This window comes from Coregonus clupeaformis, chromosome 34 (genome assembly GCF_020615455.1).
Source record: "Coregonus clupeaformis isolate EN_2021a chromosome 34, ASM2061545v1, whole genome shotgun sequence".
NCBI classification, from domain to species: domain Eukaryota; kingdom Metazoa; phylum Chordata; class Actinopteri; order Salmoniformes; family Salmonidae; genus Coregonus; species Coregonus clupeaformis.
Window position 1 is genome coordinate 43,610,551 of NC_059225.1, and position 144,179 is coordinate 43,754,729.

A 144,179-nucleotide genomic window follows, 5' to 3' on the forward strand; every position below is an offset into this window, starting at 1 on the left:
CTAGAGTCTAAGGGCCTGAGGCTGGGTTTGTACTAAGCTAACATATGGAATTGTTTTAAGATGGTCATACCAAGGATCCTATAGCTATTTGATTTTGAATTTTAGGACCCCTGTAGGTATAACAATTATTTGATGAAACATTTTCCTTTTAAATTTTTATTTATTTAACCTTTATTTAACCAGGTAAGCCAGTTGAGAACAAGTTCTCATTTACAACTGCGACCTGGCCAAGATAAAGCAAAACAGTGCGATAAAAACAACAAACACAGAGTTACATATGGAATAAACAAAATGTACAGTCAATAACACAATAGAAAATCTATATACAGTGTGTGCAAATGTAGTAAATTATGGAGGTAAGGCAATAAATAGGACATAGTGCAAAATAATTACAATTTAGTATTAACACTGGAGTGATAGATGTACAGAAGATTATGTGCAAATAGAGATACTGGGGTGCAAATGAGCAAAATATTTTTTTTATTTTTTATTTCACCTTTATTTAACCAGGTAAGCCAGTTGAGAACAGGTTCTCATTTACAACTGCGACCTGGCCAAGATAAAGCAAAGCAGTGCAATAAAAACAACACAGAGTTACATATGGGGTAAAAAACATAAAGTCAAAAATACAACAGAAAATATATATACAGTGTGTGCAAATGTAGCAAGTTATGGAGGTAAGGCAATAAATAGGCTATAGTGCAAAATAATTACAATAGTATTAACACTGGAATGCTAGATGTGCAAGAGATTATGTGCAAATAGAGATACTGGGGTGCAAAAGAGCAAAATAAATAACAATATAGGGATGAGGTAGTTGGGTGGGCTAATTACAGATGGGCTGTGTACAGATGCAGTGATCGGTAAGCTGCTCTGACAACTGATGCTTAAAGTTAGTGAGGGAGATAAGTGTCTCCAGCTTCAGAGATTTTTGCAGTTCGTTCCAGTCATTTGCAGCAGAGAACTAGAAGGAATGGCGGCCAAAGGAGGTGTTGGCTTTGGGGATGACCAGTGAGATATACCTGCTGGAACGCAGACTACGGGTGGGGGTTGCTATGGTGACCAATGAGCTAAGATAAGGCGGGGATTTGCCTAGAAGAGATTTATAGATGACCTGGAGCCAGTAGGTTTGGCGACGATTATGTAGTGAGGGCCAGCCAACGAGAGTGTACAGGTCACAATGGTGGGTAGTATATGGGGCTTTGGTGACAAAACGGATGGCACTGTGATAGACTACATCCAATTTGCTGAGTAGAGTGTTGGAAGCTATTTTGTAAATGACATCGCCGAAGTCAAGGATCGGTAGGATAGTCAGTTTTACGAGGGGATGTTTAGCAGCATGAGTGAAGGAGGCTTTGTTGCGAAATAGGAAGCTGATTCTAGATTTAACTTTGGATTGGAGATGCTTCATGTGAGTCTGGAAGGAGAGTTCACGGTCTAACCAGACACCTAGGTATTTGTAGTTGTCCACATATTCTAAGTCAGACCCACGAGAGTAGTGATTCTAGTCAGGCGGGCGGGTGCAAGCAGCGTTCAATTGAAGAGCATGCATTAAGTTTTACTAGCATTTAAGAGCAGTTGGAGGCCACGGAAGGAGTGTTGTATGGCATTGAAGCTCATTTGGAGGTTTGTTAACACAGTGTCCAATGAAGGGCCAGACGTATACAAAATGGTGTCGTCTGCGTAGAGGTGGATCTGAGAGTCACCAGCAGCAAGAGCGACATCATTGATATACACAGAGAATAGAGTCGGCCCGAGAATTGAACCCTGTGGCACCCCCATAGAGACTGCCAGAGGTCCAGACAACAGGCCCTCCGATTTGACACATTGAACTCTATCTGAGAAGTAGTTGGTGAACCAGGCGAGGCAGTCATTTGAGAAACCAAGGCTATTTATTGGGATAGTCTGCCAATAAGAATGCGGTGATTGACAGAGTCAAAGCCTTGGCCAGGTCGATAAAGACGGCTGCACAGTACTGTCTTTTATCGATTGCAGTTATTATATTGTTTAGGACCTTGAGTGTGGCTGAAGTGCACCCATGACCAGCTCGGAAACCAGATTGCATAGTGGAGAAGGTACGGTGGGATTCGAAATGGTCGGTGATCTGTTTGTTAACTTGGCTTTCAAATACTTTCGAAAGGCAGAGCAGGATGGATATACAGTGGGGAAAAAAAGTATTTAGTCAGCCACCAATTGTGCAAGTTCTCCCACTTAAAAAGATGAGAGAGGCCTGTAATTTTCATCATAGGTACACGTCAACTATGACAGACAAATTGAGAAAAGAAATTCCAGAAAATCACATTGTAGGATTTTTTATGAATTTATTTGCAAATTATGGTGGAAAATAAGTATTTGGTCACCTACAAACAAGCAAGATTTCTGGCTCTCACAGACCTGTAACTTCTTCTTTAAGAGGCTCCTCTGTCCTCCACTCGTTACCTGTATTAATGGCACCTGTTTGAACTTGTTATCAGTATAAAAGACACCTGTCCACAACCTCAAACAGTCACACTCCAAACTCCACTATGGCCAAGACCAAAGAGCTGTCAAAGGACACCAGAAACAAAATTGTAGACCTGCACCAGGCTGGGAAGACTGAATCTGCAATAGGTAAGCAGCTTGGTTTGAAGAAAACAACTGTGGGAGCAATTATTAGGAAATGGAAGACATACAAGACCACTGATAATCTCCCTCGATGTGGGGCTCCACGCAAGGTCTCACCCCGTGGGGTCAAAATGATCACAAGAACGGTGAGCAAAAATCCCAGAACCACACAGGGGGACCTAGTGAATGACCTGCAGAGAACTGGGACCAAAGTAACAAAGCCTACCATCAGTATCACACTACACCGCCAGGGACTGAAATCCTGCAGTGCCAGACGTGTCCCCCTGCTTAAGCCAGTACATGTCCAGGCCCGTCTGAAGTTTGCTAGAGTGCATTTGGATGATCCAGAAGAGGATTGGGAGAATGTTATATGGTCAGATGAAACCAAAATATAACTTTTTGGTAAAAACTCAACTCGTCGTGTTTGGAGGACAAAGAATGCTGAGTTGCATCCAAAGAACACCATACCTACTGTGAAGCATGGGGGTGGAAACATCATGCTTTGGGGCTGTTTTTCTGCAAAGGGACCAGGACGACTGATCCGTGTAAAGGAAAGAATGAATGGGGCCATGTATCGTGAGATTTTGAGTGAAAACCTCCTTCCATCAGCAAGGGCATTGAAGATGAAACGTGACTGGGTCTTTCAGCATGACAATGATCCCAAACACACCGCCCGGGCAACGAAGGAGTGGATTCGTAAGAAGCATTTCAAGGTCCTGGAGTGGCCTAGCCAGTCTCCAGATCTCAACCCCATAGAAAATCTTTGGAGGGAGTTGAATGTCCGTGTTGCCCAGCGACAGCCCCAAAACATCACTGCTCTAGAGGAGATCTGCATGGAGGAATGGGCCAAAATACCAGCAACAGTGTGTGAAAACCTTGTGAAGACTTACAGAAAACATTTGACCTGTGTCATTGCCAACAAAGGGTATATAACAAAGTATTGAGAAACTTTTGTTATTGACCAAATACTTATTTTCCACCATAATTTGGAAATAAATTCATGAAAAATCCTACAATGTGATTTTCTGGAATTGTTTTTCTCATTTTGTCTGTCATAGTTGACGTGTACCTATGATGAAAATTACAGGCCTCTCTCATCTTTTTAAGTGGGAGAACTTGCACAATTGGTGGCTGACTAAATACTTTTTTTCCCCACTGTAGGTCTGTAACAGTTTGGATCTAGTGTCACCCCTTTTGAAGAGGGGGATGACCACGGCAGCTTTCCAATCTCTGGGGATCTCAGACGATACGAAAGAGAGGTTGAACAGGCTAGTAATAGGGGTTGCGACAATTTCGGCAGCTAATTTTAGAAAGAAAGGGTTCAGATTGTCTAGCCCAGCTGATTTGTAGGGGTCCAGATTTTGCAGCTCTTTCAGGACATCAGCTATCTGAATTTGGGTAAAAGAGAAGCGGGGGGCATGGGCAAGTTGCAGCGGAGGGTGCAAAGCTGGTGGCTGGGGTAGGGGTAGCCAGGTGGAATGCATGGCCAGCCGTAGCAAAATGCTTATTGAAATTCTCGATTATCGTAGATTTATCGGTGGTGACAGTGTTTCCTAGCCTCAGTGCAGTGGGTAGCTGGGAGGAGGTGCTCTTATTCTCCATGGACTTTACAGTGTCCCAAAACTTTTTGGAGTTAGTGCTACAGGATGCAGATTTATGTTTGAAAAAGCTAGCCTTTGCTTTCCTAACTGATTGTGTATATTGGTTCCTGACTTCCCTGAAAAGTTGTATATCGTGGGGCTGTTCGATGCTAATGCAGTACGCCACAGGATGTTTTTGTGCTGGTCAAGGGCAGTCAAGTCTGGGGTGAACCAGGGGCTATATCTGTTCTTAGTTCTGCATTTTTTGAATGGGACATGCTTATTTAAGATGGAGAGGAAAGCACTTTTTAAAAACATCCAGGCATCCTCTACTGACAGAATGAGGTCAATATCCATCCAGGATACCCGGGCCAGGTCAATTAGAAAGGCCTGCTTGCTGAAGTGTTTTAGGGAGCGTTTGACAGTGATGAGGGGTGGTCGTTTGATCGCGGACCTATTACGGACGCAGACAATGAGGCAGTGATCGCTGAGATCCTGGTTGAAGACAGCGGAGAAGTGTACTTAGAGGGTAAATTAGTCAGGATGATATCTATGAGGGTGCCCATGTTTACGGATTTAGGGTTGTACCTGGTAGGTTCCTTGATAATTTGTGTGAGATTGAGGACATCTAGTTTAGATTGTAGGACGGCCGGGGTGTTAAGCATATCCCAGTTTATGTCACCAAGCAGTACGAACTCTGAGGATAGATGGGGGGCAAGCAATTCACATATGGTGTCCAGGGCACAACTGGGGGCTGAGGGGGGTCTGTAGCAAGCGGCAACAGTGAGAGACTTATTTCTGGAAAGGTGGATTTTTAGAAGTAGAAGCTCAAACTGTTTGGGCACAGACCTGTATAGTATGATAGAGCTCTGCAGGCTATCTCTACAGTAGATTGCAACTCTGCCCCCTTTGGCAGTTCTATCTGGATGGAAAATGTTGTCATTCAGGATGGACATTTCTGAATTTTTGGTGGCCTTCCTAAGCCAGGATTCAGACACTGCTAGAACATCAGGGTTGGCAGAGTGTGCTAATGCAGTGAATAACTCAAACTTGGGGAGGAGGCTTCTGATGTTGACATGCAAGAATCCAAGGCTTTTACGGTTACAGAAGTCAACAAATGATAGTGCCTGGGGAGTAGGAGTGATACTGGGGGCTACAGGGCCTGGGTTGACCTCTACATCACCAGAGGAATAGAATAAGGATACGGCTAAAGGCTTTAAGAACTGGTCTTCTAGTGCGTTGGGTACAGAGAATTAAAGGGGCAGATTTCCGGGCGTTGTAGAATAGATTCAGGGCATTATGTACAGACAAGGATATGGAAGGATATGAGTACAGTGGAGGTACACCTAAGTATTGGGTAATGATAAAAGAGGTAGCATCACTGGAGGGACCGATTGAGCCGGTCTCCGCGTGTATGGGGTGTGGGACAAAGGAGCTCTCTGAGGCTGGTTGAGCGGGACTGGAGGTTCTACAGTGAAATAGTACAATAAGAACTAGCCCAAACAGCAATAGGCTAGGCATATTGACATGGGAGAGAGGCATAACACAATCACAGGTGTTATTCGAGAGGGCTAAGACAACAACTGGTAATGGCGACGAAAGTTTGGGCTGAGGCTAAACAGATAAACAGGATAGGGTACCGTGTAAAGGAACAGTCCAGCAGGCATCAGCTGTGTAGCTGAGTGATCATAAGGTCAATTGAATTTGCCTTACTGCTTTTAGCCAATAGAAACATTGAATAACAGATTCATAAATAGAAAAACATATTAGTGTGTAGCCCAAACTGCTCGGACGCTACAGACGTTTTCGTGAGAATACCCATTTTCAGGATGTCTCCTAGTCTGACAAACACCGCTGTAGCTCGGCCACCTTCCACCTGGATGCGGTGGATTTAGATGCAGCCCATGCAAAAAACAGATATCTCAAGCTTAAACAAACAGATTTGATGGCGATTTTTTTAATTATGTATTTATTATGCCTCGAGCAGAGCATGGGGGGCCCTCAAGCGGATAAATTAGTATTATTATTTTTATTTCTTATTTTATTATGCCCAGCTTGATGATGTGAGGCCTGAGGCAATTGCCTCTTCTGCCTAATGGTAAGGCCACCAGTGAATTGACCTTGACTTGAGAAGCACATGAGAGCTGTTCAAACTTACCTTACCTTTCTTGATAGCTGGTTGGATTTCAAAGATGTGAAGAAGACCTTCAGCTGGTTTGCCCCTTAGGGCCACCTTAAGCAACCTGGATGACAGTGGAAGTTAACTTGATAAAAGTGCTTCTTTACTGTTAAAAGTAAAACTAACGCGTTTCGGTCCTTGGCATTCATCAGAGTTTAAATTATAGACTGAAAACATTTAGAGGTTTAATATACATTTCAGATTGGCCCTATATAAACTCTGCAGGGACCAATCATGGGAATACAAAACAGCATGATGTGATTGGTTAAATAAGTAGCAGATTATGACCAAGTGCAGAAATGACAAAGGGCAGAAACATGTTGGTTCCACTGTCCTCCAAGAGTTGCTGAATTACTTTCCTCTTTACTTCGGAGCGAGGTAGCAGCAGTGTTCCCTTCCCTTCGCATGGATTTCAATTTCAAGTGAAGTTGATGTCTAAAAAGAGCACATTGTTATCAGATATGTTTAAGTCGTAGTTAGTGTCATGGTATTTTATTTGTTTCAAACGTCTAAATTAATATTAAAAATGCAAATAACGTGATTGAACTAATATATATATATATATATATATATATATATATATATAAATGCTCAGTCGATGTCTGAGGGACAGAAAACGTATGTTGCTAAAAACAAATTTCATACAACTTGGTTCATTGAACGCACCCCATGTTTCCATACCAGGAAGTATGTGACGTTGGCGCGCTCGTTGAAAACAAACCCGGGGAGACGTAGAACGACGTTAACATTAGTAGACTGACATTTAACAGCTGAAAATAAATATATAGCTACCCTTTGTTGTCACATTTTCTGTTCTTTTTTGTTGTTGCAGCCATCGGTCATGGAGTTATCTCCGCTTATAAAGAAGATCGGTAAGCCAAAGAACGTTATTGTACCCAACTAGCTACAAAAGTTGCTCCGTGGTGTCGCTGACATTTTTGTTGTTAACTAAATCTAGCTAGCTAGCTAAAGATGCTTGGCTAGCTAGCTAATTTGCGTTGATGTCATTCTTTTTGATAGTGCTGGATAGTGCTAGCTACACTTACAACAGTCAGTAGTTGTTGCTACTAATGCACATTCATCCAATAATATCTAGCTAGCTGCATTTTGTTTTATATTGAGGGGAAATACCTAACTAGATAACATTAGCTAACCACTAGTTAGCTTAGCCGACTAATGGTCAACTCAACTCCACGATTTAGCTAATTCACCGTGGTCTTGTTTTCAACAGGTCACTCCTTGGCAGAGATCAGAGTCCGAGCATTGAAGAGCATCATCTGTAAGCTAGACCACTCCCTCCTCTCTGTCTCTGACCTGGTCCAGGAGAAGATGCTGTTTGTTTACCTGCTGGAGTGGTTTAACTTCCCCGAGGTGCCAATACAAGAGGAGGTCCTGCAGCTGATCAGGACTCTGTCCAAGGTACCAAAACTAGTCCTCATGACCTAGTCTGATGACTAGCTAGACTAGAGTACATGCTGATGCAATTATGATTGTTTAGCCTTTGACAAGCAACCTGTTGCATTCTTGCATCTTACAAAAATGATTAGAACATGTATATAATGGGCTTAGTGAAATATAGGAGAGTAATGTGATGTTGAATCAATTTAAATTGATGTTACATGTTTTTAAAGCCATACCTGTGGAGTACATGTCTGTATAAACTGTGCTTTTTAGAAACACATGTATTATGTATTTTTGTCTTCATAGCACCCTACTGCAGCCCAGATGCTGAGAGATGTCGGGGCAGTGGAGTTCCTCACCCAGCTCTCCCCCAATGTAGAGGCACGGTTAAGGGCCATCATCGACGGCATCTTTGACCTGCTGTTTCAGCTTCCAGAGCTGCTTCCTGTTTGTCCAACTATCTATTCTAATGAACACCAGTTACTAAACACTGCTACTGCAGGTATGTATCAAAGAGATGGAAGCATAGAATTTGAATGAATAGAATGAGTGTCCCCATTCAAGTCAATTATGGCATAATGGGTGGACTGGCAGCCATTTTGAGTGTACCCATGCCTAGGTTGAAGATGACAAAGGTTAAGACAATGGGATTCTAATATCCCATAACTTTGCAAATATGGGACCCGCGTTGCTAGTTAGCAATGGTGCTAGTAGTTATCAATGGCACTGGTCCTATGATTTTGTTTATTTTCTAAAGTAGCCGCATGGAAACATTACATTGTCTTAACCTGTATTTTTTTTACCTAGACCCATGCCTGGAAGTAAAAGCAGGAAGTGTACCCTTCAATCTGTGCTGTGATTTGTTTGAGTCTCCCGAGTGGCGCAGTGGTCTAAGGCACTGAATCGCAGTGCTAGCTGTGCCACTAGAGATCCTGGTTCGAATCCAGGCTCTGTCGTAGCTGGCCGCGTCAGGGAGACCCATGGGGCGGCGCACAATTAATAATAATATAATAATATGCCATTTAGCAGACGCTTTTATCCAAAGCGACTTAGTCATGCGTGCATACATTTTATGTATGGGTGGTCCCGGGGATCGAACCCACTACCTTGGCGTTACAAGCGCCGTGCTCTACCAGCTGAGCTACAGAGGACCACAGGCCCTGTGTCGTCCAGGGTAGGGGAGGGAATTGGCGGCAGGGATGTAGCTCAGTTGGTAGAGCATGGCGTTTGCAACGCCAGGGTTGTGGGTTCGATTCCCACGGGGGGCCAGTATGAAAAATATTAAAAATAATGTATGCACTCACTAACTGTAAGTCGCTCTGGATAAGATCGTCTGCTAAATGACTAAAATCTAAATGTAAATGAGTCAACTCAACTGACATTACAAAAAACACATTCCATTGCATGAGCCACATCAGTTAGCGTAATTTGAATGAACATTCGACATTACCATGGCAATCCAGCATCAGTTAATAGAACATTGAAAATTATCATGGAAATTATTGTATCACAATACCAGGCACTCATTGGGAGTGTACCCATGAGTTTACCAGTCAGATTGCCAGGTTTAGAGCTTCCAAGCCCATTTTATTTGTTATATTTCTACAGATAGAATATTATATGCAGTGTTTTTAAGTTATGGTTTTATGCTGATATTATGCTGCTGTTGTAGTTCCCCTAGTAGAGGACTCTCCAGCGGTGGGCTATTTCCAGACCAAGAGGCCGAGTCACGTTGATTTTCCACCACAGAGGATAGCAGGTATTTGACCTCATCCATATACAGGGATGCAAACTTGTCGCTTTTCTGCGATATTTGCCATTTAAATCTCAAAATAGGCCATTCATGTGAATCGTGTAGATCTGAATAAAACATTTTTTTTTGTGGGTCTGTTTCTCATATGGAAATCGTTGACTGAGCACAGAATGCATCCGTACGCGTCCTACAAAAATAATATCCAACAAAGATTTCTGAGCGTGATGTCAGATTGGTCATATCAGAGTGACTTCTTTGTAGGCAGGCTCTGTCATCTCTCCACGCCACAAACTAGGGGGCTGTGCGCACTGTGAGTGAAGTGCTGAAATATATATATTTTTTAGATGTGCACAGGCATAAAAGTTGGTCGGATTTACCAGAAAGTCTACTAAAGTTTGACTTTGCCCTTGTTTCTTAGCTATTTACATCATTTTGTTCACACGCTAGGTTATTTTTCAATGTTAGTTTGTGGGCAGCTGAATATTTGTCTCACCTAAGTGACTCATATTTGAGGGTACATTGTGCCTTATTGCGTATGGAACACTCCAAAAACATTTTATTCATGTACATGAGCACCTAGCAATGTAATAGAGATGTGAGACAGGATTTGTGTGAACAACTTGTCAGATGCAGGTGCATTGAAGACTGATGTATTCCTGTCTGTGGAGACTGAGATTATCATTACGTGTCATGATAAACCTTAAAGCCAGACCAAAGAGCCCAACTCCCCCCTACCCCAGGACACTATTTTCAAATGTATAATTTGTATTTTTTATTCTCTGAAAATAAGCAAATGTTTTACCATTTCACATGGATTTTTCCTGTGTTTCCGTGCAAAAAGAAATCACCTTTTTGGGCCCTAACCAGTTTGCATCCCTGCATATACAGTACCAGTCAAAAGTTTGGACACACCTACGCATTCCAGGGTATTTCTATTTAAAAAACAACAACTATTTTCTACATTGTAGAATAATAGTGAGGACATCAAAACTATGAAATAACACATATGGAATAATGTAGTAACCAAAAAAGTGTTAAACAAATCAAAATATATTTTATATTTGAGATTCTTCAAATAGCCACCCTTTGCCTTGATGACAGCTTTGCACACTCTTGGCATTCTCTCAACCAGCTTCATGAGGTAGTCACCTGGAATGCATTTCAATTAACAGTTGTGACTTGTTAAAAGTTAATTTGTGGAATTTCTTTCCTTCTTAATGCGTTTGAGCCAATCGGTTGTGTTGTGACAAGGTAGGGGGGTATACAGAAGATAGCCCTATTTGGTAAAAGACCAAGTCCATATTTTGGCAAGAACAGCTCAAATAAGCAAAGAGAAACGACAGTCCATCATTACTTTACGACATGAAGGTCAGTCAATACGGAACATTTCAAGAACTTTGAAAGTTTCTTCAAGTGCAGTCGGAAAACCATCAAGCGCTATGATGAAACTGGCTCTCATGAGGACCGCCACAGGAATGAAAGACCCAGAGTTACCTCTGCTGCAGAGGATAAATTCATTTGAGTTACCAGCCTCAGAAATTGCAGCCCAAATAAATGCTTCACAGAGTTCAAGTAACCGACACATCTCAACATCAACTGTTCAGAGGAGGCGTGAATCAGGCCTTCATGGTCGAATTGCTGCAAAGAAACCACTACTAAAGGACACCAATAAGGAGAAGAGACTTTCTTGGGCCAAGAACACGAGCAATGGACATTAGACCTGTGGAAATCTGTCCTTTGGTCTGGAGTCCAATTTGGAGATTTTTGGTTCCAACCGCTGTGTCTTTGTGAGACGCAGAGTAGGTGAACGGATTATCTCTGCATGTGTGGTTCCCATCGTGAAGCATGGAGGAGGAGGTGTGGGGGTGCTTTGCTGATGACACTGTCTGTGATTTATTTAGAATTCAAGGCATACTTAACCAGCATGGCTACCACAGCATTCTGCAGCGATACGCCATCCCATCTGGAGTGCCCTTAGTGGGAATATTTATTTTATTTATTTATTTTTTGTAATTTAGCAGACGCTCTTATCCAGAGCGACTTACATGAGCAATTAGGGTTAAGTGCCTTGCTTAAGGGCACATCAACAGATTTTTCACCTAGTCGGCTCGGGGATTAGAACCAGCGACCTTTCGGTTACTGGCACAACGCTCTTACCCACTAAGCTACCTGCCACCCTAATCATTTGTTTTAAAACAGGACAATGACCCAAAACACACCTCCAGGCTGGGTAAGGGCTATTTGACCAAGAAGGAGTGTGATGGAGTGCTGCATCAGATGATCTGGCCTTCACAATCACCCGACCTCAACCCAATTGAGATGGTTTGGGATGAGTCGGACCGCAGAGTGAAGGAAAAGCAGCCAACAAGTGCTCAGCATATGTGGGAACTCCTTCAAGACTAATAGTAAAGCATTCCAGGTGAAGCTGGTTGAGAGCATGCCAAGAGTGTGCAAAGCTGTCATCAAGGCAAAGGGTGGCTACTTTGAAGAATCTAAAATATGATTGTTTAACACTTTTTTTGATCAAATCAAATTTTATTTGCCACATGCGCCGAATACAACAGATGCAGACATTACAGTGAAATGCTTACTTGCAAGCCCATAACCAACAATGCAGTTTAAGAATAAAATTAAAATAGCAAATAATTAAAGAGCAGCAGTAAAATAAAATAACAGTAGGGAGGTAATATACGGGGGTACCGGAACAGAGTCAATGTGCGGGGGCACCAGTTAGTCGAGGTAATATGTACTTGTGGGTAGAGTTAAAGTGACTATGCATAAATAATAAACAGAGTAGCAGCAGCGTAAAAGAGTTACTACATGATACAATGTAGAAAATAGTAAAAATAAAGAAAAACCCTTGAATGAGTAGGTGTCCAACCTTTTGACTGGTACTGTAAGTAATATGCTTGCATTTTTCATCTGATTGATAGAGAAAATATAAGCTATTACCAATCATGTTATTTGGTGAATAGGATTTGTATAATATAGTGTTTTGAGCTGATTCTCCATGTTTTGATGTCTGTTTGCAGTGAGTAACTATTTTAGATGTCTGAAGTTTTCTACATTTCCATGGTTGGCTTTGACCACAACAGACCAACACATATTGTCATCTAATGAGAGGTAGGTGTCATCAGAACTTTGTTGAACAGACATTTTTCTATTTTCAGAGTGTTAATGTCGTTTTTAAATATAGTTTGTCATTGGAATAAGCTTCATTATCTACTTTGCTTTTTACCAGTTCTCTAAGGAGTAACAACCACAACTTGGTGAGGACCACGTGTGAGCTCCTACGTGACGTCATCATGCAGGACTTCCCGGCTGAGATATTTCTCCAGCGGCCCAGTATCGTGCAGGCAAGACGACAACTATACTTTATACATTTTAATTTGTGGTTAGAAAGAACACTCAGTTCTCCTGTCCTTTTCTAGCATGGCCAAATAGTGCCAACCAGATGACCAGCCACCACCCCATGGCCTGGGCCTCCACAGGGTCAATAGGAGCAATTAGATGGATTGAGTCACTGGTATTTAGAGCCATGACATCATTAGCTAGCGACAGAAGGCAGTGAATCTGAACAGGAGACAAATTACAGCTCCAATAACTCAATTACAGGTTGTCTTTTATTTAGTGTTGTGTTATTTACAGCTCCTATATCACCCTTTCTTTTTCTTCTACTGTATATATGTCATTTAAAATTAGTTTATTCTGTTGTTGCTAGCGATATTCATAAAAACATTGAAAGAAACAAAATGTTAAATCCGTGTATTTTATTTTATATATACACACAAACACACACAGTGCATTCGGAAAGTATTCAGACCCCTTCCATTTTTCCACATTCTATTACATTACAGCCTTGGATTAAATGAAACTTTTTCCTCATCAATTTACACACAATACCCCATAATGACAAAGCAAAAACAAGTTTTTAGACATTTTTGCAAATTTATTAAAAACCAGAAATACCTTATTTACATAAGTATTCAGACCCTTTGCTATGAGACTTGAAATTGAGCTCAGGTGCATCCTGTTTCCATTGATTGTTTCTACAACTTGATTGGAGTCCACCTGTGGTAAATTCAATTGATTGAACATGATTTGGAAAGGCGCACACCTGTCTATATAAGGTCCCACAGTTGACAGTGCGTTGTCAGAGCAAAAACCAAGCCATGATGTGGAAGGAATTGTCCGTAGAGCTCCGAGACAGGATTGTGTTGAGGCACAGATCTGCGGAAGGGTAACAAAAACTATTTTCAGCATTGAAGGACCCCAAGAACACAGTGGCCTCCATCATTCTTAAATAGAAGAAGTTTGGAACCACCAAGACTCTTCCTAGAGCTTCCCAGCTCTAGGAAGCTGAGCAAACTGAGCAATCTGGGAGAAGGGCCTTTGTCAAGGATGTGACCAAGAACCTGATGGTCACTCTGACAGAGCTGCAGAGTTCCTCTGTGGAGATGTGAGAACCTTCCAGAAGGACAACCATCTCTGCAGCCCTCCACCAATCAGGCCTTTATGGTAAAGTGGCCAGATGGAAGCCACTCATCAGTAAAAGGCACATGACAGCCCTTTTGGAGTTTGCCAAAAGGCACCTAAAGGACTCTCAGACCATGAGAAACAAGATTATCTGGTCTTATGAAACCAATATTGAACTCTTTGGCCTGAAGGCCAAGCGTCACGTCTGGAGGAAACCTGGCACCATCCCTACAGTGAAGCTGTGGATGTCTTTCAGGGACTGGGACACTAGTCAGGATCGAGGGAAAGATGAACGGAGCAAAGTACAGAGAGATCCTTGATGAAAACCTGCTCCAGAGCGCTCAGGACTTCAGACTGTGCGAAGGTTCACCTTCCAACAGGACAATGACCCTAAGCACACAGCCAAGACAACGCAGTAGTGGCTTCAGGGCAAGTCTCTGAATGTCCTTGAGTGGCCCGGACTTGAACCCGATCGAACATCTCTGGAGAGACCTAAAAATAGCTGTGCAGCGACGCTCCCCATCCAACCTGACAGAGCTTGAGAGGATCTGCTGAGAAGAATGGGAGAAACTCCCCAAATACAGGTGTGCCAAGCTTGTAGCGTCATACCCAAGAAGACTTGAGGCTGTAATCGCTTCAGGTGCTTCAACAAAATACTGAGTAAAGGGTCTGAATACTTATGTAAATGTAATATTTCCGTTTTTTATTTTTTATAATTTTGCAAAAAATTATAACCTATTTTTTATTTTTCATTATGGGTTATTGTGTGTAGGTTGATGAGGGGAAAACAATATTTAATACATTTTAGAATAAGAATGTAAAGCAAAATCTTTTGGAAAAGGTCAAGGGGTCTGAATACTTTCCGAATGCACTGAATATTTTTGCGGACCCCCTGCAGTACCTTCGCGGACACCTAGGGGGTCAACCTTGTTAGTTACTCTGTTTTGACCATGCCCACATAACCTTTTTAATGGAAGTTTGACCATAAAACTGATCCTAATTCTCTGATTTCTCCTTTGTTTCAGAACCTCCTGTCCATCCTGAGGCTGACTCCAGGTGAGAGTGAGGCAGGCTACCTGAGACTGCAGGCAGTGGCCTGTCTACAGCAGCTGTGTGTGGGGCTGAGGAGGAGACTACGTTTCCACAGAGACCCCAGCTTCTACTCCGCAAAGCAAGGTTGGATTACATCTGGATTATTTCATGTTTATTTAATCAGGAAGTCTAAAAGAGTTAAGAATCTCATTTTCAAGGCCGAGATGGCTTTATAGTTATTACGCCTATGCTGACTTACTTTCACTACTTTGCACAGATTTGACTTACCGGCTTTGCATAACATTGTATAAAGTTGCTCTTTTGATTGAAAGACAACGCCTGAGCTTGGTCACATTCATATTAGTCATGCAACTTCCTTATAATTATTTATTAATTATTATGAATTAGTTGAGTATGTGTGATGCAGTTGACATACCAATTATCACTTGGCAGCTAAAATTAATTTCTGCTCAGACATTGTGTCCTGCTGTGTCTGAGTAACTCTCAGATCAGATCTCACTAATGAAGAACTCTCTTGTTATTTTCCATATCTAACTTCATTGCTCAGTCAGACCTAATCCCTTCCTTACGGATCCCATGGAACTTACAGTGAGGAAAAAAGTATTTGATCCCCTGCTGATTTTGTACGTTTGCCCACTGACAAAGACATGATCAGTCTATAATTTTAATGGTAGGTTTATTTGAACAGTGAGAGACAGAATAACAACAAAAAAATCCTGAAAAACGCATGTCAAAAATGTTATAAATTGATTTGCATTTTAATGAGGGAAATAAGTATTTGACCCCCTCTCAATCAGAAAGATATCTGGCTCCCAGGTGTCTTTTATACAGGTAACAAGCTGAGATTAGGAGCACATTCTTAAAGGGAGTGCTCCTAATCTCAGTTTATTACCTGTATAAAAGACACCTGTCCACAGAAGCAATCAATCAATCAGATTCCAAACTCTCCAACATGGCTAAGACCAAAGAGCTCTCCAAGGATGTCAGGGACAAGATTGTAGACCTACACAAGGCTGGAATGGGCTACAAGACCATCGCCAAGCAGCTTGGTGAGAAGGTGACAACAGTTGGTGCGTATATTCGCAAATGGAAGAAACACTAAAGAACTGTCATAGTCACCAAGAAAACAATTGGTAACACACTACGCCGTGAAGGACTGAAATTCTGCAGCGCCCGCAAGGTCCCCCTGCTCAAGAAAGCACATATACAGTGAGGGAAAAAAGTATTTGATCCCCTGCTGATTTTGTATGTTTGCCCACTGACAAAGAAATGATCAGTCTATAATTTTAATGGTAGGTTTATTTGAACAGTGAGAGACAGAATAACAACAAAAACATCCAGAAAAACGCATGTCAAAAATGTTATGAATTGATTTGCATTTTAATGAGAGAAATAAGTAATTGACCCCCTCTCAATCAGAAAGATTTCTGGCTCCCAGGTGTCTTTTATACAGGTAACGAGCTGAGATTAGGAGCACACTTTTAAAGGGAGTGCTCCTAATCAGCTTGTTACCTGTATAAAAGACACCTGTCCACAGAAGCAATCAATCAATCAGATTTCCAAACTCTCCACCATGGCCAAGACCATAGAGATTTCCAAGGATGTCAGGGACAAGATTGTAGACCTACACAAGGCTGGAATGGGCTACAAGACCATCGCCAAGCAGCTTGGTGAGAAGGTGACAACAGTTGGTGCGATTATTTGCAAATGGAAGAAACATAAAAGAACTGTCAATCTCCCTCGGCCTGGGGCTCCATGCAAGATCTCACCTCGTGGAGTTGCAATGATCATGAGAACGGTAAAGAATCAGTCCAGAACTACACGGGAGGATCTTGTCAATGATCTCAAGGCAGCTGGGACCATAGTCACCAAGAAAACAATTGGTAACACACTACGCCGTGAAGGACTGAAATCCTGCAGCGCCCGCAAGGTCCCCCTGCTCAAGAAAGCACATATACAGGCCCGTCTGAAGTTTGCCAATGAACATCTGAATGATTCAGAGGAGAACTGGGTGAAAGTGTTGTGGTCAGATGAGACCAAAATCGAGCTCTTTGGCATCAACTCAACTCGCCCTGTTTGGAGGAGGAGGAATGCTGCCTATGACCCCAAGAACACCATCCCCACCGTCAAACATGGAGGTGGAAACATTATGCTTTGGGAGTGTTTTTCTGCTAAGGGGACAGGACAACTTCACCGCATCAAAGGGACGATGGACGGGGCCATGTACCGTCACATTTTGGGTGAGAACCTCCTTCCCTCAGCCAGGGCATTGAAAATGGGTCTTGGATGGGTATTCCAGCATGACAATGACCCAAAACACACGGCCAAGGCAACAAAGGAGTGGCTCAAGAAGAATCACATTAAGGTCCTGGAGTGGCCTAGCCAGTCTCCAGACCGTAATCCCATAGAAAATCTGTGGAGGGAGCTGAAGGTTCGAGTTGCCAAATGTCAGGCTCAAAACCTTAATGACTTGGAGAAGATCTGCAAAGAGGAGTGGGACAAAATCACTCCTGAGTTGTGGGCAAACCTGGTGGCCAACTACAAGAAACGTCTGACCTCTGTGATTGCCAACAAGGGTTTTGCCACCAAGTACTAAGTCATGTTTTGCAGAGGGGTCAAATACTTATTTCCCTCATTAAAATGCAAATCAATTTATAACATTTTTGACATGCGTTTTTCTGGATGTTTTTGTTGTTATTCTGTCTCTCACTGTTAAAATAAACCTACCATTAAAATTATAGACTGATCATGTCTTTGTCAGTGGGCAAACGTACAAAATCAGCAGGGGATCAAATACTGTTTTCCCTTACTGTATCTCAAGAGTAGAGGTTTTCTACTCTGGTGTCTCCATCCATATTATTGTACAACAAAGGCAAATTCTAGGCAACTAATGATGATAATTCTCTCTCTTTCCCTCCATCTCTCTTTCTCCTCCGTAGACCCAGTGTCCCAGAACTCGTCACTCTCCTACTCCCAGGAGGTGCGTGGAGGGGGGGCCCAGCGCTCCCTGGCCTCGTCCCCAGGAGGAGAGTGCTTTCCTCGGCCGTCTGTGGTGGGTCGCAACGGCCAAAGACCCAGAGGGGACGGACAAGATGGGGATGCTGCCTCCAACAGGTCTGTGTCTGTTGGTGTGGTTGTCAGTGTTGTTATTTTTACAATCAGTCCGGACATTTCTAATTGACTCATATATTTTTTACCGCTTGCCTCTCAGCAGCAGTAGCTCTCAGAGAGGTGGAGCTGCAGCTCAGGCCTCCAGGCAGACCGCCCCCTCGCCTGCAGACGCAGCCCAACTAGAGCTGCCTGATCTGGGGGTGGAGGACGTCCTCGAGCTGCAGCTCCAGCAGCTCAGCCTGGCCCAGTTCACTCTGGCCACCATGGAGCATACCATACCGCTGCTCAGAACAGGTAGGAGTGAGAGATTGTTTGCCTGTGAGTGAGAGATTGTTTGCCTGTGTGTTTGAACATCTCTCTCTCCCCTCCCTCTGTGAAGGTTTTTCAGCCAACATGATTAATTAACAAAAGTGTTATTCTCTCTCCCTCTCCTCCCTCCCTCCCTCCCTCTCTCCTCCCTCCCTCCCTCCCCCCTCCCTCCCTCCCTCCCCCCAGATGGCGTGCGTGTGTTCCGGGGTGTGTGTGAGCTGCTTTGTGAGGCGGTGGTCCTGCTGAGAGACTGTGTGTGTGATCTGGTCTGGGACGACACCAGCCTGATGGGGGTGGAGCTGGCAAGTCACAACACCCCTCAGTTTTAATATTTGAATATTTACTGATCCACTGACACAGCTAGCAGACATTAGCTAGCAGACATTAGCTAGCAGACGCACAGTGAAGCAAGCAGAGCACACACATACTTATATATTACACATTTGCCACAGTGAGTGTATAATGAACATGATGTCATTCTGCAACATGCATGAAAAGTGACACATTCACTTTTCAGATTTTTCCTCTGCAGTGTGTGTGTGCTGGGAGTTACTGAACAGTAAATAGTTTGAATCCTGTACTGTGCTTTGGGTCACAACATACACACATGCAGATTTGACCATGTAGAGTCATTTGTTATTTTTCTCCTGTTAAAAGAGGGCATGCTTCCCTGTAGGATATGTATGCTCTTGTCAAGCCAAGGCCATCTCCTCAACTCCTCTCCCCCGGGTGGTTTAAAAGGACCCCCCAGCAGCCCAGGGTCCAAGCTGTTTTGTCATCTTTAGCTGGAGACTAGCTTGCTGTGTCACTGTTAGACTTCTTCAGGGCTCTCCTAAGACTGTTTAGTCTGGCCTGGCAGAAAATGGGTTTCTGCTGCCCTCTGCTGGTGTCTGTGCTATTCTTGGCTTGTGTTTTACAGGGAGAGGGTTCATGATTGATAATAATAATAATAATATGCCATTTAGCAGACGCTTTTATCCAAAGCGACTTACAGTCATGCGTGCATACATTTTTGTGTATGGGTGGTCCCGGGGATCGAACCCACTACCTTGGCGTTACAAGCGCCGTGCTCTACCAGCTGAGCTACAGAGGACCACATGATTGATTATGATTGGTGTTTGTGTTGTTTTCAGAGGGAGAAGCTGCAGGGCACCATGGAGACACTGTGTGACATCATGGCCTATCATAAGAGCTGTTCCTCAGACTGTCCTGAGAGTTCATTGGTCCAGCACAGACTCGCCTACGCAGCCACTGCCATCTTCACCATCAGACTGCTGCAGACCATCCTGCCCCTGGAGAAGGTGTTTTTGTTATTTTTTTGTCACTGTACTTGTTGAGCTGCATTATAGACCCTGACAAATAAATGGATGACTAACCCTAACCAAACAGATACATTTCTCCTCTCCAGGCCAGTGATAATCTCCCAGAGAGTGCTGTGGCAGTCCTCTTGTCTCTGTGTCTGGACCGGCCCTTCAGCCTGGCCTATCCCAGCATGGCGGAGGCTGCGGTGGCCTACCTGGAGCAGGTGGACCCTGAAGGCCATGCCCTCTACAGGAGGACCAGCCGTGCTGCTCTCTGGATGGAGTCCACCTGCATGTTCCTTAAGGAGACGCAGCAACAGGTACTGACATAGGTTGACATTATGGAGATAGAGGAGGCTCGTTTGTAAAGGAGTAGTAGGTGCTCAACCAACGTAATACCAGGTGCAACCAAAAACCATGTTTTTGCTTGAAGATAATGTAGATATTACAAAAAAGACTGAGTACAATGTTAAGGAGTAGTCTCTATTCATCTCTACAGGGAGATAAGAACTGGCTTGAGTTACTGGAGCTGGCAGACCAGGCCATAGATGGCCTTCCATACCACCAACACCTACCCATCGTCAAGGAGTGCATCCACATCTGCTCCTACTTGTAAGATATCTATTACTACTAACTCTATTTATGGTAGATTTAGAAGTCACCTCTCTGTAAGATAAATACTGCTCATAACTAATTTGATGAATGTATTCATTGGTTGTATCATCAGGTGGAAGTTTGAGCAGGCCAGTCCTCTGCTTCAGACAGAGAGCCAGAGGGTTCTACTGAAGCTTCTGTCCCATCCCCTCCTCCCTGTCAAGACTGAGACCTACACCTGCACTCTCAATGTAGTCAAGGTGAGGTCAACCCATAGAGATCTATACAATATGTACGGTAATCTGGTAATGCTGGCACTTAACAGATGTTTGGTAGGACAACAATATCATAACATTCCTAATGCTTTTAACCTTTCACCTCTTCATGTGAGGTCATCTGGTAAGAATGTTGTTCACCTTTGACCCCTTAGGAGTGTCTGGGGGTTCAGAATGTGGTCAAGCCTGTGTCGTCAGTCTGTAGTGGGGTTCACTTCCTCCTTCACCCCAAAGTCCTCTACGAGATCAGCACATTCGGACTCCAGGACCCAGCTGGGAAGGTAGTGTGTGTGTGTGCGTGCGCATGTGTGTGTTTAGTGACAAATCAATCTGCTTCTCAAGAGTTTGTATAAGGTCATATCAAATGTTGACAATGTGTAGATGTTGTTCTAGACATATAGCACTGAACCACTTTTTAAAAGGTCATTATTGCAAAACACAATTTCTTCTCAATGGCTAAATGAAGGATAAATAGACAAGAAACAGTTGGGTGGCTCGTGAAAGAGATTTATTGTTATACTGCCTGCTGTGGGTTCAGGAGTTGATGTGTGATCTATAGGTGAACTCTGCTGCCAAGGATATTCTGCTCTTCCTGCTGAAGGGCCAATTAATGATGACAGCATCAACATGGGACAGGTTCAACCAGGCACTTTACCCAGTCATCCCCATATTACAGGTACTGTACCCACACCACACACACTCAATGGCTGGCATACACTGGTTATAAACATTGACAGCTCATGAAGGGAAATAAAATGTGAACCTTTTATGTAGTACTTTGGGGGGGAAAGCGTCTGTTATTTTCTAAACAAGTGCAATCAAAGTCAAATTTCTGCTTCCTCCGAGTACAAGCACCAAATGGAGCTGCTGCCAAGCAATATTTTGTTATCTGCACATTTGCATATTCTGTGATATTGTAACTTTTTTTGCAACAAAAAACAAGCTTTTTATTAAACGTTGGGGTTTGAAGCAACAGAAATCCAGACAATTGAACATGAATATGCATGGGATCTTGACAAGGTCGTCAAGTTTGATTTAATTTGCAGCCATTCGTCTCTGAGCCTGTCACGTCAATAGAAACCAGATGAAATGTTCTCTAATCACAGTGATGCATATTTATTTACTGTTGTGCTCAGCTGGAATTCCCAGACCTTACCGTGTGTGTGTGTGTGTGTGTGTGTGTGTGTGTGTGTGTGTGTGTGTGTAGAGTTACGCAGGCACAGAGGATGCGCTGGGAAACTGTGTTCTTCTGATAAGTGAAGTGTCAAACGAGGTGAGAGACGGCGTGTTTCCAAACACAGCCAAGTTGAGAGCTGCACTACGACTACTCTTTACTAAGGAGCCGGAGTAAGTGAGTGTGTCTGTGTGGTAGGGGACTGTTTCTGTGTGTTTGTGTGTGTTAGGGCTGCACGATTAATCACATTTTAATCGAAATTGCAATATTTCAATTCGCAATATCCATATTTCAGGCTGCAATATTGTGAAATGCCATTTAGCTGTCTGTAACGCCCATTTTTAAAACTTTTGATTTATTTCTTGAGTTGACGGAGTTCTCTCTCCGTCTCTCCTTTTTGTCCGCTTCCCAACCCCACACACACCAAGCCCTGACCCCTGTCACTCAAGCATGCAGTTCCTTGTGCTCGAGATTCTCTCTGCATGCATTGACCAAACAACAGCATGCAGTCAACAGATTTTTCCAAACAAGAACAAGACAGCTTTCCACTTTGCATCCTAATATAAATCTGCATTATACTATTATTTTGTGTAACTTAATCTCTGCAAAACGCTAGTTAGTTGATGTGCCCCAAAAAATGTGTGTTAGCCCCCTAATGCTAATTGTTGGCTAACTAACTCCACTGAGATGTAGCACATTTTTGCTCTAATACAGGGCGGTACCAGTGGTGGAGTATATCAGCATTGTTTGTGCAACAGCTTGGAAAACACGAAGAAAATTCTAAAGTCTTTCTCTGAATGTGCCTATCTATTTCAATCTAATTAGGGTCCCATGGGAAACACTTACCAACACTTTGGTTCCTACTTTGTCACAGCCATCTCCTCCCTTACTTTTTCATTTTTTGTCTTGCCAAACAAAACTGCATTCCAAGTGCCCACTGTATTCCAACCATACGTTTAGAATGATCATTCTATTTCTATGATTCCAACAGTTTACCGAAGTGTTTTGATCTTTATCGCAAGTAAAATTGCAATATCTGGTACAAAAAATGCGCAATTTGATTATTTGCCCATATTGTGCAGCCCTAGTGTTTTGGGAATGGGATGATTTGTGTGTGTGTGCGTGCACGCCAGAGAATGTGAGCGGAGTTGAGCTCCATGTCCTTTCCAACCGCTCCACTAAAAACCGCTCTGCATTCACAAAATAAAATAAAAAATGCTGCTCCAAATTCGCTCCGTTCATTAAAATCACAGTTGAACCAAAACCCACCTATTTTTGTGACTACCTGGACCTACCATATGGTTTTTAAATACTGAAACCAAACCATATGATTTGAATGAAAAGTATTTGAATTAACATGAAAAGGTGAACGTAAGAAGCATACATACATTCAAATAGGCTAGATGTCATATTAAACAGCATATAAACACTCTAAATAGGTCAGGAGCCAGACAGGGAGGTTAAGAAGGAACGTAAATACATGATTTAGGCTATATTATTTCAAGGCTATAGCCTACGAAGAGTATGAGACAATAGGCTGGTAAGGACATAAAGCCCTCAGCATCTAAACAACATTTCATTATATTAAATCATTATAGTCTATAAATTACGCATATAGGCTTTGACTTACTTATAATTAAATACAAATTAAATGAAGGATGACTTTTATTAGTGCCTTTTGAATTCATTTTTTGAATTCATTTTGAGAAACACAAGTTTTGGCCAGTCTGTGGCTTCAGGCTCATGCAAGAGCAGGCCAGCAGTGGATAATATCTTCTTGAATGTGGGAATATGCCAGACCTATTGGGCCAAAATCAATTAAGGCCTATAGATAATGTAAAAACATGAACAAAACGTTTAAGAGAGCAGATTTGTAGTTTATAAATACTTTGCTACAATGACACACTTTAGTTATCTGCCTACCTCATTGTTTTCTGTTAGCATGTGCGAATAGTAAGTACACCATCATGCTTTCAGGATACGTGTCTTTTCAGATTCCACAATCATTCTTTAGTTGTGGACACTACATCACCACACTCCCTCTATTGCTCTTAGTCCTCATCTTTGTAAGTCACCTTGATTTTGCACCTGTGTGTTCTATCAGTTTCTTTATGAAAATATTTAGCGAACTCCACGACAGTAGCTAGAGCAAGGGGATGTAGCAGCACACAAGTAGACTACAAATGCATGCTGGGCCTGGCATGCCCTGAGCTCGTGAAGTGAGCGCTTCTGGAGCGAAATAAATTGGAGCTCCTAGCTCTGCTCCGCTCACATACTCTGGTGCACGCGTGTGTGAGAGGAAAAAGGCAAATTTGTCTGAGTGTGTGTCTTTGTACTTTTGAAGCTGTCGACTGAATTTGACATTGACTCTTGAGGGCGTTGTAAAACCAGACAACTGTCTCAGTGTTTAGGTATTCTGCTGTCCAACACTGTGTGTTGATGTTGATGGGCATATTAACGCTGTCACTTGTTATTAGCTGATGGAGTCATCAACTCTGTCTCTGGCTGGGGGCTCTTTGTAATGGTAATGGGAGACAGCTATCTTCTCCACACAGTCCCTGTCTGTCTGTACTGCTGTTGTATGAATATGTACATCTACTCTCTTTCTGTATTGCACTGTGTATTCAGTTATCTCAGAGTGTTGTATGGCAGATGTATTAGTTGTATATGAAAGTCCTGTATCTTTGACTGATTCATAGACACAGACCGAACAAACAGACAGAAAAGACAGAGAGTGATTATTTGAATGCTTGATCAGTGTTTCCCCTCTATGCATTTAGCAGCGGCGCACCACTGATTTTGTTAAAATGTTTTAGTCACTCAGATGGCATACGAACACGGCGTAAGCCATGGCAAAATGTGTAGAATTGCAGAAAACTAGCTTACAAACTGCCAAATGTTCTTTCCACCCCATGGCAAAATATGTAGAAATTAGCTTTGAAACTGCAATTTTTCTCTCAGCCATTTGACAAAATGTGTAGAATTGCAGGAAATTACTTGGCCACCGCTGCTATAAAAAATCCCAGGTAAAACACTTATATACACTACCGGTCAAAAGTTTTAGAACACCTACTCATTCAAGGGTTTTTCTTTATTATTACTATTTCCTACATTGTAGAATACTATGAAATAACACATATGGAATCATGTAGTAACCAAAAAAGTGTTAAACAAATCAAAATATATTTTATATTTGAGATTCTTCAAATAGCCACCCTTTGCCTTGATGACAGCTTTGCACACTCTTGGCATTCTCTCAACCAGCTTCACCTGGAATGCTTTTCCAACAGTCTTGAAGGAGTTCCCACATATGCAGAGCACTTGTTGGCTGCTTTTCCTTCACTGTGGTCTGACTCATCCCAAACCATCTCAATTTGGTTGAGGCTGGGGGATTGTGGAGGCCAGGTCATCTGATGCAGCACTCCATCAATCTCCTTCTTGGTAAAATAGCCCTTACACAGCTTGGAGGTGTGCTGGGTCATTGCCCTGTTGAAAAAAACAAATCATAGTCCCACTAAGCCCAAACCAGATGGGATGGCGTATCACTGCAGAATGCTATGGTAGCCATGCTGGTTAAGTTTGCCTTGAATTCTAAATAAATTACAGACGGGGTCACCAGCAAAGCACCCCCACACCATAACACCACCTCCTCCATGCTTTACGGTGGGAAATACACATGCAGTGATCATCCGTTCACCCACACCGCGTCTCACAAACACACAGCGGTTGGAACCAAAAATCTCAAATTTGGACTCCAGACCAAAGGACACATTTCCACCGGTCTAATGTCCATTGCTCGTGTTTCTTGGCCCAAGCAAGTCTCTTCTTCTTATTGGTGTCCTTTAGTAGTGGTTTCTTTGCAGCAATTCGACCATGAAGGCCTGATTCACACAGTCCCCTCTGAACAGTTGATGTTGAGATGTGTCGGTTACTTGAACTCTGTGAAGCATTGATTTGGGCTGCAATTTCTGAGGCTGGTAACTCTAATTAACTTATCCTCTGCAGCAGAGGTAACTCTGGGTCTTCCTTTCCTGTGGCGGTCCTCATGAGAGCCAGTTTCATCATAGCGCTTGATGGTTTTTGCGACTGCACTTAAAGAAACTTTCAAAGTTCTTGAAATGTTCCGTATTGACTGACCTTCATGTCTTAAAGTAATGATTGACTGTCGTTTCTCTTTGCGTATTTGAGCTGTTCTTGCCGTAATATGGACTTGGTCTTTTACCAAATAGAGCTATCTTCTGTATACCCCACTATCTTGTCACAACACAACTGATAGGCTCAAATGCATTAAGAAGGAAAGAAATTCCACAAATTAACTTTTAACAAGTCACACCTGTTAATTGAAATGCATTCCAGGTGACTACCTCATGAAGCTGGTTGAGAGAATGCCAAGAGTGTGCAAAGCTGTCATCAAAGCAAAGGGTGGCTATTTGAAGAATCTCAAATAGAACATATATTTTGATTTGTTTAACACTTTTTTTGCTTGCTACATGATTTCATATGTGTTATTTCATAGTTTTGATGTCTTCACTATTATTCTACAATGTAGAAAATAGTAAAAATAAAGAATAACCCTTGAATGAGTAGGTCTTCTAAAACTTTTGACCAGTAGTGTATATATCGATTGATTAATAGGTTGATTGATTGATGACCTACAGTCCCATACCTCTGAGTATTTGGTGTGATTGCAGGGTCCGAGCTGCAGCGGTCCAACACCTTCTACCCCACCTGACCAGTGTAGAAGGGGCTACCACAGCCAGACCAGCCCTGGAGGGTCCTGTCCTCTCCTCTCTCCCCTCCCTCTTCTGTCTCACCAACGCACTGGACATCAACCTGGACAGCAGCGACAGGTCCTTCCTCAAGGTATGGCTAGACGGGCAGAGACATACAGACAACGTTTGCCTTCCTCCCGTTCAAGTAAAGAGGTATGGTTATGTGACAGACTATACCCTAATGCCGGGTGTACACTACACGACTTTCAAAATCTTAACATCGCTGAGCCTCTCACATTAAACCACCGTCTTTCCTGTAGTTTCTTTTGTCTTGCCGACGTAGTGGTGCGCAAACTAAACGATCTGACACACACACTACAACATTATTCACTTGGTCTTAAGGATTCTCCATACCAACACGCTGTCTCACGAAAACAATGTGATTAGATCAGGCACGTGCACAGATAGGGCTCTACCTGTATAGAGCACATGCCCTTTTGCCCTTCTAGTCTCCAAAGTGCCCTTTTGGGTGATGGTATCATTTCCCCCCAAATTTTTATTTTATTTTTAAAGACCCCCAAAAAGTGTCATTGTTGTTCGGAACCCACTGCCTGCAAGTCGTCGTCAAGTTCGCCACCACCCACCCCGTCCATTGATTGCGCCTGTTGATCTGCCCTGTACCGAGCTCAAGCGCCCGGTTGTGCCTTTTTCCCAGTCTGCCCTGTACGGAGATTGCACGTGCCCAGTATCCAAACATGTATGGCTTGAGAGATGTGGTCACCGGTCGAGTGTGAGTAGCTAGCTACCTAGTTTAAATATAAACAGTACTGCCACAGCAGCATAACATTTGATTAACAATTAATAACTCTTGATTTAGCCTATATCATCAATATTTTGGTCTGGTTGGCTGATACGCACAGCAGAGAGAGGCAGAAAGATGGAGGAAAATCGCAATCAATAAAAGAAATTGAGCTAGCTAACTAGCAGATTTACATCAATCAACATCAATGATCAGCTGATAGCCCAGGGTCTTTTCTGATGTCTTAAGGCGGCACTGTAACTACACTAAAAGTATGTGGACACCTGCTCGTCAAACATCTCATTCCAAAATCATGGGCATTAATATGGAGTTGGTCCTCCATTTGCTGCTGTAACAGCCTCCACTCTTCTGGGAAGGCTTTCCACTAGATGTTGGAACATTGCTGCGGGGACTTGCTTCCATTCAGCCACAAGAGCATTAGTGAGGTCGGGCACTGATGTTGGGCGATTAGGCCTGGCTCGCAGTCGGTGTTCCAATTCATCCCAAAGGTGTTCAATGGGGTTGAGGTCAGGGCTCTGTGCAGGCCAGTCAAGTTCTTCCACACCGATCTAGACAAACCATTTATGTATGGACCTCGCTTTGTGCACAGGGCATTGTTATGCTGAAACAGGAAAGGGCCTTCCCCAAACTGTTACCACAAAGTTGGAAGCACAGAATCGTCTAGAAAGTTATTGCATGCTTTAGCGTTAAGATTTCCCTTCACTGGAACTAAGGGGCCTAGCCCGAACCATGAAAAACAGCCCCAGACCATTATTCCTCCTCCACCAAACTTTACAGTTGGCACTATGCATTGGGGCAGGTAGCGTTCTCCTGGCATCCGCCAAACCCAGATCCGTCGGACTGCCAGATGGTGAAGTGTGATTCATCACTCCAGAGAACGCGTTTCCACTGCTCCAGTCCAATGGTGGCGAGCTTTACACCACTCCAGCTGACGCTTGGCATTGTGCATGGTGATCTTAGGCTTGTGTGTGGCTGCTCTGCCATGGAAACCCATTTCATGAAGCTCCCGACTAACAGTTCTTGTGCTGATGTTTCTTCCAGAGGCAGTTTGGAACTCTGTAATGTGTGTTGCAACGGAGGACAGACTATTTTTATGCGCTTCAGCACTCTGCGGTTCCGTTCTGTGAGCTTGTGTGGTCTACCACTTTGCACCTGAGCCGTTGTTACTCCTAGACGTTTCTGCTTCACAATAACAGCACTTACAGTTGACCAGGGCAGAAATTTAACGAACTGACTTGTTGGAAAGGTGGTATCCTATGACAGTGCCACGTTGAAAGTCACTGAACTCTTCAGTGAGGCCATTCTACTGCCAATGTTTGTCTATGGAGATTGCGTGGCTGTGTGTTCGATTTTATACACCTGTCAGCAATGGGTGTGGCTGAAATAGCAGAATCTACTCATTTGATGGGGTGTCCACATACTTTTGTATATAGTATAGCTAGTTTACAATTTGTGATGAGTGAGTGTTGTTGTGTGGTGAAGATGTGGCACGTCTCTCTCCAAGAATACGCACTGACCCCCTGCACTCATTGTTTCTTTTTGTAAATCGGTTGTAAATGTTGATCAATTCCCCACTGTATATCACAGATATATATTTAGTCTTGATGTTACCGTTAATCCCCTCAATTAACCAAGTAATCTAGAATGTTTGGTTACGGTCGTTTCTGTTCATTCAGACAATATATTATTACATTTGTACCGTTCTCATTCTAAAAGTGGAAACGTTGTTTGGAGAGCTAAAAAACGGTTCAACACATGATAAAGATGCTTTGGTTTATTTCATTCTATTTACCAGTTTTGTCAATTTCTTCATTGTCTTTATTTGGAGAGCATGTGTCAGGTTTCTCTGTGTTGCTGTTTCAACATGCATAGATGTACCTGGCCTGTGCTCCACATAGGTGTGGCTTCTTGTATATAAGTGCTGTTTGGGTATGTTTCAGAAGGTCACTTTTGGTTAACAATGGGAGGCAGTATCTGAGCCTGCTAGACACCACCTGTGCCTTGTATGTTTAGTACAGGTTTTGCCTGATAAGAGGCTTTTTCTTTTGAATAGAACATTTGAAGTCTAGAACTTTGTAGATACATATAATTGTACATTTATCACCACCATGTCCAGCGCTGTGTAAATAAATTAAACCACCATGTATACCTCTACCTGCCTGCCTTTGTCCTTACGACTGCTACAAGGTCCCTATTTTACATGTTGCATAAATAAATAGGCCTATGCAAAAAAAAAAAAAAAAAACTTTTTGCTATAGAGCCATTTAGTGTGTCATTAATTTCGAGATACAAATTATGAAAGTATATATTTTTTTTGTATGCCCTTTTTTCATTTTGAGCACATGCCCCCTGAAAGGTCTGTGCACGGCCCTGGATTAGATTGTTAACGTAGCTAGAACAAGCTGTGGCTCCAAACAGGCTCATAAACATGTTCAGTCAGACATTCACGCTTACCATACAGAGTTGAAATATCTAACCATCATTTTGAGTTAACTAACATTGCTTGTGAACTTCAAAGCTGTAACAATTTGACGCTTTGGTTAAAGGCAAGTACAAACGCATACTAGTAGTAGTCATCGCTCCTGCTCCAGAGTCTACACATTCTGGGTAATGTGATATAACGTCATCTCACTGGCTTCTTTGGCAAACTGTCATTGGCTATTGCTGATCACCGTTCTCAAAACTTGTCGTTGCAAAGCTCACACTACAAGAGCATTGCAGATTTTGTGCCGATAAAATCAAATATGTTGGAAAATATCAGGATGTCTGGGACTGATCAAAGACGGGATCGGTAGCCCTCAGATGGCGTCTCTGACTCGCTCACATTAAACGAGTAGGCAACGACATGGGGATTTTCTTTCCGATCTCAAAAACGTGTCTGGGACAGCTAAATCGGGGCCAAAATCATTTAGTGTACACCCAGGTTAAGTTGTTCTTACTGTTACAGTCGTTTATGTCTTTATAACCGTAGGTGGAGTCTGTGGAGAAGCTGTTCAGCATCTTGACCTCTGACACTGTTGACCTGACCCTCAGGAGGTCAGCAGCAGAACAACTGGCCGTCGTCCTACAGGGTGAAGTAGCGCTTCATATCCTCCACACGATGCTTTTAGGATTATCAAGGGATATGTAGATCAAAAATGTTTTGGGGAAAATGGCATAACACTAGCCATAACTCTAAAAGATCATATGAACATCAAAATGGTTTGGAAAGAACATATTAACTTACAAGAATAACTTTTTGCAGAAGAAAATGTATGAAAATATAAACATTTTGTGCAAATAGTCACACCAAAGAAAAGCTTGGTGTGTTTTTCCAAAGGCGTATGCCTCTACCCACCACCATATGTTTAGGATAAATAATAGAAGTAACTTGAGAAAGGAAATGCATGCAAATTCCATGTATTCTTAGGGTCTAGCATTGTTATGCAGCCATTATTGATAGGCCTATTGTTAATTTATTACTTTCAATCTATTTTCTCCACAGAAACGGCAATGCACCCAGTGTTGAAGAGTCTTGGTGTAGCAGATAAAGTGATCTGCCTCATCACAGAGAGTGTGAACGACCACATGAAGGTGAAAAGACCTCGCAGATCATCTTGAATATGAATGTGTTTGTCTGTGTTCGCTGTGTTAACACGTGTGTGTGTGTATGTTCTTCCTCCAGAGCATGGACTGCCTGTTGGAGCCATGTGTGTGTATCCTGAGAAAGCTGGTGTATGCAGACCCCTCCCTGAGGCACCTTCTGGCTGAGAAGACCCCCCTCCTCATCACTCTGCTCAGGAGTACGTTCACAACACAACTCATTTAGCAACCATCACAGTCCAATGCTATCACACTGCTCTGAGTGATGTTCACACACATCTCATTCACTCGGTCACAGCTGAACTCATTTCGTTAAACAGCTGAGGGATACGCTCACATGACAACTCAGTGAGTAACGTTTGAACAGTTTAACACTGCCCTGGTGTTAATTCACAACTCCTGTAGCTCAGTTGGTAGAGCATGGCACTTGCAACGCCAGGGTTGTGGGTCCGATTCCCACGGGGGGCCAGTATGAAAAACGTATGCACTCACTAACTGTAAGTCACTCTGGATAAGAGCGTCTGCTAAATGACTAAAATGTAAATGTAATTCAATAAATGCATTACGTTGTACAGTTTAGAGGTATGTTCACAGGACCTAGACGTTCACATTGGTAACCAGATTCTGTTGCACCACTCAAAAAGGCCTTCACAAGGTTAAACAATCACACAGCTAAACCCTCACTGGAATCAACTTTTTTCGCCCGAGATTTGTTTTTCAAACAGTCACAAAGTTGACTGTACATTCACCACCGCTAATCACTGAATGTTTTCTAATCGTTTGTTTATCCTGTTAGCTTCATTGCTTGTCAAGGAGAACAAAGGGGATGTTAGTGAGGTGGCTGTGTTGATGTGTCTGCTGCTCTTTGATGAGATTGCCACAATAGAAGTGTGGTAAGTGTTCTTCCCTCTCTCATCTCGATATATGGCTTGTTTTTGTCAACTGAATTAATTTGTTTGCTTTGGATTTTAGCACTATTCTACAGAGCAAAGATGTGGTTACGTCATTTTATTGTTTTACCTAATCAGGTCGGACAAATCCAGCTCCGACGTGGCTCTCTCACCATTTTCTCTCCCAGTGTCTGTCATACGAAGGTAATGAAGTAGCCTGACTTTATTGATAATCACCAATATTTACTTTTTCTATTGATGACAGTCTGTCTATTTACATGTAACACTATTCATATCTAGTAACTTCATCATCCTCTCTCTCTCTCTCTCTCTCTCTCTCTCTCTCTCTCTCTCTCTCTCTCTCTCTCTCTCTCTCTCTCTCTCTCTCTCTCTCTCTCTCTCTCTCTCTCTCTCTCTCTCTCTCTCTCTCTCTCTCTCTCTCTCTCTCTCTCTCTCTCTCTCTCTCTCTCTCTCTCTCTCTCTCTCTCTCTCTCTCTCTCTCTCTCTCTCTCTCTCTCTCTCTCTCTCTCTCTCTCCCTCCCTCCCCAGGTACAGCCTACCGTTCCAGGCTGCGTCCCACCACGCGGTGAGCCCCTACTGCTCCGTCCTGCCCCCATACTCTGACCTCCTCTCCCTGACCCCCGCCAAGGAGACCCTGCAGCTGGCCTGGAACACCGCATGGCATTCTGGGATAGATAACCTCTTGAAGGAACTCCGTGGGATCCGCAGTGATGTCGCCGAGTAAGTGATGTCATCACATGTTTCGCCTTATGTACCTCGGATGTCAAGTTTGTTTTTGTTTACTTTTTTGTTTACCTTCATTTTACCAAGGAAGTTAATTGAGATTGTTTACTATCTACAATGCTTACTAGAACGTTCTGGGGAAGCGTTGCAGACAGTTTGTGTTGGACTGTTAAAGAGCTGAGGCGTCTGTGATTCATCAGTCTTCATCTAGCTGTCATGTAACTTAATGCAGACAACAAATAAGGAAGCCTCACCGTTCCTGTTTTAACTGAACTAATCACACCAGAGATATAAAACGAAACAATGGATCAATTCAGGTGTCACTATCCTGCACTAAGCTATCACTGTCTTAATGCAGACTGGCATCAAAGTAAATTAGAGAGAAAAATATATTCTCAGCTCATTAGCATTCTCAAACCAAACAAAATCACATGCTCATCTAAAGTGGAACAACACATGGCACGGACCCAGATTAAGCCTTTGTCATGAACTAAACAGCAAGGAGTTCACGAGTGTGTGCAACTGCCCCATTGTGTGTATGTTTATTAACATTTTTATTTAGATGAACCTTTGCGTCTTCGTCTGGTTAGAAGATCTTCGGAGTACTACAATACTTTTTCAATGAAACTTCAAGGTGCTTAGTGTTGTTTAGATACTGTAGTTAGCTTGAATCAGTCAGTCCTGAGGGGGTATCCTACGAAGCCAGCTAGATCTACTCAGCTTCACATTCCAGCTCAGGCTTTATCCGTACTACGACGGTGGATATTGCTCGTCCGTAACTGCGCGTGCATGTCGCACGTGGCTAGTCGAACGCCGAACTCGTCAATGAGACAATGCTGAAATCAAAATGAAAGAAAAGGTGTCTTGCAAATTCAGTAGGCTGTGGTGTGAAATAGGCTTTTAGAAGTGCTGTCTTTATTTTATTACTTATCGTTAATGCCGTCTTTGGTGTGCTTATCAATGTACAAGCACCTTTTTTCCCCACTCCTATCGATACTTTTGTATGACTTAATAATTTTGACAAAATTAGGACTACATTGCGTGAAGTTTAAAATGCATTCTGTCATTATGGGTAATGTTATATATTTTAACATTACTATATTTTAACACCCCAAAAAACTTTTGATGAATAAAATATTTAAACAGTCGTCTTCCTCAAATGAAGGGGATGATGAGGCAATCTTTGCAAGAGGGAGGGAATCTGATTTCATTGGTCCTCAACTCACGGCTGTAATTTCATTCAGGGCAAGTGGAGTTAGCCGTCCCTGGAGCAGGTTAGTTCTGAAGGATTCGTTGCCATAGAAATGTACCTGGCTAAAAGGTGAGCCACTTTTGTATGACCGGTTATCCCGAGTTGAACTCAGAGTTGATCAAAGTTACCTCGCTAACTCCTCAAACCTGCTTCGTAGGATACCCCTCTGGTTCTCAGGTGTAAACCAGGCTGCCACACAGCCTTTTAGTGATGAGTCACGCAGTACTACCCACAATCCCCTGCTGTCCCAGACACAGGAAGTGTGGATTGACAAGACACGTCTGGAAAACGGCTGATCAAAAGTCCCTGGGAACAGAATGAGGTAATCGCAGTGCTGCCTGGGTGATCGGGCTCTTATGTGACACCCCTGTCACCGTAGAAATAGAACTTCTGATTCAACACAGAGTCAGAATCAGAAAGACTCAATTATTACAACTGTATTTTTCCACGCCACATTCTACTCTCCCCTTCGACTCTTTCCCAGGTGGTTTCTTAACGAGAATGTGCTCACTCATTCTCATCACAGCCAAAAATAAAAGGTCAAGATAACATAACTAGGCCCGAGTTTTTCCTGGTCCGGTCACATGGACAAGATTTTTTTGATTGAGTAGTACTATATTGACCCTGAAGGGGAACTTTGATTGTTTGCTGAAAAAATAACAAATACTGTCTTGTTTTCCTCTAGTTTCCACGGTGATCTGAGCCTGTCAGAGTCGCAGGTTCTGTCGCTACGGGCAACACACCTCCCCAGCGGCCTTCAGGACTGCGTCGAGGACATCGTCATGGCAGCAGGCCACGCCTCTGTGACCTCTGCACTCTCCAGGCTCCGCCTCCACCTGCTGATTGACAGGCTGGCCATCACAGGCACTCACACACACAGGTGCAGGGACACACTCCGTTCCCTCACCTGGCAGCCCGCCATAGCAAGGTACACACACACACTAAAAGACCATCTATACTGAACAAAAATATAAATGCAACATGCAATAATTTCAAAGATTTTACTGAGTTAAGGTTCATATAAGGAAATCTGTCAAATAAATACATTCATTAGACCCTCATCTATGGATTTCACATGACTGGGAATACAGATATTAATCTGTTGGTCACAGATAACAAAAAAAAAAAGAAACGGGCGTGGATCAGAAAACCAGTCTATATCTGGTGTGACCACAATTTGCCTCATGCAGCGCGAAACATCTCCTTCGCATAGAGTTGATCAGGCTGTTGATTGTGGCCTTTGGAATGTTGTCCCACTCCTCTTCAATGGCTGTGCTAAGTTGCTTGATATTGGTGGGAACTGGAACACGCTGTCGTGCACGTTGATCCAGAGCATCCCAAACATGCTCAATGGGTGACATGTCTGGTGAGTATACAGGCCATGCAATAACTGGGACATTTTCAGCTTCCAGGAATTGTGTACAGATCCTTGCAACATGAGGCCATGCATAATAATGCGTAAACATGAGGTGATGGCGGGGGATGAATGGCACACCAATGGGCCTCAGGATCTCATCACGGTATCTCTGCATTCAAATTGCCATTGATAAAATGCAATTGTGTCGTTGTCCGTAGCTTATACCTGCTCATATCCTAACCCCACCGCCACCATGGGGCACTCTGTTCACAACGTTGACATAAGCAAACCGCTCACCCACACGACGCCATACACGTGGTCTGCGAATGTGAGGCTGGTTGAACGTACTGCCAAATTCTCTAAAATGGCGTTGGAGGTGGCATACAGTGCTATGAAAAAGTATTTGCCCCCTTTCTAATATGCAACACGCAATTCCCCTTTGTGAAAAAGTAATTGCCCCCTTACACTCAATAACTGGTTGTGCCACCTTTAGCTGCAATGACTCCAACCAAATGCTTCCTGTAGTTGTTGATCAGTCTCTCACGTCGCTGTGGAGGAATTTTGGCCCACTCTTCCATGCAGAATTGCTTTAACTCAGTGAGGTGTGGGTTTTCAAACATGAACTGCTCGTTTCAAGTCCTGCCACAACATCTCAATTGGGATTAGGTCTGGACTTTGACTAGGCCATTCCAAAACGTCCAATTTGTTGCTTTTTAGCATTTTTCATGTAGACTTGATTGTGTGTTTTGGATCATTGTCTTGCTGCATGACCCAGCTGCGCTTCAGCTTCAGCTCACAGACAGATGGTCTGACATTCTCCTGTAGAATTCTCTGATACAGAGCAGAATTCATGGTTCCTTCTATTAAGGCAAGTCGTCCAGGTCCTGAGGCAGCAAAGCATCCCCAAACCATCACACCACCACCACCATACTTGACCTTTGGTATGATGTTCTTACTGTGGAATGCAGTGTTTGGTTTTCGCCAGGCATAATTGGACCCATCTCGTCCAAAAAGTTGACTCAAGTTTGCCAAAAAGCACCTGGATGATCATCAAGACTCTTGGAAGAACTTTCTATGGACAGATGATTCAAAAGTATAACTTTTTGGACGAGATGGTTCCAGTAATGCCTGGCGAAAACCAAACTCTGCATTCCACAGTAAGAACATCATACCAAAGGTCAAGCATGGTGGTAGTGGTGTGATGGTTTGGGGATGCTTTGCTGCCTCAGGACCTGGACGACTTGCCTTAATAGAAGGAACCATGAATTCTGCTCTGTATCAGAGAATTCTACAGGAGAATGTCAGACCATCCGTCTGTGAGCTGAAGCTGAAGCGCAGCTGGGTCATGCAGCAAGACAATGATCCAAAACACACAATCAAGTCTACATGAAAATTGCTAAAAAGCAACAAATTGGAAGTTTTGGAATGGCCTAGTCAAAGTCCAGAACTAATCCCAATTGAGATGTTGTGGCAGGACTTGAAACAAGCAGTTCATGTTTGAAAACCCACACGTCACTGAGTTAAAGCAGTTCTGCATGGAAGAGTGGGCCAAAATTCCTCCACAGCGATGTGAGAGACTGATCAACAACTACAGAAAGCATTTGGTTGGAGTCATTGCAGCTAAAGGTGGCACAACCAGTTATTGAGTGTAAGGGGGCAATTACTTTTTCAAACAGGGGAATTATTGGGTGTTGCATAACTTTGTTTATGAAATAAATATGTAATTGTTGTGTTATTTGTTCACTTATCTTCCCTTTATCTAATATTAGGTTTTGGTTGAAGATCTGATAACATTCAGTATCACAAATATGCAAAAGTAGAGAAAATTAGAAAGGGGGCAAATACTTGTATGGTAGAGAAATGAACATAAAATTCTCTAGCAACAGCTCTGGTGGACATTTCTGCAGTCAGCATGCCAATTACACGCTCCCTTAAAACTTGAGACATCTGTGGCGTTGTGTGACAAAACTGCACATTTTAGTGACCTTTTATTGTTCCCAGCACAAGGTGCACCGGTGTAATGATCATACTGTTTAATCAGCTTCTTGATAGGCCACACCTGTCAGATGGATGGATTATCTTGGCAAAGCAGAAATGCTCACTAACAGGGATGTAAACAAATTTGTGCACAGAATTTGAGAGAAATAAGCTTTTTGTGCATATGGAACATTTCTGGGATCTTTTATTTCAGCTCATCAAACATGGGACCAACAATTTACATGTTGCGTTTGATATTTTTCTTCATTGTAATTTTGCAATAACTTAATCCTTTATTTTGTATTATTCAATGCTGCACTTTCAGCAGCTTTACTGTACTCATCATTTCTACAGGTCAGTTGTATGTCCACCAAAATTCAAGATCTGAACAATAGTCTCCATGATTCTGTCTCCCTGATTCTGTCTCCCTCTCTCTGTCTGTAGGTTTGTGCAGGTGCGTCCAGCGTGTGTGGAGGATGAGAGGTTGCTGATGGACGTTATACTGTTCCTGAGTGCCTACTTCAAACAGAGCCATTTAGAGACCGAGGACACGGACCTACGCTGGATACTGGAGCTACTCCTCAAACAGGTCAGCACTAGGACCAGGAGGTTCCCAGGTTTTCTTTCCTCATCTCCTAGTTCCTAGCTCCTTTTCCACTTTGCTTCATTCCCTTCCTTTAGTCTCATCTCCATCTTTTACATTGATCTGAACCCAGGATAGGTGAAAGCAGTATGATGAAAGTCTATTGGGAATATGTTCTCAACCTATCTTCCCAGGGTTTGTCCTCTGTGATACAGCTTTAACCTCTAACCTTCATCTAGGCCTTATCCTATGTGTAGTCATAAAGGAGATGAGGGAATAGGGACTATAATAGGAAAACTGGTCTAGTGTATCAACATTACTCAATACATCTGACTTCATCTCCTTCCTTGTATTAACCTACGTTGGGAACCATTAGATTGGGCACTCCCCCTCTTCTCCCCTAAAACAGTAGGGTGTGTGGGTGGGTGGGTGCGTGCGTGCTTGCATGTGTGTGTGCCAGGAATCCAGTTAAGCTTTCCTGTCCTCCCCACACACAGAGAGGTATAGTTATCAAGGTAGAGCCTGTATAAATCACACACTGTCAAATGACAGAAAGGCATTAATATCACATTACAACCCCAAAATAGAGTACCAGGACCCACAACAGAGATTATTTCCACAGCTGTTAAGAAACTCGCAGCTCTTTCTTAGCTACAGGAGCTACATTAGATCTAATCAGTAAAAAAACATTAACATTTAAGATGAATATATTGAAACTATAATATCAACTGTTTATATAATATAAAATCAAATGTATTTATAAAGCCCTTTTTACATCAGCAGATGTCACAAAGTGCTTATACAGAAACCCAGCCTAAAACCCCAAACAGCAAGCAATGCAGATGTAGAAGCACGGTGGCTAGGAAAAACTCCCTAGAAAGGCAGAAACCTAGAGAGGAACCAGGCTCTGGGGGGTGGCCAGTCCTCTTCTGGCTGTGCTGGGTGGAGATTATAAGAGTACATGGCTATTAAGGCCAGATTGTTTTCAAGATGTTCAAACGTTCATAGATGACCAGCAGGGTCAAATAATAATCACAGTGGTTGTAGATGGTGCAGCAGGTCAGCACCTCAGGAATAAATGTCAGTTGGCTTTTCATAGCCGAGCATTCAGAGGTCGAGACAGCAGGTGTGGTAGAGAGAGCGGGAGGGAGGAAGAGAGAGAGTTGAAAACAGCAGGTCCGGGACAAGGTAGCACGTCCGGTGAACAGGTCAGGGTTCCATAGCCGCAGGCAGAACAGTTGAAACTGGAGCAGCAGCATGACCAGGTGGACTGGGGGACAGCAAGGAGTCATCAGGCCACGTAGTCCTGAGGCATGGTCCTAGGGCTCAGGTCCTCTGGGAGGGGAGGGAAAGAGGGAGAGAGAGAGAGAATTAGAGGAAGCATACTTACATTTGCACAGGACACTAGATAAGACAGGAGAATTACACCAGATATAACAGACTGACCTTAGCCCCCTGGCACATAGCCTCCAGTATGCTGCAATAGTCTGAGATGGGGGGGGTCGGGGTACACTGTGACAGGGCCAACCAGGCACCCCTGGACATGGCCAACCAGGCAGGATATAACCCCACCCACTTTGCCAAAGCACAGCCCCCACACCACTAGAGGGATATCAACAGACCACCAACTTACTACCCTGAGACAAGGCTGAGTATAGCCCATGAAGATCTCCTCCACCTCATGAGCCCGAGAACAGTCTTCAGTAAGTCAGTAACCTCAGCAGTGGAGCTTGCTTGTAGAAGCCTATGTATGGCTGTGCAATGGCATAGCCTTGTTTTGTTAATTTAGCAGACAAGACGCTCTTATTTCCCGAGCCCTTATCACAATCAAGACACACCTATTTTATAGCAAAACACAAATAACAGAATAAAATAGAACAGAATATTTTTCCAAATGAATAAAGTTGGCAGTGTGAAGTGGTGCGCATCTGGAACAGTTATTCTCAAAGAGTGATAGTTACAAACCAAAATCTGTCTCTTCGATATAGGCCTAAAGACATTGGATTTAGTTTATTCTGCCTGTTCTTTGGCATTTTCTGAATGGATTAACAATTCCACATTGAACACTGCATGGTGATGAATTACAGCCACGACATATGTTTGGTAAGTAAGGCTTAATGATTCTGATGAAAATACACTCTTTGTCTTTATCAAACTAATGTTTTTGCATATTTTCAGTGTGGAACCTGTCTGTTTAGGGGGGTTATAGCCTAGGATAACAATTCTAAATGGCACTAGCAGGTCACAAAGTAGCCTATGCAAAAATAGATGGGACGCAATTATTCCAGAACTGCAGCTCGTTGTTGGAACACATATTTCCCTACTTCAATCAACCAGTCCATTTATATTTCAATATAACTGTTGTCATTTGGCAAGGAATGTAGCTCGTGTATCCCATCAGCTAGAGGCATTTTCTATGATTTTATAGGCATTTATTTCTGTAGGCCTAATGGGAGCTTGTGTGGAAACGCAGCATGTGTGTGTAGAGGGAGCTGTCGGAATGCAATTGAGTGAGTGAGACACGGAGGGGAAAGGGAATTTAGGGAGAAGAACTGTGTGATGCTTGCCTTGGTAAATGTGTTTTGTTGTGTCCCGCAAATGCACATGTACTAATAGAACACTAGAGTCAAAGCAAATAAACATTGCCTTCAAGCCCCAAAGCACATTTCACCAAATAGTTTTACAGTGTATATATACAGTACCAGTCAAAAGTTTGGACACACCTACTCATTCAAAGGTTTTTCTTTATTTTTACTATTTTTTATATTGTAGAATAATAGTGAAGACATCAACACTATGAAATAACACATGGAATCATGTAGTAACCAAAAAAGTGGTTTGCCACCCTTTGCCTTGATGACAGCTTTGCACACTCTTGGCATTCTCTCAACCAGCTTCATGAGGTAGTCACCTGAAATGCATTTAAATTAACAGGTGTGCCTTCTTAAGTTAATTTGTGGATTTTCTTTCCTCAATGCATTTGAGCCGATCAGTTGTGTTGTGACAAGGTAGGGTTGGTATACAGAAAATAGCCCTATTTGGTAAAAGACCAAGTCCATATTATGGCAAGAACAGCTTAAATAAGCAAAGAGAAATGACAGTCCATCATTACTTTACGACATGAAGGTCAGTCAATACGGAACATTTCAAGAACTTTGAAAGTTTCTTCAAGTGCAGTCGCAAAAACCATCAAGCGCTATGATGAAACTGGATCTCATGAGGACCGCCACAGGAATGGAAGACCCAGAGTTCCCTCTGATGCAGAGGATAAATTCATTAGAGTTACCAGCCTCAGAAATTGCAGCCCAAATAAATGCTTCACAGAGTTCAAGTCACAGACACATCTCAACATCAACTGTTCAGAGGAGAGGGATTATCATTTGTTTTTCAACAGGACAATGATCCAACACACCTCCAGGCTGTGTAAGGGCTATTTTACCAAGAAGGAGAGTGATGGAGTGCTGCATCAGATGACCTGGTTTCCACAATCCCCCGACCTCAACTCAATTGAGATGGTTTGGGATGAGTTGGACCGCAGAATGAAGGAAAAGCAGCCAACAAGTGCTCAGAATATGTGGGAACACCTCCAAGACTGTTGGAAAATCATTTCAGGTGAAACTGGTTGAGAGAATGCCAAGAGTGTGCAAAGCTGTCATCAAGGCAAAGGGTGGCTATTTGAAGAATCTCAAATATAAAATATATTTTGATTTGTTTAACACTTTTTTTGATTACTACAGGATTCCATATGTGTTATTTCATAGTTTTGATGTCTTCACAATTATTCTACAATGTATTTTTTTTTTTTTTTTTTTTTTTTTTTTTATATATATATTCCCCTTTATTACTTTTCAACCCCACCATCCTTTCCCTACTTGGAGTAAATTAGTGAACAACAACGCCCAGGCCTCTACTTCCGGTCTATACTTACTATCTACACCTTATGGACAGAGTTAATTTTACAATAATTCTATATCTATATATATATATCTATATATATATATATATATATATATATATATATATATATATATATATATATATATATATATATATATATATATATATATATATATATATATATATATATATATATATTTATTTATTTTTTTTGCTCCTGAACTTCTTCTACTCTCAACCTCTCCGATCATTTTCATGATGTCCATCCGGTTTGCTTCTAAATGCCATATCTTTCTAACTGTGCTCTTTCCCAAAAGCTCCCAACATACAACCTATATACTTATTATGGACACAGTATGCTTACATTATTAGCTATCTTTGTTATTATTTGTTGTTATTTGTTATTAGTCCCATCCTTCAACTCTATTCAATACCTCCCATCTATCTCTTAACACCATCCATATAGGATTTCTATTTGCCATATATATTTCAACCATACTGTGATGTTTTACAAAAGTTCTGAACCTTTCTATTCTCATTGCTTCTACAGATTGTGAATTAAAAATAAACATTTTTGCTAAAAGTATTATTATATTATTGATTGATTGACTATGACTTTTCAGATCACCCAGTAATGCTATCTGCAAGGTTAGTTCCAGGTAAATATTGCAATCCTTTAGCCATTCCTGGACCTGTGTCCAAAAACAAGCTACAAATGGACAGAACCAAAACAAATGATCTAATGATTCTATCTCTTCACAGCAAAATCTGCAGAGCTGGGAAGATTGTATCCCCCATATAAATAACATTCTATTGGTAGCAAGAATTTTATATAATAATTTAAATTGAAAGATTCTAATTTTTGAATCCGGTGTCGTTTTGCGTGTCAGTTCATAAATACTATGCCATGGGATCGGTACGTCAAAGATCTCTTCCCAACTATTTTGCAATCTATATGGGACTGCTGTCAATCCTTTGGTCCTTAAGTGAAACTGATATACTTTTTTATTTATCACAGTTTTCCTTAACCAATTATGTTCTTTAATGCAAGGCCGACAGACAAGTTCCTTACTTTCTCCCCCTTCAACTTTCCTCTTCCACTTTTGCGGTAAGGCTGCAATTATTTGGTTGTAATTTTGGGTAGAGCAGACATTTCCATATGTTTTTGTTAGCTGCATGTGCGACACAACTCCACCAGTCCTACCGATGATATCATTTACGAAGATTATACCTTTTTTAAACATTCTGTCAAAAAATAAAGGTTTTTTGTCAATTAGTATATTTGAATTTAACCACAATATTTGTTGCATTATTTGTTCTGTCGTTTCTGGAGGATTAAATTGAAATTGCAACCAACTTTCTATGGCTTGTTTTAGAAATAGTGACATTTGGGAGATTATTTCCTTTTCAAATAACTGAAAGTGAGAGGTTGTAATCTGAATAAAGGGAAAAAGGCCTTTCTTGAACAGTGGGTGAGACAATCTTACTAATTTGCTTGAGAACCAGTTCGGATTTAAGTATAACTTTTGGATGACTGAAGATTTTAGTGATAGGTCTAATGCTTTAATATTTAATAATTTCTGTCCTCCGAATTCATATTCATTATATAAATATGCTCTTTTAATTTTGTCTGGCTTGCCGTTCCAAATAAAATTGAATATTTTTTTTCTCATATAATTTAAAAAAACTGTTTGCTAGGCGTAGGCAAGACCATAAGCAAATAGGTAAACTGGGATAATACTAAAGAGTTAATCAGGGTGATTTTTCCACAAATTGACAGGTATTTTCCTTTCCATGGTAGTAAGATCTTATCTATTTTTGCTAACTTTCTATTAAAATTTATTGAAGTGAGATCATTTATTTCCTTTGGGATATGTATTCGAGTATATCCACATCACCATCAGACCATTTTATTGGTAAACTACATGGTAATGTAAAAATTGTATTTTTTAGTGATCCAATACGTAATATAGTACATTTGTCATAATTTGGTTTTAATCCAGAGAGGTTAGGAAATGTATCTAGATCCTCTGAGGCTGTGGAGGGATTCTAGTTGTGGATCTAAAAGAAAACATGAATCATCTGCGTACAATGACACCTTTGTTTTTAAGCCCTGTATTTCTAATCCTCTGATATTATTATTGGATCTGATTTTAATAGCTAACATCTCGATGGCCACAATAAATAGATATGCCGATAGTGGACAACCTTGTTTCACTCCTCTTGACAGTTTGAAACTTTCTGAGAAATAGCCATTATTTACTATTTTACACCTAGGGTTACTATACATGATTTTGACCCATTTTATAAGAGATTCTCCAAAATTGAAATGCTCCAGGCATTTATATATAAATTCCAGTCGAACTTTATCAAATGCCTTTTCGAAGTCTGCTATGAATAGCAGGCCTGGTTTCCCATATTTTCCATAGTGTTCTATTGTTTTCAATACTTGCCTTATATTATCTCCAATGTATCTTCCATGTAAAAAACCTGTCTGATTAGAATGAATAATATCCGACAATACCTTTTTAATTCTATGCGCTATACATTTTGCTAGGATTTTTGCATCACAACACTGAAGTGTAAGGGGCCTCCAATTTTGTAAATGGACTGGATCTTTATATTTTCCACTTGTATCCTGTTTCAGTAATAATGAGATCAGACCTTCTTCTTGAGTGTCAGATAATCTACCATTTACATAGGAGTGGTTAAAACATGCTAATAACGGTCCTCTTAGTATATCAAAAAAGGTTTGGTATACCTCGATTGGTATGCCATCCAACCCTGGAGTTTTCCCGGACTTAAAGTCTTTAATTGCATCCAGAAGTTCCTCCTCTGTAATTTCACCTTCACATGAGTCTTTCTGTGTGGCTGTTAATTTGACATTATCAATAGGAAAAAATATCTACAATTAGCTTCAGTTAGAGGAGATGGAGGCGACTGAAAAGAAAACATATGCTTAAAATACTTTGTTTCTTCCTTCAAAATATCATTAGGTGAATTATGGGTGACTCCGTCAATTGTAACCAGTTTCATTAAGTTCTTTTTGGTAGCATTCCTATGTTGAAGATTAAAAAAGAATTTTGTGCATTTTTCCCCATATTCCATCCAGTTTGCTTTATTTTTATAATATATTACACTTGATCTTTCTTGAATAAGTTTTTCCATTTCTTTTTGTTTTTCCTCTAATTTATTCTGAGCCTCTATGTTACAGTTTTTATTGCCATCTATCTGTTCTGTTAGACTTTCTATTTCCTTTCTTAGTATAAACTCTTTTGACCTAAATTGCTTTTGTTTTCGAGATGAGTACTGAATTGCATGGCCTCTAAAGGCACATTTAAAGGTGTCCCATACAATAAGGGGATTCGCTGTACCTATGTTATGTTGGAAAAAGTCAGTTATAAATTCCTTTGTTCTAATTATAAATAAATTATCATCTAATAGGCTTTGATTAAATTTCCAATATCCTCGCCCACGTGGAAATTCAGTCAGAGTAATGTATATGCCTATTATATGATGGTCCGACCGCATTCTGTCCCCTATCAACACTTTTTTTACTTTTGGTGCCAACGAGAATGAGATAAGAAAGAAGTCAAGACGACTAGCTTGATTCAGTCTCCGCCATGTATATCTCACTAGATCAGCATATTTAAGCCTCCATATATCTACTAGTTCTAATGTATCCATGACATTCACAATTTCCTTAAGAGCATGTGGGTGATTGTTTGTGGTGTGATTTCCTTTTCGGTCCATTGAGCTATTTAAAACAGTATTATAATCCCCCACCATAATAATATTGTCTTGAGTTGCTTGCAGGCTTGATAATTTATTATATATATTGTCAAAGAATTGTGGATCATCATTATTTGGTCCGTAAAGGTTAATGAGCCATATCTGTTTATGGTCCAATACCATATTTAAAATAATCCATCTACCTTGCGTATCTATTTGGACAATTTGCACATTCGGATCGAAATTACTATTCATTAATATCATCACCCCTTTTGAATTTCTTTGCCCATGGGAGAAGTATATTTCCCCCATTCTTTTTTCCACGCTACTTCATCTCGAATTGTTGAATGAGTTTCCTGTATACAATAGATATTATATTCCTTCTCTTTGAGCCATGTAAATATTGTTCTTCTTTTGTTATTATCAGCTAAGCCATTACAATTATAACTGGCTATACTTATTTCACCATACACCATAATGAGATACAAGTTTCAAGTCTATTTATCATTATATATGTTTGTAAATTTACCAATAAAAAATAGCGTAATGATTGAGTGTCCATATAGCTGTACCGTGATATTTGCATTGCTACGGAGTAACCCTTCAATTGTTCTCCACTAATTCCCCGCTAAAGCCCCTCCCCATCCCAAGTTGAGCCGTCATCCCAGTGATCAGCATCCCCCCACTTCCCTCCGTATCCCTAAGGCCCCGAGAGGCCAGGACCCATCCATCGAAAACAGCACACAGTGCCACCCACAAAACAGAAGCAGGTTAACCGCCAAAAGCATTTCCAATGCTTTCACCTCTTATATATATATATCTATATAACTATTTTTTATTTTTTATTATGCATATCCTATTTTCCATCATTATCAATTAATATGCGTAATAATGTCGGCAGTTCACGCATAGGATTCTAACATATAACCAGGATTGCCATTGTATTACGTTTAATTCATTGACAAGCAATTATTATCCTAGCAAATAATTCCTGCGGTCCATCCCATACCCCCCAACATCCCCACCCCCCACAACAGATGCCAGACCAGCACACACGCACATACTCACATACTCCAACACACTCAACCCCCCTCCTCCACAATCCACCATAAAATCCGATACTCAACGACTGTTATATCCCAGAGCCCAACTCGAGAAATAACTTGATCTACGAGTGCACATACAGTTAAAGCTGATTGAGAAAGCATGCAAATTGAGCAGAAATTGACAACAATGTGAGATTTGATTAATCTACTTAATCTATGTCAAGTCCTAGGTGATGGAGATCAGATCCACCCTCTTCACCTGAGACACAAACACTCTGATCCCCTGTTGTAACCATTTTCCCAAGCATCTCCATGCGGTCAGACCTTTGATTATTTTGTGCCACCTGGGCCACAATGATAAACCCCCTCTCTGATTGTCCGAGTGTGACCCCCTCCCCATGGGTTACTGCAGCCAGTGTTGCCAGAACTGCCACTACCTGGGTGGGCGTACCCCACCGGAATCCCCACCGGCTAGGTAAAAGGTCGTCAAGGTTCTCATTAGCAGCTTTGAGAATTTCCTTGTATATTATGCTCTCCCATCAGGGGGCTCTGGCTTTGTAGGACCAACCCTGCCAGGCAGGCTCAGAATCTTGAGGTGGCGGTGCTGCTCAAGTAGGTCTCTGACCGCATTTATTTCTCTATTTAGGCTGCATATTCACAGCAGGTCCATAAAATAGATGGGAACTTCTCTTTGGTGTATGGGTCGCTCAGGTGGGTGTCCAGGTTATAGGGTTAGGGATCTTTCCATCATGATAGGACAATGAATAATTAGATTAGATGTATACTATATTTAAAAATGTATATCCCTCATCTACACAAAATTGAAAGCTCTCTCTCTCACTACCCCTGTTCATAGACCCCCGGTCGGCTCTGGGATATGCAACCATTTCCCCTCTCACTCACTTAACGCCGTACCTTTTCAAACACAAAAATGCACACCACATGGTTGACTGCGGAAGAAATGGGCCGAGCGTGCAAACGCACCCGCATCCCATCTGCTGCAAGGGGGAAAGGACGCCAGAGAGAACACAGGACCAACCACAACAACCATCCGCCAAAACAACAACCTCCCGCCAAAAAATCCATGTTCTAATTATTTGTATATAAAGATGTATTATTCTGCTTGTTATATCGTTTTATCCATTTATAAAATACTATACTTACTATAAATATTATTTAATATTACAATCCCTATCATTGCTAGTATCAGGTGCTCCAATATTTGACTCCTCCATTACAACTTTTAGAATAGCCATGGAGTAGTCTTTGTGTCTCTGAACATTTGGTTGTCAATATATAATTTATCCACCACTAGTGCAACACGTTTCCCTTTTAATCTGTTTTCCTTGAAGATTGGATACAGAACTTTGCGCCTTTCTACAATCTCCTTCGGGAACTGATCATTCATGCCTATTTTCGTGCCAGCAAGTCTTTTTCCCAGGCTTTTCACCATAGCTTTGTCCTTAAAAAAAGCAAATTTGGCAACGATTGGGTGCTCATATTTCTGTCCTCTTTTTCCGAATCGATGTACACGTTCGAGTTGGATTTTATCGACAGCCTCGAGTGGGATTTGTAGCGCTGTATGCAGGAAGTCCTTCATAATATTCTCTGTTATTTCTCCCTCCTTTTCCTGAATACCCGTAAGTACTAGATTTTCCCTCATCGATCTAGTTTGGATGTCTAGTAAGGCTTCTCTCAGAAGATTGTTCTACTTTTTTAATTCCCTAACGTCCGTTTCCATTTTAGAGACTGTCACTTTTATTTCTTTGGTTTCTTTCTCCATTACCAAAGCTTTTTCGTCACTTATTTGAAGACTCGCTTTCAACTCTTTTACGTCTTTACTGACCAGTTCTAATATGCCCAATTTGTCATTTATCGACTTCAACAGGTCGCTTTCCACACTTACCATACCTAGTGGTGAAAAGCATATATCATCTGTATCTGTCGATGAGTCGCGTTTTCTTTTGGGGATCGGCTCTCCACGCTTGTCTTCAGTCATGTTTGGGTGTTGCTTGTTGTAGTAATATTTGTCGATATATTTCTCTAGCCTTATGATCTTATTTCTGTTATTATCCAGATTGAATTATATTAACTGCGAATATATGAAATGCTAATATTTAGTCTAACTTACTGATTTTGAATATTATGTTTTTATCTTGAGGTGTTTTGTACCGATTTCTATTCAATACGCCATCTTGTTTACGCGCCTACTCTGGACTGTCTTGTTACGCGCCTACCCCCCCTCCACCGCCACCTTTTGCCTTGATGACAGCTTTGCACACTCTTGGCATTCTCTCAACCAGCTTCATGAGGTTGTCACCTGAAATGCATTTAAATTAACAGGTGTGCCTTCTTAAAAGTTAATTTGTGGATTTTCTTTCCTCAATGCATTTGAGCCGATCAGTTGTGTTGTGACAAGGTAGGGTTGGTATACAGAAAATAGCCCTATTTGGTAAAAGACCAAGTCCATATTATGGCAAGAACAGCTCAAATAAGCCAAGAGAAATGACAGTCCATCATTACTTTACGACATGAAGGTCAGTCAATACGGAACATTTCAAGAACTTTGAAAGTTTCTTCAAGTGCAGTCGCAAAAACCATCAAGCGCTATGATGAAACTGGATCTCATGAGGACCGCCACAGGAATGGAAGACCCAGAGTTCCCTCTGATGCAGAGGATAAATTCATTAGAGTTACCAGCCTCAGAAATTGCAGCCCAAATAAATGCTTCACAGAGTTCAAGTCACAGACACATCTCAACATCAACTGTTCAGAGGAGAGGGATTATCATTTGTTTTTCAACAGGACAATGATCCAACACACCTCCAGGCTGTGTAAGGGCTATTTTACCAAGAAGGAGAGTGATGGAGTGCTGCATCAGATGACCTGGTTTCCACAATCCCCCGACCTCAACTCAATTGAGATGGTTTGGGATGAGTTGGACCGCAGAATGAAGGAAAAGCAGCCAACAAGTGCTCAGAATATGTGGGAACACCTCCAAGACTGTTGGAAAATCATTTCAGGTGAAACTGGTTGAGAGAATGCCAAGAGTGTGCAAAGCTGTCATCAAGGCAAAGGGTGGCTATTTGAAGAATCTCAAATATAAAATATATTTTGATTTGTTTAACACTTTTTTTGATTACTACAGGATTCCATATGTGTTATTTCATAGTTTTGATGTCTTCACAATTATTCTACAATGTTAAAATAAAGACAAACCCTTGAATGAGTAGGTGTATCCAAACGTTTGACTGGTAGTGTGTATATATTCAGTTGAAGTTTACATACACTTAGGTTGGAGTCATTAAAACATGTTTTTCAACCACTCCACAAATTTCTTGTTAACAAACTATAGTTTTGGCAAGTGGGTTAGGACATCTACTTTGTGCATGTCACAAGTAATTTTATCAATTGTTTACAGACAGATTATTTCACTTATGATTTACTGTATCACAATTCCAGTGGGTCAGAAGTTTACATACACTAAGTTGACTGTGCCTTTAAACAGCTTGGGCAATTCCAGAAAATGATGTCATGGCTTTAGAAGCTTCTGATAGGCTAATTGACATCATTTGAGTCAATTGGAGGTATACTTGTGGATGTATTTCAAGGCCTACCTTCAAACTCAGTGTCTCTTTGCTTGACATCATGGGAAAATCAAAAGAAATCAGCCAAGACCTCAGAAAAAAAATTCTGGTTCATCCTTGGGAGCAATTTCCAAACGCCTGAAGGTACCACGTTCATCTGTACAAACAATAGTACGCAAGTATAAACACCATGGGACCACGCAGCCGTCATACCGCTCAGGAAGGAGACGTGTTCTGTCTCCTAGAGATGAACGTACTTTGGTGCGAAATGTGCAAATCAATCCCAGAACAACAGCAAAGGACCTTGTGAAGATGCTGGAGGAAACCGGTACAAAAGTATCTATATCCACAGTAAAACGAGTCCAATATCGACATAACCTGAAAGGCCACTCAGCAAGGAAGACTACGGTTTGCAACTGCACATTGGGACAAAGATCATACTTTTTGGAGAAATGTCCTCTGGTCTGAAGAAACAAAAATAGAACTGTTTGGCCATAATGACCATCGTTATGTTTGGAGGAAAGGGGGGGATGCTTGCAAGCCGAAGAACACCATCCCAACGTGAAGCACGGGGTGGCAGCATCATGCTGTGGGGGTGCTTTGCTGCAGGAGGGACTGGTGCACTTCACAAAATAGATGGCATCATGAGGAAGGAAGATTATGTGGATATATTGAAGCAACATCTCAAGACATCAGTCAGGAAGTTAAAGCTTGGTCGCAAATGGGTCTTCCAAATGGACAATGACCCCAAGCATACATCCAAAGTTGTGGCAAAATGGTTTAAGGACAACAAAGTCAAGGTATTGGAGTGGCCATCACAAAGCCCTGACCTCAATCCTATAGAAAATTTGTGGGCAGAACTGAAAAAGCGTGTGCGAGCAAGGAGGCCTACAAACCTGACTCAGTTACACCAGCTCTGTCAGGAGGAATGGTTCAAAATTCACCCAACTTATTGTGGGAAGCTTGTGGAAGGCTACCCGAAACGTTTGACCCAAGTTAAACAATTTAAAGGCAATGCTACCAAATACTAATTCAGTGTATGTAAACTTCTGACCCACTGGGAATGTGATGAAAGAAATAAAAGCTGAAATAAATCATTCTCTGTACTATTATTCTGACATTTCACATTCTTAAAATAAAGTGGTGATCCTAACTGACCTAAGACGGGTAATTTTTACTAGTATTAAATGTCAGGAATTGTGAAAAACTGAGTTTAAATGTATTTGGCTAAGGTGTATGTAAACTTCTGACTTCAATTGTATATTTTCTTGTTAAAGATGGAGTTGACGTCAGTTCGAGTTCTCATGCCAATCCCTAGTTCATCAGTGTGTGTAAACATTAAGACTTCCCTTGGCTGCTGAAGAAGGCTGGAATAGAATGGAGAATGGCTTGCGGGGTTGTGTGTGTGTTTTTGTGAACGCAGTGTGTGTGTGGTGTCCTGTCTCTGGTGAATCTGAATTACCTTGAATTACTTGAGTTTCTCTGCAACCTCTGTATACCTGCAATAACCCTGCACCTATTACGATAAAACTCAATGAGAAAAGGATACATATTCATTCATTCTGAATACATTATTTATACTGAACCAAAATATAGCAACTGTGACGTCACGAGAGGCTACACAGCTTTCAGCGGGATTGCTCAAGTAGTGCAAGGAGACAAGGTTCAAACAAAACAAGGATTTTATTATAGGTCTTGGGAAATTAACGAAAATATAACAAAATTCTGTTCTCTTGTGGCTCTTTAAGGGTTAACAGTTCAGGGATGTCTCTTCCACATCCAAAATCATAATTCTCACTCGCTCAGATAACTTTTCCCCAGCCTTACTGTAGTCCACGTTGCAGCTAGTGGCCAACCCAGCAAAAAGTCCTTCCAAATGTCTCTCACGTATTTCCACAGGTGCATATATCCAAAGGTGAGTATTTCCCAAAGGTAAGTATCTCCAAATCCTTATATTCCTCATGGAAGTGGACGTGCAGCACTCTTGTCCTCCAGAGAGCCCAGGTTGGAGACTGTGTCTCTTCCCTTCCCAAACCTTCAGCTCATCAGCTCCTCATTTGTTTCAGCTGCGTGGGAAGATTGGCCATAGAGGGGTGGAGTTCCCGACCATACCAGCAGATGGAGCCATAGCTGTCTGGGTTTGCAGCCACCTCAGGGGGATGTAACGTCCCTCCAGGACACAGCCTCTCGTGACATCACACATCCCCCTCCTCGGGACCGACGTCCTCGTCGGGTAAAGGCAGCGAAGAAGGCATCACGCCGGGAGAGGGCGTCCGCATTGCCGTGGTGCTTGCCAGACTGCTCTCTCTTCAACTCCTCCAACTCTAGGACCAGGGACTCAGCCTCCTGTTGTCTCTCCTTGAGTTTCTTACTGAACGCATCAGCCTTGGTTTTAGCAGAGTTTAGCTTCTGTTGAGCAGCTTTCAGTTCCTTCTCTCTCTCTGCCTCCGCATTCTTCATCTTGTTCTCCAACACCTTGTACTTCTCCTCTGCCTTCTTCTGGACCTCCTTACTACTGCGCAGGGTCTCCTCACACTCCTCGATGGTCCTGCGCAGCCTCTCCAGCTCCTCCTGTTGCTTAGGGAAGGAGCTCTGTTGGAGTTTAGCCTGGAGGATATCTAACTCTTCTGTCTTCATGTCTAACTGTTGCTTTAACAAACGATACCTCTCAGCGGTCCCCTTCAGACCAGACAGTTCTTTGTCCAGATTCTGTAGCTCCGTCTCTGTGTCGGTCTGGGCACCTGCCATCCCTATCAGAGCCCGGGCGGGAGTGAGTAACTCGGAGGATTGCACCGGAGCCTTCCCAGGATGCGTCTTGCCTCTCCGTTTCCGAGGTACTCGGGTTATCCTCTCCTGAGACTCTCTCCAGAGTGGGTAAAAGGCTGGGCAGTCTCGTCCAATTAGGACAGGGACGGGGAGGGAATCAACCACCCCCGCCGTCGTGTGTATGGTTCCCCGTGTGCTGGTCATTGTAAGTTCAGTAATGGGGTATTCTCTGGTGTCCCCATGGACACAGGAAACTGGGAGGACTTTCCCCGGGGTCAGACACGTTGGGCCCACCAAATCCTTATGCACCAGGGTGGCCCGGCTACCAGAATCCAGTAAGGCCTCCACATCATGGTGATTCACAGTTACCGGGCAGGTGGGGGGTCGATCTGGGCCGCCATCTACGACTCCCAAGAGCGAGGCAAACGGTGTGTGGGTGCTGAGCTGGAGGACTCCGCAGTGGGCATAGGTTCATCGGCTGGTTTCCCACACTGCCAGGAGATATGTCCCATCTCCCCACACCGGTAACACTGTCGAGTTTCCCCCTCCTGGTGTACTCTTCTTGGACCCGCCTGGTTTCTGGCTCCCCCTGGAGCCGGGATAAGTCCTGACGTGGCTGGGTTCGAGACCTTGGGGTCCTTTGGACGGGTTCTTCCCATTTGTGGTGGGGCCGCACTCCTGGGGTCTTTTCGGGAAGCATTCAGCATCTCCGCTGTGGCCTGGTACTTTTCCACAGCTTCCACGGTCAGATCCGCCGTGGTCAAGGCCTGTTGACTGATGAACCGTTTTGCCTCATAAGGCAGGGCGCGTAGGTAACGCTCCACCACAACGGCCTCCACCACCGCCGCTGCTGTATTCCTCTGCGGATCCAGCCATTTCCTTGCGATTCGGACAAGTTCATGCATCTGCGCCCGAGGAGGTTGGTCTGGTTGGAAGGTCCAGCTGTGAAAGCGCTGGGCCATACCAAACTTTGTGAGTCCATATCTGCTGAGGATCTCAGACTTCAGGGCATCATAGTCAGTAACCTGGTCAGGGCCCAGGTCCCGGACAGCATTCAGCGATTCCCCGGTTAGAAAGGGGGGCTAACAGACCAACCCACTGTTGCTTGGGCCAGGCTTCCCTAGTGGCCGTGGCCTCAAATGCATGCAGGTATGCCTCAAGGTCATCGGTAGCTCCCATCTTAGATATAAAGTCACTTGCCTTTATTGGGCGGGTATTTTGGACCACCCTCTGTCTCTGCAACTGCAATTCCTCTGCCTTCAGAAGGTTGGCTTTCTTTTGCTCCTCCAAGAGAGCCACGTTTGCTTGCATCTGGGCTTGCTGGCCAGCAACAAGGGCTTTCAATATGTCCTCCATTTCAGTCGGCGGGGAGCCTACGGCCAACTTGGAAAACTGGGTGATCAAACCTTCGGTATCCTCCTCTGACATGCACTATTAACGCTTGAGCGTGCCCGCATTCTCCACCATCTGTGACGTCACGAGAGGCTACACAGCTTTCAGCGGGATTGCTCAAGTAGTGCAAGGAGACAAGGTTCAAACAAAACAAGGATTTTATTATAGGTCTTGGGAAATTAACGAAAATATAACAAAATTCTGTTCTCTTGTGGCTCTTTAAGGGTTAACAGTTCAGGGATGTCTCTTCCACATCCAAAATCATAATTCTCACTCGCTCAGATAACTTTTCCCCAGCCTTACTGTAGTCCACGTTGCAGCTAGTGGCCAACCCAGCAAAAAGTCCTTCCAAATGTCTCTCACGTATTTCCACAGGTGCATATATCCAAAGGTGAGTATTTCCCAAAGGTAAGTATCTCCAAATCCTTATATTCCTCATGGAAGTGGACGTGCAGCACTCTTGTCCTCCAGAGAGCCCAGGTTGGAGACTGTGTCTCTTCCCTTCCCAAACCTTCAGCTCATCAGCTCCTCATTTGTTTCAGCTGCGTGGGAAGATTGGCCATAGAGGGGTGGAGTTCCCGACCATACCAGCAGATGGAGCCATAGCTGTCTGGGTTTGCAGCCACCTCAGGGGGATGTAACGTCCCTCCAGGACACAGCCTCTCGTGACATCACACAACATTCAACAATTTTAATGAGTTACAGTTCATATAAGGAAATCAGTCAATTTAAATAAATTCATTACGCCCTAATCTATGGATTTCACATGATTGGGCGGGGGTGCAGCCATGGGTGGGCCTGGGAGGGCATAGGCCCACCCACTTGGGAGCCAGGCCCAGCCAATCGGAGTGAGTTTTTCCCAACAAAAGGGCTTTATTACAGACAGAAATACTACTCAGTTTCATCAGCTGTCTGGGTGGCTGGTCTCATACGATCCCGCAGGTAACGAAGCCAGATGTGGAGGTCCTAGGCTGGTGTGGTTACATGTGGTCTGCGGTTGTGAGGCCGGTTGGACGTACTGCCAAATTCTTTAAAATGACATTGGAGGGGGCTTATGGTAGAGAAATGAACATTCAATTATCTGGCAACAGCTATGTTGGACATTCCTGCAGTCAGCATGCCAATTGCACGCTCCTTAAAATCTTGAGACATCTGTGGCATTGTGTTGTGTGACAAAACTGCACATTTTAGTGGTCTCCAGCACAAGGTGCACCTGTGTAATGATAATGTTGTTTAATCAGCTTCTTGATATGCCACACCTGTCAGGTGGATGGATTATCTTGGCAAAGGAGAAATGCTCACTAACAGGGATATAAACAAATTTGTGCACAAAATTTGAAAGAAATAAGCTTTTTGTGCATTTGGAACATTCCTGGGATCCTTTATTTCAGCTCATTAAACATGGGACCAACACTTTAAATGTTGCGTTTATATTTTTGTTCAGTGCAGTTTAGATTGTAGTTAGTAGTGTCGTACATAATGAGTGAGGGGTTGTATACAAGTTGAGCTGATGTCAATTATCTTTTCTTAGATGAAGTAGTGAGACACACAGTTCAACCTGCAGCATTAGTTGTGTGTGTATGTACAGTGAGGGGAAAAAAGTATTTGATCCCCTGCTGATTTTGTACGTTTGCCCACTGACAAAGAAATGATCAGTCTATAATTTTAATGGTAGGTTTATTTGAACAGTGAGAGACAGAATAACAACAAAAAAATCCAGAAAAACGCATGTCAAATATGTTATAAATTGATTTGCTTTTTAATGAGGGAAATAAGTATTTGACCCCCTCGCCAGTTTGGAATCTGATTGATTGATTGCTTTTGTGGACAGGTGTCTCTTATACAGGTAACGAGCTGAGATTAGGAGCACACTCTTAAAGGGAGTGCTCCTAATCTCAGCTTGTTACCTGTATAAAAGACACCTGTCCACAAAAGCAATCAATCAATCAGATTCCAAACTCTCCACCATGGCCAAGACCAAAGAGCTCTCCAAGGATGTCAGGGACAAGATTGTAGACCTACACAAGGCTGGAATGGGCTACAAGACCATCGCCAAGCAGCTTGGTAAGAAGGTGACAACAGTTGGTGCGATTATTCGCAAATGGAAGAAATACAAAATAACTGTCAATTTCCCTCGGCCTGGGGCTCCATGCAAGATCTCACCTCGTGGAGTTGCAATGATCATGAGAACGGTGAGGAATCAGCCCAGAACTACATGGGAGGATCTTGTCAATGATATCAAGGCAGCTGGGACCATAGTCACCAAGAAAACAATTGGTAACACACTACGCCGTGAAGGACTTAAATCCAGCAGCGCCCGCAAGGTCCCCCTGCTCAAGAAAGCACATATACAGGCCCATCTGAAGTTTGCCAATGAACATCTGAATGATTCAGAGGAGAACTGGGTGAAAGTGTTGTGGTCAGATGAGACCAAAATTGAGCCATGTACCGTCAAATCTTCCCTCAGCCAGGGCATTGAAAATGGGTCGTGGATGGGTATTCCAGCATGACAATGACCCAAAACACATGGCCAAGGCATCAAAGGAGTGGCTCAAGAAGAAGCACATTAAGGTCCTGGAGTGACCTAGCCAGTCTCCAGACATTAATCCCTTAGAAAATCTGTGGAGGGAGCTGAAGGTTCGAGTTGCCAAACGTCAGCCTCGAAACCTTTAATGACTGCAAAGAGGAGTGGGACAAAATCCCTCCTGAGATGTGTGCAAACCTGGTGGCCAACTACAAGAAACGTCTGACCTCTGTGATTGCCAACAAGGGTTTTGCCACCAAGTACTGAGTCATGTTTTGCAGAGGGGTCAAATACTTATTTCCCTCATTAAAATGCAAATCAATTTATAACATTTTTGACATGCGTTTTTCTGGTTTTTGTTGTTGTTATTCTGTCTCTCACTGTTCAAATAAACCTACCATTAAAATTATAGACTGATCATGTGTTTGTCAGTGGGCAAAAGTACAAAATCAGCAGGGGATCAAATACATTTTTCCCTCACTGTATGTGTTGTTCCTTACAGGAGAGCAACTCACTGCTGGACCTGCTGCTCGGCGAGGAGTTGCAGACACACACTCCGACACACCCTGCGAGTCAGGGAGAGACAGAGGAACTGAGGGCCCAGATCAACCAGAGACTACAGAGAGAACTGACTGGGTTCATGAACACTTTACTGCACCGCCTCAAACACACCACCGACAGGTACGGTAAAAAAAAACACACACACACACTCCCCCTCTCTCTCTTTTTCTCTCTAACTGATTAGGCTACCACCTCCAATTGCCAGCCTCTGTACCTCTGGTGTTTATTTGTGAGAGTATGGAGTCATTTGTATGCAAAGCCTGTTCCTTATCGCTGAAGAAAACTGCCTGTAGGCATTCTCTACTTATCATACACACACACGCCGAAATACACCTACAACACGAAGACAAACAGGGTAGACATCTCCCCCACAGTCATTCATTTTCTAGTGTTTCTGACTGAACAAACTGCGTTTGTCATGACTGCTGCTTTAACTGTTGTATAGAAATAGCTCATCCTAGCGTGGTGAGCTATACTGATAAATGATTACACAAGTGTGTTTTATCACATTGCTGTTAAACTACTGTATTCTTCTCATCTTCCTCAGTCAGAAGTGCTTAGGGCCATGGAAGCAGCACCAATGACATTTCACCACTAGCTAGCGAGCTTCCCCTGACAGTAGAATTAAAAAGTCTCTTCATAAAACATGAATTAAAGAATTATAATTTTTGCCTTTTGGTGTGTGTGTGAATGTGCACATGTGGTATTATTCACACTGCCTGTGGGGCTTGATTAATGTTTAATACCATGAAATTATAGAAGAGGCTGAACAAAGCTTATTACTATAGTGGGATGCATTTTTTATGTTCTGTGTGGTGATATTCATATCCGTATCCATGAGGCTAAGAACATGTTACTCTCAGTAATAGAAGGAGCTTAACGTTTTCCTTGATGTTAGTCTGGTTATAGATGGCAGTATTTGTCTCTGCCCACCTTCCCCTATCACACACTCTTCCTCCCCTTCACTTTCACTCCTCTCTCTCTCCTTCCCTCTTTCTTTGTCTGTTTTCCCCTCTTTACTCCTCTTTTTCCTCCTTCCTCTCCCTCCCGGCATCTCCTCTCCCTCCCTGCATCTCCTCTCCCTCCCTGCATCTCCTCTCCCTCCCGGCATCTCCTCTCCCACCCGGCATCTCCTCTCCCTCCCGGCATCTCCTCTCCCTCCCTGCATCTCCTCTCCCTCCCTGCCTCTCCTCTCCCTCCCTGCCTCTCCTCTCCCTCCCTGCCTCTCCTCTCCCTCCCTGCATCTCCTCTCCCTCCCGGCATCTCCTCTCCCTCCCGGCATCTCCTCTCCCTCCCGGCATCTCCTCCCCCTCCCGGCATCTCCTCTCTCTCTCCCCCACCAGGTTTTGCTTGGCGTTGGCGGGGCCCTTCGAGAGCCAGCTGGCAGTGCGGTTGCTCCAGTGCCTGCGGGTGTCAGATGCCCCACGGTTCTACGGCCTCCCCAGTCTGGAGAGGAATCTGCTGGGCATGGTCAGCCTCACGGCCCAGCCCGGCTGGAGCTCACACTGTCCCACCATGGAGCCCCAGTCTCTCTGCACCAAGTACCTCAGCGGACTACTGGAGGTGTGTGTTGGGTGCGGGAGTGGAGGGGGTGTGTGATGTGCTCCCCAAAGCTTCTCTCCTTGCAGCTTGGGCCAGAAGGAGTCTGCGGCCCCCACACATTTGTCAAAGTGAAAATTACCTGTGAAATTAGTTATTTGTAGTGAAATATCAGCCCTCTAGAAATTATGAGGAAGAAAATACCTTTGGAATTAATTAAATCCAACCACAATCTGCTGCTGAACATGAATAAATATACAGACTACAATGCAGTAAATTGTTGATAAATCATCCCAGCTGGTTCCATCTGGTTCTACCCTTAGCCAAGAACAGCAGAGCACTGTCCTGTTCAGATAAGCAAAGTAGTGCTCAGTGTAGCGTAGTTCAGCATTAGAACACACAGCACAGCACAACCTAGTTTGGCATTGCCTGAGACAGTCTGAAAAAACAGCACAGCTCACAACAGTATACGCCTAGCATGGTCCAGTACAACCTAACCTAGCACAGATGATTCCAAGCTTTTGCCTCTCACCCCCTGTCTCCTCCACCCCTCACCTGTGTTTCCCTCACCCTTGACTCCCCCATCCCTCACCCCATGTCTCTCCCAGTACTCTATGGCTCTTAGGATGATCTTCATCTGGCCTTGGCCTCTCTCACTCCCCTCTCTGTTTGCAGGCTAATCAAAGCTAAGGTCCCAGCTGCATTTAAGACTCATTTAGATGCTCTGAATAAAACATTTTAATTAATGAACAGACTGTTGAGTGCATCACTGGCCTCAGTGCCCTGTTTCGTTCTAGTCCCGAGCAGGGTTTGGGTCATGAGTAAAAATTTGAATTGGAATATCTGTTTACTTCCTGATTTGACTTAATTAGTAATACTGTTGAGATATTGTTGTCCTTCCCCTAGCATCGGCTCTGAATGGGTTTCGTATTGGGCAGGGCTCTACAGTGCGACCATTTTAGCCGCGTATGTGCCTAAATATTTTTCTGTGCAACCTGGAATTCTTATTTAGGAGCACTGTGCTCCTAAATTTCGATGTGTGTGCCTAGATTTTTTAACTTAGGCACACACGTGCCCCTTTTTAAAAAAGCTCAGCGTAGAACCCTGTTGGGAATTATTAGTTATAATGTTGAACCTTGTGTCATCTTCCAGGTGATCTCGTCATTCTACGTGGAGTGGGGGGGTAATTCCATGTCCTTCATGGGGAAAGGAGTCACCAAGAACGCTGTCATCTGTCTGCTTCACATGTCCCACGAGATGATGGCCCAGAGCAAGGACAAGGTCAGCAACACAGCCAGAACTGCACTGATTGCATTTCTACACTAAAGATTAAACAAGATTTTTCATTGTGAAATGGATACTGAACAGAAATATGAACGCAACATGCAACATTTTCAAAGTTTTACTGAGTTACAGTTCATGGAAGGAAATCAGTCAATTGAAATAATTTCATTAGGCCCTAATTTATGGATTTGACATGACTGGGCAATGGGCGCAGCCATGGATCATAGGCCCACCCACTTGGGAGCCAGGCTCACCCACTGGGGAGGCAGGCCCAGCTAATCAGAATTAGTTTTTCCTCACAAATGGGCTTTATTAGACAGAAATACTCCTCAGCCGATCCCGCAGGTGAAGAAGCCAGATGTGGAGGTCCTGGGCTGGCGTGGTTACACGTGGTCTGCGGTTGTGAGGCCGGTTGGACGTACTGCCAAATTCTCTAAAACATCGTTGGAGAAATTAACATTCAATTCTCTGGCAAAAGCTCTGTTGGACATTCCTACAAGGTGCACCTGTGTAATGATCATACTGTTTAATCAGCTTCTTGATATACCACACCTTGGCAAAGCAGAAATGATCACTAACAGGGATGTAAACAAATTTGTGCACAAAATTTGAGAGAAATAAGCTTTTTGTGCATGTGGAAAATCTCTGGGATCTTTTATTTCAGCTCATGAAACATGTTGTGTTTATATTTGCGTTCAGTATAGTAGTAGACAGATGAGTGAATGTGTTAATGTGTGCTTCCTGCATGGAAATGTTTCTCCTTTTGTTTGTGCATCAGTCTGGATATCTGTTTTTGTGTTTATCTATTTCAGGACTTCATTTCCCAGTGGTCTTTGGGTCAGGAGGCGGGGTCTGATGACCCCAGTGGGTCACAGATGGGTCTGGCCTGGCTCATACCACTGTGGGTGGACAGAGACCCGGAGGTAACACACTCAATGACTGTCAGCTTGTATGAGAACAAGCAAGAAAAAGAGAATGGAGAGTAAGAAGTACAAGTTATTATTTAATGGAAACAGTTTGACAAATACCGTCTGGAATTGTGGAGAGACATTCAGGCAAAAGTTCGTATTGCTTCTCTCTGCTCCAAAGTTTCTGTTATTACACCAGTGCTTCTTCCTAGACTTTCTGAGGGACACTGTGAACTCCTATGCTTGAGTTCACAAGCGCTGACGATGAAAAGCAAAGGGCAGTTTCTTCTCTTTCTTTCTCTCTATCTGTAAGTTCTCTCTATAAGTAAATGTGAAAAACTCCCTTGACAAGGAGGATCTTTTTCTGTGGATCACAGCAAATGCCAGAGTTACGGTGCAAATAACCAAGACATTTCTGGAACAGTGTCTCTGTGACTTTGGGGACACCAGGGGTGTCAGACAGGTACCTTTAAAAAAAAAAAAAAAAAAATCTATCTGCTGTTGTATTCACACCCAAACTCTTGGCTCTCTCTTTCTCTTTCTCTCTGGCATTTCCTCTCTCTCTCTCTCTCTCTCTCGCTCTCTCTCTCTCTCTCTCTCTCTCTCTCTCTCCTTCCCACCACTATTTTAACCCTCCCCTCCTCCTCTCTCATACCCCTCTACCACCTGCTGCCCTCTCTCCCACTTTCCTTCCATCCCCTTTCCAGGTGAGGTTTGCCAGCCTGGGTGTGGGCTCTGCCCTGTCCTCTGTGCCCAGTGGATGCCAGTCTCTGAGTAGCAGCTGTCAGAATATCAGTGGAGGTCTGTGGGGAACCCTGCTCAACATCCTCCTGGACCAGCAGGAGAGCACCATGGTCCGCAGAGAGGTACTGGACACCTACATCTGTTCGCTAACCACTAAGCCATAGAGAGTTTGGGCATTGTGGTTTAAAGCAGAATGCATTATAATACTCTTAGCATGCCACGGCAGCCATGTTGGCACCTTCTGGACATATTGACCAATAACAGTTTCAGACAATGCATTTGTAAAACAGACATAGGAAAACTTTACTCCATCAACAAGTTTAAAGTAAAGTCCTTGCAGTACCGTCTAAGTGCATCTAGATGGCAGTGTTGTTGATGTTCTAGTCTCATCCTCTGTGTGTTTCTCAAGGCAGCGTTTATCCTCCAGAACCTACTGGTGATGCCCATGCCTGCCACAGCTGACCAGGTCACAGACTCTACCTGGCAGGTCAGTGGCACTTGGTTATGTTTTGTTGCGGTATGTTGTCTTAGTTATCCTGGTATTGACATACTGTAGGTTAATTACATAGTAAATACCATGTTTTCATCTCTCACTCTCTCCTCCCTCTCGCCATAGAGTCCGTGTGTCCATGATGAGTCTTCAGGTGTATGTCTGGTGGGTCTCCCAGCCCTACAGGCCCTGCTCTACCACTGTCAGTTCTTCCAGCACACTGCATTGATGGCTACATCCTGCTACAGAGGCAGGTACACCTTCGACCTGCAGCCCTCAGCCAGGGACCCCGGCCCACAGGACAGCACCACTGAAGGTACTGGGACTGCACCTGTCCATACTTCTGTCAGTCTGTCTAGCCATTAGGTTTTTCAATCAGTGATTCAGTTATGTGTCTGTAGTTTGCTGTGTAGATCTGAAATCAAGTGTTATTGTGGTAAACAGACAAAGTATCTTCTTTATTTATCAGGAAATGTGCCTGTAGCCTTTTTTTTTTAATTGCGTGATGGTTCTATGTGATGATGCCCTCCCTGTCTGTGTGTTTAGATGCAGATGACTCCCTGAGGTTGTGGAGACCTCCTAACCCTGTCCCAGTGATTCCTAGCAGGGCCTCTGGCTCCCTGTCCACCTCCAGCACTCTGGTGAGTAAAGTACTGCAGGTCTGGTGGCTCAAGACCCATTCATAGACTGTATTCCTCTTAGGTTGCAGCTTAAGACTGGGTCCACTTGACCACTAGAAACAATTGTTGTGATGTAATCAGATTCTCATATTGAAGTGTTTGTAATGAATGTTTTTGTCTTCAACAGATCATACCTGGAGGCTCAGGGCTGCAATCCGCTGTACCCACCTCCCTCAACGCTACTGCGCAAGATACACCCGCTAGCAGACTGATGGCTCAAGGTGTGTGTGTGTGTCTTTGTATATATAGTGTAGCTAAATGTGAACAGGTTTTATATACAGATCTCAGGTAGCACCTAACCAATTAAGAGTCAGAGTTAAGGGAACCATCTCAATCACAGTTCTTCATATCAAGACCAACCATGACAGTACATTTATATATAAAAACTATGCCTCTACACACACAGATTTATGGTATGGTACATGCTTCGACCCCTATCTGTCCTGTCCATCTTTGCTCCTCTTTCCTGTGTTGTAGGTCAGTGACACAGACAACAATGTTAATATCTGCTCCCCTATTTTACTCTGTAGGTCAGAGTGACACAGACACCAGTGACTCTGTCCTCTCCCAGGACTCCAGACTGGGTGACCCCGCTCCTGACCCCACCTGTGTCATTGTGACCCCTGACCTTTTATCAGCGCTCTGCGGCCTCCTGGCCAACCTGTTAGCCGTGCTACCAGAGTTCACCCTCTCAGCCCTCACGCACAGCCAGCTCCTCCAATCACTGGCCAGGTCAGAGGTCAAATACACACTATCGCACTAGTCACACTATCCCGATTACTAGCCAAATCAAATACAATCTTTGGAGCATTGGGCATCCACAAAACTATATACAGAGCTGAAATTGTCCTGTCTGAAGGGATGGATTTAAACCCTGTTTCTGTTTCCTTTGTTTTTTAGTTTGGTGGACGCAGCAGCCATAGAGAGATGTCTGTGTGAGCTGAAGACTAACACACTACCAGGAGACCAGGAGGACATTAAACGGCAGGTAACTGGGGTTACATCATTTAGTACCAATGAATGCTTCAACGTAAGACTCACATTATCACACCTCTCCACAGCATGTTGTTGTAGTGTTACCAACACGGGTTGTGTAGGAGGGTTGGTGCCTATGAGAATCCTATACCCTGTGGTTGAGATGGTGGCAGATTGGAGAGTGATAAGAAGGGGGTGATTTCATGCTTTCACTTGGTTGGAAATATGTTGTTTCTACCCACTGATTGCTTTAATCTTTGCTCTACACTGCCTCAAGATGTGTGTCTGTGTCTCTCGTCCCCCAGGTCCTGACCCTGCTCCAGTTCCTGTCCAGCTTCTCTAAGTTCCTTAAGTCATGTTTCATTCTGAGCTCAGATCTGATTGGTCAGATGGACTTCCTGAAACCGCTACTGGCCAATCTCTTCACTGTCCTCACACTCGATACCAAGGACTTGGGTAAGAATCTCACTTTTGGGAAAGGTATGATTCTCAACAGACCTAACCATAGACAACATATGTGTACTGTCGCCATTGACTGGACATGATGGTTACCATTCTTATGGCAGGCAGCCTTACATGGCATTAAAAGTCAGGCCACCTTCCAGCTGAATGTATCATAATGAAGTGGTGTTCTGTCAGAAGCTGAAGTCATAATTAAAAGTGTATTAAGATCCCCAATGGAAGCTCATAATGATCTATTCACACCTTTGTTGGTGTCTTGTTTAATGAAGGCCTCTTCAGCTTCTCAGTTCGATCTCCTGTGTGTGTGTGTGTGTGTGTGTGTGTGTGTGTGTGTGTGTGTGTGTGTGTTCGTTCTCTGGACCTCTCCTCAGACGGTGGTACCCGTGGTGTGATGTGTGTTTGCTGGACAGACGTGTTGATGCTTCTGGCTACTGTGGTGAGGAGGGATGGCTCTGCAGCGTACCCATCTGTCTCTGCTGCACTGGGGAGACGCTGGAACACATTCACAGGTATACAGACACAGCTACTAACGGTGTGTCTACGTGTGTGTGTTGGACATATGCTAGGAACTCAGGGAGCATTCAGTACGTCCATCGTTCCTCCTCATCTTCCTCTGTGTCTAATGGGGCTGCAGGGAAATCTGATGATCCCTGTGAAAGATTAATGCTGAGCTGTGTGTGTGTGTATTTGTGATTGATTACATTGTGTGTTATGTAGGCAGAAATGCCTGAGGCGTGAATGAGTCACGCTGTCTGTGTAAAGGGATTTCAGGATTTGGTTTTACTGGGCTGCAGGATGTTGATTAATTCCTACAAAAGTAAAATATCCACTAACCCATTTCCTCTGTCTCATGGTATCTTACTGTGTGTCTCTGGGTGTGTGTGTGTGCTCATCCAATGTGTGTGTTAATCTGCATCTGTATCTGTGCCTACCTCCAGCCACGTTGTCAGTGTGTGTGGACCAGTCGTTCAGTGACCCTCCCCTCCATGCGGCGGCACTACAGTTCCTGTGTGTCATCCTATCTGAGGAGGCTAAGAGACGACCCTTAGAGGTCACCACCCTGAACCCGGACCTCCATCTGACCCCTCTGTCTGAGGCCCTGAACGGCGCCTCCGGTGGACAGCTCTGTGAACTATTGCTGGAGGTAACAGAACCTGACATGCACGTGCGCAGGCACACACACACACACACACACACACTTTGATTGGTCTAGAGCAGGGGTAGGCAACCCTGCTTCTGGAGTGCTGCAGGCACTTCATGTTTTTGATTTAACTGACCTGGATCACCAGGTGTGTTGAATTTAGGCAATCACTGAACTGATCAATTAGCTCAGTTGGTCAGGTGTGGTGCCTAGTTGGAGCAAAGTCCTGCAGTACCTGCTGCACTCCAGGAACAGGGTTCCCTACCCCTGGTCTAGAGCACTGGGATATTAGATGGATGAACATTTTGTCAATACTCTGTGAAAGTGTAGGTCACGTTTTGCATCACCTGTTGCATTGTCTTGTGTTGTCAGAGTTTTGAGAAGCGTGCGTTCCAGGACCCAGTGAAGAAGAAGACAGCTAAAGCCCTCATGGCTTTACTGGCCTGCAGTCCCACTGGTCAGAACCATGCTGCTAAAGGTACTGGAACACACTGGTCAGAACCACACTGCTAAAGGTACTGGAACACACTGGTCATAACCACACTGCTAAAGGTACTGGAACACACTGGTCAGAACCAAGCTGCTAAAGGTACTGGAACACACTGGTCAGAACCACTCTGCTAAAGGTACTGGAACACACTGGTCAGAACCAAGCTGCTAAAGGTACTGGAACACACTGGTCAGAACCAAGCTGCTAAAGGTACTGGAACACACTGGTCAGAACCAAGCTGCTAAAGGTACTGGAACACACTGGTCAGAACCACGCTGCTAAAGGTACTGGAACACACTGGTCAGAACCACTCTGCTAAAGGTACTGGAACACACTGGTCAGAACCACGCTACTAAAGGTACTGGAACACACTGGTCAGAACCAAGCTGCTAAAGGTACTGGAACACACTGGTCAGAACCAAGCTGCTAAAGGTACTGGAACACACTGGTCAGAACCACGCTGCTAAAGGTACTGGAACACACTGGTCAGAACCAAGCTGCTAAAGGTAATGTAACACACTGGTCAGAACCAAGCTGCTAAAGGTACTGGAACACACTGGTCAGAACCAAGCTGCTAAAGGTACTGGAACACACTGGTCAGAACCAAGCTGCTAAAGGTACTGGAACACACTGGTCAGAACCAAGCTGCTAAAGGTACTGGAACACACTGCCCAGTAGAGCTCATTAACAGTAGGATGGGAATAATACTCTAGCCTCTGCCAAGAGGTCTGTACTTATATGCAACAAGAGGCAGTGAACAAACAAGCCCTGGTCTGGCTGCTATACCCTAGGAGTTATTGTTATTATGATTGACCGCTCTCTCTCACTGTCTCGGTGTCTGTGTGTAGCTGGTTTGATAGACAGCTGTGTGGAGCAGATGAAACTGATGCACAACCACCTCCACATGGAGTCAGTCAGACCTGGCAGAGGAAGGAGGAAGGTGAGCCTTTACACACTAAACAACACCATAACATACACACTAAACAACACCATAACAACATGCTTTCATTGTCTCAGCCTTCAGATGATGTGTGCTGTGTTGTTGTAGGCCAGCGTTTCCCAAACTTGTTCCTCGGGTCCCCAAGGGGTGCACGTTTTGCTTTTTGCTCTAACACTCCTAACACTCATATCACTACACAGCTGATTCATATAATCCACGCTTGATGATGAGTAGATTTTTGAATCAGCTGTGTAGTGCTAGGGCAAAAACTCACAAAACGTGCACCGAGTTTGGGAAACCCTGGTGTAGGCTATTGGGTGATCTTGTCTTGACTGAAAATGTGTCAAATATGGGTACGGTGCTATCTGTTATTGGTTAGAGTGGATCATCAAACAAGGTCTAATGTGAGTCTTCTCCCCCACTAGGAGGAGAGCTATATGAAAGAACTTAAGATGTCTCTGGAAATTCTCAGGAACTGTCTTTACCACAACACACAATCCAAAGTGAGAACCCTGCCTTTTTAATCCGCTCCTGATAGGTTTTTAATGAAAGCCATTCTACTGGTGCTGACTGTGTCTGGAATGAGATTTGGCCCTAACGATTATGACTCTGTTGAGGTCTGAGTGTTTTTATCCTGTTAAACGTCAATGTAGAATGATTGGCTATATTGGCGGCTCTAAATTTCAAAGACCGTAATTGCAGCATCCACTCAGCAGTAGTTACATTTGCATTGATATTGGGATGGGAAAGGCCCTTAATGTATTTGTGGACTCTATACTTTACATCCTTGTGTGTTTGTATGTGCTTGGTTAGCAGAATGTGTTGACAATCACTTTACTTATGAGTGTGTCGTACTGTCAATCAGCAAAGATGATTCAATCGGGTGGATTTGTGTGTGTTTCTCCTCAGGCTGTGGCCACTGACTGTCGATTGGCTGCTGTGCTGCACGCCCTTTGGCCTTGGTTCTTATTGGATGATGCCGCTATGGAGGCGGTCCTGGAACTGCTGTGTGTCTACACAGCCAACTGTACCACAGGTTTGTGTGTGTGTGTGTGTTGTTCAGTGCCTGGCCCGTGCCTGCCATTTCACCAGTCTGTGGTCAGTGATCTGACTGAGTCATACACTCTCACACACACTGAGACCCATTGTCTCTCCACACACTTTGTCCCACTGTATAAGCCTAGCGCCGGCCAATAGTACTGCCACGAGCCTGCCAGCCACAATAGGAACACTCAGTGTGCTAGAGCAGGCTGCCTCGCTGCATTAAATCATTACTGTGGGTACAGTATTCTAGGCTGTGGACCAGTGGGGTATTCACAGGGGAATCACAATGCATCACTATGTCTCCTGAGGCATTGATATTCCAGTATGTGTGAAAGAGAAACAGAGGTGTGCTGTGAAACACAGGCTACACAAGTTACAGCAATACGGAGGAGAAAGAAGATAAGTTAGTGGTATTTTGTTTAGCTTTGATAAACGGCTACTACGGTTTCCTTTCATGTTCTCTAAATATGGGTGTTTGTAGAGCGACAGTTAGATTTAGAAGCTAGGGGGTTAATATGGGTGTTTGTAGAGCGACAGTTAGATTTAGAAGCTAGGGGGTTAATATGGGTGTTTGTAGAGCGACAGTTAGATTTAGAAGCTAGGGGGTTGATATGGGTGTTTGTAGAGCGACAGTTAGATTTAGAAGCTAGGGGGTTAATATGGGTGTTTGTAGAGCGACAGTTAGATTTAGAAGCTAGGGGGTTAATATGGGTGTTTGTAGAGCAACAGTTAGATTTAGAAGCTAGGGGGTTAATATGGGTGTTTGTAGAGCGACAGTTAGATTTAGAAGCTAGGGGGTTAATATGGGTGTTTGTAGAGCGACAGTTAGATTTAGAAGCTAGGGGGTTAATATGGGTGTTTGTAGAGCGACAGTTAGATTTAGAAGCTAGGGGGTTAATATGGGTGTTTGTAGAGCGACAGTTAGATTTAGAAGCTAGGGGGTTAATATGGGTGTTTGTAGAGCGGCAGTTAGATTTAGAAGCTAGGGGGTTAATATGGGTGTTTGTAGAGCGACAGTTAGATTTAGAAGCTAGGGGGTTAATATGGGTGTTTGTAGAGCGGCAGTTAGATTTAGAAGCTAGGGGGTTAATATGGGTGTTTGTAGAGCGACAGTTAGATTTAGAAGCTAGGGGGTTAATATGGGTGTTTGTAGAGCGACAGTTAGATTTAGAAGCTAGGGGGGTTAATATGGGTGTTTGTAGAGCGACAGTTAGATTTAGAAGCTAGGGGGTTAATATGGGTGTTTGTAGAGCGACAGTTAGATTTAGAAGCTAGGGGGTTAATATGGGTGTTTGTAGAGCGACAGTTAGATTTAGAAGCTAGGGGGTTAATATGGGTGTTTGTAGATCGGCAGTTAGATTTAGAAGCTAGGGGGTTAATATGGGTGTTTGTAGAGCGGCAGTTAGATTTAGAAGCTAGGGGGTTAATATGGGTGTTTGTAGAGCGGCAGTTAGATTTAGAAGCTAGGGGGTTAATATGGGTGTTTGTAGAGCCCTAGACACTGCGTCTCTGAGGTCATGGAAAGTGAACCTTTGAGCAGAGAGACAGAATGCTGTTTGTTTTGTACCTGTGGTTGTCTCTGAGATGCAACCTTTGAAATGTGTGTGTGTGTGTGTTTTGCTCTATGGCCACGCTTATGCTCCCGCTGTGAAGCAATACCAATCAGTCATGTCGAGCCCAGCGTTTCCTAAAGGTTAGCCTAACAACAGGTGTGTGTTCAGACTGCATGACGCCAGCCTTTAAATTAGACCTACAATACAAGCTTTCACAGACTACAAAACAATCTCTACACAATATTCTCACTTTAGGGAAGCCTGATGAAGAACATTTTGAGTAGTGAATGCTACAATATTTTTTAGAAAATATACTCAGCAAAAATATAAACGCAACGTGACAATTTCAAAGATTTTACTGAGTTACAGTTCATATAAGGAAATCAGTCTATTTAAATAAATAAAATAGGCCCTAATCTATGAATTTCACATGACTGGGCAAGGGCGCAGCCATGAGTTGGCCTGGGAGGGCATAGGGCCCACCCACTGGGGAGCCAGGCCCAGCCAATCAGAATTAGTTTTTCCCCACAAAAGAGCTTTATTAGAGACAGAAATACGCCTCAGCACCCCCTCAGACGATCCCGCAGGTGAAGAAGCCGTATGTGAAGGTCCTGGATTGGCGTGGTTACACAGGGTCTGTGGTTGTGAGGCCGGTTGGACGTACTGCCAAGTTCTCTAAAACTATATTGGTGGCACCTTATGGTAGCTAAATTAACATTAAATTCTCTGGCAACAGCTCTGGTGGACATTCCTGCAGTCAGCATGCCAATTGCGCGCTCCATCAAAACTTGAGACATCTGTGGTATTGTGTTGTGACAGAACTACACATTTTAGAGTGGCCTTTTTATTGTCCCCAGGAAAAGGTGCACCTGTGTAATAACCATGCTGTTTAATCAGCTTATTGATATGCCACACCTGTCAGGTGGATGGATTATTTTGGCAAAGGAGAAATGCTCACTAACAATCAAATGTATTTATAAAGCCCTTTTTACATCAGCAGATGTCACAAAGTTCTAATACAGAAACCCAGCCTAAAACCCCAAACAGCAAGCAATGCTGGTCCTCCGGGAGGAGGGAGAGAATTATATTTAGCATACTTAAGTTCACACTGGACACCAGATAAGACAGGAGAATTTCACCAGATAGGACAGACTGACCCTAGCATCCACCGGCACATAGACAATTGCAGCATAGATACTGGAGGCTGAGACAGGGAGGGTCGGTGGACACTGTGACCTCACCCACTTTGCCAAAGCACAGTCCCCACACCCCTAGAGAGATATCAAAATACCAACTTACTACCCTGAGACAAGGCTGAGTATAGCCCACGAAGATCTCCTCCGCCGCACAAGCCCGAGGGGGCACAAGAACGGACAGGAAGATCACATCAGTGACTCAACCCACTCAAGTCGAGTATAGCGCAAAAAAGCCTGGCACGATGTGAAGCACCCCTGCTAGGGACGGCATGGAAGAACACTAGTAGGCCAGTGACCCAGCCTCCGTAATAGGGTCAGAGGCAGAGAATCCCAGTGGAGAGAGGGGAGCATGCCAGGCAGAGACTGCAAGGCCGGTTCGTCACTCAAGTGCCTTGCCATTCGCCTTAGCACCCCTGGGCCAGACTACACTCAATCATAGGACCTACTGAGGAGATGAGTCTTCAGTAAAGACTTAAAAGTCTCTCACATGGATAGACAGACCATTCCATAAATATGTTGCTCTATAGGAGAAAGCCCTGCCTCCAGCTGTTTTCTTAGAGATTCTAGGGACAATAAGGAGGCCTGCATTATTTGACCGTAGCGTAAGTGTAGGTACTATATGTACGGCAGGACCAAATCGGAGAGATGACTAGGAGCAAGTCCATGTAATGCTTTGTAGGTTAGCAGTAAAACCTTAATCAGCCCTAGTCTTAACAGGATGTCAGTGTAGAGAGTCTAGCACTGGAGTAATATGATTAAATCTTTTGGTTCTATTGAATTTTCTAGCAGAGGTATTTAGCACTATACTGAAGTTTATTTAGTGCTATATCCGAGTAGACGGCGTGTAGAGCATTGCAGTAGACTAATCTAGAAATGACAAGCATGGATTCGTTTTACTGCATCATTTTTGGACAAAACATTTCTAATTTATTTTGCAATGTTACGAAGATGGAAAAAAGCTGCCCTTAAAGTATTCTTCATATGTTCGTCAAAAGAAAGATCAGGGTCCAGAGTAACGCCGAGGTCCTTCAGTTTTATTTGAGACGACTGTACAACCATCAAGACTAATTGTCAGATCAAACAGCAGATATCTTTGTTTCTTGGGACCTAGAACTAGCACCTCTGTTTTGTCCGAGTTTAAAATAAAAAAATTGGCCGCCTTCCACTTCCTTATGTCTGAAACACAGGCTTCCATGTTTTATCGAAATGTACAGCTGTGTGTCGTCTGCATAGCAGTGAAAGTTGACATTGTGTTTCCGAATGACATCATCAAGAGGTAGAATATATAGTGAAAACAATAGTGGTCCTAAAACGGAACCTTGAGGAACACGACACTTACAATTGAGGACAAACCATCCACAGAGATGAACTGATATATTTCCGACAGATAATATCTAAACCAGGCAAGAACTTGTCCATGTAGACCAATTAGGGTTTCCAATCTCTCCAAAAGAATGTGGTGAGTGATGGTGTCAAAAGCGGTACTAAGCTCTAGGGGCACGAGGACAGATGCAGAGCCTTGTTCTGACTCCATTAAAAGGTAATTTACCACCTTCACGAGAACAGTCTCAGTGCTATGATGGGGTCTAAAACCAAACTGGAGTGTTTCATATACATTATTTGTCTTCTGGAAGGCAGTGAGTTGCTGCGCAACAGCTTTTTCCAAAAATGTTGAGAGGAATGGGAGATTCGATATAGGCCGATGTAGTTTTTTGGGGAGGTCACGGTTTTGCTTTTTTAGGAGATGCTTTATTACTGCCACTTTTAGTGAGTTTGGTACAGATGCGGAAGATAGGGATCTGTTTATTATGTTCAACATAGGAGGGCCAAGCACAGGTAGTAGCTCTTTCAGTTGGAATAGGGTTGAGTAGGCAGCTGGAAGGTTTAGAGGCCATGACTATGTTCTTAAATGTGTAGAGAGAAACAGGATTAAAAAAACGTAAGTGTCTCCGTTGATCTTAGGTCCTGGCAGTTCTGTGCAGACTCAGGACAACTGAGTTTTGGTGAAATACGCAGATACAAAGAGGAGTCCGTAATTTGCTTTCTAATGATCATTATCTTTTTGTCGAAGTTCATGAATTCATCACTGCTGAAGTGAAGGCCATCCTCTCTTGGGGAATGCTGCTTTTTAGTTAGCTTTGCGACAGTATCAAAAATACATTTTGGATTGTTTTTATTCTCCTCAATCAGGTTGGACAAGTACGTTGATCGAGCAGCAGTGAGGGCTCTTTGATATTGCACAGTACTGTCTTTCCAAGCTAGTTGGAAGACTTCCATTTTGGTGGAGTGCCATTTCCGTTCCAATTTTCTGGAAGCTTGCTTCAGGGCGCAGGTATTTTCTGTATACTAGGGAGCTAATTTCTTGTGATAAATGTTTTTTGTTTTTAGAGGTGTGACTGCATCTAGTGTATTACGCAAGGTTCAATTTAGATCCTCAGTTAGGTGGTTAACTGATTTTTGTACTCTGACGTCCTTGGGTTGGTGGAGGGAGTCTGGAAAGGCATTTTAGAATCTTTGGGTTGTCCGAGAATTTATAGCACGGCTTTCGATAATCTTTGTTGGGGTCTGAGCAGATTATTTGTTGCGATTGCAAACGTAATAAGATGGTGGTCCGATAGTCCAGTATTATGAGGAAAAACATTTAGATCCACAATATTTATTCCATGGGACAAAATTAGATCCAGGGTATGACTGTGGCAATGCGTAAGCACATGTTGGACAAAACCCACTGAGTCGATGATGGCTCCGAAAGCCATTTGGAGTGGGTCTGTGGACTTTTCCATGTGAATATTATCTGCCATGACAACAAGGTCCGATAGGAATTCAGGGAACTCGGTGAGGAATGTTGTGTATGGTCCAGGAGGCCTGTAAACACTAGCTATAAAAAGTGATTGAGTAGGCTGCATAGATTTCATGACTAGAAGCTCAAAAGACGGAAACGCAGTCTTTTTTTAAATTATTATTGACATTTGCTGTCGTAAATGTTAGCAACACCTCCGCCTTTGCAGGATGCGCGAGGGATATGGTCAGTAGTGTAACCCGGAAGAGAGGCCTCATTTAACACAGAAAATTCATCAGGCTTGAGCCATGTTTCAGTCAGGCCAATCACATCAAGGTTATGATCAGTGGTTAGTTCATTGACTGTGACTGCCTTGGAAGTGAGGGATCTAACATTAAGTAGTACTATTTTGAGATGTGAGATATTATCACAGTCTCTTTCGATAATGACAGGAATGGAGGAGGTCCATTCCTGTCATGTAAAGAAAACAAAATCTGAGAGATACGTTTTTTGTCCATATGGAACATTTCTGGGATCTTTTATTTCAGCTCACACTTTACATGTTGATTTATATTTTTGTTCAGTATAAATTATTAGTCTGTTCTAAAAACATGTATTTTTCACTTTCTGACTAGGCTGTAGATAAACAATACAAGGTTTCACAGACTCAAACGATTTTATACGCAATGTACTCAGTTTAGCGAAGCCTGATGAAGACTATTTAAAGTTGTGAATGCTACACAATTTATGTGAAATGTTATTATTTTGTCAAAAATACATGCATTTTCCTCGATCTGGATACTCCAACTAGGCTGTAGATATAGGCCTATACAACCCCTATAACCCATCGTCAGGCAACCAGCCCTACTCCTCGTGAGACTCTACTCTGACCAACACACCTTGTTAATACAGAACAAATACTACAGGATCTATCAGGCTTAACATCACAACCTCTACTCACCTATCATATCCTGCCTCTACACCTGTCTGTCAGTGTCAACAGTACTCTTACTTTTCTTGCTTTGTTACTTTTCTCCTCTCTCTTTCCCTTCCTCTTCTCTCTCCCCAGCCTGTAGCTCTCTGTGTTGTGGTGTGGCCCCTGGTTTGGCCTCTGGCCCCCGAGGGCCTCCAGGTGGCTCCCTGATGCACTGTGTCATGAAGCTGGCCTCTGGGATTGCCCACGACAACAGCCCTGTCCAGCAGCTGGCCTTCTCCCTGCTGGCCAACCTGGCAATCAACAAGGACTGTAAAGGAGTCCTGCAGAAGGTAATGTACTACATTATTACCCCTATTACATTACCCTTACCACATTATCACCAAACCTGGCCACCAACAAGGACTGTAAGGGAGTCCTGCGGAAGGTAATGTACTACATTATTACCACTATTACATTACTACATTACCCTAACCACATTATCACCAAACCTGGCCCTGCAGAAGGTAATGTGATTGGAGATGGTGTCAATGTGACTACTGGTTTAAAAAGTGTCTTCACTGTAAATACTGCAAGTTGAGTCACTTGTTTTCAAAATCTTTTTAAGCTTTAACAAAGCTCCTCTCGATTTCACGTGTCTTTCTCAGTTTCAATCAAAACCTGGCTGAATCTCATTTCTCTCTCTCCCTCCAGAGTAACTTCCTGCAGCTGTTCCTGTCCCTGCCTGTCCCTAAGCCAGGCAGTAAGACTGGTCCCGGTGCCGGGGGGCTGGTGGGCTTGTGGCTGAGGCTACTCCTGAGTGTCTCCTTCGGGGAGGACGGCCAGCTGAGTGTCCTGAGGCTGACAGGAGCCCTGGACCTCCTCGCTGACCTGGCCGCTACGCAGCCCCAACGCCACCGTCACCATGGCAATGGGAGCAGGCCCATCACCATGGCGGACAACGCCCTCCTCATCCTCCACAATGTCTGTTTCAGCTCCACCAACAAACCCAAAGTACTGGCCCACGGTAGGGATGGAGCACAGGGTATACACATGGATGTTTTTATCAGAGAGAGAGAGAGTGAGAGAGACAGGGAGAGATGTTGAGAAATGGTTTCTGTGTTTAAATTGCACTATTCCTACCCTTGCATCACGTTTAAGGTTTACACAAAATGTAATCCGATGACATCTTAGGGGGGCTTCTTTGAATTCATATTTGTAGTTTCCAGTGGAAAGCTTTGGCTTCCTGTATGCATGTGTGAATGTAAAAGGTGGGTGTTTGATATGAAATGAAAGCTGTTACATCCTCTCTTTTGATACTTTGGCCTAAACACTGTGCTGAACTGAAAAGGAAACGATATCGGCATGTGTGAACAGAAGTAGTCTTTGTTACAACATCACACCCTGTCAAACCTGCTAATCTTTTCTAATGATGTGTCATTTTATGAATGGGAAATGAATAATACTTTATGTCCAACATTATTATATGTCTCAATTTCAATTGAATCCTCCAGAAACAACAGAACAAACCCAAATATACTAATAGAAAAAATATATATTTGTCCAGATAAGGCCATGAGGGTGCTGGTGTCCTGTCTGAAGTGTAAAGAGACTGAGGTCCGCTCTATAGGAGCCTCGGCCCTATGGGCCCTGCTCCACAACTACCAGAAGGTACACAAACATCGTTTTTAGAATCATAAGAGCTCATTATATGAAGTACAGCTGTCTCTAACCTGCCGTTGTGATTCCTCATCTAAGGCCAAGACCACTTTGAAGTGTCCCTCTGTCAGACTCAGGGTGGATGAAGCCTATAAAGCTGCTAAGAAAGGTATGCTTTCCACCTTTAGTCCAGACTCTGAATGTGCTGAAAATGTTTGTGTCACAGTCCTGTTGTTATTGTGCTCTATTGCCTCAATTCTTATGTGTGTGCCTATCTTTTATTGTCAGATGCAGAGAAAAAGCCTGACACCATGAACACCTACCTGTTGAAGTGCCTTGAGAACTTAACTCAGCTGCTGAATACCTGACTGACATATTGATGCCATCTAACAGAATGTAGACACCCTGAAACCTTATTTATATTTGAAGTGAATATATGAGTGCAAACTCGATACGGTAGATGTCTTTTTTTAATGTCCCTACATCTTTTCTATGATTTGTGTGATGTTTTTGTATGTTTTGTACATATTTTGGGGATTGAATCATACATTAAAGTAAATAATGATGGATGAAAAAGTCTGGCTCACTTTTATGTTTTACAACACAAGATACTATCATGATTCAGAATGACATATTCTTAACCTGATACCTTCCCTGAACCTATAAGACAACTCCAACATATACAGTGCATTTGGAAAGTATTCAGACCCCTTGACTTTTTCCACATTTTGTTATGTTACAGCCTTATTCTAAAATGGATTAAATCGTTTTTTCCATCAATCTACACACAATACCGCATAATGACAAAGCAAAATCAGGTTTTTATACATTTTTTGCAAATTGTATTAAAAATAAAATACTGATATCACATTTACATAAGTATTCAGACCCTATACTCAGTACTTTGTTGAAGCCTCGAGTCTTCTTGGGTATAACGCTACACACTTGGCACACCTGTATTTGGGGAGTTTCTCCCATTCTTCTCTGCAGATCCTCTCAAGCGCTGTCAGGTTGGATGGATCTCTCTGTATTTTGCTCCGTTCATCTTTCCCTCGATCCTGACTAGTCTCCCAGTCCCTGCCACTGAAAAACATCCCCACAGCATGATGCTGCCTTGGTTTTTGCTCTGTCATGCACTGTCAACTGTGGGACTTTATATAGACAGGTGTGTGCCTTTCCTAATCATGTCCAATCAATTGAATTTACCAAAGGGGGACTCCAATCAAATTGTAGAAACATCTCAAGGATGATCAATGGAAACAGGATGCACCGGAGCTCAATTTCGAGTCTCATAGCAAAGGGTCTGATTACTTATAAAAATGTCTAATTACCTATTTTTGCTTTGTCATTATGGGGTATTGTGTGTAGATTGATATTTCATCCATTTTAGAATAAGGCTGTAATGTAACAAAATGTGGAGAAGGGGTCTGAATACTTTCCGAATGTACTGTAGCCTTGAATAAGTACAATGATACCATTTCCTCTATATGAGGCCTGTGTAGGAAAGGCTGTCATTTTCAGAGAGCGCAACAATGGTGGAACTGTGGCTGGAAACAGGAGATATCACCTCTGGTCTTGTAAACACCAATACCACCTTTCAGTCAAACACACAGCTAGCCAGAGCTACTGCAGTACTACACACAGAAAGTAGTGCTTCACACAATAATTCCCAGTAGCTAAATATATCTTTATAATTACTAGTCAGTAGTTTACAATAAATCACTGCAACACACAGCACCTCTCTGTAGTAGCCTAATAGCATAAGCTAGCAGGACTAAGCTTTCCACCCACCACTAACCCTGCATATAAAGTGTCCCTCAATGTAGAATGAGCTAACAATGGGTTAGCATGGAGTGTCCCCCATGTAGAGCGAGAGACAGCTAGTAGGAAGTGCAGCCCTGTTGCCTCTGCTCTCCACTCATCTCATCAATGCAGCTTTCATTCTGCCTCAGAGGGCCAAGATGGAGGCTGTACAAAAGGACCACTGGTACTTCATGGTACTCCTCATCTTTCTCTCCAGTCTCAAAGGTATGGTTATGGCACTTTTTGTTATTTTAATGAGTAATGTTGATATATAAATATACATGTTTTGTATACTTGTACATTATGGATTATAAAGCAGAGTACTTGAAAGTTGTTGGTTTAGCTTGGTAGGCTATTTGTTGTCTTGCATTTGGTAAAAATTTAAGTTTACTGCTAAGTCTCAACATGAAACATTATTACTGAAATATTCACCCCAATGGGTTTTAGTATTTATTTAGTTGCTTGAAGATTGCATACCATGAGCTGTTAGGATTAAAACTACAAAGGCTGATTCTGTTTGACTTCTCATTGCCCTTAATCTCTATGCACGTCTCCATAACAATCAGACTGCGTTCAGACATTCTCTCTTCAACTCTTAATTAGGAGACTACAGTAACACCAACCATCTCATCAGCTTCTCAAACGTCCCTTTACTCTTACACACCCAGGACAGAGTCCATGTTAATGAGTTAGTCTTTAGACGGCCAGTGGGCAACGCTCCCTTATTACCGTTACATTTTAGTCATTTAGCAGACGTTCTTATCCAGAGCCACTTAGTTAGTGAGTGCATACATTTTTCATACTCTTACCTTAATGGGACAAACCTGTCAGACTAGCTATCTCTCCAAGGGATTTTTTTTGTCTAGATCGAGGTCTGATTGAAGACTGACCTGTTTGATCATCAGCTATTGCCATTTCTGTTGATTTGTGTGGGCTAATATTATCCTAATTAGTGATAACCAGGGGAGAGACTCAAAAGAGGGAAATGTATGTGATGTCTGCTTCATCTTGAGCAGCTGATTTACGTGATGAGGGTTCTTCTTACATGCTTTTCATTCTGCTCTATGCAGCATTTCCATGTCATAATTCCAGTGATTAATTATTTTTACATTATAGTCATTTAGCAGACGCTCTTATCCAGAGCAACTTACAGTTAGTGAGTGCATACATTTTTCATACTGGCCCCCCGTGGGAAACGAACCCACAACCCTAAACCCTGGCGTTGCAAGTGACATGCTCTAGCAACTGAGCTACACAGGACCCAAATAATCTGATTACCAAATAAAAAAATTAACTGGAGATAACCTTAGGTCAGAATTATTTTCTTGGAATGACTCATATTCCTGATGAACTGACCAGGTAAAATTAGATAATGTAACACTGTACACGTATGAAAACATGCACTCTGCCATGTCCAGTTTCTGTGCAGCAGAGAAATGGTGTTACCACGGTGAAGCTGGAGGAGGGGATGGTTCTAGGGTGTGTGTGTCCATGGGAAGGGAACCTCAGCATGGTCTCCTGGACCAAACTGATCCGGTTTGAGAAGGCCCCTGTAGCCGTGTACCACCCTGAGTACGGAGTGTCCATCTCCCAGTCCTACCAGACCAGGATCCAATTCCTGAAGACCACACCCATGGACGGCAGTATCACCATCAGTATGGTCACCCAGGAGGATGCAGGGCTCTACCACTGCTCTGTTCAAACCTTTCCTAAAGGATCCTGGGCTAGAGACATAAGGGTGGAGGTGGAGGACACAGTGACTCTAGAGGAGGGTGATGCAGGTAGTGAAGCAGGTACAGTCTAGGACTTCTTGTATATTTTCATTTAGAATATGCTGTTTACACTTGAAATAATCGCGTTTGACTAGCTAGTACCAAATGCTTTGACTCATAATCGTGATTGTTTTAATCAATCCCAGTGTTATTACTATGCCCGTGCGACTCTCATCGATGTCTATTTATTAGTTTTATGTAATAAATCCTTTTGACAGTAACCTTCCAAATGGTAATTCATTCATAAACCTTTTTTTCCCCATATGTACTTGGAAACTAAGTGTTTATTTCTTAGGCTTCAGGAATGTGACTGAAAAAGTGTCCCAGCTCTTGGAATTTTTTTTACAAAATTAACTGATTGAATGTATAAGGGGGATATTGGCGAACAAATGCCGTGGTCAAGGCTACGACGGCGCCGGTGCAATGAGTGGAGCTTACTCAGGTGTTCAAATCAGACCGAGAGCCTGTTTCTTATGTAGGCCTAGTTCTTTGAGTTTTAGTTTAGAAAACGATCTCCGCAGAAGCGGCAGTTACAGGGATGGTAAAAACGGCTTGATTGTCATAGCAACATCAGGGAAAATGGGCAGAAGGGAAGAGTGCTTCAAACACAGCAGTTCTGCAACATCTTTCATTGAGCCTCAAATTCTCCTTAATTGCCGGCCTCAATACGTTATGGAAAGAATGTAACTGTTTATAAAGCTCTGGTGACAGGTTGTCTGGACACTGAACAGCCAATACATTGGTAGATGCAAACAGATTATCATATAGCGGATAACAGTTATTGTGGGTTTGAAAAATAATAATAACTGTTTGCGATTTAAGTTCATAATGGTGAACCGGCGTTTGAGTTGTGTGGTTGCGATATCAACAGCCCCTTATCTCTGGTATATCTTAGCATGCATCATTTAACACTAAGTTTAAATTGTGTGCAGTTCAATGGACATATAATGCACAATGTCTCAGGACTGTCGGTTGGCAATGCTCAGTATAGAAAACAGTCGGGCCGCAACCTGGACCTACAGGCAGTGGTGAAAACATTTGCACACAGGAGACAAGGGGAGTCTCAAATTTGATTTAGGACTAATTTAATATACCTTGAATATTGCACCCCATTTGTGTAGGCTATTAGCCAGAGTTCAACAATAGGTGGCTGAACTTATCCTCAAGCAAACTACTTTTTTCCTCACTGTTAGGCTATTTGATGTGTAATTTTTATAAAAAGTTTATAAATAACACCTAAATCGCAGCTAAAGACGGTATATATAGATATACAATAGTACACTGCATAATGAAACAATTCCTAGTAAACTAGTGTTTTTAGCAGGGATAGACTATTATCTTTCTATCCAAGCTGGGAGAGAGCGCGAGGATGGCTCATGTCATGCAGGTCCCGGTAGCCAATGCAGGACAGCTGTATATTCAAAAAAATAAAACATCGGTAGCTGGTTAGTATTCCGTTGTATCGAAAATTAATTTGACTATCTGCACTGTTTGAATTTCCAACTTTAATTACTGAAAAGGTAATTACATTGTCAGCAGTCTAAAAATGGCAGCATTGCGAGGCAATGTACATCACCGGGGCCAAGCTTCCTGCCATCCAGGATCTCTATACCAGGCGGTGTCAGCCATTAGACTCCTGAACATCTAATCAAATGGCTACTCAGACTATTTGTATTGCCCCCCCCCCCTTATTATCTATGCATAGTCACTTTAATAACTCTACCTACATGTACATATTACCTCAATTACCTCGACTAACCGGTGCCCCCGCACATTGACTCGGTACCGGTACCCCCTGTATATAGCCTCGCTATTGTTATTTTTACTGCTGCTCATTATTTATGTGTTACTTTTATTTCGTATAATTTTATATTGTATTTTTTAGTGATTTATTTTGGTATTCTTTCTTAAAACTGCATTGTTGGTTAAGGGCTTGTAAGTAAGCATTTCACTGTAAGGTCTACACCTTTTGTATTCGGCGCATGTGACAAATAAAATTTGATTTGATTTGAACTGGTGTGGCTGAAATAGCCAAATCCACAAATTTGAATTGGTGTCCACATACTTTTGTATATACTGTATAGTGTATTGTCTCAGCATTTTCTGCCTTTGTTTTGTAATTTCACTGGATCACAGATGAAGGAGAAACTGACATCCACACCAGAGAACCTGAGCCTGAGGTGATCGAAGCGGACACTGAACTAATCGCAGAGAGGAGCGACAACCTGACTATGAGCTGCAACCACGAACACAACGGGACCGTGTATGAGGTCACTGTCGAGAAGCTAGGCCATGGTAGCGCCAGTGGCGTGGGCATCATGGCGGTGTGTCGGCTGGAGAATGGAGGTCTGTTTAGAGTAGACTACACCCACAGGGGGATAGTGAACTGTTCAGATAGACTGGACACCAGTCTGCAGCTCAATGACGTGGGCGAGGAAGACGGAGGGTTGTATAGATGCCTCTTCAATACGGACGCTGGGGTACAGACCACCACTGTGCTGCTGACTGTACTTAGCCCAGGTGAGAGGTCAGAGTTAAAACATTATCAGACTAATTGTAACCAGCCAAGGTCATTTCAGACATTGAACTTAATTACTAATACAGTGAAAACATGTATTTAGTTGCACAGTAACATTGAGACCTTGAAAGCCTGGGTAGAACAGTCCCCCTGTGAAAGCAACCTCATATTTCCATGACAATGATCTACACTGAACAAAAATACAAATGCAACATGTAAAGTGCTGGTCCAATGTTTTGTGAGCTGAAATAAAAGGTACCTGAACATTTCCATATGTACAAAAATATTATTTCTCTAAAATGTTGTGCACAAATTTGTTTATATCCCTGTTAGTAAGCATTTTAAACTTTGTCAAGATAATCCATCCACCTGACAGGTGTGGTATATCAAGAAGCTGATAATCATTACACAGGTGCACCTTGTGCTGGGGACAAAAGGCCACTCTAAAATTTGCATTTTCTTGTTGTTGTTGTACACTCTTTTTCTCCACAATTTTGATCTTGTCTCATTGCTGCAACTCCCCAACAAGATCCTGCGGCTCATTTGTGAGGAGCATAAAAAAAATAAAAAAAGTATCTGTGACCAACAGATGCATATCTGTATTCCCAGTCATGTGAAATCCATAGATTAGGGCCTAATGAATTTATTTCAATTTACTGATTTCCTCAAATGAACTGTAACTCAGTAAAATCTTTGAAATTGTTGCATGTTGCATTTATATTTTTGTTTAGTCTAGATCAAGATGCAACATAGAGACAAGGTATTAATTAGGCTGTGTATACACATGCAGCTCTGCTTACAATGACTTCATACACACAGTGAGTCACATAGTGACACAGGATGTGGTGAAGGCTGTTGACGGTTTGGTACAGGTGCAAAACGGAATTACTCTTATTTCGTAGATGAGTGGTGTGTTTGGGGAGAGAGGGAGGTGTTTTAAACAAGTGTTTAGCAAACCTTTTTGACCCGTGACCGACCTAAAGAGTTTGGAGTTATCTTGTAACACACCAAGTTGACAAAAATAACGTTTCTACCCAGTCTTTAAGACACAACGGGTAAAGGAATTACACACGGCCCACCAGTCAGTCAGGACCTACCATTTTGGAAACACAGGTTAACAAACAACCATCTAACGTGCTCTTTCCTCCCTCCTCCTCTCTTTTCTCCCTCCATTTCAGTTGAATTCAGCCTGTCTGAGTATCTAATCTACATCTACATTGGAGGGGGAGTGTCAGGACTCCTACTGCTGCTCTCTATCATTGTAATACTGGTCGTGTGGCAAAGGTACAGTAAGCGTCGACTTTCTACACTCTTTCATCATGCAGAGACAATTTACAGTTATATTTACTCTAGTCTTAGCCTAGGTAAACTTAAAAAATATTCAGTGGACACATAGATTAATACTTTATTTGCAGAAGGCCCCTTTGTACCTATTGCCCCTTTACACTGTCAAGCTTTATTTGGATGTGATCTGTATGTGATACATGTAAAAGTTCCACATATTCTTACTAGTAAATACCTCTCACAGACCATGCATTAGTCATCCCAGTTAGAGGTAAATAGGCTACTGGAGATAGGTACTCATTTGTTAGAGAATAAACTTGTTGCTGTGAAATTCCAATTTCCCCCAACCTTCCTTCCCTCCCTCCATCCCTCTCCTGCACCATATGTCTGAAAGGCGGCCCACCGCTCACACTGAGTTTTAGTCGGAGAGTGTACTTTCATTTTGCTTTTTTAGCGAGGAGTGTAGGTCCTGTACTTCCAGTAGAGTGTGCCCTTTAGGAGTGTGTGTGTGTGTGTGTGTGTGTGTCTGTCTCTCTGACTCTCTATCTGTATCTCTGTCTGTCTGTCTCTCTGACCCTCTATCTGTTTCTCTGTCTCTCTGACTCTCTCTGTCTCTCTGACTGTCTGTCTCTCTGACTCTCTCTGTCTCTCTGTCTGTCTGTCTCTCTGACTGTCTGTCTCTCTGACTCTCTCTGTCTCTCTGACTGTCTGTCTCTCTGACTCTCTCTGTCTCTCTGTCTGTCTATCTCTCTGACTGTCTGTCTCTCTGACTCTCTCTGTCTCTCTGTCTGTCTGTCTCTCTGACTCTCTCTGTCTCTCTGTCTGTCTGTCTCTCTGACTCTCTATTTCTTCAGAAAGAAGAAGAGAAGAGAGGAGTACAGAATCAAACTGCATCCAGCTGCGAGACGGGTAAAAATATAACATTATCTCTTGTCATTTCCTAATCATGTGGATGCTAATAAAATAGCACAATATCTTGTTTCCATGTATCAGTAAGTGCTTTTCCATTAATGTGGCACATCGCTAACATAATTTTAATATAGCTCCTAATGTCTAATGTCTTTGTAGTCCTGCAACAACTATGAGAACGTTCCTGTGTATGACAGGATGAGGAATGGGACCAATCAGAGAGAAGATAGCCCAGTGTATGCCAACATACACACCATATGTCCACACACTAAAAGGAAGAGATAGGGAGCGGTACTGTGTTACAGACCCGTCTGACCTCTATCATGCTGTAACAGTGGCACAGCAACAGTCTCCCCATTTGAACATTCATGGATTTGATATTCAACCTCTTATAGTGGTCAAAGACTGTAGGACATAATCATTCATATAACTGCAAAGTAGGCCGGTAAACTATGTATCAGTCTGATTTACACTTTGTTTGCCCTCAATCTATGCATCTCTGTGTAATCCCTTGAAACATTGAAGGTTTGTTTAGATATACATTTGCCACTAACAACATGTAAAACACACATTTTGTATAATATATTGTTGAAGGCTTTACATGCAGAAGTAATATAACTACCCTAACAAACTGTAATTCAAAGCTTTCTAATCACCGTCCCAGCCCCATTCAAATCCTTAGTTGTCCCTAACTCAATTGTGTGGCAATGAACAAACCAATCATGCTGTACCATCCCCTGGGAATGCTGTATTTTCCTGTTGTAGTTATGCAGATTGGGTCCTGTAAGTTCTTATGGAATGCTGTAATGTTATATTATCATGGAATTGCACTAATGTTAATTCACAAAATGATGATAGTCAATTGAAACATACTGTACTATTGTATTTTTTTAAAATATCTAAGCCATAGATCAAATATTTCTTCTCTTTCTAGCTGTAGAATCTAGATGAATGCTGTGATTAGAAATTCTTCTGACACTGTTGGACAAAAATGCAATTCTATTCCCAGCTGAGAGTAAAATGGAGGTCTTGGGAATGAAAGATGTCTTGGGCTCTCAGCAAGAAGAGGAGGACGCAAATAATGAAAGAATAATGGACAATTTACATTCGGAATACAGGGTTTTAGTCTTGTTCATTTATTAAGCCTACTTGTCTGCGTCGGTACAATAGGTGCTGATACTGTGTTTCTCTGTGACTTTAATGACCCCATTTGGACTAAATAAAACCTACTCTACTGTGACATGATTTGGTCTCTTCTGGGAGTGTTTGGCCGGGATTCAATCAAAGGTGTGTTGTAGACAAGGGCATTGCACTTTACTTTTAAAGGTCATTTACGCATGTGCCGACATCCGCAACACTTGCCGTGAATGCGATCTCCGCGAATGTCCGGAACATTAACTTTTAAAGCAAATTGCAATGTGCTTCTCTACAATGCGCTTTGATTGAATCCCTGCCATAGCAACTGCATTTAGCCCTGTTGCATGTTGGGTAAATCTGCACAGAAATGTATTGTCATAAAAATAAAAAATAAAAACATCTTTATACATTGCCAGCATGTACATTCAATTTATTATCTTTCGTCATCAAAAAAACATTACATATATACATTTAGCGAGTGAACAATGTAATCCTACACTCAATGTATTAAAAGTGCTATTAACAAATATTACGACAAAGTAACAAAACACAAAAGCATGTAGTGTGTGACTGTTTAGACACAAACATCAAACTAACATTGAGGTGGTAGGAATATTACCATTTTGTAATGTAGTGTAATGTACAGTGGTGTAAAGTACTTAAGTAAAAACACTTTAAAGTACTACTTAAGTCATTTTTTGGGGGTAACTGTACTTTACTTTACTATTTATATTTTTGACAACTTTTACTTTTACTTCACTACATTCCTTAAGAAAAGAATGTACTTTTTACTCCATACATGTTCCCTGACACCTAAAAGTACTTGTTACATTTTGAATGCTTAGCAGGGCAGGAAAATTGTCAAATTCACACACTTATCAAGAGAACATCCCTGGTCATCCCTACTGCCTCTGATCTGGCAGACTCACTAAACACACATGCTTCGTTTGTAAATGATGTCTGAGTGTTGGAGTGTGCCCCTGGCTATCCATATACAGTGAGGGAAAAAAGTAATTGATCCCCTGCTGATTTTGTACGTTTGTCCACTGACAAAGAAATGATCAGTCTATAATTTTAATGGTAGGTTTATTTGAACAGTGAGAGACAGAATAACAACAAAACAAAAAAATATTCGCAAATGGAAGAAACACAAAAGAACTGTCAATCTCCATCAAGGGCTTCATGCAAGATCTCACCTCGTGGAGTTGCAATGATCATGAGAACGGTGAGGAATCAGCCCAGAACTACACGGGAGGATCTTGTCAATGATCTCAAGGCAGCTGGGACCATAGTCACCAAGAAAACAATTGGTAACACACTACGCTGTGAAGGACTCAAATCCTGCAGCGCCCGCAAGGTCCCCCTGCTCAAGAAAGCACATATACAGGCCCCTCTGAAGTTTGCCAATGAACATCTGAATGATTCAGAGGAGAACTGGGTGAAAGTGTTGTGGTCAGATGAGACCAAAATGGAGCTCTTTGGCATCAACTCAACTCGCTGTGTTTGGAGGATGAGGAATGCTGCCTATGACCCCAAGAACACCATCCCCACTGTCAAACATGGAGGTGGAAACATTATGCTTTGGGGGTGTTTTTCTGCTAAGGGGACAGGACAACTTCACCGCATCAAAGGGACAATGGACGGCGCCATGTACCGTCAAATCTTGGGTGAGAACCTCCTTCCCTCAGCCAGGGCATTGAAAATGGGTCGTGGATGGGTATTCCAGCATGACAATGACCCAAAATACACGGCCAAGACAACAAAGGAGTGGCTCAAGAAGAGGCACATTAAGGTCCTTGAGTGGCCTAGCCAGTCTCCAGACCTTAATCCCATAGAAAATCTGTGGAGGGAGCTGAAGGTTCGAGTTGCCAAACGTCAGGCTCGAAACCTTAATGACTTGGAGAAGATCTGCAAAGAGGAGTGGGACAAAATCCCTCCTGAGATGTGTGCAAACCTGGTGGCCAACTGTAAGAAATGTCTGACCTCTGTGATTGCCAACAAGGGTTTTGACACCATGTACTAAGTCATGTTTTGCAGAGGGGTCAAATACTTATTTCCCTCATTAAAATGCAAATAAAAAATCAGATCAAATATTTTTTCCCTCACTGTACTCAAAAAACAAGAAAATGGTGCTGTCTGGTTTGCTTAATATAAGGAATTTGAAATTATTTATACTTTTACTTTTGATACTAATGTATATTTTAGACATTACATTTACTTTTGATACTTAAGTATATTTAAAACCAAATACTTTTGGACTTTTACTCAAGTAGCATTTTACTGGGTGACTTTCATTTTTACTTGAGTAATTTTCTATTAAGGTATCTTTACTTTAACTCAAGTATTACAATGGCCACTTTTCCCACCACTGGTAATGTAGTACCATTGAAGACAGAAAATCTCTACTGTGTATTTCTATATTATATTCAAACAAGATGTGACTGACATAAACAGTGTGAGAAATAAATGTAAAGTGGAAAACAGCAAATTATGAATGTCACATAACTACCTGGTACTAATTTGTCTCATTACCACCGTTGTATAAATACTCCAAACAAACTAGAACTACTTTCTCTCCCTACCACATTTGTATAAATACTCATAGCAAACAAAATGGAACTACTTTCTCCCTTTACAGTTGTGTAAAATAGTCGAGATGGATTAATTACCTTAAACACAAGTGTACAGTAATGAGTTTCACACAGTTATCATTGTATCTGATAGATACTGAGAACCTTTTGTAGAAGGGCACTTTCATGTTAAGGTTAAATTGATTCACGTATAATATACAGTAATTAAATAAACAGCTAATTGTGTGCAACTGTGAGATCTAAATATATGATATTTTTTATACTGTGCCCCGGATGTTTCTGGGATTCCATATAAACATATCTACCTCTATGAAAATAAATAATCAAACTTTGACAAAATAATTCACACAACAAAGGAAGTAGCTCAATAGGATAACAGTGTTTCGACTGATTTGCTCATCTGTATACCTCAATAAACTGATTGTCTTTTCTTGTGAACATTGACTTCTTACAATCTGTGAATTTGTGGACACTACCATTTCTCAGATAATGACAGACGACAAGTATTTTTATATTTTTATGGACAAGATTATTTTCAGAATGTCTTGCACCAAAGAGGAGCTTAGGGCGTAGATGTACTAGAACTCATCCCTAACAATAACAGACACGGACCCAGGCCAGAGATGAAGCCTGTGGGTGTCTAGTGCAGTAGTGTCACACTGCAGTCTGCATGCGTCACAAGGCACTTCATACTGGGGCTGGAGGACAGGGCGAGAGGTCTGGGAAACATCAGTAGTCAGACCAAGCGTGGTCACAGTCTGAGGGCTCCAGACAGAAGCCAAACAAACTGCTTGTTCACAAGGGTTGGCGTTAAATAGGCCATAGTCTATACTGTAGGTCCTAGTCAGGTTGGACTTAGATATAGCCTATAGGTGCTAGTCAGATGTGTTCATATTTTAATTGTATGGATTTGTTCATGCGTTTGGAAGTTGGGATGATTTGTATAGATTTTTAAATATGTTGCCTACAGTGTCTATCTCAGACCTGTACTCGTGAACAAGCAAACCATTTTGAATGGAGGGATGTGGTGCTTGTTGCAGGTAAACTGAAATGCCCACAAATATTTCAGAACGTTAGAGTTTTCCCTAATGAGTGGGACCCAGCAGGTGTCAGAACATCAAGGGATGAAAAACACATTCCAATTTTTTGGACCTTCAGTCACAGGACATTAACAACTTACAAACATAACCCTTTTCAGCATTGCTTTGCAATCTGCATAAACTTTTGACATTTCAGAATGTATGATATGCAGTTTGAAAAAATGATATTTAACCAACGAGGGACTTTACAGTGAAATGACCCAAAGTACTCGCAAACACTATGACACGTACAGTACATCTCCCTTTTGAAAACTACAAGACAAATATTTTTGGTGCAATTGTTTTAGCCTATGTTGTCTCACAACGGGTACAAAAAAGTCTAGAATAATATATATATATATATGTACCGCTCTACAATTAACACTATCGTCATAATTTATTAACATACAATGACATATTATACATGTTCCTATACATATTACTACAGCCTTCTAAAGTGTTGGAATGTCCAGATTTGTCCTGTAAGTGCTTGTCATTGGAGCATCCCCTGGTTGCAGTTTGAGCCGTAGCCACTGGAGGGGGAAAGTGCCTCTTCCTGGTGCCGAGAGGACTGCTCTTCTTCTGTCTGTTCAGAGAGGAAGCTGGGGAAGGTCTGTGCTCGGGGGATCATCGTCAGGCTAGTACCTGGAAACAACAGGAGAAGACAGTGGTGAGGAACAGGATAGTCGCTCTGGCTACAGTCCATACTAGGTCATACAGTGCCTTCAGAAAGTATTCATACCCCTTGACTTATTCCACATTTTGTTGTGTTACAGCCTTAATTCAAAATTGATTAAATATGTTTTTTTGTCTCACCCATCTACACATAATACCCCATAATGACAAAGTGAAAACATATTTGTAGAAATTTTACCACATTTATTGAAAATGAAATACAGAAATGTCTTATTTACGCAATTATTCACACCCATGAGTCAATACATGTTAGAATCACCTTTGGCAGCGATTACAGCTGTCTTTCTGAGTAAGTCTCTAAGAGCTTTGCACACCTGGGTTGTACAATATTTGCACATTATTCTTTAAAAAATTATTCAAACTCTGTCAAGTTGGTTATTGATCATCGCTAGACAGCCATTTAAGTCTTGCCATAGATTTACAAGCCGATTTAAGTCAAAACTGTAATTAGGTCACTCAGGAACATTCAATGTCATCTTGGTAAGCAACTCCAGTGTATATTTGGCCTTGTGTTTTAGGTTATTGTCCTGCTGAAAGGTGAATTCATCTCCCAGTGTCTGGTGGAAATCAGACGGAACCAGGTTTTCCTCTAGGATGTTGCCTTTGCTTAGCTCTATTCTGTTAATTTTTTTATCCTGAAAAACTCCCCAGTCCTTAACTATTACAAGCATACCCATTACATGATGCAGCCACCACTATGCTTGAAAATATGGAGAGAAGTACTCAGTAATGTGTTGTATTGTATTTTCCCCAAACATAACACTTTCTATTCAGGGCAAAAAGTGAATTGCTTTGCCACATTTTTTACAGTATTACTTTAGTGCCTTGTGGCGCAGCGGTCTAAGGCACTGCATCTCAGTGCTAGAGGCGTCACTACAGACCCTGGTTCGATCCCGGGCTGTATCACAACTGGCCGTGATCGGGAGTCCCATAGGGCGGCACACAAGTGGCCCAGCGTCGTTAGGGGAGGCCGGGGTAGGCCATCATTGTAAACAAGAATTTGTTCATAACTTACTTGCCTGGTTAAATAAAAAAACCAGGATGCATGTTTTGGAATATTTTTATACTGTAAAGGCTTCCTTCTTTTCACTCTGTCAATTAGGTTAGTATTGTGGAGTACCTACAATGATGTTGTTCCATCCTCAATGTTCTCCTTTCACACTCATTAAACTCTGTAACTGTTTTAAAGTCACCATTGGCACTCATGGTGAAATCCCTGAGCGGTTTCTTTCCTTTCCAGCAACTGAGTTAGGAAAGACGCCTGTATCCTTGTAGTGACTGGGTGTATTGATACACCATCCAAAGTGTATCAATGATCAATGATCAACAAAAGCTCGTATAGACTTACTTCTACAAAGTATTGACTAAGGGGTGTGAATCCTTATGTAAATTAGATATTTCTGTATTTCATTTTCAATAAATTTGCTAAAATGTCTAAAAGCATGTTTTCACTTTGTCATTATGGGGCATTGTCTGTAGATCGGTGAGAAAAAAATATATTTAATCGATTTTGAATTCAGGCTATAACACAACAAAATGTGGAATAGGTCAAGGGGTATGAATACTTTCTGAAGGCACTTAATTACATTTCATTTCAGTCATTTAGCAGACACTCTTATCCAGAGTGACTTACAGTTAGTGAGTGCATACATTTTCATACTGGCCCCCCGTGGGAAACGAACCCACAACCCTGGCGTTGCAAGCGCCATGCTCTTCCAACTGAGCTACAGGGGACTAATTCTACGTAGTATGCTGTGGGTATTGGAAGAGTCTGTCTTGTTTCACCCAACTTGAAACATAGAAGGTGTTGGTCTCATATCGCTTTGACAATCTGAGAGCATCTGTTGACAACATATGTTCACAACAACAATTCACAGTGTTTGCTTTGTTGTACTGCACAGAGCTAAACATTTAGCTTATTTCTCTGCAAAAAAACACCTCTCTTCCTTAATCCAAATTATTTATCCAATTTGCTTCCGACATCCTGTTATCAGATATATTTGGAAATGGGTGTAAATGGATACTTTGGGGGGTGTTTTTCAGTGAGACTGGTCATTAATAATGGATAGGAGTCTAGGAGATGTGTGGGGGTAAGATGAGGACACAGTACAGTGCAGAGGACTGCTGATTGGGTGTTGCTGACCAGGAAGGAAGTGGACATCAATCAATATTTCATGAGGTCCAGAAGAACCCTTTAGACTATATGCTGCAATTAACTGTACCTCCACCACCTCTGGCCGTTTATTAACTATATCCATACATCAATACACTGGGGAGGGGGGTACAGCTGATTGTAGCATATAGTCTAGAGATTAATTGAAACTGAAATCATCAGTTATGTTCTATGGTGCAGGTGTGTCCATTTTAATTTCAAAAACAGTAATTCCTTTCTTTCTTCTGTGCCAGGTGTGAACCCCCTCCAGTGTGCCTCTGTGTCTGTAAGCTGTAGCTGGATCCTATCTGGAGGGTGTTGGTGTGTGGTTACTGGTCTGTGCCACTCTCTGTGTCACCCTGCCTCTTCAGTGTGGTACCAGGCTAGCCGTGCCACCACACTGTGTGTCTGTCTGTCTGTCTGTCTGTCTGTCTGTCAATGACTCCTCCACATAAACCATGCTCCAGTCACCTTGGCAAGCGCTGCCAAACTGCAGATAACATGGCGTGGGAGCAGGGGCAGAGACAGAGAGGGAGAGAGAGGAGGATTGTTTGATTACATGTGTAAGCAAATGTGTATGAGAATGGAGAGAGCGAAAGAAAGAGAGATTAGAAATGTGTCCGAGAGGGAGCGAGCAACGCGGAAGGAGAAAGAAATAGTGAGAGAGACCAGTGTGAGTGGGTGATGTGAAGCCAATCACAACAGTGTGTCTCAGACAGAACATGTGAAGTGAGTCACATGTACTGCACTGGCGAAAATCTATTCTCCTGAAAACAGAAGTAGAATTATCTGATTCAGAATGTCCCTAGTACAGATCCTCCACCGTTCACTCACTCCACCACTTTGGAAAATCACTGAGACCGTAACGAGGAAAAAAGGAAACATTTCTCTTTTTGTCTCCTTATTACATTTGTGAAACAGCCGGGGTGCAGCCAACCACAGCCCTCTCATTTATCAAGACTGCCAAGACAATATTTTTCACTACCCACCACAATGTAGAGACAGAGAGAAAGCCACAGAGAGAGAGAAACACAGAGAGAGAAAGAGACAGAGAGAGAGAGCCACAGAGAGCGAGACAGAGAGAGAGAGACACAGAGAGAGAGAGAGAACCACATATTCCTATCCAAATCTGGTGCAAAATACTCAATAGTGTAATTTTATCAATTGCACTATATGGAAGCAAGGTTTGGGGTCCAACCTGTAATTACAATTATAAGCATTGGGAGAAAAATACAATAGAAAATCTACATACAGAATTCTGCAGAATGATCCTAAATATCCAAAAGAAAGTACCAAATAATGCATGCAGAGCGGAACTCGGACAATTCCCTTTAATTGTAAATATAAAGAAAAGGACACTAAAATGTGGACACCATTTGAAATGAAGCCCCAAAACATCCTAACAATTCAAAGCACTGGAAACCCAAGAGCTAAACCCTGAAAAGAGTCTCCTATGTCATCTGTTGAAAACACTAAACAACCCTATTATCCAAACAAACAGGGAAATCAATCAAATTGTTAAAGAAATGAAAGCCTCCAATTTGACAAATTGAGAAAATGAAACAGAAACACAGAATAAACTAAATTGCTATTTGGCCCTCAAAAGAGAATACAAATTGGCAGAATATCTCTACTGTCAGAGATACAAAACAGAGACAGATCCTGACCAAATACAGGCTCAGCGACAACCAATTGGCTATAGAAAAAGGGCGATACAAAAAGACATGGCTACCCAAAGAGGAGCGTCTATGTGGTCACTGCACGACAGGGGAGGTAGAGACAGAGAGGCACCTTTTCCTCTACTGTGAGAAAATATCTCAATTAATTCCATTTACTAATGACATAAAGCTGGGAATTATTCTGGGTGAGGGAGAACACAAATATTACTGCCATATATGTATATGATTGCCATAGCCTGAGGGACATCCCATTACCATGAATTCCTTTAAGTATTGTGATGTCACGAGAGGCTACACAGCTTTCAGCGGGATTGCTCAAGTAGTGCAAGGAGACCAGGTTCAACCAAAACAAGGATTTTATTAAAGGTCTTGGGAAACTAACGAAAGTATAACACAATTCTGTTCTCTGGTGGCTCTTAAGGGTTAACAGTTCAGGGATGTCTCTTCCACATCCAAAATCATAACTCTCCCTCACTCAAATAACTTTTCCCCAGTCTTACTGTATTCCACGTTGCAGCTAGTGGCCAACCCAGCAAAACGTCCTTCCAAATGTCCCACACGTATTTCCACAGGTGCATATATCCAAAGGTGAGTATTTCCCAAAGGTAAGTATCTCCAAATCCTTATATTCCTCATGGAAGTGGACGTGCAGCACTCTTGTCCTCCAGAGAGCCCAGGTTGGAGACCGTGTCTCTTCCCTTCAACAAACCTTCAGCTCATCAGCTCCTGATTGGTTTCAGCTGCGTGGGAAGATTGGCCATAGAGGGTTGGAGTTCCCGACCATACCAGCAGATGGAGCCATAGCTGTCTGGGTTTGCAGCCATCTCAGGGGGATGTAACGTCCCTCCAGGACACAGCCTCTCGTGACATCACAGTATATACATTATATATAACTTACAGGTAATACATAGTGTAACCATCATCCATGTACATTTTGTTGTTTATTTATCATGTCTTACTTTTCTTTTATTAAATGTATCGACCGAAGAATACACAATATAACAGCAGTAGTGTTGTACCTGAATACATGATTATATGTACTATTATTATTATTACTACTGGAATGAACTGGATTTCATTATCCTCATTGCATTGTACTGTATTTACTGAAATGTTGTACCACTATACTACTTTGGCAATATCTACAAATTGCATTTCATGCCAATAAAGCAATCTGAGAGAGAGAACCAAAGACAGAGAGAGAGCCACAGAGAGAGAGAGAGAGCCACAGAGAGAGAGAGCGAGAGCCACAGAGAGAGACAGAGAGCCACAGAGAGAGAGAGAACCAGAGAGAGAGACCGAGAGAGAGAGAGAGTCACAGAGAGAGAGCCATTGATAGAGCGAGAGCCACAGAGAGAGAGAGCCACAAAGAGAGCGAGAGAGAAAAACACAGAGGGAGAGAGACAGAGAGAGAGCCAAAGAGAGAGAGACACAGACGGAGAGAGAGAGAGAGAAAGAGAGAGAGCCAAAGAGAGAGAGATAGAGAGATCCACAGAGAGAGACAGAGAGAGAGAGAGAGAGCCACAGAGAGATAGAGCCAACAGCAACCTTAGGAAAATCCTCTGAATTATCGTTAAAAGCAACAAAATAGGAAAAACACCAAGGGGGATGAATACATTTGCAAGGCACTGTATACACCTGTTCTGAAAGGCCACAGAGTCTGCAACACCATTAAGCAAGGGGCACCACCAAGCAAGCGGCACCATGAAGACAAAGGAGCTCTCCAAACAGGTCAGGGACAAAGGGTTGGGTTATAAAAAAATATCAGAAACTTCGAACATCCCACGGAGCACCATTAAATCCATTATTAAAAAATTTAAAGAATATGGCACCACAACAAACCTGCCAAAAGAGGGCCGCCCACCAAAACTCACGGACCAGGCAAGGAGGGCATTAATCAGAGAGGCAACAAAGAGACCAAAGTTAACACTGAAGGAGCTGCAAAGCTCCACAGCGGAGATTGGAGTATCTGTCCATATGACCACTTTAAGCCGTACACTCCACAGAGCTGGGCTTTACAGATGAGTGGCCAGAAAAAAGCCATTGCTTAAAGAAAAAAATAAGCAAACATGTTTGGTGTTCGCCAAAAGCCATGTGGGAGACTCCCCAAACATATGGAAGAAGGTACTCTGGTCAGATGAGACTACAATTGAGCTTTTTGGCCATCAAGGAAAACGCTATGTCTGGCGCAAACCCAACACCTCTAGAGAACACCATCACCACAGTGCAGCATCATGCTGTGGGGATGTTTTTCATCAGCAGGGACTGGGAAACTGGTCAGAATTGAAGAAATGATGGATGGCGATAAATACAGGAAAATTCTTGAGGGAAACCTGTTTCAGTCTTCCAGAGATTTGAGACTGGGACGGATGTTCACCTTCCAGCAGGAGAATGACCCTAAGCATACTGCTAAAGCAACACTCGAGAGGTTTAAGGGGAATCATTTAAATGTATCGGAATGGCCTAGTCAAAGCCCAGACCTCAATCCAATTGAGAATCTGTGGTATGACTTAAAGATTGCTGTACACCAGCGGAACCCATCCAACTTGAAGGAGCTGGAGCAGATTTGCCTTGAAGAATGGGCAAAAATCCCAGTGGCTAGATGTGCCAAGCTTATAGAGACATACCCCAAGAGACTTGCAGCTGTAATTGCTGCAAAAGGTGTCTCTACAAAGTATTGACTTTGGGGGGGGGGGTGAATAGTTATGCACGCTTATTTCTTGTTTGAATATGCAAGTTTTTTTTTGTGAAACAAAATGGTAGGCATGTTGTGTAAATCAAATGATACAAACCCCCCAAAATCCATTTTAATTCCAGGTTGTAAGGCAACAAAATAGGAAAAATGCCATGGAGGGTGAATACTTTCGCAAGCCACTGTATATACTGAGATCATGTGACACTTAGATTGAACACAGGTGGACTTTATTTAACTAATTATGTGACTTCTGAAGGTAATTGGTTAAACCAGATCTTATTTAGGGGCTTCATAGCAAAGGGGGTGAATACATATGCACGCACCACTTTTACGTTATTTATTTTTTAGAATGTTTTGAAACAAGTTATTTTTCTCATTTCACTTCAACAATTTGGACTATTTTGTGTATGTCCATTACATGAAATCCAAATAAAAATCCATTTAAATTACAGGTTGTAATGCAACAAAATAGGAAAACCGCCAAGGGGGATGAACACTTTTGCAAGGCACTGTATATCAACAAATTGTCAAGGGCACTAGAACAGTCTGCAGCACCCAGCCTCACCCTACTACAATATGAAGTAAAATGTCTACTGTTTGCTGATGATCTGTTGCTTATGTCTCCAACCAAGGAGGGCCTACAGCAGCACCTAGATCTTCTGCACAGATTCTGTCAGACCTGGGCCCTGACAGTAAATCCCAGTATGATCAAAAATAATGGTGTTCCAAAAAATGTCAAGTTGCCAGGACCACAAATACGAATTTCATCTAGAAACTGTTGAAATCCAAATAAAAATCAATTTAAATTACAGGTTGTAATGCAACAAAATAGGAAAACCGCCAAGGGGGATGAACACTTTTGCAAGGCACTGTATATCAACAAATTGTCAAGGGCACTAGAACAGTCTGCAGCACCCAGCCTCACCCTACTACAATATGAAGTAAAATGTCTACTGTTTGCTGATGATCTGTTGCTTATGTCTCCAACCAAGGAGGGCCTACAGCAGCACCTAGATCTTCTGCACAGATTCTGTCAGACCTGGGCCCTGACAGTAAATCCCAGTATGATCAAAAATAATGGTGTTCCAAAAAATGTCAAGTTGCCAGGACCACAAATACGAATTTCATCTAGAAACTGTTGCCCTAGAGCACACAAAAAACTATATACAGTTGAAGTCGGAAGTTTACATACACTTTGGTCGGAGTCATTAAAACTCGTTTTTCAACCACTCCTCAAAATTGTTGTTAGCAAACTATAGTTTTGGCAAGTCGGTTAGGACATCTACTTTGTGCATGACACAAGTAATTTTTCCAACAATTGTTTACAGACAGATTATTTCACTTATACAGTGGGGAAAAAAAGTATTTAGTCAGCCACCAATTGTGCAAGTTCTCCCACTTAAAAAGATGAGAGAGGCCTTTAATTTTTATCATAGGTACACGTCAACTATGACAGACAAAATGAGAAAAAAAAATCCAGAAAATCACATTGTAGGATTTTTTATGAATTTATTTGCAAATTATGGTGGAAAATAAGTATTTGGTCAATAACAAAAGTTTCTCAATACTTTGTTATATACCCTTTGTTGGCAATGACACAGGTCAAACGTTTTCTGTAAGTCTTCACAAGGTTTTCACACACTATTTTGGCCCATTCCTCCATGCAGATCTCCTCTAGAGCAGTGATGTTTTGGGGTTGTCGCTGGGCAACACGGACTTTCAACTCCCTCAAAGATTTTCTATGGGGTTGAGATCTGGAGACTGGCTAGGCCACTCCAGGACCTTGAAATGCTTCTTACGAAGCCACTCCTTCGTTGCCTGGGCAGTGTGTTTGGGATCATTGTCATGCTGAAAGACCCAGCCACGTTTCATCTTCAATGCCCTTGCTGATGAAAGGAGGTTTTCACTCAAAATCTCACGATACATGGCCCCATTCATTCTTTCCTTTACACAGATCAGTCGTCCTTTACACAGATCAGCCCCAAAGCATGATGTTTCCACCCCCATACTTCACAGTAGGTATGGTGTTCTTTGGATGCAACTCAGCATTCTTTGTCCTCCAAACACGACGAGTTGAGTTTTTACCAAAAAGTTATATTTTGGTTTCATCTGACCATATGACATTCTCCCAATCCTCTTCTGGATCATCCAAATGCACTCTAGCAAACTTCAGACAGGCCTGGACATGTACTGGCTTAAGCAGGCGGACACGTCTTGCACTGCAGGATTTGAGTCCCTGGCGGCGTAGTGTGTTACTGATGGTAGGCTTTGTTACTTTGGTCCCAGCTCTCTGCAGGTCATTCACTAGGTCCCCCCGTGTGGTTCTGGGATTTTTGCTCACCGTTCTTGTGATCATTTTGACCCTACGGGGTGAGATCTTGCGTGGAGCCCCAGATCGAGGGAGATTATCAGTGGTCTTGTATGTCTTCCATTTCCTAATAATTGCTCCCACAGTTGATTTCTTCAAACCAAGCTGCTTACCTATTGCAGATTCAGTCTTCCCAGCCTGGTGCAGGTCTACAATTTTGTTTCTGGTGTCCTTTGTCAGCTCTTTGGTCTTGGCCATAGTGGAGTTTGGAGTGTGACTGTTTGAGGTTGTGGACAGGTGTCTTTTATACTGATAACAAGTTCAAACAGATGCCATTAATACAGGTAACGAGTGGAGAACAGAGGAGCCTCTTAAAGAAGAAGTTACAGGTCTGTGAGAGCCAGAAATCTTGCTTGTTTGTAGGTGACCAAATACTTATTCTCCACCATAATTTGCAAATAAATTCATAAAAAATCCTACAATGTGATTTTCTGGATTTTTTTTTCTCAATTTGTCTTTCATAGTTGACGTGTACCTATGATGAAAATTACAGGCCTCTCTCATCTTTTTAAGTGGGAGAACTTGCACAAATAGTGGCTGACTAAATACTTTTTTTCCCCACTGTAATTCACTGTATCACAATTCCAGTGGGTCAGAAGTTTACATACACTAAGTTGACTGTGCCTTTAAACAGCTTGGAAAATTCCAGAAAATTATGTCATGGCTTTAGAAGCTTCTGATAGGCTCATTGACATAATTTGTGTCAATTGGAGGTGTACCTGAGGATGTATTTCAAGACCTACCTTCAAACTCAGTACCTCTTTGCTTGACATCATGGGAAAATCAAAAGAAATCAGCCAAGACCTCAGAAAAAAAATGGTAGATCTCCACAAGTCTGGTTCATCCTTGGTAGCAATTTCCAAACGCCTGAAGGTACCACGTTCATCTGTACAAACAATAGTACGGAAGTATAAACACCATGGGACCATGCAGCCATCATACTGCTCAGGAAGGAGACGCGTTCAGTCTCCTAGAGATGAACGTACTTTGGTGCGAAAATTGCAAATCAATCCCAGAACAACAGCAAAGGTACAACAAGTACAAAAGTATCTATATCCACAGTAAAACGAGTCCTATATCGACATAACCTGAAAGGCCGCTCAGCAAGGAAGAAGCCACTGCTCCAAAACCACCATAAAAAAGCCAGACTACAGTTTGCAACTGCACATGGGGACAAAGATCGTACTTTTTGGAGAAATGTCCTCTGGTCTGATGAAACAAAAATAGAACTGTTTGGCCATAATGACCATCGTTATGTTTGGAGGGAAAAGGGCGAGGTTTGCAAGCTGAAGAACACCATCCCAACCGTGAAGCACGGGGGTGGCAGCATCATGCTGTCAATTATGTGGATATATTGAAGCAACATCTCAACACATCAGTCAGAAAGTTAAAGCTTGGTCGCAAATGGGTCTTCCAAATGGACAATGACCCCAAGCATACTTCCAAAGTTGTGGCAAAATGGCTTAAGAACAACAAAGTCAAGGTATTGGAGTGGCAATCACAAAGCCCTGACCTCAATTCTATAGAAAATGTGTTGGCAGAACTGAAAAAGCATGTGCGAGCAAGGAGGCCTACAAACCTGACTCAGTTACACCAGCTCTGTCAGGAGGAATGGGCCAAAATTCACCCAACTTATTGTGGGAAGCTTGTGGAAGGCTACCCGAAACGTTTAACCCGAGTTAAACAATTTAAAGGCAATGCTACCAAATACTAATTGAGTGTATGTAAACTTTTGACCCACTAGGATTGTGATTAAATAAATAAAAGCTGAAATAAATCATTCTCTCTACTATTATTCTGACATTTCACATTCTTAAAATAAAGTGGTGATCCTAACTGACCTAAGACAGGGAAATTTTACTAGGACTAAATGTCAGGAATTGTGAAAAACTGAGTTTAAATGTATTTGGCTAAGGTGTATGTAAACTTCCGACTTCAACTGTATACACTACCGGTCAATAGTTTTAGAACACCTACTCATTCAAGGGTTTTTCTTTATTTTTACTATTTTCTACATTGTAGAATAATAGTGAAGATATCAAAACTATGAAATAACGCATATGGAATCATGTAGTAACCAAAAAAGTGTTAAACAAATCAAAATATATTTTTTATTTGAGATTCTTAAATTAGCCACCCTTTGCCTTGATGACAGCTTTGCACACTCTTGGCATTCTCTCAACCAGCTTCACCTGGAATGCTTTGCCAACAGTCTTGAAGAGTTCCCACATGCTGAGCACTTGTTGGCTGCTTTTCCTTCACTCTGCGGTCCGACTCATCCCAAACCATCTCAATTTGGTTGAGGTCAGGGGATTGTGGAGGCCAGGTCATCTGATGCAGCACTCCATCACTCTTCTTCTTGGTAAAATAGGCCTTACACAGCCTGGAGGTGTGTTGGGTCATTGCCCTGTTGAAAAACAAATGATAGTCCCACTAAGCCCAAACCAGATGGGATGGCATATCGCTGCAGAATGCTGTGGTAGCCATGCTGGTTAAAGTGTGCCTTGAATACTAAATAAATCACAGACAGTGTCACCAGCAAAGCACCATCACACCTCCTCCTCCATGCTTTACGGTGGGAGATACACATGCGGAGATCATCCGTTCACCCAAACCGCATCTCACAAAGACACAGCGGTTGGAACCAAAAATCTCAAATTTAGACTCCAGACCAAAGGACAAATTTCCACCGGTCTAATGTCCATTGCTCGTGTTTCTTGGCCCAAACAAGTCTCTTATTATTATTGGTGTCCTTTAGTAGTGGTAGTGGTTTCTTTGCAGCAATTCGCCAATGAAGGGCTGATTCACACATGTTGAGATGTGTCTGTTACTTGAACTATGTGAAGCATTTATTTGGGCTGCAATTTCTGAGGCTGGTAACTCTAATGAACTTATCCTCTGCATCAGAGGTAACTCTGGTTCTTCCATTCCTGTGGTGGTCCTCATGAGAGCCAGTTTCATCATAGCGCTTGATGGTTTTTGCGACTGCACTTGAAGAAACTTTCAAATTCTTGAAATGTTCCATATTGACTGACCTTCATGTCTTAAAGTAATGATGGACTGTCATTTCTCTTTGCTTATTTGAGCTGTTCTTGCCATAATATGGACTTGGTCTTTTACCAAATAGGGCCATCTTCTGTATACCTTGTCACAACACAACTGATTGGCTCAAACGCATTATGGAGGAAATAAATTCCCAAATTAACTTTTAAGAAGGCACACCTGTTAATTGAAATGGATTCCAGGTGACTACCTCATGAAGCTGGTTGAGAAAATGGCAAGTGTGTGCAAAGCTGTCATCAAGGCAAAGGGTGGCTATTTGAAAAATATATAAATATAAAATATATTTTGATTTGTTTAACACTTTTTTGGTTACTACATAATAATAATAATAATAATAATATGCCATTTAGCAGACGCTTTTATCCAAAGCGACTTACAGTCATGCGTGCATACATTTTTGTGTATGGGTGGTCCCGGGGATCGAACCCACTACCTTGGCGTTACAAGAGCCGTGCTCTACCAGCTGAGCTACAGAGGACCACAACATGATTCCATATGTGTTATTTCATAGTTCTGATGTCTTCACTATTTTTCTACAATGTAGAAAATAGTAAAAATAAAGAAAAACCCTTGAATGAGTAGGTGTTCTAAAACTTTTGACCGGTAGCGTACCTTGGCCTAAACATCAGCACCACAGGTAACTTCCACAAAACTGTGAACGATCTGAGAGACAAAGCAAGAAGGGCCTTCTACGCCATCAAAAGGAACATACAATTTGACATCCCAATTAGGATCTGGCTAAAAATACTTGAATCAGTTATAGAACCCATTGCCCTTTACGGTTGTAAGGTCTGGGGTCCGCTCACAAACCAAGAATTCCCAAAATGGGACAAACACCAAAGTGAGACTCTGCATGCAGAATTCTGCAAGAACATCCTCAGTGTACAACGTAAAACACAAAATAATGCATGCAGAGCAGAATTGGGACGATACCCACTAATTATCAAAATCCAGAAAATAGCATTTAAATTATACAACCACCTAAAAGGAAGCGATTCCCAAACCTTTCATAACAAAGCCATCACCTACAGAGAGATGAACCTGGAGAAGAGTCCCCTAAGCAAGCTGGTCCTGGGGCTCCGTTCACAAACACACCCCACATAGTTCCAAGACAGCAACACAATTAGACCCAACCAAACCATGAGAAAACAAAAAGATAATTAATTGACACATTGGAAATTATTAACCAAAAAACAGAGCAAACTGGAATGCTGTTTGGCCTTAAACAGCGATTACACAGTGGCAGAATACCTGACCACTGTGACTGACCCAAAATTAAGGAAATCTTTGACTATGTACAGACTCAGTTAGCATAGCCTTGCTATTGAGAGAAGCCGCCGTAGGCAGACCTGGCTCTCAAGAGAAGACAGGCTATGTGCACACTGCCCACAAAATGAGGTGGAAACTGAGCTGCACTTCCTAACCTCCTGCCAAATGTATGACCATATTCGAGAGACATATTTCCCTCAGATTACACAGATCCAAAAATAATTAGAAAACAAATCCAATTTTGATAAACTCTCATATCTATTAGGTGAAATACCACAATGTGCAATCACAGCCGCAATATTTGTGTCCTGTTGCCACAAGAAAAGGGCAACCAGTGAAAAACAAACACCATTGTAAATACAACCCATATTTACATCATGTTTATTTATTTTCCCTTTTGTATTTGAACTTTTTGCACATCATTACAACATTGTATATAGAGTTGAAGTCGGAAGTTTACATACACTTTAGCAAAATACATTTAAACTCCGTTTTTCACAATTCCTGACATTTAATCCTAGTAAAAATTCCCTGTCTTAGGTCAGTTAGGATCACCACTTTATTTTAAGAATGTGAAATGTCAGAATAATAGTAGAGAGAATGATTTATTTCAGCTTTTATTTATTTCATCACAATCCCAGTGGGTCAGAAGTTAGTACACTCAATTAGTATTTGGTAGCATTGCCTTTAAATTGTTTAACTTGGGTCAAACTTTTCGGGTAGACTTCCACAAGCTTCCCACAATAAATTGGGTGAATTTTGGCCCATTCCTCCTGACAGAGCTGGTGTAACTGAGTCAGGTTTGCAGGCCTCCTTGCTCGCACATGCTTTTTCAGTTCTGCCCACAAATGTTCTATAGGATTGAGGTCAGGGCTTTGTGATGACCACTCCAATACCTTGACTTTGTTGTCCTTAAGCCATTTTTCCACAACTTTGGAAGCATGCTTGGGGTCATTGTCCATTTGGAAGACCCATTTGCGATCAAGCTTTAACTTCCTGACTGATGTCTTGAGATGTTGCTTCAATATATCCACATAATTGACAGCATGATGCTGCCACCCCCGTGCTTCACGGTTGGGATGGTGTTCTTCAGCTTGCAAACCTCGCCCTTTTCCCTCCAAACATAACGATGGTCATTATGGCCAAACAGTTCTATTTTTGTTTCATCAGACCAGAGGACATTCCTCCAAAAAGTACGATCTTTGTCCCCATGTGCAATTGCAATCCGTATTCTGGCTTTTTTATGGCGGTTTTGGAGCAGTGGCTTCTTCCTTTCTGAGCGGCTTTTCAGGTTATGTCGATATAGGACTCGTTTTACTGTGGATATAGATACTTGTGTACCTGTTTCCTCCAGCATCTTCACAAGGTCCTTTGCTGTTGTTCTGGGTTTGATTTGCACTTTCCGCACCAAAGTACGTTCATCTCTAGGAGACAGAACGCGTCTCCTTCCTGAGCAGTATGACAGCTGCGTGGTCCCATGGTGTTTATACTTCCATGCTATTGTTTGTACAGATGAACGTGGTACCTTGTTGGCAATCAAAGAGGTCAGACGTTTCTTGTAGTTGGCCACCAGGTTTGCACACATCTCAGGAGGGATTTTGTCCCACTCCTTTTTGCAGATCTTCTCCAAGTCATTAAGGTTTCGAGGCTGACGTTTGGCAACTCGAACCTTCAGCTCCCTCCACAGATTTTCTATGGGATTAAGGTCTGGAGACTGGCTAGGCCACTCCAGGACCTTAATGTGCTTCTTCTTGAGCCACTCCTTTTTTGCCTTGGCCGTGTGTTTTGGGTCATTGTCATGCTGGAATACCCATCCACGAACGATTTCCAATGCCCTGGCTGAGGGAAGGAGGTTCTCACCCAAGATTTGACAGTACATGGCCCCGTCCATCGTCCCTTTGATGCGGTGAAGTTGTCCTGTCCCCTTAGCAGAAAAACCCACGCAAAGCATAATGTTTCCACCTCCATGTTTGACAGTGGGGATGGTGTTCTTGGGGTCATAGGCAGCATTCCTCCTCCTCCAAACACGGCGAGTTGAGTTGATGCCAAAGAGCTCAATTTTGGTCTCATCTGACCACAACACTTTCACCCAGTTCTCCTCTGAATCATTCAGATGTTCATTGGCAAACTTCAGACGGCCCTGTATATGTGCTTTCTTGAGCAGGGGGACCTTGCGGGCGATGCAGGATTTCAGTCCTTCACGGCGTAGTGTGTTACTAATTGTTTTCTTGGTGACTATGGTCCCAGCTGCCTTGAGATCATTGACAAGATCCTCCCGTGTAGTTCTGGGCTGATTCCTCACTGTTCTCATGATCATTGCAACTCCACGAGGTGAAATCTTGCATGGAGCCCCAGGCCGAGGGAGATTGACAGTTCTTTTGTGTTTCTTCCATTTGCGAATAATCGCACCAACTGTTGTCACCTTCTCACCAAGCTAAGCTGCTTGGCGATGGTCTTGTAGCCCGTTCCAGACTTGTTTAGGTCTACAATCTTGTCCCTGACATCCTTGGAGAGCTCTTTGGTCTTGGCCATGGTGGAGAGTTTGGAATCTGATTGACTGATTGCTTCTGTGAACAGGTGTCTTTTATACAGGTAACAAACTGAGATTATGAGCATTCCCTTTAAGAGTGTGCTCCTAATCTCAGCTCGTTACCTGTATAAAAGACACCTGGGAGCCAGAAATCTTTCTGATTGAGAGGGGGTGAAATACTTATTTCCCTCATTTGACATGCGTTTTTCTGTTTTTGTTGTTGTTGTTATTCTGTCTCTCACTGTTCAAATAAACCTACCATTAAAATTATAGACTGATCATTTCTTTGTCAGTGGGAAATGTACAAAATCAGCTGGGGATCAAATACTTTTTTCCCTCACTGTATATGACAATTAAAATGTCTCTATTCCTTTGAAACTGAGTGTAATGTTTACTGTTCATTTTCTATTGTTTATTTCACTTTTGTTTATTATCTATTTCACTTGCTTTGGCAATGTCAACATATGTTTCCCATGCCAATAATGCCCTTTGAATTGAATTTAATTTAATTGAGAGAGAGAGCCAGAGAGAATTTACAAACTGTATCAAATATTTCCTTTCCAGTACACTCAGCCCAAACCTCCCTGACATAAATTTGGCTGTGAATAAATTAAATGAGATCTATCATAAAGCAGCCACAAAAGCACATTTCTGCAAAAGAAAAAACAGTTCTAATTGGAAACCTCAAAAAGAGAAATGGTTTGATGCTGAATGTAATTTCATAAGAAAAACATTTAGATTTTATCAAATAAAAAACATCACCAACCACAGGATAGAGACATTCGGCTACATTATTGTGACACATTGAAAGAATACAAACAAAACCTAAGGGAAGAAATGGAAGCAGTTTGAGAACACTATGAAAGAGATTGAAGACTCCATTGATGGAAACCAGTTCTGGGAGAAATGGAATGGTCTAAATGGAAAACAGAGAAATGACCTAGCCATTCAAAATACAAAGCCTTAAACCTGGAAAGGCATGTGGTTTTGACAGCATCAGGAATTAAATGCTTAAACAGTTTTCCTGAGCTGCAGGATGCCTTATTAAAACTATTAAACCTGACATTTGGAACCAGGGGCTCATAAACCCCATATATATTAAACCCTAATAGGGGAATATTTGTCACCAGTAACAAGGGGGAAACTGTTCTGCAGTTCAATGACCGAATACAGAACTTCCTCACACAACATAAAGCTCTGATTTGTTTTTGGTCTTTCTACACAAACACAGAACAACAGACCAGGTACACAAATTACACACACTTATAAACCAGCATGTTCATCAGAAAAGCAGAGGAAAGGTCTTTGCATGTTTTGTTGATTTTAAGAATGCTTTTGATTCCATATGGCATGATGGATTATATTCCAAAACCCTCCAAAGCGGTGTTGGGGGTAAAGTATACGAGATCATAAAATCTATTTACTCGAACAACACATGTACTATTGAACGGAACAGAGTGTTTTGCACAAGGGTGAAGGGTTAGACAAGGGTGCAGTTTAAGTCCAACTCTGTTCAACGTATACATCAACGAACTAGCAGTGTTGTTGGAACGATCTGCAGCGTATGGATATCAGTTTCCTTCTCTACGCAGATAACCTTGTCCTACTGTCACCAACAGAGCATGGTTTACAGGAACAACTTAACATTATTTGGGAATAAAGCATCAACTGGGCAATCAACATCAACTTTCAGAAAACCAAAGTCGTGATTTTCCAGAAAAAGGCCAGGAATCAGAGCAGCAGACACTCCTTCAAATTAGGAAATACCATGGTTGAACATGCACAATGGTACAACTACATGGGACTAAACATCAATGCATCTGGTGGATTTGGTCTGGCAGTGAATGCACTAAAAGAACAAGCCTGCAAAGCATTTTACTTCATAAAAAGAAAATTCTCAAAAATAAATATTGTGCAAAATATTCAATAGTGTAATTTTACCAATTGCACTATATGGAAGCGAGGTTTGGGGTCCTACCTGTAATTACGATTATAAGCATTGGGAGAAAAACTCAATAGAAAATCTATATGCAGAATGATCCTAAATATCCAAAAGAAAGTACCAAATAATGCATACAGAGCGGAACTCTGAAGATTCCCTTTAATTGTAAATATAAAGATTTTGGCACCATTTGAAATGAAGCCCCAAAACATCATTAGAATTCAAAACACTGGAAACCAAAGAGCGTTACCATGAAATGAGTCCCCTATGTCAGCTGCTAAAAACACTAAACAACCCTATTATTGAAACATTCAGAGAAATCAATCAAATTGTGAGAGAAATGAAAACCTCCTATTTGACAAATTGGGAAAATGAAACAGAAACACAGAATAAACTAAATTGCTATTTGGCCCTCAAAAGAGAATACAAATTGGCAGAATATCTCTACTGTCAGAGATACAAAACAGAGACAGATCCTGACCAAGTACAGGCTCAGCGACAACCAATTGGCTATAGAAAAAGGGAGATACAAAAAGACATGGCTACCCAAAGAGGAGCGTCTATGTGGTCACTGCACGACAGGGGAGGTAGAGACAGAGATGCACTTTTCCCTCTACTGTGAGAAATACTCCCAAATAAGATTATATTTTTTCAAGAAAATATCTCAATAAATTCCCATCTTCTGTGCATTTACTAATGACATAAAGGTGGGAATTATTCTGGGTGAGGGAGAAACCGCAAATCTTACTGCCGGATATGTATATGGTTGCCATAGCCTGAGGGACATCCCATGAACATTAATTCGCTGAAGTATTTACATTGTATATAACTTACAAGTAATACATAGTGTAACCATCATCCATGTACATGTTGTTGTTCATTTATTAGACCTTTTTTGTTTTTTATAATTGTATTTTTATTTAATTAAATGTATCGACCGAAGTTTACACAATACAACAGCAGTAGTGTTGTACCTGTATACATGATTATACTCTATGTAGTATTATTATTATTATTACTACTAAAATGAACTGTATTTCATTATCCTCATTGCATTGTACTGTATTTACTGAAATGCTGTACATTTACATTTTACATTTTTGTCATTTAGCAGACGCTCTTATCCAGAGCGACTTACATTTACATTTACTTACAGTTAGTGAGTGCATACATATTTTTTTATATAATTTTATTTTTATTTTTTTCATACTGGCCCCCGTGGGGGTACCATTGTACTGCTTTGGCAATATCTACAAATTGTATTTCATGCCAATAAAGCAATTTGAATTTGAGAGAGAGAGCGAGCGTGCGAGAGAGAGAGACAGAGAAAGTGAGAGAGCACACATGCAAGAGAGAGTACACGCGAGAGAGATAAAGAGAGAGAGAGAGTGAGAGAGAGGGGGGGGGGGGGGCTGGGGACGAAATTACCATTGTATTGAATAAGACATTACAAATGTTCAGCACATTCATTACCTGCAGGCGATCCATTATTTAAGCTGTACCGGTTGCAGTAGAGATAGTAGTATCATCATACTCTCTCTCCTATCATAATCCCTTGTCCTTACTGACTTCCTCTCCTCCTTTCAGTAAAAGCCACTTTCATCACTCTGAAAGGATCAAATAAGAACACTGCTATTAGAATTGCTAATGGTGCTGCGGATAGGCGGATAACTGTTGAACACTGCGTTTCAGAGAGGGAGAGAGAATGAGAGTGTTTACGTGGGGGGGGGGAGAAAGGGGGATAGACAGAAAGAGGCAGGGCAGAGAGAGAGGTAGAGGAAGGCACGGACACAGACAGAGAGAAGGAGAGAGAGAGAGAAATAACTAAAAAATTATCTCTAAAACCAGCCATTCTTGTGCATTTCCATTCCAATTTCAGTTGGGGTAATTGAACCGTTTCAGACAGGCGTTGGGACTTGTATTTTTGTCTTGCCTTTAAAACTTTAAAGTGCACTTATTATTTCGATGCATCATCAATCTCTCAGTGCAAAACACAGAGCATCATTGTCCTCTCTCAAAGGCAAAAACGGCCTTCTATTAAACATGGAGCGTTTGTAAGGATATAAAAAGCCAGTCATTTTGTCTTATGGTTATTAGTAAGACCTTTACAGTCGTCTAAGAGAGGAAATATGATTGATATCTTCTTTGACTAAGGGTCTGTTTTTTTTCTATATATTTACTGATTTAAAGTGTCAAGTACATAAGGGAAAACAGAAAGAGCAAATGAGTGGGTGGGAAACAAATACTTTCAATTGAAGATTAAACATTCTGCAATGGTCTGGTTTTGAGATATCATACAGGCTTTGCATACAGTGCCTTCAGAAAGTATTCACACCCCTTTACATTTCACAAATGTTGTTATGTTACAAAGTGGGATTAAAATTAATTTAATTGTCCTTTTTTGTCAACAATCCACAAACAATACTCTGTAATGTCAAAGTGGAAGAAAAATACTACGATTTGTAAAACATTTATGAAAAATTAAACACTAATATATATTCAATAGATAAGTATTCAACCCCCTGAGTCAATGCATGTTAGAATCACCTTTGGCAGTGATTAAGGCTGTCATTGTTTTGGGGTAAGTCTTTAAGAGCTGTGCATACCTGGATTGTACAATATTTGCCCATTATTCTTTAAATAAATTATTCAAGCTGTCAAGTTGGTTGTTGATCATTGCTAGACAGCCATTTTCAAGTCTTGCCATAGATTTTCAAGCCGATTTAAGTCAAAACTGTAACTAGGCCACTCAGGGAACATTCAATGTCGTCTTGGTAAGCAACTCCAGTGTATATTTGGCCTTGAGCTTTAGGTTATTGTCCTGCTGAAAGGTGAATTTGTCTCTCAGTGTCTGTTGGAAAGCAGACTGAACCAGATTTTTCTCTAGGATTTTGCCTGTGCTTAGCTCTATTCCATTTATTTTTATTCCAAGAAACATCCTAGTCTTTGCCGATGACAAGCATACCCATAACATGATGCAGCCACCACCATGCTTGAAAATATGAAGACTGGTACTCAGTGATGTGTTGTGTTGGATTTGCCCCAAATATAACGCTCTGTATTCAGGACGAAAAGTCTATTTCTTTGCCACATTTTTTGCAGTATTATTTCAGTGCCTTATTGCAAACAGGATGCATGTTTTGGATTATTTGTATTCTGTACAGGCTTCCTTCTTTTCACTCTGTCATTTATGTTAGTATTGTGGGGTAACTACAATGTTGTTGATCCAGCCTCAGTTTTCTCCTATCACAGCCATTAAACTCTGTAATTGTTTTAAAATCACCATTGGCCTCATGGTGAAATCTCTGAGCGGTTTCCTTCCTCTCAGGCAACTGGGAGGACGTCTGTATCTTTGTAGTGACTGGGTGTATTGATACACCATCCAAAGTGTAATTGATAACTTCACCATGCTCAAAGGGCTATTTAGTGTCTGTTCCCCCCCCCCCCATCCATCTACCAATAGGTGCCCTTCTTTGCGAGGCATTGGAAAACCTCGCTGGTCTTTGTAGTTGAATCTGTGCTTGAAATTCACTTCTCGACTGAGGGACCTTACAGATAATTGTGTGTGTGGCACAGAGATGGGGTAGTCATTCAAAAATCATGTTAACCATTGTTTTTTTTGGTACTCCTGTACTTATCTAGGCTTGCCATAACAAAGGGGTTGAATAGTTGTTGACTCAAGACATTTCAGCTTTACATTTTGAATGAATTTGTAAATAATTCTCAAAAAAAAGTTCCACTTTGACATTAAGGGCTATTGTGTGTAAATCAATGACACAAAATCTCAATTTAATCCATTTTAAATTCAGGCTGTAACACAACAAAATGTGGAGTCAAGGGGCGTTAATATTTATTAATATTTTTAATGTTTAGGGGTTAGATCAGCTTTAATATTGCAGATAGATTGTGGCTTCTATCAATGTAATTGTCTGCATCCTTTCCAATCCCCCAGATATTTTTTTGTAGTTGTAAATATATATATTATTTTAAATATATATATATTTTTAAGGGGTGTGAATACTTTCTGAAGGCACTGTATGTCACCAACACATGGAATATTGAGGGAAATGTACAATCTTAGACAAAAGGGTTATTTGGCTGTCCCCATAGGAGAACCCTTTTGGGTTCAATCTAGAACTCTTTTGGGTTCCATGTAGTACCCTTTGTGGAAAGGGTTCTACATGGACCTCAAAAGGGTTCTACTTGGAACAAAAAAGGATTCTTCAAAGCCGAAGAACCCTTTTAGGTTCTAGATAGCATTTTTTTTTCTAAGAGTGTACCACCTTAAAATGTAAAATGCCAATTCATGTAGTGTTCTTCATTTATGTGAATATATTACTCCAGTCTCAACCTGCCGCTTTTGACATGAGTACTCAAAACTGGATCTCCCTGTCAAGGTTTATTAAAGGCCCATTGGATCAAAAACTACATTTTCCTATATTTTATATATTTCTTTACACTATGAGGTTGGAATAATACTGTGAATATCTGAAAATGATGTGTAAGAGCTGTTTGAAAAGACCGACAGAAATGTCAACCTGTTTTGGTGGGATGGTAACATACCCAGGCGGTACATTACTTAATAGACCAATAAGAAAGAGAGTTCCAAACCTCTCTGCCAATAACAGCTAGTTTTGCGTTTTACCCTCCCCAATCAAACCACTCCCAGATGTCCTAACAAAATTATTGCTCTTTTAATTTTTATTTTTTATTTTTTAGGGGGTAAATCAGCTTTAATATTGCAGATAGATTGTAACTTCCATCAATGGAATTGTCTGCATCACTTCCAATCCCCCATATGTTTTTTTTTCTTCTCGCAAATATAGATATATACAGTGGGGAGAACAAGTATTTGATACACTGCCGATTTTGCAGGTTTTCCTACTTACAAAGCATGTAGAGGTCTGTAATTTGTTTCATAGGTACACTTCAACCGTGAGACGGGATCTAAAACAAAAAAACAGAAAATCACATTGTATGATTTTTAAGTAATTAATTTGCATTTTATTGCATGACATAAGTATTTGATCACCTACCAACCAGTAAGAATTCCGGCTCTCACAGACCTGTTAGTTTTTCTTTAAGAAGCCCTCCTGTTCTCCACTCATTACCTGTATAAACTGCACCTGTTTGAACTCATTACCTGTATAAAAGACAGCTGTCCACACACTCAATCAAACAGACTCCAACCTCTCCACAATGGCCAAGACCAGAGAGCTGTGTAAGGACATCAGGGATAAAATTGTAGACCTGCACAAGGCTGGGATGGGCTACAGGAAAATAGGCAAGCAGCTTGGTGAGAAGGCAACAACTGTTGGCGCAATTATTAGAAAATGGAAGAAGTTCAAGATGACGGTCAATCACCCTCGGTCTGGGGCTCCATGCAAGATCTCACCTCGTGGGGCATCAATGATCATGAGGAAGGTGAGGGATCAGCCCAGAACTACACGGCAGGACCTGGTCAATGACCTGAAGAGAGCTGGGACCACAGTCTCAAAGAAAACCATTAGTAACACACTACGCCGTCATGGATTAAAATCCTGCAGCGCACGCAAGGTCCCCCTGCTCAAGCCAGCGCATGTCCAGGCCCGTCTGAAGTTTGCCAATGACCATCTGGATGATCCAGAGGAGGAATGGGAGAAGGTCATGTGGTCTGATGAGACAAAAATAAAGCTTTTTGGTCTAAACTCCACTCGCCGTGTTTGGAGGAAGAAGAAGGATGTGTACAACCCCAAGAACACCATCCCAACCGTGAAGCATGGAGGTGGAAACATCATTCTTTGGGGATGCTTTTCTGCAAAGGGGACAGGACGACTGCACCGTATTGAGGGGAGGATGGATGGGGCCATGTATCGCGAGATCTTGGCCAACAACCTCCTTCCCTCAGTAAGAGCATTGAAGATGGGTCGTGGCTGGGTCTTCCATCATGACAACGACCCGAAACACACAGCCAGGGCAACTAAGGAGTGGCTCCGTAAGAAGCATCTCAAGGTCCTGGAGTGGCCTAGCCAGTCTCCAGACCTGAACCCAATAGAACATCTTTGGAGGGAGCTGGAAGTCTGTATTGCCCAGCGACAGCCCCGAAACCTGAAGGATCTGGAGAAGGTCTGTATGGAGGAGTGGGCCAAAATCCCTCCTGCAGTGTGTGCAAACCTGGTCAAGACCTACAGGAAACGTATGATCTCTGTAATTGCAAACAAAGGTTTCTGTACCAAATATTAAGTTCTGCTTTTCTGATGTATCAAATACTTATGTCATGCAATAAAATGCAAATTTATTACTTAAAAATCATACAACGTGATTTTCTGGATTTTTGTTATAGATTCCGTCTCTCACAGTTGAAGTGTCCCTATGATAAAAATTACAGACCTCTACATGCTTTGTAAGTAGGAAAACCTGCAAAATCGGCAGTGTATCAAATACTTGTTCTCCCCACTGTGTGTGTATATATATATATATATATATATATATATATATACATACATACACATACATATAAATACATATCATTTTTACTTACCTTTATTACTTTCCAAACACACCACCCCTTCCCTAATTGGAGTAAACTAGTGAACAACAATGCTTAGGCCTCTACATCCAGCTTATACACACTATATACATTTTATGGACACAGTTAATTTTACAATAATTATATTTTGTTTGAACTTCCACAACCTCGCCAATCATTTTCATGATGTCCATCCGGTTTGCTTCTATATGCCATATCTTTCTAACTGTGCTCTTTCACAAAAGCTCTCAACCTATAACCTATATACTTATTATGGACACAGTATGCTTTACATTAGTTATCTTGTTGTTATTAGTTATTGTTAGTTGTTATTAGTCCCATCCTTCAACTCCATTCAACACCACCCATCTATCTCTTAACACCATCCATATTGGATTTCTATTTGCCATATATTTTTCAACTGTACTGTGATGTTTTACAAAAGTTCTGAACCTTTCTATTCTCATTGTTTCTACAGATTGTACATTGAAAATAAACATTTTGGCTAAAAGTATTACTTTATTATTGATCGATTGACTATGACTTTTCAGATCACCCAGTAGTGCTATCTGCAGGGTTAGCTCCAGGCAAATATTGCAATCCTTTAGCTATTCCTGGACCTGTGTCCAAAAACAAGCTACAAATGGACAGTACCAAAACAAATGATCTAATGATTCTGTCTCTTCACAGCAAAATCTGCAGAGCTGGGAAGATTGTATCCCCCATATAAATAACATTCTATTGGCAGCAAGAATTTTGTATAATCATTTAAATAGAAAAATTCTAAGTTTTGAATCCGGCGTCATTTTGCATATCAGTTCATAAACACTATGCCTTGGAATCGGTACGTCCAAAATCTCTTCCTAACTATTTTGCAATCTATATGGGACGGCTGTCAATCATTTGGTCCTTAAATGAAACTGGTATACTTTTTCATTTATCACAATTTTCTTTAACCAATTATGTTCTTTAATGCAGGGCCGACAGACAAGTTCCTTACTTTTTCCCCTTTCCACTTTCCTCTTCCATTTTTGTGGTAATGCTGCAATTATTTGGTTGTAATTTTGGTTAGAGCAGACATTTCCATTTGTTTTTGTTAGCTGCATGTGCGACAGTCGTACCTATGATATAATTTACGAAGATTATACCTTTTTTAAACATTCTTTCAAAAAATAATGTTTTTTTTATCAATTAGTATATTTGAGTTTAACCACAATATTTGTTGCATTATTTGTTCTGTCGATTCTGGAGGATTAAATTGAAATTGCAACCAACTTTCTATGGCTTGTTTTAGAAATAGTGATATTTGGGAGATTATTTCCTTTTCAAATAACTGAAAGTGAGAGGTTGTAATCTGAATAAAGGGAAAAAGGCCATTCTTGAACATTGGGTGAGACAATTTTACTAATTTGCTAGAGAACCAGTTCGGATTTAAGTATAACTTTTGTATGACTGAAGCTTTTAGTGATAGGTCTAATGCTTTAACATTTAATAATTTCTGTCCTCCGAATTCATATTCATTATATAAATAGGTCTGTTTAATTTTGTCTGGCTTGCCGTTCCAAATAAAATTGAATATTTTTTTCTCATATAATTTAAAAAACTGTTCGCTAGGCGTATGCAAGACCATAAGCAAATAGGTAAACTGGGATAATATTAGTTATCGTGGTCCTCTGTAGCTCAGCTGGTAGAGCACGGCGCTTGTAACGCCAAGGTAGTGGGTTCGATCCCCGGGACCACCCATACACAAAAAAAAAATTTATGCACGCATGACTGTAAGTCGCTTTGGATAAAAGCGTCTGCTAAATGGCATATTATTATTATATTTACTAAAGAGTTAATCAGGGTGATTTTCCCACAAATTGACAGGTATTTACCTTGGTATCCATGGTAACAAGATCTTATCAATTTTTGCTAACTTTCTATTAAAATGTATTGGAGTGAGATCATTTATTTCAAAGAGAAATTGCTCTTTGCTAAGAAGCTATTTTTGTTTCTTGTCGTCCAAACGGCTGCATTGGACCTTTAATGCAGTTTCTCTCTGTATCTCACCTTTATTGAAATGGTTCAAATAAGTGTATGGATTATACGTGTATGGCTTATATTCATACAGTTTGCACTGCTATCTTGCCTGTACCCATTTAATTTGCAAGCAAACCAAAACTTTCCTAGAAGTCTCTAACATTTCAGCCCAAGTGTCAAAGTCTAAACAGAAACTTTCACACACACACAAAACGCAACTAATTTACTTCTGGTTCTCTGATTAACTGAATGAGAGATAAAAATAAATAAATAAACATATAGCAAAGCAGCAGAGCTGTATGGGACAAGAACCAGTGTTCCTTAATTATTCCAGAGGACTCGTGGGTATTTAACACAACCCGACCATGACTCAGCCAATTAAGCGTGCTGATTGCAGATTCATCACGGCAGTGACAAATAGGGGGCTAGTCTAACACTCTCACCTCCACTCACACCCAAAACAGCCCATATCCAGTATTAATATAGTCACTGCACTGTTATTATATAGTATTTTTTTAATCATAGGTTTTATTATAGATTAATCACAGGTACAGTGACACACAGGGGGCTAGTCTGGTCCACACGTTCTATCTAGCATCTCTCACCTCCACTTACACCCAAGTCAGCCCATACACAGTTAATATACAGTTTTAATATAGTTATAATAATGGTATTATATGGTTATCATAGGCTTGCTATATTATATGATAATTACGGGCCCACTGAAACACAGGGGGCTAGTCTGGTCCATATACGTCATCTTACATATCTCACCTCGTTATCGATAATAATGCGGTTATTATGCTGTTTTATCACATTATTATACTATAGATTAATCATTGGCAAAGTGAGACCCAGGGAATCTGGTCCAAATGCTCCAATACTCCACTGATTTATGAATTGCAAAAAGTGTGTGCGTGTTTGCATGCACATGTATGTACAGTATGTGTGTATAGAGATGCATGTGTGTTTAGTGATCTCATGTTGTGTGCATAGAGTCATCCAGGAGAATGTTGAGGTCCTATGCTTGGGGTGGGGGATGCCCCATAGTTCAAGTTTCAACATTGAAAACAGGCTCAAGATGAGAGAGGTGTGGCAGAGGTGTGTAATTGGTGTTACCTGCAAAGTGAGGATAAAACATGGCTCAAGAAGCAGAGGTGTGGACTCGAGTCATGTGACTTGGACTCGAGTCAGACTCGAGTCATGAATTTGATGACTTCAGACTCGACTCGACAAAATGTACAAAGACTTGCAACTCGACTTGGACTTTAACATCAATGACTCGTGACTTGACTTGGACTTGCGCCTTATGACTCGAGAAGACTTGCTACGAGGACTTGTAATGACTTGCAAAGGCTTGCTAAGAGGACTTGAAATGACTCGAAACTAAAATGTAGGACTTTGGACTCGACTTGAGACTTGATGGCTTTGACTTTTGACTCGACTTGGGACTTGCCTCATCTTTGACTCGACTTGACTCGGGACTCGAGGGCAAAGACTTGAGACTTACTTGTGACTTGCATAACAATGACTTTGTCCCACCTCTGTCAAGAAGGCAGAGAGACACCTTAGTCCAGAAACCACATCCCTGACAGCCATCAACCAAAAGAGCCAAGTCTGCCTTTAACAAGTCTTTAACCAGTGTCTCCTCAATTTCCCAGATCTGTTTATCTATTGAACTGTAAAGCAACCTTACATAGTGACTTGAAATGGTTATTACATATGTCTTAACTACACATTGTAAACCAGATAATGTGATATAAACAAATATTTTTTGAATCCATTATTGGGTGCTACAGGTTTGCCTATACAAAACATTGCCATAGATTTTTGAACTAACTTGGTTTTGGCGATACTATCTTCGTTCTCGAATTCGGCCAAACATGTACAGTATCTTCGAAAATGTCCTTGTCCAGTTGCAGGGGGTCATTTGAATTGAGAAAATCCCCCCTTATTAAAATAAATACTTGTTTTGCTTTATGAAGTAATCCAACAATGTGTACGCCGCCATCTTGTCTATTTCAAATCTTATTGATTGAGACAGGTGGGTCCACCCTAAAGTGCCGCATGTCATGATGACACTGTCTCGATCAATAAGAGAAGATTTGAAATAGAGAAGATGGATTACTTCATACTTCATTACTTCATGGACTGTTCACACAGTCCGTGCTATGAATGTCTGATATATCCCATGTGGCAGATGCTGTAGAACTAGAGGAGATGTCTGAAGACGAGCCGGGAAGAATTGTGTAACTATGATCATGGCTGAACAAGGCCGTATGAACCGTACAAAAAAATGCAGAATGTAGTCTTAGGAAAGGAGAAGACGGCGGAGGACGTAATAGAAAGCGTTGCTGTTGGTGGCTTGGCACTGGCTTGAGAACAATATGCAGTCTCATAAGAGAACCCTGTTGTTGCAAAAGGAGCAGAGCCCTGGGTTGGGAGCATAAGTGCTGCGGCTTTCCAAATGGAGAAGAAACTTGCGGCAGGAATAAAATGCTTGGTAGAATTGTTTGCATGGGTAAGAGGAAAACCGCGGAGAGAAAATGTGCTTGAAAGTATTATCCCTAATGATTTCCATATTGATAAAATCAAATCAAATTGTATTTGTCACATTCTACGCAGACAACAGGTGTAGACTAACAGTGAAATGCTTACTTACGGGTCCTTTTCCAACAATGCAGAGTTAAAGATAAGATAAAACACTTAATAAAATATTGAAAAAGTGACATGAGTTGTGGTGAGTGATTTTGAAGGAGTCAGGCGCAGGAGGGTAAATCACAGAATAAAAGGGTTTATTCCGAAAACACAGTGGTACACAGCAATGCGTCAAACACTCCAATGCGTGAATCAGGCACACTGGGAAACAACAAGGCACACAGGGAATATCCCGGTGATACAAAATACAAGGAGCTCCACCGAGCTAATCTAACCTCCACAATAAACAATCACACACAAAGACAAGGGGGCAGAGGGAACACTTATACAGGTACTGATGAGGGGATATGAACCATGTGTGTGTAATAAACAAGACAAAACAAATGGAATGATGAGATGAGGAGCGGCAGTGGCTAGAAGGCCGGTGACGACGAACGCCGAAGCCTGCCCGAACAAGGAGAGGAGGCAGCTTCGGAGGAAGTCGTGACACGAGTATTAAATACACAGAGAATAACGAATAGAAATAATGAGTAAAAGTAATTTGGCTATATATAGGGAGTAGGAAATAACATAGCTATTTATAGGGAGTAGAAAATAACATGGCTATATACAGGGAGTACCAGTACCGAGTCGATGTGCAGGGGTACAAGGTAATATGTACTGTACATATAGGTAGGGGTAAAGTAACTAGGCAACAGGATAGATAATAGACAGTAGCAGCAGTGGAGTGTGAAAGTGTGTGTGGCGTCAGTATGCATATGTGTGCATGTTATGTGTGTGTGGGCGTATGTAGTGTGCGTGTGTGTGTTTGGGTGTCAATGTAATTATGTGTGAGTGTGTGGGTAGAGTCCGGTGTGTGTGCATAGAATCAGTGCAAAATATTGTCAATGCAGGTAGTCCGGGTAGCCATTTGATTAGCTATTTAGTAGTCTTGTTTAGGTCTTATGGCTTGGGGGTAGAAGCTGTTCATGGTCCTGTTAGTTCCAGACTTGGTGCATTGGTACCGCTTGCCGTGCGGTACCAAGTGAGAACATTCTGTGGCTTGGGTGGCTGGAGTCTTTGACAATTCTTTGGGCCTTCTTCTGACACCGCCTGGTATAGAGGTCCTGGATGGCAGGGAGCTCGGCCCCAGTGATGTACTGGGCCGTACGCACTACCCTCTATAGAGCCTTGCGGTCGATTGCCAAGCAGTTGCCATACCCAGCAGGTATGCAGCCAGTCAAGATGCTCTCGATGGTGCAGATGAGCTACTGCATGATGATTATGTTGTATGGCTGACATGTCATATTGTGATCCTCCAATAAACCATGTCAATGCATTATTAGCCGTGTTTTAAAGCTTTGCCATTGTGGGAACAACCATTAACAACCATTAACCTGTTTGCTCATCTCATTGACATAAATTCACTGGTTGTCATAAGAGTTGCAGATGATGAGACATGTATACTGTCCTGTTGAACTACAGGGGTATTGAATATTACTGATAATATTACCAGCAGGTAGCATTACTGGTAACATGTGTGCCTGCGTGCGTGTGTGTGAGCGTGTTCAGATAATATTTGCTTTTGGGCTGCCTAGCTGAGCTCTGCTGTGCGTACCTTGGTAGCTGTAGATGTCTCCCACGCTGTTCTGACGCATTATGTGATGCCAGTAGGCACTGCGAGGCAGAGAGATGGACTTGGTTAACGTTGTCTGGTTGGAGTGGGTCTGAAACAGAGACAACAACAACATCATCTTCAGTATGTTGGTTGCGTCCCAAATGACACCCGATTCTCTATATAGTGCACTACTTTTGACCACTACTTTTGATAGGGATTAGGGTGCAATTTGGGATGCAATTGTTATCTCTGGGCATAGTCACCTCTAGGGAATGCAAAGTAAGAAAAACAGCCACAGGCATTACAGGTAGCTACTGCATATTGTGGACAAATGACATGCAGTACAAATTCACATTTTATCAATATCATGATATGAAATTAATCTCAAAACCAAGCCAAACTGGTGTTTTAAACTATAGTGACTGCACTTTTCTCTTTCAATTATATCAAGTACATCTCTTTAGAACTTAAAAGTCATATTTGTGGTATGATGACCCATAACCAAAGTGTCCACTGTGTTCCACAACCTCTTCATGTAATTAATGTATTTCAGTATACACTGCAGTATTTGGAAGTGTTCCCATATGGAGGGTGTCCAGGAACATGGCCATATGGCCAGGGCTCATCAACCCCTAGCCAACCATACGTAAATACAGCATACTGACCATAGAGAGAGAAAATAAGGAAGGCGGGAAGGAAACATAGGCCATATCCACAGGGAATGTTTATGTGTGTGTGTGTGTGTACTATGTGTGTCTGTGTGTGTTACCTGTGAGCTCTTCTTCATCTCCACCAACATCCTCTCATGTTGCTGTGCGATGGACAGGGTGGCTGAGTGGACTCTCTGGTAGATCATCTCTCCCTCCCGCGTCTGGAACGTAAACAGACCCTCCCCCGTGTCACACATCCTAGAGAAGGGGGGGAGGAGGGAGGGATGGGAAGAGAGAAGAGAGAGAGAGGGGGGAGAGAGAGTTTTATTACAGATACATACACACAGGTTAGAACACGCAAAGAAACAGTGAGGTACAGATATGCCTACAGAAAGCAGATACACCTTGTCATCTCATAGCCTGAAGGGGGTGGCACATGTGGATATGCTGGCATGTTTAGAGGAGTTCAAACTTCCTTTGAAAAAGTTTTGACTATTCCCAATGTAACTCTGTGTGTGTGTGTTCGTGTGTGCATATGTGCGTGTGTGTGTGTTGTTTATCAGGACCCATGGGACCAGTTTTCCTCTCCTGCTGATAAACCGGTCCCAGATCCAGGAGAAATGTGAATGGGTTAGGGTCAGATCCAGGAGAGATGTGAATGGGTTAGGGTTAGGGTCAGATCCAGGAGAGATGTGAATGGGTTAGGGTTAGGATCAGATCCAGGAGAGATGTGAATGAGTTAGGGTTAGGGTCAGATCCAGGAGAGATGTGAATGGGTTAGGGTCAGATCCAGGAGAGATGTGAATGGGTTAGGGTCAGATCCAGGAGAGGTGAATGGGTTAGGGTTAGGGTCAGATCCAGGAGATATGTGAATGGGTTAGGGTCAGATCCAGGAGAGATGTGAATAGGTTAGGGTCAGATCCAGGAGAGATGTGAATGGGTTAGGGTCAGATCCAGGAGAGGTGAATGGGTTAGGGTTAGGGTCAGATCCAGGAGAGATGTGAATAGGTTAGGGTCAGATCCAGGAGAGATGTGAATGGGTTAGGGTTAGGGTCAGATCCAGGAGAGATATGAATGGGTTAGGGTTAGGGTCAGATCCAGGAGAGATGTGAATGGGTTAGGGTTAGGGTCAGATCCAGGAGAGATGTGAATGGGTTAGGGTTAGGGTCAGATCCAGGAGAGATATGAATGGGTTAGGGTTAGGGTCAGATCCAGGAGAGATGTGAATGGGTTAGGGTTAGGGTCAGATCCAGGAGAGATGTGAATGGGTTAGGGTTAGGGTCAGATCCAGGAGAGATGTTAATGGGTTAGGGTCAGCTCCAGGAGAGATGTGAATGGGTTAGGGTTAGGGTCAGATCCAGGAGAGATGTGAATGGGTTAGGGTTAGGGTCAGATCCAGGAGAGATGTTAATGGGTTAGGGTCAGCTCCAGGAGAGATGTGAATGGGTTAGGGTTAGGGTCAGATCCAGGAGAGATGTGAATGGGTTAGGGTTAGGGTCAGATCCAGGAGAGATGTTAATGGGTTAGGGTCAGCTCCAGGAGAGATGTGAAAGGGACTCCTATGAAGCAGATAAGCAGGTGACCATGTGTCACTGTGAGTATACCTTTCTGTCTCATAGGTGAACCTGATGGATTCTCTCTCACACACACACACACAAACATACCTTCCTGACTCGAAAGTGAACCAAGTGGAGTCTCGTCCGTATCTCCTCAGTGAGTTGAGGGGCCACATGACCAGTTTGACGCGGGCGTTGTGGATGTCCCAGAGGTAGATGTTCTCATGGGTGATCTGCATTGTACACTCCCCATAGATATCCAGGTTGGGAGTGGGCATCAGGTACACGTTGAACCGCTCTGGAACAAAACCAACACAGCCATTTTTTACAAATACTTACTTTGAGCAAATAGAGAATATTTTTGAATGGGCAGAATAACAAGGTAGCTGTGTTACAAAGGTGAGCATTAGACTTTTGGACAGAATCTATTGCAGTCCAGTCATTTCGACTGTTTTTAACCACTTTTCAAGCTTTTCATTCAAAGTGAAGGCTACAAATCAATGTTCTTGAAGGACACATAAAAACATGGTCCTGCAGTAATCATCAGAGGGTTATATCAGGTGGGTTTGGGGAGTATGGGCAGACAGACAGACAGACAGACAATATCAGTGGTCTCATCTGTTTGACAGAAACCATTACTGTATATGACAGAGCCCATACAGTAGGCTACACTCCATCCTAATTTAAAAAATGTAAAAACTGACTATATCAAAAAAACACCCCAGTATCAGCAGTTTTGGGACTTTGGCTTTTGTACACTAAAATGACTTTCTCCACTTGATCATTCAAAAGGCATTTGAGTCCATGCTGTTGTAGAGCCTACTTAAAATCCAGAATTAGCATTCAAACCAGCTTGCATAAGCATGAAATCCATCTACTGAAGGAATAAAAAAGACAGCTCCTTACAAAATCTTAACTTCATTCAAATTATGAAAAATGGATGAGGCAGACAGAAAAAGTTATAAGAAAGTAATATGAACATAGAAATTGAAATGTTCTTAGAGGCCGCCCTCTGCTCAGCGCAAATGGACTTTATGTCTTTAGTCTTTATCAGTTTGTTACGTAAAGACGTGGTCTTAGAAATATGACATTATTCTTATTAAGAACTATTATTTTCCTATTTCCTTGAGAGAGAGAGAGAATTTTGATAAACTCCCTTACACAGCAGCAAGATTTGTGACCTATTTATTTTCCCATTTGTACTTTAACAATTTGCACATTGTTACAACACTGTATATAGACATAATATGACATTTGAAATGTCTTTATTCTTTTGGAACTTCAGAGTGTAACGCTTACTGTTAATATTTATTGTTTATTTCACTTTTGTTTAATATCTACTTCACTTGCTTTGACAATGTTAACATACGTTTCCCATGCCACTAAAGCCCTTAAATTGAAAAATTGAATTGAGAGAGAGAGAGAGACCTTTATTTTATACTCTAGTATTAACATAAATAATGGCACACTGTGCCTTTTCAGAAATGAAACAATTAATGTGTCAATCCTAAATAAAAATGAAAAAGCATATACACACATTCAACTGATTTCTTAAAAAAAAAATTGATTCCCCTCCTCCACAAAACAAACCGCTCTTTCATAAGTGTCACGCCCTGGCTCTGGGGACTCTTAAAAGTTGAGCCAGGGTGTGTAGTGTCTATGTTGTATTTTCTATGTTCATGATCTAGATCATGTATATCTATGTTGGCCAGGGTGGTTCCCAATCAGAGGCAGCTGTAGCTTGTTGTCTCTGATTGGGAACCATACCTAGGCAGCCTGTTGGCACTAGTTATTTGTGGGATCTTGTTCCGTAAGGTTTGTTTTGGTGTTAACCTAGGACTTCACGTATCGTTTGGTTTGTTGTTTTGATCGTGTGTTGAGTACAAATAAAATGTACGCTTGCCACGCTGCGCCTTGGTCCGTCATTTCCTTGAACGATCGTGACAGAAGATCCCACCAAATTAGGACCAAGCAGCGTGTTCAGGAGCTAACGCCGGGAACTAGACATGAGGTAACGTTGGTAGATGTCCTCCTCGGTTGGGGGAGAATCACGGAGGAGGAGGCCGTCCGTTACCGGAGGGCGATGAATGAGGAGGCCCAGGTAGGAGAGGAGAAACGGAGGCAACCGTGCCGACGACGGACACGCGAGAGGCAACCCCAAGAACATTTTTTGGGGGGGCACACGGCGTGGACGACGGGGCAGCAGGAGGCAGCTACAGGGCGAATCTGCAGAATAGGAGAGGAGGCCACCAGGTTACGGGGGCTATTGGTCATGAGGGAGCAGGAGTTAATTGGTCAGAGGGAGGAGCTACTGGAGGCAATAAGGGAGAAGGAGAGTGTAGAGGCACGGCGAGAGGAACTGGTTAGGCAGCAGAGGGAGCGGAGGTTTATAAGGAAACCCAGTCCCCCTCCTCGCACCAAGCAAGTGGTGTGTGTCACCAGTCCGGTCCGGCCCGTTCCTGATCCCCGCACTAAGCCAGTGGTGCCTGTTCCCAGTACGGCCCGACCCATTCCTGCTTCCCGCACAAGGCCAGTGGTGTGTATTCCCAGTACGGTCCGGCCCGTTCCTGCTCCCCGCACTAAGTTAGTGGTGCGTGTTCCCAGTACGGCCCAACCCGTTCCTGCTCCCCGCACTAAGTTAGTGGTGCGTGTTCCCAGTACGGCCCGACCCGTTCCTGCTCCTCGCACCAAGCCAGTGGTGCGCGTCGCCAGCCCGGTCCGGCCCGTTCCTGCTCCCCGCACCAAGCCAGTGGTGCGCGTCGCCAGCCCGGTCCAGCCCGTTCCTGCTCCCCGCACTAAGCCAGTGATGTGCGTCGTCAGCCCGGTCCGGCCCGTTCCTGCTCCCCGCACCAAGCCAGTGGTGCGCGTCGCCAGCCCGGTCCGGCCTGTTCCTGCTCCCCGCACTAAGCCAGTGGTGCGCGTCGTCAGCCCGGCCCGTTCCTGCTCCCCGCACCAAGCCAGTGGTGCGCGTCGCCAGCCCGGTCCGGCCTGTTCCTGCTCCCCGCACTAAGCCAGTGGTGCGCGTCGTCAGCCCGGCCTGTTCCTGCTCCCCGCACCAAGCCAGTGGTGCGCGTCGCCAGCCCGGTCCGGCCCGTTCCTGCTCCCCGCACCAAGCCAGTGGTGTGCGTCGCCAGCCCGGTCCGGCCCGTTCCTGCTCCCCGCACCAAGGCAGTGGTGCGCGTCGTCAGCCCGGTCCGGCCCGTTCCTGCTCCCCGCACCAAGCCAGTGGTGCGCGTCGTCAGCCCGGTCCGGCCCGTTCCTGCTCCCCGCACCAAGCCAGTGGTGCGCGTCGTCATCCCGGTCCTGCCCGTTCCTACTCCCCGCACCAAGCCAGTGGTGCGCGTCGTCAGTCCGGCACGGTCCGTGCCTGTTCCACCGGTGCCTGGTCCGGCACCGGTCAGCTGCTCCACACCGGAGCCAGAGCAATCCGCTCCACCGATGTCCAGTCCAGCTCCGGCCAGCGGGGCCAGACCAGACCAGGGGGCGTTACGGGGGGGTAGAGAGAGAGTGGTGGTCACGCCCGGAGCCGGATCCGCCTCCGAGGCGGAATGCCCACCCGGCCCCTACCCTCTTGTGTTTGGTTGGCACGGTCGCAGTCCACGCCTTTGGGGGGGGGGGGGGTACTGTCACGCCCTGGCTCTGGGGACTCTTAAAAGTTGAGCCAGGGTGTGTAGTGTCTATGTTGTATTTTCTATGTTCATGATCTAGATCATGTATATCTATGTTGGCCAGGGTGGTTCCCAATCAGAGGCAGCTGTAGCTTGTTGTCTCTGATTGGGACCCATACTTAGGCAGCCTGTTGGCACTAGTTATTTGTGGGATCTTGTTCCGTAATGTTTGTTTTGGTGTTAACCTAAGACTTCACGTATCGTTTGGTTTGTTGTTTTGATCGTGTGTTGAGTACAAATAAAATGTACGCTTACCACGCTGCGCCTTGGTCCGTCACTTCCTTGAACGATCGTGACAATAAGCCCACTTCTCCTCAAACAATGGGAGATCTTTTACAGCCGAGAAGAACTCAAAATCCACTTTTATTCTCGCTTTGACTAATCCTTTAAAAACACATCATACATCCTGCCCATATGTTTCCTAGCTTGTTCCAAAATAAAATGTAACAGTTTACATTTTCTTTTCTGTTGCTTGCTATATTGAAACCCCAAAATAAAAACAGTGTTATTGAAAATCCCTGCTACAGCTGTAAATAAAGAGAGGCTTTATCCTCTCACACTCCATAAAACAGTGAAAAATTGTTTTACTTATATTACAAAAAGGATATCCATCTCCAACATCTGAGTTAATAACAGATACAAAAGCATTAACTGCAATGATGCCATGCAAAACCCTCCATTGCATTTCACCAGTGCCCTTTTTTAACGGTGGCTTGTACAGAACTCTCCATGCTGGCTTTACCTTGTCATCAATGCCCAATTTTACCCTCCAAGGAGTGTCTTTTCTATTTTTCAATGTATCTTTATTCAAAATCTTGAAACCCCCCCTACAAAAGTCTTTCCCATTCACCTCATCCAAACCCACCTCCTCCAACCCTCTCAAATCCAGTAATAACGCCTTTCTTTCTGACTCTGGGATATTGGGTGTAATCCCTAGTCTTGGAAATGGGATGTTTTCATCTTGTACCTTCTTCTTGTGAATATTAAGCATAACCCACTCTTCTGCTGACAGAGCCTTCCTGCAGCTTCCCAGCAGTTGTCCGACAATCCTTTCCGACCTCACCCCCAAATGTTCAGCCACCCGTCCTCCATCCATTAAGGTGGGCCCAGCCATGGTCATTAACTGTTTTAGGGTGATGATTTTGCCCTTCACCAGAATCTTGAAGAAATGTGGAACAGCTGCAGTTGTACAATCCAGTCTTGCCCCATACACCAGAGGTTCCTCCAGCAGCCAATGCACTGACTCCGCTGAAGTGCGTCTGGACACCTTCATTATGCTCCACACCCTAAGAAAGCCTCTGTAAAACGGAGGTACTCCCTCCCTAGAAATCTGGCTACTATCAACCAAAAATAAAGCCTTCTTTAAACCTTGTATTACTTCCTGCTGTAATACAAGACCTGCCACTCCTCTCCAAACCACATTTTCCGGTCCATAAAGGAACCTTTGAATAAACTGCAACCACAAAGCAGCAGCCCTACTAGCAAGATGTACAATACATTGTCCCCCCTCCTCTTTTGACAAATACAAAACACTTTGTGGAACCCAATGACATTTATCCCAAAATAAATCTATAATAATCACCTGTATTTTAGCCAGAAGGCCAGATGGTGGCTCTAAAACTGACAACAATGCCACAGTGCAGACGCAACCACATTGTTAACAATAATAGTGCGCCCCCTGTATGACATACGAGATAACAACCAACGCCATCTCCTCTTCCTCCCTTCCTCCCTTCCACCATTTCAACCACTCCATTCACATTTTTTTCCATAGTCCCCTCTTCTCCTAGGTACACAATCGTTCCTGCTTCCCGACTCACTCCCAGCATGCACTCCGACAAGAGAGAGAGAGAGAGAGAGAGAGAGAGAGAGAGAGAGAGAGAGAGAGAGAGAGAGAGTGGGAGAGAGAGAGAGAAAGAGAGAGAGAGAGAAAGAGTGTGTTTGTGTGAGAGCGAGAGAGAAAGAAAGAAAGAGAGAGAGAGAATGAGAGAGAGAGAGTGTGTGGGTTTGTGAGAGAGAGAAAGAAAGAGAGTGTTTGTGAGAGAGAGAGAAAGTGAGAGAGAGAGAGAGAGAGAGAGAAAGCAAGAGAAAGCGAGAGAGAGAGAGAGAGAGAGAGCGAGAGAGAGAGAGAGAGAGAGAGAGAGAGAGAGAGAGAGAGGAGAGAGAGACAGAGAGAGAGAGAGAGAGAGAGAGAGAGAGAGTAGAGTGAGCGTTGTGAAGGTCAGCGTCCAGTTGCTAAGGAGTAGTGGTAATAACCTTAGGTGTGTCTCAATTGTATTGAAATGTTTTCTCTCTTCGTCTCCTTCGCTTCATCTAAACTGACTCCAACTGGACAGGTGGTACTGTAGCTTTATCTAAACTGACTCCAACTGGACAGGTGGTACTGTATCTTTATCTAAACTGACTCCAACTGGACAGGTGATACTGTAGCTTCATCTAAACTGACTCCAACTGGACCGGTGGTACTGTAGCTTCATCTAAACTGACTCCAACTAGACAGGTGGTACTGTATCTTTATCTAAACTGACTCCAACTGGACAGGTGGTACTGTAGCTATATCTAAACTGACTCCAACTGGACAGGTGGTACTGTAGCTTTATCTAAACTGACTCGAACTGGACAGGTGGTACTGTAGCTTCATCTAAACTGACTCCAACTGGACAGGTGGTACTGTAGCTTTATCTAAACTGATTACAACTGGACAGGTGGTACTGTAGCTTCATCTAAACTGACTCCAACTGGACAGGTAGTACTGTAGCTTTATCTAAACTGACTCCAACTGGACAGGTGGTACTGTAACTTTATCTAAACTGACTCCAACTGGACAGGTGTTACTGTAGCTTCATCTAAATTGACTCCAACTGGACAGGTGGTACTGTAGCTTTATCTAAACTGATTATAACTGGACAGGTGGTCCTGTAGCTTTATCTAAACTGATTACAACTGGACAGGTGGTACTGCAGCTTCATCTAAACTGCCTCCAACTGGACAGGTGGTACTGTAGCTTTATCTAAACTGATTACAACTGGACAGGTGGTACTGTAGCTTTATCTAAACTGATTACAACTGGACAGGTGGTACTGTAGCTTCATCTAAACTGACTCCAACTGGACAGGTGGTACTGTAGCTTCATCTAAACTGACTCCAACAGGACAGGTGGTACTGTAGCTTTATCTAAACTGACTCCAACTGGACAGATGGTACTGTGGCTTTATCTAAACTGACTCCAACTGCACAGGTGGTACTGTAGCTTTATCTAAACTGACTCCAACTGGACAGGTGTACTGTAGCGTTATCTAAATTGATTACAACTGGACAGGTGGTACTGTAGCTTTATCTAAACTGGCTCCAACTGGACAGGTGGTACTGTAGCTTTATCTAAACTGACTCCAACTGGACAGGTGGTACTGTAGCTTTATCTAAATTGATTACAACTGGACAGGTGGTACTGTAGCTTTATCTAAACTGTCTCCAACTGGACAGGTGTACTGTAGCTTTATCTAAATTGATTACAACTGGACAGGTGGTACTGTAGCTTTATCTAAACTGGCTCCAACTGGACAGGTAGTACTGTAGCTTTATCTAAACTGACTCCAACTGGACAGGTGGCACTGTAGCTTTATCTAAATTGATTACAACTGGACAGGTGGTACTGTAGCTTTATCTAAACTGTCTCCAACTGGGCAGGTGGTCCTGTAGCTTCATCTAAACCTACTCCAACTGGACAGGTGGTACTGTAACAAATCTCCCTCATTACTCATCCATCATATTTATTTCACCTGTTTTCTCTATCAGTTCAGGTGAAGGAAAGCAGACAAGGAGAGGAAGCCACTTTAGACTATTGAGATGCACCCCACGCCATTGTCATAGTTTTACAAGCCAGCCAACCAGATCCAGTCCCTACTAGAGACATCCTCAGCCCCAATCACTTTAATCAGCTGGAGTCCCTACTAGAGTCCTCCTCAGCCCCAATCACTTTAACCAGCTGGAGTCCCTACTAGAGACCTCCTCAGCCCCAATCACTTTAACCATCTGGAGTCCCTACTAGAGACCTCCTCAGCCCCAATCACTTTAACTAGCTGGAGTCCCTACTAGAGACCTCCTCAGCCCCAATCACTTTAACCAGCTGGAGTCCCTACTAGAGACCAGACCTCCTCAGCCCAAATCACTTTAACCAGCTGGAGTCCCTACTAGAGACCTCCTCAGCCCCAATCACTTTAACCAACTGGAGTCCCTACTAGAGACCTCCTCAGCCCCAATCACTTTAACCAACTGGAGTCCCTACTAGAGACCTCCTCAGCCCCAATCACTTTAACCAGCTGGAGTCCCTACTAGAGACCTCCTCAGCCCCAATCACTTTAACCAACTGGAGTCCCTACTAGAGACCTCCTCAGCCCCAATCACTTTAACCAACTGGAGTCCCTACTAGAGAGCTCCTCAGCCCCAATCACTTTAACCAGCTGGAGTCCCTACTAGAGACCTCCTCAGCCCCAATCACTTTAACCAACTGGAGTCCCTACTAGAGACCAGACCTCCTCAGCCCAAATCACTTTAACCAGCTGGAGTCCCTACTAGAGACCTCCTCAGCCCCAATCACTTTAACCAACTGGAGTCCCTACTAGAGACCTCCTCAGCCCCAATCACTTTAACCAACTGGAGTCCCTACTAGAGACCTCCTCAGCCCCAATCACTTTAACCAGCTGGAGTCCCTACTAGAGACCAGACCTCCTCAACCCCAATCACTTTAACCAGGTGGAGTCCCTACTAGAGACCTCCTCAGCCCCAATCACTTTAACTAGCTGGAGTCCCTACTAGAGAGCTCCTCAGCCCCAATCACTTTAACCAGGTGGAGTCCCTACTAGAGACCTCCTCAGCCCCAATCACTTTAACCAGGTGGAGTCCCTACTAGAGACCTCCTCAGCCCCAATCACTTTAACCAACTGGAGTCCCTACTAGAGACCTCCTCAGCCCCAATCACTTTAACCAACTGGAGTCCCTACTAGAGAGCTCCTCAGCCCCAATCACTTTAACCAGCTGGAGTCCCTACTAGAGACCAGACCTCCTCAACCCCAATCACTTTAACCAGGTGGAGTCCCTACTAGAGACCTCCTCAGCCCCAATCACTTTAACCAACTGGAGTCCCTACTAGAGACCAGACCTCCTCAACCCCAATCACTTTAACTAGCTGGAGTCCCTACTAGAGAGCTCCTCAGCCCAAATCACTTTAACCAGGTGGAGTCCCTACTAGAGACCTCCTCAGCCCCAATCACTTTAACCAGCTGGAGTCCCTACTAGAGACCTCCTCAGCCCCAATCACTTTAACCAGCTGGAGTCCCTACTAGAGAGCTCCTCAGACCCAATCACTTTAACCAGATCTCAGAGAGCTCTTCATAATCTACATTAATACTCACTAATTATGCCTAATGTTTCAAAAGAACAGCCATGAGTCTGGAGTGAGGACTGATGAAATGGCAATGTAATATGATGAGGCTATTTTTAGGAGCAGCGAGAAAATGAACTTTGATTTAATTATCAGCCCCTGTAGTTGGGAGATCACTAATTGAAGTCTAACTGCAGAGGGTGGAGCTTTCTTCCATTTTAGTATATGTGTTGCCGAGGCAAGCACAAGTGTTTAGCGTTCTATTTCTGTTGTTATTTCGCTTTCTTTCTTTCTTTCTTCACACGCTGCACCACTTCGATGTTATGAATACAAATCAATATTTCCCTGTCATCTTACATCGAAGCTGAGGGAGAGAAAATAAATGTTATTATTGTTCATTGAACTAGATGGGCTGCTCAGACTCTTCACATTCAAAGACGGATTCATATAGATTTTTTCAAACGAGGGCAGAGCACAAAGTTATGCATAAATGCAATTGTAGGCATCCTGTAAGAGGTTGTTAGGGGAGTAAAATTAAACCTTGGGCCAGATTCTTTTCAATTTCACTCCCTCTTTACCATTCTGAACAGTTTTTTTATTCTTTCATTTCCAAAGCCAGTCTATAAAATTCACACACACACACACACACACACACACACACACACACACACACACACACACACACACACACACACACACACACACACACACACACACACACACACACACAAACACACATTCACACACACACACACACACACACAGCAGTCATTTCCATAGCTAGTCTACAAATGAATAGAAAATCACCCATTTAATAACAGCTATACCTTTCCTATTTTTTTCTTCCTATTTCTCTCTTTCTATTTCCTGGATGGGGGGAATGTGCGGGGAAGTACAGTGATTTCACATGGCCTCAGCCCCAGCAGATATAATCTCATCCATCTTTGTGACAAGCTTCATTATGAGGGGAGCCAGTGATTCACAGCACCTCTCATTAGGCCAAGAACACAGTCACACACACACACACACACACACAGATAAAGACGCACATTAAGACACACACAGACCTCTGTTGCACTAACACTTCTGGGCTGGTAATGAAACCGACTACAAGTGCTGGGCTGGTTGGATAGGAAATATCGACCCAAAATGGTCTCTGTTGACAGGGACTAATTGGGGACTCACCGTTTCCCTCTCACAAACCTCTGAGAATTCAGTTGCACTCACACATATAGGCCTGTAATGTAACTGCTAACCAGTTTGGGGCAGGATTGACCCAAAATGGCCTCCATTAGCTGCGGTTCTAATTGGGGACTCACCGCTCTGCTCCCGCTGCACCCCCGCTGCTAACAGGTCTGGTTCTCCCAGGCTTATGTCGTTCAGTCGGCTTCCTAGACACTCCACACACAGCAGCTTGCACCACTCCTCTGCATCCAGCTCTAAACACAGAGTTAAAACAAGAGTTAAACACACTCACACAGAAATACACACTCCACACAACGCAGCTTACAACACTCCTCCACATCCAGCTCACACAAAGTTAGAAAAGTACACACACAAAAACACAGATGAATCATACAGCATGCACTGTGGACCAAAAAAAGCCCCCAGACGTGAGCACCAGGTAACGGTAACCTGGAGAAAATCAATCTGATTGATTCTCAGCTGATGAAAAGAGGCAAGCAGTTCATGAACACAAAACACTAGATGAATGCTGAATTTCCTCTCTCTCCTCTCCTATCCCATCTTTCTTCCTTGTTCCCCTTTCTCCCCTCTGACCACTCTCAACACTCCCCTCCCTCACCCTCTCTCTCTTCCCTCTCTCCCCTCTCTCCTATACTTTACTCCTACAGCACTTGACCACCAGATCTCTGATATACCCAGCCATCACGTCTTGTAAAGCACATCCAGTACAGATCTGGGATCAGGCCATACAGCATTTTTTCATGGATAGATTTGATCAACAAGCAGAACACAGGGGAATGTTCTTAACACCAGAAAATCAATAGCTTATTATCCCAATAGGGTGATATAATTAATTGACGGGAAGCCTGGGTGTAACAAACAATTAACAGGATTGATCTCTAAGGAAATTGTGTGAATGCAACCGAAAATAATTATCTCGGAGCAACAGTGACAATCTTTTAATCAAACCCATACACGTCGATAATATCTCTACTCTCTTCATCAGTTACACACACCTTATCTCGCTCTGAGGCATCCATGCACACACAAACAGGAACAGGAACATGAACACACACAAATACGCTGCCGTGTGCACAAGTCTCGAAAAGCTAAACTCTGGCACTCTTGGTAGTGGTGAGAGAAGAGGAGGGGTGTTATAAGATTGAATTGTTTAATTAACCACTAAGTGGAGGCTGATGGTTTCATGATTCAAATTCTCACTCCCTCACACAGCAAACAGATAGACAGTTGTTGGTGAATACCAATGTCTTCCTCTAAAGATGGAAAAAGCTCTGTTTACAATGGAAAGTAAGTCTCCAGATTGTAGAGTGTGGATGAGAGTTACTGAGCTATGAAATGAGAGTCAGACTGAGTTGTTTATCTGTGTGTTGTCTACTTCTCCCTGGTCTCTTCCCAAAGGAGCTCCAGGACATGGCACTGTGGTCACTGATGTGAATAGAGATGCATGTGGAAGTGTGTGTGTGTGTGTGTTTGTACACTCTTAAAAATAAAGGTGCAAGTTGGAACCAAATAAGGTTATTGAGAGTGATGCCATAGGGGAACCATTTTAGGGTCTCTGAAGAACCATAAATGGATGGTTCTTTGAAGAACTATATAAAAATCCCAAACCAGAAATGTTTCAGCCTTCCAGGACCGGAATTGAAGGGCTTGTTGTAGGGTTTTAAGCCTTATTTGCATATTTCCCAGGGTGCCTTTCGAGTTAATTTTAGAGTTACTTGTACCACCCATGACTGTGTTTGCTAGTGACAGAGACATGATTGTTGCATTCATTCATTTTCAGTTCCGTGGCCTTACCAATATGGCCTAGTTTTACCCTAATGCAGTGGCCTGAAGGTCACATTATGCTGGCTTGCAAAGTGATGTGCAATTCCTATTGGAATCCAGCCAGATTGGGGATATCCAACATTTTGAATTTTTATTCACCTGCAACCTGCATTTAGAATGGTTGGGAAGACTACGATATAAGACTACCTTAAACATCTATGCTGGAACAAACATTTCATTAATGGGTGCAATTAATCCAAGTAACAGATTGGAATAGTTTAGAAAAATGTCTGTTATTTATATTTGAGTAGCATAAGATTAATTAATAAATAAATGTTCATGCAAAAACATAGATATTGAAACAAACAATTCTAAAAATCCACCTGCAATAGAGCATGCTGGAATATATGATAATGATGGCCGTGGTTTTGGTTCAACTCTGGTTATTGACACCAACACTGAGGTTCTTTTACACCACTGAGTGTTAATTTAACTCTTTATACTGTAAATTTAACTCTTGAATCAACACTAGTTAACACTGGCCAATTTGCTGTGTGCTATTAAAGGGACACATCTGCAGGCTTCTATAGACATTTCAAGAACCTTTTAGAATTCTGAAGAACTGTAGATGCCACGTCAAAAACCCCACACTTAACTCAAAGTTTCTTTATCCGACAAGAGTTCTCCAAGGAACCTTAAGAGCTCCCTTGCTGACCCTGTGTCCTCTGAGTGTGTCTGAAGTCTAAACTCACACACTGCCGAGTGGAAAATCACATAACGAAACACTTTATCCGAGAGGCAGCCTGGACAACACATAGGGAGAGAGAGGGAGAGGGAGGAAAATGAGAGGGAGGGGAGAGGGAAAGAGAGAGAGAGAGAGAGAGAGAGAGAGAGAGAGAGAGAGAGAGAGAGAGAGAGAGAGAGAGAGAGAGAGAGAGAGAGAGAGAGAGAGAGAGAGATAGAAAGAGAGAGAGAGATAGATAGAGAGAGAGAGAGAGACAGATAGAGAGAGAGAGAGAGAGAGAGAGAGAGAGAGAGAGAGAGAGAGAGAGAGAGAGAGAGAGAGAGAGAGAGAGAGAAGGAAAGAGTGGAAGAGATTAGAGAGCTAGACATCAGTAAAAAAAAAACTAGCAGTGAGAAGGAGCAAGAGGGATCGAGAGAGAAGAGAGGCTGACACTGGCACAGTACCACAGAGAGAGCACAGGAAGTGAAGGACCCTGGGAGGGCAGCCTCCTGCATGGGGTGGACATGGGAGAGAGATAGAGAAAGTGTGTGCGTGCGTTAGGGCTGGCCGACATGGCCAAAATATCATATCATGATATTTTTGTCATTTATGAAGGTATTTGACAATATTTTATCTTTTTTTTAATAATAAAAGCTGCAAATATGCTTCATGAGTAGTGACCTTAGGGTGGTAACAAATACCTTCTAAGTGGTTTTAATGGGGCTTTCTCTCTTCTGATTGTTTTATACTGTTCAATCAAAATAATTTTCTGCATACATTTCTGCATTTCAGTCACTCATTAGTTATCATTACCACATCAAACATTTGTTTTGTCTTTGTATGTCTCTATTTTGTGAAAAAGTTAAGTTTTTCTTTATCAGACTAGTTATTCTTCTCTATAACTAGGTTTCCATCCAATAGAGACAGACTTTTATGCAATTATTCTAAAATCTTTATAAAAACAATATGCACATTTTCCCACCAGAGATGTGCTTCCATCAAATTGACTTGTTTCTGATAAAAGGCTGTGCGTGATGACATAGCTGCACATAAAAATATATTTTGTGGTTAAATTCCCATGTACCGAATAAAAAATACAAGTTCAATGGGTTTCCATCGCATTTTCAACTCTACTGATGGTTTTCTCACAAAAAATGTTGCAAGTGTCCCCACTCTGGTATTGGCACGTGCGCTATAGCCAACAGCTAGCAGATACAGTTCGGGTATAGCCTACATCGGTTCCCAACCTTTATCGGTTACTGTACCACCAACTGAATTCTGCTCTGTCCGGAGTACCCTTTAAGTACCTCCTCATGTGCAAGTCCCTCGATATTTATTGGAAAGGAGCATCAAGCTCATCACCTTGCACTTTCACCACCATGTGAAGTTCATCATAACTTCTTTAATTTGTAGCCTAATAAACTGCATGGTTTCCAGAGTCGTAGTGGGAGGACCACACAACATCGTGTGACTCCAAGTTTACTCCCATTTGATTGGTTATTATATCAATATTTACGCATAAGCGTTTCCACTGACATTATACATTTTACAGACACAAAAAGATCCCACCTTGTATAGCGTATTTAGTTTTGTCGGCATTTGGCAAAGTTTAATGACACATTTTTGGTTTCCATCAGGCCTGTCATCACATTTTTTATCCAACATTTACTTTACTCGCATAAAAACATTGGATGGAACCTTGTTAGTGACCATGTATTTTCAATGGATTCAATGGCAGTTCTTACTTTCGCCACATGGGACGTTGTGCCGATTTCTAAGGTGCTTTTGGCACCCGCACTGCCTCACAGGCAACATTGATGGCAAAAAGTGCGTAGCCAAAGCTCTTGCTAGCAAATTATCAGTTCTCAACTGTTAGCAGTCTCTTACTGGCAGCAAGAACAGATGATTTACATCATTTTTCAAGTTTCATCACTCAGTTATTACATTTATATTACATTTAATAAACCAAACATTGATATACTGTTATGTAAGGTAAAGTAAAAATCCAAACTGGTCCGTATGTACTAAATTGCGGTTTACCGCCCAGCCCTAGTGTGCATGTGTGTGATTGAGAGTAGGAAGTGAAGGACCATGTGTTGGACACGGGGGACACAGCCCTCCATATGGCAAGGGACTCTGGGAAGGGGGAGGGGTCAGCAGTGTAACTGTGAGCAGTGTGTGTGTTTGTGTGAGGGCTCTTGTGCATGTGTGCGTGCATGTGTGTGTCTGTGTGAGAGAGAGAGAGAGAGAGAGAGAGAGAGAGAGAGAGAGAGAGAGAGAGAGAGAGAGAGAGAGAGAGACAGATGTATGACCATATTAGAGACACATATTTCCCTCAGATTACAGAGATCCACAAAGAATTTGAAAACAAACCCCATTTTGATAAACTCCCTTACCTACTGGGTGAAAAACCACAGTGTGCCATCACAGCAGCAAGATGTGTGACCTGTTGCCACAAGAAAAGGGCAACCAGTGAAGAACAAACACCATTGTAAATTCAACCCATATTTATGTTTATTTATTTTCCCATTTGTACTTTAACTATTTGCACATTGTTATAACACTGTATATTTATATATAATATGACATTTGAAATGTCTTATATTATTATTATTTATTTTTTTGGGGGGGGTAGATCAGCTTAATATTGCAGATAGATTGTAACTTCCATCAATGTAATTGTCTGCATCACTTCCAATCCTCCATGTTTTTTATATATATACTCCCCTTTATTACTTTTCAACCCTGCCATCCTTTCCCTACTTGGGGTAAATTAGTGAACAACAATGCCCAGGCCTCTACTTCCAGCCTATACTTACTATCTACACCTTATGGACACAGTCAATTTTACAATCATTCTATTTTATTTGTTTTTGCTCCTGAACTTCTTCTACTCTCAACCTCTCCGATCATTTTCATGATGTCCATCCGGTTTGCTTCTATAAGTCATATCTTTCTAACTGTGCTCTTTCCCAAAAGCTCCCAACATACAACCTATATACTTATTATGGACACAGTATGCTTACATTATTAGTTATCTTGTTATTATTTGTTGTTATTAGTCCCATCCTTCAACTCCATTCAATACCTCCCATCTATCTCTTAACACCATCCATATAGGATTATTTGCCATATGTATTTCAACCGTACTGTGATGTTTTACAAAAGTTCTGAACCTTTCTATTCTCATTGCTTCTACAGATTGTGAATTAAAAATAAACATTTTGGCTAAAAGTATTATTATATTATTGATCGATTGACTATGACTTTTCAGATCACCCAGTAATGCTATCTGCAAGGTTAGCTCCAGGTAAATATTGCAATCCTTTAGCCATTCCTGGACCTGTGTCCAAAAACAAGCTACAAATGGACAGAACCATAACAAATGATCTAATGATTCTGTCTCTTCACAGCAAAATATGCAGAGCTGGGAAGATTGTATCCCCCATATAAATAACATTCTATTGGTAGCAAGAATTTTATATAATAATTTAAATTGAAGGATTCTAATTTTTGAATCCGGTGTCGTTTTGCGTGTCAGTTCATAAACACTATGCCATGGGATTGGTACGTCAAAAATCTCTTCCCAACTATTTTGCAATCTATATGGGACGGCTGTCAATCCTTTGGTCCTTAAGTGAAGCTGATATACTTTTTTATTTATCACAGTTTTCCTTAACCAATTATGTTCTTTAATGCAAGGCCGACAGACAAGTTCCTTACTTTCTCCCCCTTCCACTTTCCTCTTCCACTTTTGCGGTAAGGCTGTAATTATTTGGTTGTAATTTTGGGTAGAGCAGACATTTCCATATGTTTTTGTTAGCTGCATGTGCGACATAACTCCACCAGTCCTACCAATGATATCATTTACGAACATTATACCTTTTTTAAACATTCTGTCAAAAAATAAAGTTTTTTTGTCAATTAGTATATTTGAATTTAACCACAATATTTGTTGCATTATTTGTTCTGTCATTTCTGGAGGATTAAATTGAAATTGCAACCAACTTTCTATGGCTTGTTTTAGAAATAGTGATATTTGGGAGATTATTTCCTTTTCAAATAACTGAAAATGAGTGGTTGTAATCTGAATAAAGGGAAAAAAGGCCTTTCTTGAACATTGGGTGAGACAATCTTACTAATTTGCTTGAGAACCAGTTCGGATTTAAGTATAACTTTTGTATGACTGAAGCTTTTAGTGATAGGTCTAATGCTTTAATATTTAATCATTTCTGTCCTCCGAATTCATATTCATTATATAAATAGGCCCTTTTAATTTTGTCTGGCTTGCCGTTCCAAATAAAATTGAATATAGGCAAGACCATAAGCAAATAGGTAAACTGGGATAATACTAAAGAGTTAATCAGGGTGATTTTTCCACAAATTGACAGGTATTTACCTTTCCATGGTAGCAAGATCTTGTCTATTTTTGCTAACTTTCTATTAAAATGTATTGAAGTGAGATCATTTATTTCCTTTGGGATATGTATTCAGAGTATATCCACATCACCATCAGACCATTTTATTGGTAAACTACATTTTTAATTCTATGCGCTATACATTTTGCTAGAATTTTTGCATCACAACACTGAAGTGTAAGGGGCCTCCAATTTTTTAAATGGACTGGATCTTTATATTTTCCACTTGTATCCTGTTTCAGTAATAATGAGATCAGACCTTCTTCTTGAGTGTCAGATAATCCTCTATTTACATAGGAGTGGTTAAAACATGCTAATAACGGTCCTCTTAGTATATCAAAAAAGGTTTGGTATACCTCGACTGGTATGCCATCCAAACCTGGAGTTTTTCCGGACTTAAAGTCTTTAATTGCATCCAGAAGTTCCTCCTCTGTAATTTCACCTTCACATTAGTCTTTCTGTATGGCTGTTAATTTTACATTATCAATAGAAAAAAATCCATACAATTAGCTTCAGTTAGAGGAGATGGAGGCGACTGAAAAGAAAACATATGCTTAAAGTACTTTGTTTCCTCCTTCAAAATATAATTTGGTGAATCATGGGTGACTCCGTCAATTGTAACCAGTTTCATTAAGTTATTTTTGGTAGCATTCCTATGTTGAAGATAAAAAAATAATTTGGTGCATTTTCCCCCATATTCCATCCAGTTTGCTTTATTTTTATAATATATTACACTTGATATTTCTTGAATAAGTTTCTCCATTTCATTTGAAATGTCTTTATTCTTTTGGAACTACTGAGTTTAATGTTTACTGTTAATATTTATTGTTTATTTCACTTTTGTTTACTATCTACTTCACGTGCTTTGGCAATGTTAAGATATGTTTCCCATGCCAATAAAGCCCTTAAATTGAATTGAATTGAATTGAGAGAGAGAGAGAGAGAATGGGGAGAGAGTGGAGATAGAGTTCACTGCACCCCATAAGCCACATAATCTCTCCCCTGAGATCCACTGCTACAGCTCACATCAGCACATCAGCACCTTAGCACACACACACACACACACACACACACACACACACACACACACACACACACACACACACACACACACACACACACACACACACACACACACACACACACACACACTCACACACTCACACACTCACACATACTAAAATCCCCTGCAACCCGTCTACAGCAGATCACTGTCCTTGTTTGTTTGTGTATGTCTCTTCCACCCAGTGCGCAATTAACTACTGTTTACTTCTCTGTTTGTGACATTACAGGATTGGAGAGGAAAGGAGAGGAAAGGAGAGGAAAGGAGAGGAAAGGAGAGGATGGAGAGGTGCTAATGATATCTCTGCAGGACCACTGCTCACTCTATTTCTCTCTCATCCCCACTGTCTCTCTCTCTCCCTCTCTCTCTCCCTATCACTATCCATATCACTATCATTCACTCTTCCCAATCATTCTCTCTCACTCTTTCCCTCCCCATCCCTTTATCACTATGAATCCAATATCCATCCTCCTTTATCTCTCTGTGTTTCTCTTTAGTTCTCTATAAAGACTCTTAACACTATTAACTCAGCCAGTTCCTGCAGCAGAATTCATTACAACCTATCAGATCACAGCATTCTGCTCTACTAGGATCCAGAGGGATGCAACCATATATATATAATACCCAAGTACCCCTCCCCACAAACCCACACACACACACACACACACCTTTCTTAGTTAATACAGTACAGAATCACATGCCTGGTGCTTGGAACACCTTCAGTACTCAATTGTCTTTCTCTCTCACTCTCTATCCTTCCCCTGTAGCTCAGCTGGTAGAGCACGGCGCTTGTAACGCCAGGGTAGTGGGTTCGATCCCCGGGACCACCCATACACAAAAATGTATGCACGCATGACTGTAAGTCGCTTTGGATAAAAGCGTCTGCTAAATGGCATATTATATTATATTATTATTCTCTGTTCTTTTCTCTCTTCTATTGCTTTCTCCCTCTCTCTCCCCCATACTCATCATCCCCCCTCCCTCCCTCCTTCCCTCCCTCCTTCCCTCCCTCCATTCCCCAGCGTTGCATTGCTTACCTGACTCACAGGCAAATGTCTTGGAAGTCTCGTCGTAGAAGATGATTGCCATTGCGTGTTTCTTGGTCTCCGGCGGCATCCGTGTAATGTTCTTGATATTGTGAAGCTCCGTGATCTAAGAGAAACAGAACAACAAAACATTAGCCAAATCAACAAGACGACAGCCGAGAGGACAAGGGAACACATCGTCTAGTTATGTTAGCTTCCAAATAAAACATAACGAGATCCAGAAATTAAAGCCAAGTTTTAGAGATAAATTGGTTGTTCGACTTGCTCCCTTAACTGATAGTTTATCATCTTAAATGACTGTTGGTGATGTTCTATACACGCATAATTGCAAAACAAAATGTAATTTTATCATATTTATTTACACAATATTCATATCTCATAAGCTCTGTGAGACCTGTTGAAAGGAGCTATATGAATGCAACTCATTACCACTTCTATTGTTTAATTTATTGTGAAGAAGACCATTTATATTGTGTAATGGATTAACAAGCTTGTCATATACATTATGGACAACTCAGTCTCCTAAATGAGAGTTTAGACATCCGTTGGTCTGGCTCTAACTAAAAAAACAACAAGAGCCATCGGTGAAACTGCTTCACTTTGCAAACGACCACTAAAGATCCAATCAATACTCAGGAGGAGAATCAAAAGCTCCTAAATCATGTTAACTCTGGGAGTTAACAGTCATTTAATTGAATATCTTGTGCATTTATAGGGCTGTTTTATTCAACAATCCGCTCTCTGTTCGCTGCTGGACAGATAAGAGCCATTACATTATTGTAGAGTACTCGCTCAGAGCCAACCGTGGGCACAATGCCAGCCTGGTGGGAATGTATTAGGTGGGCTCACTGCCCATATACTGTAGTAAAATGTGTGTGTGTGTGTGTGTGTGTGTGTGTGCGTGACAGCGTTCGTCCCTGCGTGCGTGTGTTGCCCATATAGTAAAAACCTGACTGTTAGAGCTCAGTGCCACGAGCCATACTAACATACCACATGAAGATTGAAGATTTCTATGTTTGATTTGATTATTGCTAGTGAAATAAATTCCATGTTCCATGAACAGCATTGTCTGTTCAAGACTGTTGTGAAACTGCATCACAAGGCATTGTGATGATGAGGTTGTACAAAACTGTATTGAATACCATTACCCTCAGTATTCAATATCCAGAAAATAGCATCGCTACCATCTGTTTGCATTGCTGACGTGAGGAAGTGAATATGAAGTGAATATGGTTCCTATCTTCCCCCAGAAACACAGAACTGGCAGCCAAGACCACATCAGCACTGGAGCTAGCTGGGCTCTGTGTGGTTAGCCAGCCTCTCCTCTCCTCTCCTCTCCTCTCCTCTCCTCTCCTCTCCTCTCCTCTCCTCTCCTCTCCTCTCCTCTCCTCTCCTCTCCTCTCCCCTCCTCTCCTCTCCTCTCCTCTTCGATCATCTTCTCTTCTTTCCTCTCAGAACACAGCCACAAAGCTGTTGTCAAGAATATAGCCTAAAGGCATAAACTCTCTAAAAGTTACTTCCCTACGGTTTACTGCTTATTTATTTAAACTTTATGAACCAAACCATTGGTGGCATTTTATGGCTGTAAATGCCTTTGTCAAGAGCTCTTGACATAGAGAGGCAGCCAAAATAGTAAACAAGGGAGACAGGGAGTGGGTCCTGCTGAAAATATTTAGAGAATTATTCAGTTGTATACTCCGAATCAATATTCATATAATAATAAGGAATTCCCCTCGACCACGCACACAAATTGGGGGGGAAAAAACATTATTTCCCATTGACACCCAGTGTAAAAGAGCCAACTTTGTCGTTAATTTTTGGTTATACAGAAATAACAAAACATGGCGAAAAACTGCTGTGTTGTTCAACCTACAGTTCGCAATACTCCTACGTAGGGAAATAGAGCCTGCGAGAAGAGACCTGTAGCTACAGTCTATTCGGCGTGGGAGAGTGGGAAATGTGGGGACCCGGTGTCCAAGTCGGCTATGTGTGTGGAAAACATTTCATCACATGTAAGACATTTAACTTATTTAGTATAGTTTGTTTGTACTGTAAATCCATTCACTACTTGTAGCTGTATAGTCTGTTTGTACTGTAACTCCATTCACTACTTGTAGCTGTATAGTCTGTTTGTACTGTAACTCCATTCACTACTTGTAGCTGTATAGTCTGTTTGTACTGTAACTCCATTCACTACTTGTAGCTGTATAGTCTGTTTGTACTGTAACTCCATTCACTACTTGTAGCTGTATAGTCTGTTTGTACTGTAACTCCATTCACTACTTGTAGCTGTATAGTCTGTTTGTACTGTAACTCCATTCACTACTTGTAGCTGTATAGTCTGTTTGTACTGTAACTCCATTCACTACTTGTAGCTGTATAGTCTGTTTGTACTGTAACTCC

At 42.3% G+C, this 144,179-nt stretch overlaps 3 protein-coding genes across 6 annotated transcripts in view; 2 read left to right on the top strand and 1 right to left on the bottom strand.

Annotated features, from left to right (window-relative positions):
• The first annotated feature begins 7,090 nt into the window (after nucleotides 1-7,090).
• rttn (rotatin) lies at nucleotides 7,091-76,599 on the top strand. 2 transcript variants are annotated; one of them, XM_041862205.1, is made up of 49 exons: nucleotides 7,091-7,235; nucleotides 7,595-7,782; nucleotides 8,071-8,266; nucleotides 9,437-9,523; nucleotides 12,550-12,640; nucleotides 12,759-12,873; nucleotides 15,019-15,169; nucleotides 17,986-18,160; nucleotides 18,258-18,451; nucleotides 18,653-18,768; nucleotides 19,600-19,767; nucleotides 19,875-20,087; nucleotides 20,267-20,379; nucleotides 20,495-20,621; nucleotides 20,792-20,917; nucleotides 21,196-21,312; nucleotides 21,844-21,983; nucleotides 26,502-26,673; nucleotides 30,314-30,413; nucleotides 30,827-30,915; nucleotides 31,007-31,124; nucleotides 31,721-31,817; nucleotides 31,953-32,018; nucleotides 32,364-32,555; nucleotides 34,496-34,738; nucleotides 37,589-37,733; nucleotides 57,174-57,352; nucleotides 58,576-58,795; nucleotides 59,924-60,052; nucleotides 60,868-60,978; nucleotides 61,671-61,829; nucleotides 62,117-62,194; nucleotides 62,324-62,513; nucleotides 62,744-62,838; nucleotides 63,005-63,098; nucleotides 63,408-63,609; nucleotides 63,778-63,865; nucleotides 64,158-64,308; nucleotides 64,686-64,823; nucleotides 65,253-65,458; nucleotides 65,828-65,933; nucleotides 66,794-66,885; nucleotides 67,311-67,388; nucleotides 67,795-67,921; nucleotides 74,527-74,723; nucleotides 75,085-75,397; nucleotides 75,938-76,041; nucleotides 76,129-76,198; nucleotides 76,318-76,599. In XM_041862205.1, the coding sequence occupies exons 1-49, from the start codon at nucleotides 7,205-7,207 to the stop codon at nucleotides 76,395-76,397; spliced, it is 6,777 nt and encodes a 2,258-aa protein (XP_041718139.1). In that variant the 5' UTR covers nucleotides 7,091-7,204; the 3' UTR covers nucleotides 76,398-76,599. The 2 variants fall into 2 exon arrangements, with proteins under 2 accessions (XP_041718139.1, XP_041718140.1); XM_041862206.1 differs by having other exon boundaries at nucleotides 18,261-18,451.
• A 1,291-nt stretch (nucleotides 76,600-77,890) lies between these two features.
• Nucleotides 77,891-85,864, top strand: cd226 (CD226 molecule). 3 transcript variants are annotated; one of them, XM_041862207.2, is made up of 6 exons: nucleotides 77,891-78,057; nucleotides 79,251-79,625; nucleotides 81,741-82,124; nucleotides 83,301-83,406; nucleotides 84,261-84,315; nucleotides 84,475-85,864. In XM_041862207.2, exons 1-6 carry the CDS (start codon nucleotides 77,991-77,993, stop codon nucleotides 84,598-84,600), a joined length of 1,113 nt encoding a protein of 370 aa, XP_041718141.2. In that variant the 5' UTR covers nucleotides 77,891-77,990; the 3' UTR covers nucleotides 84,601-85,864. The 3 variants fall into 3 exon arrangements, with proteins under 3 accessions (XP_041718141.2, XP_041718143.2, XP_041718142.2); XM_041862209.2 differs by having other exon boundaries at nucleotides 77,893-78,057; nucleotides 85,250-85,864; XM_041862208.2 differs by having other exon boundaries at nucleotides 77,893-78,057; nucleotides 85,325-85,864.
• A 3,636-nt stretch (nucleotides 85,865-89,500) lies between these two features.
• dok6 (docking protein 6) overlaps nucleotides 89,501-144,179 on the bottom strand; it is an 88,919-nt gene continuing 34,240 nt past the window's right edge. The window contains exons 3-8 of the mRNA XM_041862210.1: nucleotides 141,768-141,882; nucleotides 132,875-132,994; nucleotides 122,616-122,805; nucleotides 121,071-121,209; nucleotides 120,302-120,410; nucleotides 89,501-89,767 (exon numbers count right to left, since the gene is read on the bottom strand). Coding sequence (XP_041718144.1) covers nucleotides 89,616-89,767; nucleotides 120,302-120,410; nucleotides 121,071-121,209; nucleotides 122,616-122,805; nucleotides 132,875-132,994; nucleotides 141,768-141,882 — 825 coding nt within the window. The 3' untranslated portion in view covers nucleotides 89,501-89,615. The remainder of the gene's footprint in view (nucleotides 89,768-120,301; nucleotides 120,411-121,070; nucleotides 121,210-122,615; nucleotides 122,806-132,874; nucleotides 132,995-141,767; nucleotides 141,883-144,179) is intronic.

Coding starts and splice junctions, on each gene's coding strand:
- rttn (XM_041862205.1), top strand. CDS start 7,205: ATGGAGTTATCTCCGCTTATAAAGAAGATCG. Junction 63,866..64,157: donor AGGAGGACATTAAACGGCAG/GTAACTGGGGTT, acceptor CTCGTCCCCCAG/GTCCTGACCCTGCTCCAGTT. Junction 64,824..65,252: donor ACGCTGGAACACATTCACAG/GTATACAGACAC, acceptor GCCTACCTCCAG/CCACGTTGTCAGTGTGTGTG.
- cd226 (XM_041862207.2), top strand. CDS start 77,991: ATGGAGGCTGTACAAAAGGACCACTGGTACTTCATGGTACTCCTCATC. Junction 79,626..81,740: donor TGATGCAGGTAGTGAAGCAG/GTACAGTCTAGG, acceptor ACTGGATCACAG/ATGAAGGAGAAACTGACATC. Junction 82,125..83,300: donor GCTGACTGTACTTAGCCCAG/GTGAGAGGTCAG, acceptor CCTCCATTTCAG/TTGAATTCAGCCTGTCTGAG.